The sequence below is a fragment of the Amia ocellicauda genome, chromosome 3, assembly GCF_036373705.1.
Source record: "Amia ocellicauda isolate fAmiCal2 chromosome 3, fAmiCal2.hap1, whole genome shotgun sequence".
NCBI classification, from domain to species: Eukaryota; Metazoa; Chordata; class Actinopteri; order Amiiformes; family Amiidae; genus Amia; species Amia ocellicauda.
In genome coordinates, this window is record NC_089852.1 from 18,558,963 (window position 1) to 18,703,141 (window position 144,179).

General features: G+C 37.6%; 3 protein-coding genes across 8 annotated transcripts; 1 reads left to right on the forward strand and 2 right to left on the reverse strand.

The window, feature by feature from the left end:
• Positions 1-11,104: 11,104 nt before the first annotated feature.
• On the forward strand, positions 11,105-77,875 carry LOC136739535 (carbohydrate sulfotransferase 11). The gene is made up of 3 exons (XM_066698367.1): positions 11,105-11,500; positions 59,665-59,747; positions 74,041-77,875. Exons 1-3 carry the CDS (start codon positions 11,401-11,403, stop codon positions 74,881-74,883), a joined length of 1,026 nt encoding a protein of 341 aa, XP_066554464.1. The 5' UTR covers positions 11,105-11,400; the 3' UTR covers positions 74,884-77,875.
• A 7,622-nt stretch (positions 77,876-85,497) lies between these two features.
• On the reverse strand, positions 85,498-119,115 carry LOC136739551 (solute carrier family 41 member 1). 6 transcript variants are annotated; one of them, XM_066698369.1, is made up of 11 exons: positions 119,027-119,115; positions 116,734-117,074; positions 106,969-107,076; positions 105,797-105,868; positions 105,008-105,152; positions 104,439-104,585; positions 95,139-95,283; positions 92,512-92,591; positions 88,718-88,852; positions 87,665-87,813; positions 85,498-86,232 (listed from the first exon to the last, which is right to left on the reverse strand). In XM_066698369.1, exons 2-11 carry the CDS (start codon positions 117,037-117,039, stop codon positions 86,047-86,049), a joined length of 1,473 nt encoding a protein of 490 aa, XP_066554466.1. In that variant the 5' UTR covers positions 117,040-117,074; positions 119,027-119,115; the 3' UTR covers positions 85,498-86,046. The 6 variants fall into 6 exon arrangements, with proteins under 6 accessions (XP_066554466.1, XP_066554470.1, XP_066554469.1 ...); XM_066698373.1 differs by having other exon boundaries at positions 116,734-117,071; positions 119,027-119,114; XM_066698372.1 differs by lacking the exon at positions 119,027-119,115 and adding an exon at positions 117,629-117,942 and having other exon boundaries at positions 116,734-117,071.
• A 1,382-nt stretch (positions 119,116-120,497) lies between these two features.
• Positions 120,498-142,617, reverse strand: aldh1l1 (aldehyde dehydrogenase 1 family, member L1). The gene is made up of 23 exons (XM_066698375.1): positions 142,503-142,617; positions 141,385-141,535; positions 139,592-139,826; positions 139,019-139,184; positions 138,142-138,243; positions 137,408-137,497; positions 136,674-136,811; positions 134,420-134,545; positions 133,871-133,962; positions 133,231-133,378; positions 132,958-133,077; positions 132,495-132,622; positions 130,940-131,090; positions 129,883-129,953; positions 129,633-129,738; positions 128,957-129,044; positions 128,311-128,404; positions 127,946-128,045; positions 127,050-127,148; positions 125,156-125,321; positions 123,879-123,984; positions 121,950-122,149; positions 120,498-121,453 (listed from the first exon to the last, which is right to left on the reverse strand). Exons 2-23 carry the CDS (start codon positions 141,509-141,511, stop codon positions 121,398-121,400), a joined length of 2,709 nt encoding a protein of 902 aa, XP_066554472.1. The 5' UTR covers positions 141,512-141,535; positions 142,503-142,617; the 3' UTR covers positions 120,498-121,397.
• Between the last annotated feature and the right edge of the window lie 1,562 nt (positions 142,618-144,179).

Here is a 144,179-nt window from a genome sequence, read left to right on the forward strand (position 1 = left end):
GATGGGCACTTCTTATATACCATATGGTCAAGCTGCTCCCACAACAGCTCAATAGGGTTGAGATCCAGTGACTGCTGTCCACTCCATCACAGAGTACCAGCTGACTGCTTCTTCCCTAAATAGTTATTGCATAGTTTGGAGCTGTGCTTTGGGTCATTGCCCTGTTGCAGGAGGAAATTGGTTCAAATCTCCCACTTTACCCCCAGATCATCACATTGCCTCCACCATGTTTGACAGATGGCATCAAACACTCCTCCAGCATCTTTTCATTTGTTCTGCGTCTCACGAATGTTCTTCTTTGTGATCCAAACACCTCCGACTTTTTATTGGCCAGTCTGAGATATGGCTTTTTCTTTGCAACTCTGCCTAGGCCAGCATCCCAGAGTCGCCTCTTCACTATTGACGTTGAGACTGGGGTTTTGCAGGTACTATTTAATGAAGCTGCCAGTTGCTGACCAGTGAGGTGTCTGTTGCCAAAACTGGCATTTATGTTTATTTCAGGCTGCAACCAACACCAAGAGATGCCAAGAGAGTGGAGGATTTCTTTGAAGAATTCTGACTGGCTGGCTGCTTCTCAAGCGACCCCAGTCCAGTAAATCCATACCCAGCAAAGAGCAGGCCTAATGTTTTTTTCTGTTCTATTGTCCTGATTAACTTAATGGCTCGGCTTCAACAGGGGAACAGAAGTTGTTCAGAACCAAAGAAAACATTTTTATGGCTAGGCATTTTGAACTATACACATGCCTTCAATTAAACTCTCATCATGTTTTATTGCTACAGGAAACTCTTACTGCATTTACAGAAGGGAATGGTTCAGAATTAAGAGTTTGGTTTCCAACATGACTTTGTAATTGATCATTGTAGAATATACATAATTGGTATCAATTATAACCAATGAAATCTAAAATATAAACGTGTACAATATTTAAAGGAGACGACCATGTCTTTTACTATTCTCCAGGAATTTTCCTTCCTTTCTTCTTTTCTGGATGTACAGGTTTTTGTTTAGAGAATAATTTGTTGGGCTCCCAGAGTGTCTTCTGGTTAAATCAGCCGTTTGTATTGTATTGCCCTATAGCTTGAAGATTTCGGATTCAAACTCAGTCCATGCCACTATTTATTGTTTATGCTATATACTAGGCCTATATCATATGGCAATACATTATTAATGAAGGGTGAGTTTGAAGGTGTAATAAACAATATTCACTGAGAAATGTTTCTAATCAGCCACTTAAATAAGAATAGCCTTCAGTTGCACTACATGCATTAATCTCCTTTTCAATGCTTTAGAGCAGGGGCTCTGATATGGAGAAATTGTACTCCCTCAATAAATAGGCAGACAAGGAATACTCAGGACCCCATTTAACTGACATAATATCATAATATTGCTGGGCAACTAGATGACATCAATGAGGTACCCCAAACTTCATCACATACTCCTTTATCTTCTGTTCTTTCTAAGGCCTTGGATGAAAATGTTTTTCGAATAATCAGCTACACAGAAACACTGCACCTGTCCTCTCCGGAGCGATACACAAACAAAGTTAAATTCATAGATGGGTTACGAATATATTTGGCATCAGGTTCCAAAAGTGCGGCCCGGGGGCCAAATACAGCCCCCCAATGCCAACCTTCAACCACCCCTTTCTGAACCTTTACTATATTTTTACAGTTTCTGAAAATTTTCTGTTGAAAATTGCGCATGTAATTTTGGGGAAAATAATAAAACAACGTGTTAGTGTGGGTTTGGAGTTTTCCTACAGCGTACTTTCCCAGTGAAACACAGTTCATTTGTGTTTTTACAGCCGCCACGTTCTTTTGAAAGCTGAACCCCTAACCACAAGTCGTCCTTTGGCTTCTACCCCAGAGGACAGACTTTTGAGACATGTATTATTTCTCAAGCACATGCCCCTCTCATCCAGGAACCCAGCCCTGGTTCCTTCTGTAACGGGGCTCATTCGCGACGTAACCCCTCAGTAAAAGTAGTGCAGTGTTAAGCCTCCCGTGGTAGGAGGCCCGGCCGCTGCGGTGCGGTGCGGAGCGCTCGGAGGGGCGCCGGTGGTGTGCGGTTCGAATCCCGGGCGGGGAGCTCCGACCCGAATCGGCTAAGCGCCGTGGTTCAATCCCGGGTTTCGGCACCATTTTATGTAGCAGAGGCGACACTGCAGCTGGTACGGGATCCTTCATTACGCTGCTCCACACACCACACGGACATCGATTGGTTGATGAAGTCTGGCTTTATTTGTGCCTGTTTTAGCAGAATATAAAATGAAAACTGGCACATGCAGACGGTCTCATATGTTCTCTCTCCTCAGTATTAACAAAAGACAACTCAGGGATTACTTTTCCTTCGTTAACTCAGCATAACCGTTCAGTCAATGAAAATAAAAAATAAACAGTTTCTTGGTCAGATCGTATAGTGGTATTACAGGTTTCTTTTCTCTTTTCCAATTCATACATTCACAAAATACATTCATCGTCAATTTTATGATTCCAATTCCAGTCTGAATTTTCCTCTACATGCTCAGACACAATCAAAGACTTATCGATTTTACTTAAAAAAAAAAAAAAAACTTACTGAAAACATACCGGTTTTAGCAGAAAATAAAATGAAAACTGGCACATGCAGACGGTCTATGTTCTCTCCCTATATAAAATAATAATAATACGTCACTGAAACATTACTTATCTCCACTACACACAAGCAATACTCAATAGTACTTTACAATTTTGCGGGAAAATACATTCTTTCGTTTTACTCATTTCAACACGGTCAAATGAGAGATTAATTAACAATACATCATGCGTACATATTGCAAAGAGAGTCACAACTGTTTTTGTTCGTATAGAATTGCATTTTAAATTAAAAAAAAGAAAATAATAGAGAAAGTGTGTGAAGCGTAATTTACCCTCAATATTAACAAAAGACAACTGAGGGATTACTGGGTAATTTCTACATGTCTCCGTCTTAGAGTCACAGTTCGAATTAATGACCTCCGATTGCAATTAAAAGAACAACATCCCCTTAAGGTCAAAACACAACCACCTTACCAGAAACTTTGGTGAAATTCAAAAATAATAATATAAAAAAACAAAAACAAAATACACTTGTTACACCTACACTGAACCCATCCTGCATCACTGAGGAAGACCTACACTACACTCCCAGCAATCTGACAAAATCACGTCTTACCCAAAGGTCATGGAACATTGTGCTGAGTAAGGTGCATTAACTGAACATGTCTATGATCACTTAGATAATGTTCTGAATGTTTAGAAGCAGGACATTTTAAATTTGTATTTCATTCTCCTTTCTTATACATATTTAAATCAGTTTTTCACTTGCATGTGGTTTTACACACAGCTGCCTATTCAAAATCTAAATGTGTACCTACTAATAACATTCAGGCCTCTTATTATTCACTCTTGTATTATTCAGACATATTTGCTTTTATTTAGATTCACGGATATATTGTCACTATGTAAATATGTAAAATAGCCAATCAAATGTTTTATTTTTTTATTTTATTGATTCCTTTGTGGGTGAAATTGCTGAGTTTATATTGTTTATAGTTCATACTTTATAGAAAAATGCAAACATTTGTAAAGCAATAGATTCAAATTATTTTTCTCAGTATTCCAAGTTTTTATTCATACAATAGTGCCAAACACTTCAAATAACAGCCAGTCTGTCTCTCTGTGGAAAAATCCCAGCTATGCTCTGCCAAGACCTTGTATCTGTGTGGAAACCCTTTTTTTATTTCATATGCAGCATATTCACTGAGCAACTTGGGATGGCACAGCAAATCAGGCCCAGTGACTTCAGCCAAGACCCAGGCTGAACTTTTGGATTACATTTGGAAATGTTCACCCTGAAAGTATTGTGCAAAGTACAAGGTGATAAAGATATTTTGGCAACCATTAGCAGGTCTTAATGGCCAGTTTATAAATACAGCTTGGATACAGTTCCCCAGATCTTTGTCACATACCATAGAGCAGACTGATTGGGTAGTAAATTCAGTTTGCACATATGCAGTAAACTCATCTAAAAAGTTTTGACTTTACATACATTCTGTTAGTTTCTGTAACGTGATTAGAAATTTCTAGGTGGTGAATATCAGAAATTTCTGGGTGGTTTCTAGAATCAACTTTTGGAATATTCAAATACCTTTTGAAATTTTTTGAAAAATTCCCATATGCTGATAGTTACATACCTATTCTTACAGTGTTAAATATATCAATGGATGTTTGGATGGATGGATAGATAGATGGATAGGTTTAGGTTTTTAAACAACCTTAATTTCAATTTCAATAATCATATGAATCATTTATATTAAACAAAACATTGTACATTTCACACAAATCCACACAACTCAAGATAGAGAAAAGAAAAACACACAGCCACCCACTCCATAAAATACAATAGATAGATAGATAGATAGATAGACAGACAGATCAATAGATAGACATATTTCAAACAAATATATGAATTGAAATTAAATAACATCCTTTTGTTAAGATATTGTTAATTTCATTGGATTATAAAACACACATTTTAATTAATCTGTAGAACAATTATGAAGGAGAATTGATTACATATTAACATTTTGTAAGAATGTACAAAATGCACCCAGGGAATTATTACTTACATAAAGGCCTTCATCCAGCAGTGGAACGATATGCAATGATGATGATGATATATACAGATGGGTTACCAATTAAAAAAACAACACAAAGTGTCTCAGTAAGGTGTTGGGCCACCACGAGCCACCAGAACAGCTTCAATGCTCTCGGCACAGATTCTATGAGTCTCTGGATTCTACTGGAGGGGTGGAACACATTCTTCCAAAGATATTCCCTCATTTGGTGTTTTGATGATGGTGGTAGAGAGCGCTGTCTAACACATCGGTCCAAAATCTCCCATAGGTATTCAATTGGGTTGAGATCTGGTGACTGCGAAGACCATAGCATATGATTCACATCATTTTCATACTCATCAAACCATTCAGTGAGCCCTCGTGCCCTGTGAATGGGGACATTGTCATCCTGGAAGAGACAACTTTGTAATGTTTTGCAGTGAGTCTTCCCTCTTAGGGGACAAGTGGCCAGGAAAATGCCCCCCACAGCATATTATTATTATTATTATTATTTACTTATTAGCAGATGCCCTTGTCCAAGGGGTGACTACAAAATATAAGCGCAATACAAAATGCAATAATACAGTGCAATTCAAGGCATAATACATTTTACAAATTCACAAATTCTTGAGGAGTGGGATGACAGCAGCTTGTTTAAATGCAGAGGGGAAACAGCCAGAGAGGAGTGAGGAGTTGAGGAGGGAGTAGATGAAGTGGAGTAGATCAGGAGCAGTAGCTTGGAGGAGGCAAGTGGGGAGAGAGTCCAGGGCACACGTTGTAGGTTTGTGACCTAGGAGGAGAAAGGAAAGTTCAGTGGCGCACAGACTGGATCGGATTGAGCGTAGAACATAAGAGATCCAAGGCTGAGGAGGGGAGGGACAGACAGGGTGACATGTGAGAGGACAGCGAGAATCAAGGGAGGAGGTGAGGGAGGAGAACAAAGAGAAGGTGTCCAGGGGTGTCACGGAGAGCGTTGAAGGGGAGCAGCCTCTAGAGCTGATGAGATCTAGCTGGTGGCCTGCCCTGTCGGGGGAGATGGGGAGAGAGAGAAGTTAAAAGAGTGGAGGAGGGGAAAAAATCCGGCAGAGTGGGAGGAGTTGGAGAAGTGGATGTTGAAGTCTCCCAGGAGGATGGTAGGTGAGAACAGTGAGCGGAGGGAGAAGAAAAGAAAGTGGAGGTCATCCTGGAAGGAGCTGGACTGGGAAGTGCGGTAGAGAACTAGAAGGAAGAGGTGAGAGGGAGAGGTGTGCCGTGTGGGATCACAGAGAAATTACAGGTTTATTAACTGCATGGAATTAAGTCCACATACAGAAACAATTACTGCTTACAGTTAATATCCGAGTGTATTAAAAACATGCCGAACATGAATTTTACAGGACCCCTTTGCAGTGCCATGACAAGTAAAATAAAACTGAAGACAATAATCGTATAATAACAGCCGATTTTATGAATATTTTATGAACAACTGGATGCTGTTTCAGGCTGTGGTTTTGTGAATGGTGTGCAGGTCTGTTGTACAACAGCTTCGCAGAGACAATCAGTACACGATTTAGTTAACGTGCCCATTTACAAGTTAAATGAATGAATACATAAATACAGCAGATCTGGGTTTCCCTGTAAAACATTAAGGACTGGCTGAATAAATGGGTTAATTTGTCCATAAACGCCATATGAGTGAAACATGCACACTTTAGTTAAATTAACCTGCTATATTGTAGCTGTGGTTACTGTATGATTAATCGCGAAATGTGTGTATTTTGTTTCAACTGTAACTTACCCTGATTAAAGGCACCTGCTAAGTTAATTACAAATAATACGGCAGAAAGAGTAATAAGTTAAGGGAGTCACATTGTGCCATTCAAAATACATATATACTAGCACAAATGATGATGACAATAATAATACTAAATAGCAAACGTATTGTTATTGCTGTTAATGGAAACGTTTTCTTATGGTAACGTAATGCTTGTATGAATATGATGTTGTCTATACAGGTTTAGCTCTTCCTAATATCTCTTAACAGAAACATGTATTTATTATGCTGTTTACAATCTTGTAAAGCAGAAAGAATAAAATAGACACAAGTCCTTTCCACGTCAGGCTGTATCGCTCGTAGTGTTGTTCTCGGTCTTTGTATTTAAAACTAAACACAAACCAAACCCACAGTCGCCCTGCCTCCTCCCATAAGAGGGATGGACTTCACAATGGCCTTGTTTTACTAAAAGCTCTGGGACACGATACAGACGCGTCCAGCATGGCACGGCATGGCACGGCATGGCACAGACGCTAAAACCAGTGGAATTCAGGCATTTGTGACTGAAGCTCCTGCCATTCTGCCCCAATAATAACCCCTCTTTCAAAGTCACTTAGATCCTTTCCTCTTGCCATCTTGATCCAAAATCGAGGTCAACTGGGCCTGCTCAGCATTTTTATACATGCCACAGAGCATGCTAGGATGTTAATTGCTTAGTTGTATCATGCAGTACACCTGCTTGGAGGCATCTGCATTCGTTCCTCCACTCATTTATTCAGGTTTCTCCTTTAATTTGTCACCCATCTGTATGCATATATATATATATATATATATATATATATATATATATATATACAGCAGCAGCAGCAGCAGCAGCTGTGTGTTCTGAGTAATCTCAATTCAGCATATCTTCAGTATACAAAGAAAAATTACATCTCTCCTCTGTACCTCAGCACCATCATTTAAATTAACACGTTTTGGATTATATTAATCTTTTCATATAGTACTGGAAGGATACAAACTGGAAATACCCCAACCTGTATTACTATTTGTTTTTGGCAGTTAATCAAAGACAGATTAAAATCTGTTCTGTGAACAAAGACGTATTTAGTCAAAGGCTTCACTTAACTATTTATAAAAATCTGGATTTAGAAACAAAACATTATCCTAAAAGTGTTTTTGAAACAGGGAAAGCTGTGGCTCCTTCATCTATTTTGGTTGACTTTAAATCAGTCCTTATGCTAAATTACAGGAAGCAATTCAATACTATCCTTATTCTTATGGGAAATGCTAATAACATTTGTTAAAATATTTTGAGAAACAAAAATAAATTATTGACAAAAATGCTTTCCACATATACTTAGCGCTAATTTATCCAACAGGGCAACATATGTAAAACAAAACATTGGATCAAATCATAGAAAACCTAAAAATAATCAGAACTGTTACATGCTAATGTCATATGTAATGAAATAATCTAAAATGTAATCTCTATCCTGGAGACTCACAATAACAGCACTAATCCGCATTATTGATAATAAATGCAGTTCACTGTATTTCAGTTACCTAGGCCTCTCTTTCTTTCTCTTTCTCTCACTCGCTCTGACTGTCTCTCCACCACAGGATGCAACAGGCTTCCTGTTGCTTCCTGTTTTATCAAGGGGGTAAACCAGTCACAGAAGGAACAGCAGGTCAGGTGTTCCCCAGTAATTTTACTCCCCCAGGGCCCAGGGAGGTGTGGGGCCATTTGGGGCAGTCCTGCACCATGCCACCCAGCACGGCAATACAGGATGTTATTAGCTACAATATATAAGACTTCCAGTGATTTTCAAAATGTTGTTGATTTGCTTTAATTTGAGACAGACAAGCCACCACACATATTCGTGAAAACAAAACTTTTAGAAACAGGAAGGAGACAATACTTTTGAAAGTAAATTTCATTCTGGAACTGAATTCTAAGGCTGAAACTAGTTTGGGCTGGAATAACCATTCTATTTTACTTGGAAACTTGTCCCCTGAGAAGTTGTTTTCAAACCTTTGGTCAAAGCAGACCTTTTTATACTTCACTGAAATAGAGATTCACTGATGAGTTTTGTGAGGCCAGCCTGTTAATGAGTAATCAGTTTAATTTATAGTCACCCTCTTCAAATAAGTTCAAAAGAGATTCACTACATACAGCAGGGAGTTACCTTTGAAGTCAGAGCTATTATGTTCCTCTTTCCAAATTCCAATTAAGCGATTCTCAGGAACCAGACAGGGGCACCCTGTTGCGTCTAACCTTCTAGCCCTCTGAGAGCTTCACGCTATTGGTGATTAGGCTTGAACAAATTGATGGGGAGAAAGAGCGGCTTTCCATATTTAAAATTATGCTACATATCAAGGCCTAATTATAATTATTTGAGCTTTGTAAAGGTGTATTTGAACTGTTTTGTGGCAGAATTCATGTATTTATTTTTAGGTGGAAACTATTTGGCATGACAGGCCCTTTCTACAGCAGAAAGTAGGATATATTTTATTATCTAATATGTCAGAGGATTGCACAGCAATACTTACCTAGTCAGTAATAGGTGGGGGACAGTTCAAAGAAAATTAAGATGAACATTTGGAAATAAGTAGGTACATGGATTCCAATTTCAGTCAGAGGAGAAAAACACGGAATAAAAAACACAATACTCAAAATAAATTTAATCCCTGACTATTTAATCTTGTAGTAGCAGCTTTTTATCAGCATTTAACGTTAATCTATGTGTTATAACTTGTTATCTGTATTCTGCATTTCTCATTATTGCTGCTGTTAGTCAAGTCCAACAGGGTTGGGGAGATTACAAGCTATATATTAGAATTAAAATAGTGTTATATGCTGCTTAAAAGAACATTCTAGTTTACAACCAGTTAACCTATGAATTTAAATTTTAAGTTTGTGCCACTTAAACAAAGTTTTTGTTTGTGTGTTGTTTTGTTAAGTATGTTGGTCTTGCAAATATAGACCAGCTTCAACCACACCTCTAATTAATTCTCTGCATGCTATAATGTTTGTAAACTAATTCACGTTGGGCAATTGCTTTAACTATGGCCACTTTCACGTTCCATATTCTATAGCATACAGTTGCTGGCTTTTGAATTACCATGTTATGCTTCCTTAATATAATTCTAGTATAATACCTAGCTTCCAAGTGATGAACAGTGTTCCCCTTGTCAAACCTTGTCAAAAATAGTAGACTTTCTGAGTTTGGATTTGTGAACACAGACAATGTCTAGAATATTTAAAAGATTAGTTCAAAGGTGTGTTACAGAAAAGGAAAATCACTTTATCAGTAGTAAATATTAAGACAGCATTCGTTTTTGGGGGGGCTGAAGCATCCTGTTCTCTCCATTCACGTCAACTTGGAGACTTAACCACACTCAACCTCCCTGAACAAAACCCCACTCAAGTGAATTAGTGCCAAGAAGACTATACTCCTGAACTGAAAAAGCAGACACAAACTTAGGAACACACAATGGCTAAACCTGTTAACAGATAATATTACACATGAAAAAACATAACCACCAACAATAACCGGAAAATAGATTTAACGAAACTTGGGCACAGTTTAATTTTTTTTCTTCATTTACCCTTGTAACTAATGCTTCATGCATACACACATGCACACGAATACACACACACACACACACACAACCCCAAACAGTCTGTTAAGAACTTATTTATTTATTTATTTATTATTTTTATTTATTTAGTTATTTTTTTTTTTGCTTGTGTTGGTTGTTTGTCTGGCCATCTGTCTCCTTGAATAGGTTGTTGATGCACTCAATTTGAGGCTGGGGTGGAGGGTGGGTAATGGGATGGGGAGAGAAAGGCCTCCATTTGATGGGAACACGGGTCATTGCAGGGATAAAACTTTGTCACCAAGACTAAGCAGACACATCCTCACAGAGTCAGAGGCCCAATTTATCAGCAGGGTTAGTTTATCAGGGGTTTAGTTTATCAGTGTTTATCATGCTGTAAGTGTATAGGTATTAGCCTTTTTTGGAGAATGGGCATTCTATGGAAATGTAGAAAGTTGTATTGGTTCTAAACATAATGATCTGTTGGCAAATACCATTAATAATCTAACACAGTACATACATATCTTCATACATTTATGATAGAGGAGAATAACGAGAAGCTCTTAAAGGGTGTGATATCTAAAGGTCATCAAAATGTGTCATAACTTCAACGGAAAGAGCACTTGTAAGCTTTTTTAAAAAAAACATTTATTACTCACCAGAGGGCGCTCCAAACGAAATAACAACAATATATGTATTACAATTAACTATATATAGACTCTATATATGCAGGTAACTACAAAACAAACAAAAAACAACCTGAAAACTATCCACAATGCATTTAGTTTTGGGGGTTTAAAAGTGTATGTAACCGCATGATAATATATAAAGATACATTTAGATTACAGTTGATGTTCCATCTACGTTATAGGATCCTTTACAATTATGGCTTAAGTTAGCAATGTAAAATGGTATGGATTTTGTAAATAAAGGCCTATGCTACACTTTCCGGTGGAACATGACATGCTTCAGAAACCGTTTTCTTACTACTGAACTGCCACCTTTAGTATCCTCAACATTAGTGCTGAACCTACATTCACTGAAAAGGAGAACTAGACGACAAGCGGGTGGTGACGTCAGAGCTCAAAAGCACGTATTGGTTATATAGGAGCCTGTGACTGTTCCGTGTTCGGGAAAAGTTGAGCTAACAGGACTAAAGGTGTATTGCAGCCACGTTTAAAAAGCATTGGGAGAACAGCCCTTTTAAAAGTGCATGGTGGTTTCCTGGTGAATTGAGTTGTGTTAGCACGGGCGAGAGACTGTTTTGTGGTCAGGATCATGGAGTTCTCAAGAAGATGACCTACAGGAAGAGCGGTTTTCTCCGAGTTGAGTTGTCTAAGGGATAAGAAGACACATCTTAACCCCTCGCATGAGCCACCACCCGGGACCGAGCCAGGCAAGCTCAGGATGAGAACACCGAAAATCAGTCTGATGGTTTTGGCTACGAGCTTGGGGTCTTTTGTTCTTGTGATATTCTACTTCCAGTGTACCAGTAACTATAACCAAGGTAAAAAGAAGTCATTTATCTACATATTTATACATATAAACACACACATACATACATATACATCTATCTACATAGTCTGTTATGTAGTTGCGATTGGATGATTCTATTATTAGTGGGAATGTCAGTTTTTCTACAGTGTTTATGTAGACCTATTCTTTACCTTTTCCCCCAGTTCCATTTGGGAACTTTGGAATGTCTTAGTTTGAAGTGAATTCAAACCTTCCGACCAATACAAACACAGCGCATAACGTGTGCCTGTCTGAGTTGCGTAGTTTAGCAATTGGATTTGGAGTTTCCGAGCAGTCAAAACTGTTATGTGCTGCCGTTAATCATTAACCGCCGAGGCAGGACGGGGTTGTCATTGACCGACTCCCAAACCGTGCCATGCATGCAAGCGCTCGGTGCTTAGACTCGCACTGACGGATTTCTATTCCCAAAAGAATGATGCTGACATCATGGCAACAACTTTATCACTTGACCGCCTTAGCCTGAGTTGAATAAGTAACACACGTTTTTAGAAACGCAACCGCTCCACATGCCATTGTGGTACAGGGAGGTAGTTCGCTTTCGTCACGTAGTTTAATCAGTGAGGGATGTTTCTGCAGGTCACATACTAACCATTGCCAACAAAAAACGAAGGAAAAAGGAAGACTACATCTACATGGTTTGAGCACAAAGAGTACAACCGGTGTTTTCAATGAGTTTGGTGTCATGTTTGAATCGCAGTATTACTTTTACAGGTGAAATCCAGCAACTCTAGGTACAAATGCCAGGCAATGCCCGCGCTTGACTCAATCACTTTCATCTCAGTCTCAGTCATACAGTATTGGCATTCAGCACTTCAACAGCTGCTACCACACCTCTAATTAATCCTCTCCATCCTAGAATTAAGTTATTAAAGAAATTATAATTGTAAACTATTTTACATTGGGCAATTGCTTTAACTATGAACACTGTCTCGTTCTATTTTCTGTAGTTGCTGGCTTTTGAATTACCCTGTCATGCTTACCTAACATAATTCTTGTATAATGCCTATCCTCTACGTGATGAACTGTCAAACCTTGTGGAAAACTTCAGTAGACTTTCTGAATTTGGCTTTGTGGACACAGACAATTTCTAGAACGTTTAACAGAATAGTTGAAAGACGAGTTACAGAAAAGGAAAAACACTTTATCAGTAATAAAGATTCAGAGAGGATTCATTACTCAATTTGGAAAATTATACGTGTTTATTTTTTAGGGTCTTTTGCTGTTGGAATTCGATAAGGGAATTTGATCAATTTATTTTAAAGTGGGATGAGTTGTAATTTGTAGCTCCATATGCTATAATATTTTAAGCTCTAATGGTGCCATTGCTAAAGTTACAGAGGGCAGTGTCTTACTACAGTAAGCAAGTAATGTGATCAAGAAGTCTTTGTTGCGGTTGCATTCCTTATTTATGAAGCTAAAAGGCAAAGTCCCCTTTTGTAATAACCTGTGATAAAAATTGTGCCTGTGAAGCCAGATACTGTTGCCAGTAGTTAATGCTCAGAATCATAAAACATCAAATCCTAGATCTGAATCCACTGGCTCCAAAGTAGCATTTTGTCATACACTCCCTATCCTGTCTCTTGTGAGAAAGGGGTTAGACATTTAGGGCTTATTTCATGCAGTTGTCTTGGACTACCCAATGTTAATTTAGATAGGCTAGTCCCAGACAAGTGCTATTTGAGGTTTGTGAGACCAGCTAATAAAGTATAATATATAGCCACAATAGTATATCCTGGCTATCTTTTTTATTATTTTTAATTTTTGTATGTTTTATAGCTCAGGGTTGAGTTGCACCATCTCTGCGATACATCATCATCTACTAAATCTGTATTTATCTCTCCAGTTGAGGATACTACCCAAAGGGGGGTTGGGACATTGTGTAGAATGCAAATTCAGCACTATAATCAGAAATAAGTTTAATTGTGTGTTACACTACTAATCCCTATCCACAGTAAGGACTGACATTGTCTGCTGTAAGTGGAATTTTACTAAGACCCCTGTGACCTGGTCACGGAATATTTTACAGACAGTACACACAGACTACAATCCCAAAATACAAGCAGACCACATTACTCCTTTACTCCAAAACAGATACCTGTCCATTGTCTTAGCAGACAGGCTGTTCATCAGTCCTTATAAAACTGCAGTAGAACTTGCAAGGTTGACCTCTGTCCTGGATACAGAATTACTTATTAATCAATAATAAACTCATGGTGATCAAAAGCAGAAGTATGTGATCATTGTTTCTGTTAAAATCTGCTTTGTCTACATGCTCCTTATATGGAGTTGTTGTTTCTAAACTTTTAAAAATAGCAAATAGGCAGCTGAAGAACTACTAGTAGATCAACCTTTTGCTGTTCATACTAGAAAAACCTCTCTTCAGATAGTGAGCACAAAAAGCCTTTCTGATGTCTTTTTTTTAAGAGTAGTTTAATTTTACTAATACAGTTCTTCATTGCATACTCGATTACTAGAAGCTACCTAGAACATATTATTAATATTAGTGTCTCCACTAGCTTGGTGGTCTGTTTCTGATCTGTTGACTGGGAACTCTGTGTGGTGTATAGCGAAGTTTAATTTTCTTTCACTATTACATTATTATAATTAATATAAATAGCAATATCCTGTGCTATGTACATTGTATTGCTTTCTGTGTGTTGCTTTTAAGGGTTTTTCTCCACAGCTTGCCTTATATAGCAAGAGAGTAGCGGCACTTAATACAGATCCACTAGGCCCAGCTGGGTCCCTGGTCTGCCGCCCAGATCCATATGCCTAGAGGGGCTCCTCTAGCAGCATGACATCTGCTGTAGCCTGTGACTGTGAAAACTGCTGGATCTGCCTCCTCTTAGGGTGCTAGGAGTGAGAGTGTTCACCTGCTCTCTTGCATAACACGCCTTGAGAAGTGTCTCGGCGGTTGGAGTACAACACATATTGGTTCCCACACCAGCCAGACAGGGAGCTGGACAGGGAGACAGACAGGTCTCTGGTCGGCCAGCCTCAATTGCATGGCATTGCGCCTTCTGCTCTTGGCACAGCCCCGACTCCGCTCCATAAAAGCAGTCCACTTTCCTGGCCTGTCTAAAATGGCAGCAGGTTTTTGGACCTAGACTTCTTGCTAAGCAGGCACCACTGGCAGCTCCCCCTCGGACAGATCTCAATCTCAAGCTTGTTGCACCTCTGGGTCTGGCCCCTGACCGGGACTGACTGACAGCTCTAGAGCTGCCTGAAGTCTTTGTAACCACCATCCAGACTTTCCAGACTTGGTGTATGGACAAAGAACATGATCCTGTCATCTGCCCTATGGCAGTGATATTATAGTTTCTGCAGTAGCTGTTGGATAAAGGCAGGTCCCCATCTATGCTCAAGGTGTCTGATGGCCATTTCTTGTTGTCATGTTCAGATTGATGGTGAGTCACCTGGAGCCCATTTCCTGGCCTCACAGTTTCTGAAAGGACCACGCAGGCTTCGGTCTTCTTGCTACCTTTCTTTACCTACCTGGTGTTTTGATCCACTCGGTTGAGCTAAAGCTGGTTTCATTGAAAACGGCATTTTTGCTGGCCATCGTTGGCTCTCGGTGCACCCTTCATGTGTACACTTTGTGGATTACTGTTCCAGGGTTACGCTTCGGCCTAACCCTGCATTCCTACTGAAAGTGATCCCTCCCTTCCATGTCAACAGGCCGGTAGAGTTGATGGTTTCCATCCTCCTCCCTTCTAATAAGAAGAAGAGAGTCAGCTGCACATGCTGTACCTTGCTCGGAAATTATATTGGTCCCTCCCCATTTGGGTAGTATCCTCTTTCTCAGAAAACCAGGGTTCCCTATGCAACTTAACATTGTTACCAGTTACAGTTATACTACACATACCAACAACAGAGCTTACGTATAACTAAGGGAAAGGGTTATAAAACTATATAACTAAGGGAGGGCGATACAAAGTCGATGACTGGTTTGCTTCACAGTACCCTATCAGTAGTGAAGATATTGGAGCAGGCATCAGAATTCTGGTATCAGATTTTTTATTTTAAAATTTATTTAAAATCTAAAACAAAATCTAATTTGGGACATTGATTTTATGTAGCCTACATGAAATTCATCCACTAGTCAGAAATATGGCTTAATAAAACTATTGTTTAAAACTGCTGTTTAAAACTAGAGTTTGGGAGAGAAGATATCCCCCTTCTCGCCATCAGCTGCGTGCCCATCTAAGCATAAATACGAATAACAAACTCCTTTTGTAATTAGTTGTTGCTTTGCATCCCTCTTCTACCCCAATCACCGCCCTTGCAGCAGTTCCTTGGTTTTCAATCTAAATAGTCAAGGGGTTCGAATAACCTCATCCTGATGATGCTCTTTTCCTCAGCCAAGCTGGTTAAGCCAGTCAGCCAGGTAAATTCCAGTCAACTCAAATACTGCTTGTCTAACATTCCTGAAAGCAATGATTACGTCAATTCTCGGTATGCATTTTTGTTCCCCTGGCTTTGAGCAGGGCAGCCTCATGACACAGATCATGTACCGACCTACTGTGCCCCATGCTGTGCCCCACTTTACCCAGCATACAGCACCTCTCCACATCAGTCCTGGCAGCAGTCTATTTGGCTTATTAGGGGGTTTCAATATTCTTGTCTCCATAGCTGGGTAGTTATTCCCCCAGCCAAACTGGCAAAGGCCAAGAGGTTTAATCCATTAATTAATTCCTCACTTGTTCATTTAAACTTTTCAACACTTGAACTGACTTTAATGCACTCTTTACTCTTGTAGAGTAGTATCTTGTTGGAACCCAAACAACCTTTTATTTATGAAGGGCTCTCCAAAAAATAGCATCTGTAAAAGGCTCTACAAAAACTTGGACCTATAGCAATGATAGCATGTTTCTGGTTCTGTGTGAAGGGTGAAGACCACTGGTTATTTCAAAAGTTTTCATATCAATGAGCTTTGTACTATCAATGAAAAATATAGTGAGGGAAAAAAGTATTTGATCCCATGCTGATTTTGTACGTTTGCCCACTGACAAATAAATGATTAGTCTATAATTTTAATGGTAGGTGTATTTTAACAGTGAGAGACAGAATAACAACAAAAAATCTAGAAAAACGCATTTCAAAAAAGTTATAAATTGATTTGCATGTTAATGAGGGAAATAAGTATTTGACCCCTTCGACTTAGTACTTGGTGGCAGAACCATTGTTGGCAATCACAGAGATCAGACGTTTCTTGTAGTTGGCCACCAGGTTTGCACACATCTCAGGAGGGATTTTGTCCCACTCCTCTTTGCAGATCCTCTCCAAGTCATTAAGGTTTCGAGGCTGATGTTTGGCAACTCGAACCTTCAGCTCCCTCCACAGATTTTCTATGGGATTAAGGTCTGGAGACTGGCTAGGCCACTCCAGGACCTTAATGTGCTTTTTCTTGAGCCACTCCTTTGTTGCCTTGGCTTTGTGTTTTGGGTCATTGTCATGCTGGAATACCCAGGCACGACCCATTTTCAATGCCCTGGCTGAGGGAGGTTCTCACCCAAGATTTGACGGTACATGGCCCCGTCCATCGTCCCTTTGATGTGGTGCAGTTGTCCTGTCCCCTTAGCAGAAAAACACCCCCAAAGCATAATGTTTCCACCTCCATGTTTGACGGTGGGAATGGTGTTCTTGGGGTCATTCCTCCTCCTCCAAACACGGCGAGTTGAGTTGATGCCAAAGAGCTCGATTTTGGTCTCATCTGACCACAACACTTTCTCCCAGTTCTCCTCTGAATCATTCAGATGTTCATTGGCAAACTTCAGATGGGCCTGTACATGTGCTTTCTTGAGCAGGGGGACCTTGCATGGAGCCCCAGACCGAGGGAGGCTGACAGTTATTTTGTGTTTCTTCCATTTGAGAATAATCGCACCAACTGTTGTCATCTTCTCACCAAGCTGCTTGGCGATGATCTTGTAGCCCATTCCAGCATTGTGTAGGTCTACAATCTTGTCCCTGACATCCTTGGACAGCTCTTTGGTCTTTGCCATTAAGGAGAGTTTGGAATCTGATTGATTGATTGCTTCTGTGAACAGGTGTCTTTTATACAGGTAACGAGCTGAGATCTCAGCTCGTTACCTGTATAAAAGACACCTGGGAGCCAGAAATCTTGCTGATTGATAAGGGATCAAATACTTATTTCCCTCATTAACATGTAAATCAATTTATAACTTTTTTGAAATGAGTTTTTCTGGATTTTTTTGTTGTTATTCTGTCTCTCACTGTTAAAATACACCTACCATTAAAATTATAGACTGATCATTTCTTTGTCAGTGGGCAAACGTACAAAATCAGCTGGGGATCAAATACTTTTTTCCCTCACTTTTTTCACTCCCTATCAGTGTTAACATCAACATGAGAATCAAAGGAATGTCAGAAAATAAACTAAAACCTAAATTAAATTCTATACCGGATTAAAAAAAATGTGATGGCAGATAAATAAGTCCAGTGATAATAAAACTATATATTTAATTGTACCCCATTCACACTGAAACAATTGCTGGCTTTTAGGTGGGATTTTGTTGCCAGGAAGGTCTGTGTGAATGAGTTATTGCCGGAATTTTAATACCAGCAATTTTCCAGCAATGGGTCTGTGTGAATGGAGCAGGAAAACGAATGCTGGCAAATGAAGCGTCACGTCCTTGCGTTGTCGACGCAGTGCATTAGCTAATTGACGTAACCAATCAGAACAAGGTTAAGCCACCTTTGAACAAGAACTTGTGACCATAACGAAATATGGACCGGGTCGTTAGAAAAGGCAGAGTTTGAAAATAATGTAGTCGTGGCAATTGTGAGTGTTATTGATGAACCAACAGTTTGGTGATGTATATAATGCTAACTTTTGTCACACATATGTCAGAACTTATATACCAATAAATCATGCTAAATATAATATCTCTATACAGGCAAATGTGTTAGACTACATTACAGTGTACACTGATGGTAGTTTGTTTCAAGTTATTTAATTAGATTTTAAGGCAGTAATGTCAAACTTAAAAAAATGGAAAATAGAAATTAGTTTTGAGCAATCAATCAATTGCAGATCTGCACACCCAAACGTTTGGTAGATATAAATAGTTATTTTTGTTTTAAATGAAGAACTTTAATTGGTAATTATTTGTGAAAAATGTTTTATACACAGACACACATATACACTGAGTGGTGAGAAAGTAGAATGCTTCTTCAGTGATGCATTAACACATCAAGTACAACTTGATTAATTCAAGGCTGAATTAGGCACCTTTAAAGAATCAGGTTTTGTTTCTGTCTGTAGGTATAATGTAAAGGTCTGATGGAATATAATTACATTTAGGGCCTTTGCATTACTACTTACTAGGATTAAATTAAATGTTAACTGCTACCCTGCACTGTTTCATCATAAAAACCTCCTGGCCTTCAACCTACCAGAACACTGGGGACACAAAATGAGCTGCCTTTACAATGTTAACAATGGCAGCATTGAAAATCAGCTGTAGAAATCTAATAACAGACCTGCTGTGTTAGGTTTTGTTTATCATGCTAAACCAATTAATTATTGTACTGCCACTGCTTAGAATGCAAATCAAAATACCCTGTTAGAATCAGCCATTACTATGTCTGAATCTGTTAATTACTTTGCATGAATCATTAAGTTTCTGAGATAAAAACTGTGTTAATTAATCTGTACATTATTCCTTCTGCTGAAGAACAAGTTGGTTACAGGTTTCAATTGAAAGCAACTATATAGGTACATTCTCATACCTTTCAAACAGTTATGTTTTAAATATATATATATATATATATTTATTTATTTATTTAGTTAGTTAGTTAGTTAGTTAGTTTAATAAGTATTGTTAATTTAAATTAAACCTTTTCATCAATGCCATCTTTTCAGAGATTTTTTATCTGAAAAACACGGATTCAGCATACAGCAATTGTTAGGATTCCAGTACATTGACTTGATTTAGGACATGGATCTTTAAGCTAAGAGTCGGTATGGAATGCAGCATGTGTTGTGCTTATGTGGAGCTCCTCATTTTCTGTTTTGAGAAATATTATATACTATTTCAAAAAAATGCCCAGTGTATTTCACAGGGTGTATGACAATGTTTTTGCTGAATTTCAAATTGTTTTTCTCTTACACGTTGCATACTGTATCTAGTATTTGGAAAGATATTGAGATTTGTCACCAAAGGCAAATCTCACAGTTCCCATTTGAAGCCACATCCAGGCATATGATAGCTTGTTGTACTGCAATGGAGCAGTAAGTTGTTTGGTTTGCTCCAGTGATGAGATTCTTGGAGAATTAATTGGTAACAAAGTAACAAACTTCTGCCACATGATCTCCAAGAAATCTCACAAACTGCCTCTTCCTGAAATGATTCTTGAAACAAGAGTTGCTAAATACGAAATATGAAATCATTTGCCACACACTTCAGCTATCTGTCTAATCAAAGGAGCCAAATACAGACCATGAATTAAGTTATTTTGAGGCTTTACAGTAGTATGCACCCCCATCTGTCATAACAGCAGTAATATCATCAATCCAATGCCATAGGGAGTGAGTGTTCGCATAATAGAATGGCTTTCAATTGTGTTGTTACATAACTTCATGGCAGTATCTGGGAACACTCCCCAGCTGTACCAATAATAATAATAATAATAATAATAATAATAATAATTATTATTATTATTATTATTATTATTATTATTATTATTATTATTATTATTATCATCATCATCATGATAATAATCATCATGATAATTATAATATATTTAAAAGTCAACATTAAATTACAAGTTACATCTATCAAAGGAAGATGGCTAAATATATTTTCATAGAAAAGGAATATACACATTTTGATTTTAAAAGTAAGCTTGAAGTTGAGTTTATACTGTTAAATCTAGTGTATTTATTAATGTTAAAGTATTAAAATGCTTTTGGCTTGATATATTAAAATGCATACAAATGTAGGATCAGACCATTAACATCTGCGTGTATACATGTTTACTGCTAATATACCCTAATATGGTCCAACAGAGATCTGTGTGTGTGTTTCTTGTATGTAAGGATGAAGATTTTGGATTATTTAAATGTTCTTCTGAAATGAATAGGCTAGTTCTTCTAAAGTATAGTAGATTCAAGTCACTCAGGTTGAGTGCGCACAATTATCTCAAAATTATTGGTATTTTTCACTGTGAGAAGGAGCAGTTGAAAGACACATTGCAAAGTAAAAAAACTCTTTCTACGAAATTATGTTTCAGAATTTATTGTTCCTCGTGAAATAACACAAATTGCTCCCTGGTCAGTCTGAAGTATTATTTGACCTTTTCCGACCCTAATTATAATTCTATTAGCAGGTGTTTGTATGCTCCCTGTTGATCCCCTTTTTGCAGTAAGTGATGGACACACCAGTAGGGTTTCCTTTTTTTAAATGTATTGTAAGAATTTATATTCTGTAATAATAATAATAATAATATGGCTGTCAGTCGATTTAAAATATTTCATTGTTTAATAAATGGGCATTAGTTGATTAATTGGGCACTTAAAATAAGTGTAACAGTCTTTAAGTGGTTGTGCTACACAGTAATACTTTAATAAATACTAGATATTGGTATTACAGTATAACAACACTGAATGAGAATGGAACAAAAAATAGAAATGTATATTTAAAAAAAAAACAATTATTATAATCAGCAAACTAAATTATAATCGCTATAGCAAACAAATGTTTTGCTCACAAATGATACTGTAAACTACTTACACTGCCCTTGTAAGAAAAGCATTGCTTGCAAATGAAACAGAAACCTTTACTTAGTCTTCAATGTTTCCTTACAAATCCAGTTTGAATCCAAAGCTAGACTATAGTTTTCACTTTAGCAGCTTTAAACCCCAGTTTGTAAGTGGATACTGTACTGTAGCTCTTGTGAGGTGATCTTGCATTATTCGCCTTCATAATTTAACACTAGAAGCGGTGAGCTGGTCAGTTTGACCGATTTAATTTGAATTACTCTGTGTTCCTGAGTGCACTGTGCATACCCGTTCCTGACTTTTCCTAAATATGTTTTAAATAAACCTACTGCGTTTTAGCTGCATAAACGCAAATCAAGTTCAAGTTGCCATCTCTACCTCACTTGTCTACGGTCTTTCATGTGCTTGAAAAACACACGCATTGGATAGCATTACAAGTGTCTTCTTGCAACTATAGTCAGATCGAATGGACACTGAGAGTGATTACACCACAAATTAACACGTATCATTTATTTGTTTTGACTGTGCAGTACTACACATTTAGAAAGGCTAGAATAATACTTTGATGTTATTGATACCAATAATTTTGATGTTTTATGTACATATTTAGTACCCTACTCCATTTGTACTAGTTTTATTTGATTGTTTGCCTTACATTATTATACCACAAATGTTAAAGAGCTATCAGTTAAAATGACCGGTTTTGGTTGTAGGTAGTGCAAAATGTCGGGGCTTCTAATGTTAACCATCTAGTCATTATAATAATAATACAAAAATCGATTAAATCGAGAAAATATTGATGGTCGATCAATTCAGTAGTTGATTAATAGACCAGATTAATCGATTAATCGAGGCAGCAATGTAAAAAACACACATTGCTAACCTTATACAGAATCCCACAAAATAATCTCCTCATGCCATATCCACATTATGTACAGGCAGAACATAACAAACACTTGCCAAACAGTGGATAATTTCACAAATCTGAGGTAGAACATTCAAAACAATTATAATGATAAAATCTTTTTTCAACATTAAAATATGCATGAGTAAAATCTCTTTTCAGTCCTTTTTCCTCAACAAAATAAATATCTGCAGTCTGATGTATAACAGCCCCGCAGAGACGATCAGCATGAAGGAGAACACGATTTAGTTAACGTGTGTCAATTTACAAGTTAAATGAATGAATTAATAAATAAATAAACAAATCTGGGTTTCCCTCTAAAATATTAAGGACTGGTTTATAAATGCGTCCATAAACGCCATGACTGAAACATGCACACTTTAGTTAAATTATAACCTGCTATATTGTAACTGGATGATTAATCTTGAAATGTGTATTTTGTTTCAACTGTAACTTGCCCTGGTTAAGGGCGTCTGCTAAGTAAATTAAAAATAATACGGCAAAAAGTGTTGTTTGCAGTTACAAATCTGTAGTAAGAGTAATAAGGGAGTTGTGCCATTTAAAATGCATATCTACTAGCACATATCTTGATGATGATTACAATAATAACAATAATAATAAATAGCAAATATTTTATTGTTGCACATGGAAAAGTTTTCTTACAGTAACATAATGCGTGTCTGAATATAATGTAATATAATGTGTGATGCAACTCAAACCACACCCCCAGAGACTCGAGAGTTCAAAGGGGACGCCGATTCTTGCCAACGCAAAAAAAGTTTACACAACTTCACAGACAAACAGTATTTTCTCTATATTGTTTGAATTTCACTCAGTCATATCAAGTACAATTCAGCTTTGGAGGTAACAACTGGGATGATGTAGAAATTAAAGCACTGTTTACAATTTGGATGGAAAATAAAGTTAAAAAGAAGCTGAAGGAAGTACACAAGTGCTGCTGTCTGTGAGGATATAACTTAGTGCTTGGCTTCTTTCAATGGATATCAATCGCTCGCCCGACCAAGTAAAAAGGAAAATAAAAATGCAAAGATCAGACTTTTATTTTTATTTTTATGAATGACAACAGACAAAGTGTAGTCCAGAGAAAAGGTTGAAAGTTTTACTGGGGAACTCTGAGAAAAGTTCAGTTTTACTGCCATTGAAGCAAGTTTTGGGTGTGTCATATTCATACCTGCTGTGTCTAGACTTGCTAGAAGATGCCATTAGGTGACAGATGGTCAAAGTATCAATTTTTCCTTCCATCAGCCCAATAACATCAGATATCTGGAAGGGAGATAAAACGTTATTTAACAGATACCACATCAATTAAATTTGTTAATTCAATCTGACGTGGAGTTTACCCTAATAAATCTCTGTAGTCTAAAATTGTTCCCTGTACTGTTGATGTGTATCCCTGACAAAAACACCTTGGAAATTAACAATAGTGTTTGGCAAGTAGCCTATAGTGTAGCCTACAGGCTTCTCTTGCTAAGCAAAATCCAAAAGCCCTGCAACATAATCAGGCTTTTTCCAATCTCCCAGCTGCTTATGCATATATAGTAATTACATTTTCCTGCTCTCAAGTCTGGAGTTTTGTAAGAATGTGATATTAGAGAATATCAAAGGCTAATGTTAATTAATGTTGCATTGTTAATTAGAAGGAGAGAAAAAAAAACTGTTACTAATTGTATTTGCATTTAAACAACAAAACTTGTTTTTAATCCCAATTTAGAGACCATCAGAATATTTGTGTTCTATGTTGAATGACTAAATGAAAACTAATTGTACTGTGAGTAGCCTGGGGTCTCTGTGGATCTTTGTGGATATTAAAGTACAAAGCATTTCCTCCAAAAAGCAGCTGTTTTCCCTTGCTTTGCATTTGAGTTTATTACTATTTATTTACACATTTATTCATTCATTTATTTTAAATAACACAATGTCCCTTTTTAAAATGATGTTCACCCTTTGTTTATAAATGAAAACTAAAAAGCTATTAATTGCAAACTTAATTATACAACTGCAATGATTAAACAAAATGAAAGAAGGGGTGAGCAATTACCATAAATCTACCCATGCTGCCAATAGAAGAAGACACGGAAAGGTGGGTCAATTTATGGTAAATGCTCACCCCCACTTTATTTTTTGTTTAATCTTTGCAGTTGCAAATGTTATCCAAAAGGAGGTAAAATTATATATGTAATATTATCCTCTTCATAGCCTTTTTGTTTTGGTTGGTTTGGTTTTCATGTGTTTATTCTTGCTGGGATTCTGTCTTCAGCCTAGCTCCAGTTTAGGACAGATCTGGTGTTTCAGGTTGCCTTTAGCATGAAATTGGTAGTAGTAAGTGAGCAAGCTTTATATCATTGCTTAATTGCTAAATCCTGAAGAGTAAATGCCTCTGATCCAGAAATACACTGTTAGTCTACACATCCCCCCATATTGACCACACATGTGGTTTCTGTCCATTGATAGAGTGCAAATATGAATTTCGAAGCCTAGTCATCACTTGCTAACAGGAGTATAAGTCATAACTGAAAAAACAAAGTGCTAGAAACAGCACATAGCATTCCAGCAGGAGGAAAATTTACATGCATAGCCCAGGTATTTACATTGTCATGTAATCTTCCTGCAAGTAAGAGCCACATGCATAGTCATGTTTAGTCAAGGAGTCAGTACCTTATCAAATGTATCAACTAGCAATTAAGCTACCTAGAAATTATATGTTTTATGAGAAAAAAACTTACTTTGCCCAACTCTATAAAGTCTGTCATTACAAATTCAAATGATTTGTAGGAATAAAGGATGTCAAAAAAATGCAGCCAATTTAACAATTGGGGATTGCAGTTTAATGGGAGCAAAGGAAATCAACCTGAAAACATTCAAGCTATAGTTATATAGTTAGCCTGTACTTTTGGAATGCCCATTTTTCACAGTTTAAGTAAAACCATCAGACATTAAAAGAGCCACTGCAAAGAACAGAGCTACAGCACTGCTTCTCATTGTTTTCAAAACAAACAGCTAAAACAAAATATGTAGATTTTGCAGTGCTGTTTTTGCAAGATAAATAATTCAAGTGGCTTGTTCAGAATTTTGTCATGATCTAGATACTAGATACTACAAACTGCCTGTTTTTTATTAATGTAAAAATATAGGATTTTCTGAAACCACTAGTCTATTAAGATCTTGTCAATCCAGTGATGCACAGAAGGGTACCAAGAATGTAAATCTATAAAAACAGTGTTTGTTGACAATTACAATTTGCATAATTACCATATTCTTTTGAGGTATAGAACATAAACTGCAGCAACTAAAACACAAAAAAATAAATGTATGGGTGTGTCGTGATCAAAACCACATGGAGATGATCTGGTTTTTTACACTTCTGAATTATTGTCTTGTCAGCCTTACATAGTCTTATCATGTTAAGCCAACTATTATTTGATTTTTATCTTGGGCAAAGAGCATCGGTGTCATGTTTATTACTTTTACTTATTGTTTTTGAGTTACACCTTCAAGCAACATCCTTTTAACACACACAAGTGCTTCAAATTGCAATACAGCAGAATCTTAATAACAGTGAAGTGCAAATGTGGAGCAGAATTTCTTCCAATTTGCTTGTGACCTGCTTAAAATGTACATCTCAGAAAGTGCAAAGGTAATCAAGGCAAGACCGCTGGGGAATATAGCCTAACCTATATTCTGCATTTACAGAACTACAGGCACGAATACCCATGAGCCATTTGTATAAGGGAAAGTTTACTGATCTGCATTTGGTGAATATATTTTATTGTAGTATTTTCAGCCCAGTGCAATGAGAAATTGCTCTTAGTAATGCAGAAACCAACCTACAAAACCATGGGCATTTACAGTCTTTCAGTCAAGAGACAAATTGCTGTGAATTGGTGGTTTTGTGATGAGGACACCACGAAGCTATTATACAAAAAATGTGAACCCCAGGTCACCACAGATGAAAGGCTTACCAGTACCTACTCAACCACTTCCCACCTATACCTCTTCTCATTATGTGTAAACCAGTAGATAAGAGTTTGGTTTATATACATAGATGGGCCCTTCCCAGAGAGATCCCATTAGAAATGCTAGAGACACTGATGCACAGGAATTCAGGTTATGCTTACATAATGCTAACACTGATTCCATCCTTTCACAAGACCAACTGTAAAATGAGTGGGTACTTTTAGAACACCTAAATTTCTCCAGTTTTTATTTAAATTGATGCAGTTTAATGTCTCAATGTACTCTGAAATTAAAGCATAGAACAAATAAACAATTGGAGATAAAAAAGAAATCAAGGAATTGTTTTGTTTAATAAAATGTAACCCCTTAAGCTGACAAACCCCTCTGGTACCATTAAAAGGGCACCAAATCCATGTGTTTCTCTTTAATCCCATGTGTACTCTTCACTGTTGTATTGTCTGCCAAGTGTTTGGTATCCCATGAAAGCTGAAGCTTTCTAACGATGTGAAGCATTCTCTGATGTGAAAAATGTGTTTTTTATACCCCCCGCATTTAGCCCCCTAACCCATTCTGAAATGGGGGGGATACTTGGTCTGAGTAGGAATACAAAATCTCAGATAATATTGATAATTATGACATATTCTGGAACCAGACAGTCTATTGATCAAAGCAAGACCATCCACATTTTGGTAGAAGCAACACACACCCATAGAGGACTCAAAATGTCAAGATAGAAAAATCTACAGTGTACTAATACACAATGATTTTACATAATTGGATCTGAAGTTATCTGTGTTTGATAGAACATCACATACTATACACTGGATTAATTGTTAGGTTGTTCTGAACAAAACAAGCCTATTTTCAAAAACATCTGATCTAAACTGAGTGATCTGTGACCGTCTGAATGAGACCCCCCTGGATCATGCTGTGCGTTTACCCCCCAGGCTCTGAATGATGGCGGGTGACACGGAAACTGTAAATTGCTATGGGTGGTATCTGTGCTGATTTAAACTAACCTAGCTTTGCAGATTAATCTCTCTGTATAATGATGTATACTTGTATAATACATTTTATGTACTTTTGAATGAATTCACACTGGTATGCAAACTTTCTATACATCTATACTGTACATCTATACTATGAATCCAATGCTCAATTTTAAGGCTTTGTAAATAACTAGTTAATATGTTATGTAATGTATGCGCTTCCAAGTAAAAAAATGTTTTTGGGTTGCTTTTTTACAGATTGCTTTTGAGGCTGTGTAAAATATAAACACAGATAAATACTCGGATACATTCCAAAGTTGCCTTCTCAAAATGACACAGTAACTATAGATGGGGAAAATATGCTTATTTTATTTTATTGTTATATTGAGTCATGGGACAGTTAAGTCCAATAAAAATAAATATGGAAATATCTGTCCTTTCTTCAGTCTCAATGTGTTCTCTTCAAATTCCTAAGCTTACAACTGCTTAAGAAGTATACTTGTCTAAAATATGAGGCAGCTGTAAAAAAGCAATATGTTTCTAAACTAAATATTTGAAATTTGGAATCCAGTATGTATAGCATTGGCAACCACCAGCACAAAGCCAGCTGCATGCTGGAGAATCTGATAGTTGGAAATACACAATTTGTATATCACTCTGGGCTATATAATTATTTCTAGGGAGAGCAGAGGAAGCAGAGACTTGAGACATTTGAATCAATTTGATCCCAGCAGTCTGGATGATGTCTTAAATCTGTAAATCTTAAACTAATTTCTAAGCAGTCTTTTGACTAATAAGAACTTTTTGATCCTATGTTTGATGATACAGTTTATACAACTTTGTGTTTGAAGTTCCAGTATCATTAAATAACTCAAGTGATTAAAGAATAATAGAAAATGAGCAGGACCTCACCAGCAAAAACCAAGACCTGCATTTTGAGTCACACTTCTTCAAATCAGTGTTTTTTTTTAACCAATATAATTATTAAACCATTCTTTCAGTCCTTGAATCAATCTATACCTTGATTCAGGAGGTATAAATATGTATCCAGTCTCATACATAAGTATTGACACCATCTGTCTAAATGTATAATTCACCTGTAATCTTTGCAAGTACTACACACTTGGACAAATCAGTTCTCAGTAAACTCAGAAACTACACATTCTGTATTAATGGTCTAATTCGGGGTTATAAAAGTTCTAGTCCTGTGGGATCACTGTGTCTTATTTTAATTCCTGCTAAACTTTTCCATCGTTCCTCAATTTGTTTCATAAACAGTTGCTTTCTTTGACCTGCCTAAACAACTTTTCACTGATTACCCATTAATGGTGCACAGACAGGTGGTAGTTACAATGCATCAAACATTCCCCTAATAAACATTGATTATTCATTGGGTTCAATTGGTTAAATTCTAGACACCTGGTCATTGAAGCAGCTTACTCAAGTACTCGGTTATTAAATTTGGAACAAAAAAACAGAAGGCACAGGGGTCTTCTCGGGTCAGGACTGAGAAATCATTTTCTCCTTTAAGTAAATAAATAAGTGAATAACATTGTTTCAGATGAAGACTGCCAAATCAACTGTATATGATCAAGAAGTAAAATCGGTCAGATTTAGTTTATATTATACTTATTTCAAGAGGCTTACAAGTGTCATACAGCATCATCCTCATGTTCATTTTAAATTCTACCAGCAATGTAATAATTCTTGTAGTCTCTATCATTTAGATCATTTTCCTTGAGGAAGCTTATAATTCTCTGAGAAAACCTTGCTAAATACACCTTCGTGCTGCGTTCCTCGACGGGATGCAGAAACAGCACCACGGTACATTAGACCCTGGGAAACCTATAAAACAGGCTTCTTTTCCCTTTGCTGAAAAGCTTTCCAAAGGCTCTATCTCCTCAGCCAGTTGGCTCTCGTTTACCCGTTTAAAGCAGGCAGGCTGCATGAGCACAGCGTTGTGTGTTTAATGAGAAGAGTGCTTGGAGGCGAGGTATTAATCAATGCCAGTGTGTCGCTGGCACTGTCTGTAAGCCTGTTAGTGTTCTCCCTGGGCAGGCAGGAGTGAGTGGGCCATGCCAAATTTCACACTGTCTCTGACGGAGACCTATGAATCAAGTCTTCTCTGCTCCAGCAGGATAGACACACAGCTCCAGTGACCCACAGAGGAGAGCGAGAAGAGGGGGGGGAAGGATGCAGGGATCCTCGACATGGAACCAGGCCCTGATAATATCAATATACTAAGAAATTAATTTAATTTATATTGCATTGCATTTATATATATATATATATATGTCAAACTAATCCTATTTCGTTCTTATGCTTTGTTTGGTCATTAAGTATGAATTCCTTAATTATTAACGCTGAATTAACTTTAATTCTATTATGTATGAAATCTGATCTGCATATTGGTTGATGGGATTTCCTTTAAAAAAATGTGGACAAGGGTCTTAAAAGGGTTGAGTGCAACTGGCTAGGTGCTGCCTGGGTTCAATGGGTTCAAAATCAGCCAGGCCTTCCCAGGGCTTCCCAGTGAGCTCCGCAGTGTTATCAGTGAGAGCTGCTTCAGTCCTCCTTATGACACTGTTTGCACTGTGGAACCAAAATGATGAAAAAAGCAACATTGCTTGGCAGCTCATGTTTCCCATCTCTCTTGTGTCTGCAGGAGGGCTGGAGTATCTCAGTCTAAATTTTGAGAGAATTATGCATAATACAATAATTGGCAGTTCCAAATAACACATAAATGAAAATTAAGAAAGGATTATAAATTAATATTAACCTAGGTTCAGGGTTTTAGTACTAACCTCATTTAGGTATATTATTTCAGTGACCTGGTATTGGGAATTCAAATAAAGCACATTAAGAAAATTAAGAATTTAGGGTGGCGTAATGGTTCTGTATACGTTTGGATAGTGCCCCTTGTGAAAAAGTAGTATACTAAAAGTACACTTGTGTCAAAATAGTACAAAGTAGTATAGTAATAGCAAATGGCTCTCAACTTAAGACTGCTTGAAAATGTGAGAATTATATTGACTAAATATAAAACTCTACAGAGCCAAGTCGGGGTGGGTGTGCCATTATAAAGAGCATTAGCAATATAAATAGGCCTACTTGAATTAAAGTGCAATAATATGTACATCTCGATCAAGGTGCAGTTGATTCATTGTATGTCGGTGCATGCTGATTTTATTTTTTAAAGCTACCATAAATAAGAAGCTTACAATAACACCATAATATTCACTCATTCAAATAATTTTGATTGGCAGTGGATCACATGTTTTCAAATCCCAAAAACACAAAAAAGAAAGGCTTACGTAATAATTTTGAATTGCATGATATTAGTCCAAGTACAGTTATGGGAATGTGAGATGGATTATTCGATCTGTGGCTCAGCCCATTCTTGCAAAATAGCATTTGTTCCTGTTGCTTTGTATTAGAATTGCTTGTATACCCTTATGGTTTAGATAAAGAGATTATCTCCTACTAAAATAAATAACAGCAGAAAGCTGAAGCATCCAGTCATTCTTAAAGTGAATTTGTCTCGGAAGTGCATGATGCATGATTAAGGGCAAACCCATGGGATTTCTAATTGGAAAGTGACTCATTAATCAGAGTTAGTTTATTTATGTTTTCTTTTATTTCTATCTCTCTGCTTACAATTTGAATGACCAAGCAACAGTTTTCAAATTAGGACATCTCTGTAAGGGGCAGGGTTTCCTGATAAGAATGGACACCCCTTGCCTCTATCAGTATACTCTGGCTAACTGGGACACAGCCTGAGAAATAAAAAACAGGTCATCGTCACAAAAGGTGCATTATGGGAAGGCAGTGGTTTGAAAAGCTCTGAAAATGCATTACCTCACAGAGGCAGGTCAGTCAGGGGAATTGGGGGTTTCTGTAAACTCTAACCACAAGCTCTGTAAGATATATGAATGTTACTGTCTGAATACTTTTTTTTAACCAATATCCTTCTTTTCTTATAGCTAGACTATTTTGTACTACTTTGTTATGAAATTCTATTACTTAAGACAGTCTTTATTGCTAGAAATCCACAAAAATATATTAAATTAAACGCACAGTAAACACATAGGCAGGTAGCCATGAAAATGCACTTGCCATATTCAACTCCTAATTAAGTGGGAGGTGGGTGAAAAGACAAAAAATGGTCCCCCTCTCATCACAACTTAAATCTGTCTAAAAACAGGGAGGGGTAGAATTAAAGTTGCATCAGAAAAGGGGAAGCGGGCTATGGCCCCCCTGGCCCTGCTGGTTCTGTCACCTATGAATGGGAAGGCATTTTTTAAAGCCTGAGTTATATCACCACCATATGTAATTCATACTTTTAAGAATACATTTATTATAGCCTAAATAATTACACATTTGTAAAGTTATCCAAATGAGGTTTTAGAAGCCAATTGTTGCAATACGACCTCTTTTGCCCCTCAAGCCCCTTTTCAAAGCCATACCATTTGTGTCTTTTACATACTGAACATGACATATTTTTGTAGTTTAAACCTTGTGAATCCATTGCAGGACTTGTATTACCCGAATCAAATATCTGAGACTGAGTTATTTTAATCTTTTTGTGTTAGTCATATCTTTAAATCTGGGAATTACACTGAAAAAGTTCCTAAAACTGTTTATTTGCATGCACAGACCTACATAATATAACGGCATATTCTTCACTTTAATAAAGGGACAATTAATATACATTGTGATGTGGGGAGTTATATTTGTAATCTGCTGTGTGCACATATTAAATCAAACAGGAAATGGTAAATATATTTTTCTTAATAGCAAAGGGAATTTAGGCTACTTAATTCTACCGCCAAACAGTCATATTTGCCTAGTTAATTTTCTGATCTTTATAATGTGCCAAAACCAATCATTTATTTTTTTAAATACCCATTTACGCAGTTAGACTTGAGTTTCACACTAAATTAAGTTAAATCACATAAATATGTCAATTATGTTTAACTACTTTGAATTACTTTACTTATAGACTGTGAGGTCTATTCTACCTTTTGAGCAGAATCATCTTAAGTATGCCAACAATACATTAAGTTAATTTACATTCTTTTAAAATAACACAGTCATTTCTCACCTGTCCCAGACAGCAACCACCCCTATTTTATTTTGTAAAGCCAGGCAGCTAGTTTTCGATTTACACATTTCTATTTGCTTTTGCATTGCTGTTGTTGTTAGTATTATTTCACTTTTTTTTTTTTATCAATGTCAAATCTGGAATACATTTAACAAAAAATGTCTTTAATTATAGATAAGATAAAGTGGTTTGGCAAGTCTCTTTCCCAACCAGATTAAATTTGGTGTTTGTGTTCATTGGTAATATTTGTATTGATTTTATATTTAAAGAATTTTGGACTTTTTTGGATTTTGGATAAATGGAAATTGAATATACTTGTCTGTTTCTCATAATGTACCTGTCTTGAAGAAAATGTTTCAGGAAATAATTTTTTCCATTTACCCGATTGTTGCATCTATGACTCACTGAACACACGTCATCGTAGAGATCTTTAAGAATGTATTTCGTTTCCCGGTAAAGGACTGTAAATGTTTTCTTGTATGTTCATTGCAAAAGCAGTGCTAACTTTCTCTGCTATCATAAAGGATGCTTATAAAGCTACCTAACTGGTTAGAAAAAACTGAAATTTGCTCCACATACAAATTAGAACGCCCCCCACCAACCACGGATTAAAACAGTAGACATTAGAGGGTCGACTCATGACCACTGTTTGTGTCCATCATGATATGGGTTGCAAGTGTAGACAGGCACAGGACATAGCTGTTTGAGGCTGTCCATTGTGAATTACTTCATAACTACATTTCTGAAAAAAACAGAAGTGTTTTTTGCAAAACCTAATTTTCATCACTTGAATGTTCTTCATTTGCTTCCTCTTTCAAGTTACTCAGCTTTTTCCATTATCTTTGGTGAATTCTTCTTCCCCTTTAACTTTAAATATACATCAGTAATTGCACCTGTAAGATATTAATGAATATTCAGGGAACTTTGTACTCAAAGTTATTCTCCAACTGTCTTCTCTTAGAGTTCAGGAACAGTTTCTTTTAATTTTTCTTTTTTTTGGTATAACGATTTGAAAAGCATAACTACATACTGACCTTTAAAAACAGTAACAAGACATTGTGTGACTCCTGGAACATAATAAACGTTAAGTTCATAAAAGTTAATACATTACAACTGTGAACACTAGAGATACAATTCTTAGAAGTTTATTTGTGGGTGTTAAGATCGTAGAGGTCTGTAAAGCAAGATAAGTGAAGCTGTGAATAAAATGGCTGTTACAGTGTAGTACATTGGAGTGTTCTGTTTTAGTGTAGGTTCCCTCTCTTTAATTTTGTACATTGTGCTGTCAGTAAATGCGTTAAATGTTGCTCAGTTTGTTTCAGTTGTGCAAATGTTTGGGCCTGGACTTGCCACTACAGAAGCCCATACTTCAAATCTGTAACAAGGATGACTTTGCAATATGCTATTTAACATTATAAATATTTTTAATAGTGAAAATCTGCAAAATATTAGACTGGTTCAAGTATTATTTAACCAAGTAAACATGTGCCTCTCAGTAGCGGGTAAATTAAGGTGTCATTCTTGGACTGTCTTAAAATACATTCTGTATGTGTGTTAAATTGTTTTTGACACCTGTAAGGTTGCCAGCAGTTACATGTTCCTACATCAATGAAGGGTTTCTGTATCTATTGCAAATTCTAATGTTTGGTTTCCTTAAAGTGGCTGCCATGTTTTTGGAGTCTGACATTACCAGAAGTCAAATATCAGTACTGTGTAATCCAGTGACATAGCTTTGGTTTCAGAATTTGGGGGGACACATCCACTACCCCTATGGAGCCAGGCACACATTATTGGGGGGGGGTGATGACGACTATTAAATGTTCTCTCAAAATCAGGGGGGTACATGTCCTCCCCGTTCCCCCCTAAACCTATGCATATGGTATAATCGGAAGCTAGACTTATTCAAACTTCAACTGATACTGCAACTGTGCCTTGTTCACAGCTTAAAAAATGTGCCGAGTCCAATTCCAGGTCTTAAATAATAGTTCTGTTTGCCATTTTGATTATTAAGAAATTAGTCAATCAATAAATAACTAAAATGATATATGTAGTGGTCATCTTTTCAGAGTGAGTGTATTAGCTATTTTGAAAGATCTATTTTTATTTAGGACCGCACGATGTAGGCTATTCAGCCAGATCCAAAATGTAGTTCTGAAAAAGCATGTAAGGAACAGAATGGTTTGCACTAATGTAACATAAACCTCCTATAAATATATTCTCACAGATCACAGATATTAAGTCTATGAGTGACCATAGCGTATTACTTTTTAAAGGCCAAATTCATGCCAGAAAAATGCTTTGAAAAAATATTCAATTTTGTAAGCCTTTCACTATCCTTGTATTTCAGCATTGGATATGTCAAAACTTGTGATACCAACTATCCAGAAGATAAATATTATATTATGTTGCCTGCTAGAAGACTCAAAATTCAATTTTGGGGCGAATTAATAAACTTAATTTGGAAATAGCAGGGTAAATAGGTCAATGTTCTTCTTTCCTCCCTTTAAGCTTTCCCTTTCAAGCTTTACAAGTCAATTTTCTTTTCTAATGATACCTGGGAGACCCTTGTCACCATTAGTCCTAGCTTGTTTAGCTAGCTAATTTAAACATTTTCACAGCTTAATGCTAATGCATTTTAATGTTATTTTACATGCAGCTTCAGATTCTATTCACTCACTGTCAAAGAGTAGAGTGTCACTAAGTGTCACTATGTGACCTGGGTATTAATAAAATATTGGCTGTTCTTTTCTTTTATTCTGTGCACTATCCCTAAACATCAGAGTCTCCTGACAAAATTCAACATTTACTTGTTACTTGTATCCAAGGTTATTTTTTGTTGATTACCTTTATTTAGTCAAGCCTATGAGGATTCAGCATATAGACGTAGTTATGTAAATAAAGCACTCTCAAGCCATAAACCCTCCAGCATTGTGGCTATCTTTCGAGGACCAGATTTGCAGACCAGTGAACTATCCAATATGTCTTTCTGACTATGTAAAATCATACTGTACTATGCATTTTTTAACTAGTTAAGGAGCAGGGCAGTAATCAGTTATTGTACATGAGGCACACTTTATTGTTGTGAATAGCATATCAGCTAACAAGGAAAAAGAGATGATGTGGCAGATGTGGATTAGGCCATGACTAAACCCACACTCTTCCTCTCCTGATATACATAGACACGCATATGTGGTTTTAAGTGTTAAAATAGGCGCCCCTCCTCCATTCCTTTGTAATTTTAGAAAACTGAAACCAAAGCATCACATTTCCTCATTTTTCACCTTATTTTCACCACATAGAGTGTATCTAGACATATTACATCCAATGCATTGTATACAGCACATTGTGTTTTTCAATGCATTTTGGGTTTTACAGCCTCTTCTTGTGATGTTTTATCAAAATATAAAAAAAAGCTTTTTTCGCTTATACATTTAACCATCCAGGTTTCTTTTATAAGTTCATCAGAGGCCTGCTTCCTTATCTGCTGTGTGGTGTATATGTGTATCATGTTCTCCAGCATCCTGTTTAGCTCCCTGGGGTGTTTCAAGTTTGAGATCAGAGCAAACAGCAGCTGAGAGTGGGGGTGGGGGGTAGGGGGCTGTTCATCACCTTACTGGGGTTCAGCAGTGAAGGAGTAGGTAAGTCATTACAGAGGTGAGAGGAGACACTGAACACCTTTGACTCTTAACACAAGAAAGCCACTCTACAGCTGTTTTCTGTAGAAATGTTGCTAAACCTTGCCCTATCCACCAGGTGAAGATTAAAAAGGCATGAATGCTGTAGTAAAACATTTAAAAAGCAATTTCAGTTATCTTTAAACCTTCCATTTAGCAGTTTCTAGTCGTGTATTGATTGCTTTGGTGTTCAAAGTTAACAACTGCATTTCCATCTCTTTATCTTCATTGTATTAGAAGGTTATACCAGCCTTCATTTGGCTTATTTGGCATTTCACTTCATTAAACTGTTCCTTAAACTATATGTGTAAATGGTATCATGGAAATGGATGGAATGGGAAAAGGCTTAAGGCTTAAGGCTTAAAATATATAGCTGATATGCGCAGTATTTATTAAACTAAATGAATGAGTTAATAACATGGTTTCAAATGAAGGGTGTGAATACTGCAAATTATAAATGTAAATAGGTTGTGTGTAAGGAGCAGTACTGGCTTTTTTTATTTTTCTGACAAGCCACAAGTGAACTGTCATAACTCAATAACAGCGACAAACCTTCGACAAAAGTGACAAACCTTTATGTGTGACAGATTAATTTATCAGTACTGTCTGTAAGAAGGGGAAATGAGACAGGGCAGTCTCAAAAAGTTCAACAGGGTTTGGTATGCCTGAGCTGGAAAATACAACTTATCCTTTCACGATGTAGAGAAGGAATGAAATCATGCAAATCACTCTGATTCCGGGACTGTGTGTGCAGGGGTGGGTTTGTCAATTTTGTGGCCCCAATCAAAGCTCAGTTTAGGAGCCCCTCCACCTCTATCTGTCAGACCATTTTAGTGTCACCTCACACACCAGTGGCTGCCGCAATCCCATGTCATAATAAGGGTGGGTTAGAGTATCGTCGTTGCTCTCAAACTAAAGTGAAAATGGGAGAGTGAAAGACATTTGTGTACCGTCAAGTACTTCACTTTACTGTCTTTCACTGACTGCAATGTGTCATGATGCTGAATTAAATTACCGTTTGTAAATAGATAGACCATCGTGCATCTGACCATTTAGTCAATGCTCAGACTTTCATCTGATTCGTCTGACTTCAGAGCTATGTATACAAACACACTTCCTAGCATTACAATACTAAATACTGAAACAAAAATAGCCCACGGTGATACAAAATAGATTACTGTAATATGAAAAATGCTCCAATGTATGACAATTTTAACTGACAATGACAATTTTATTCTCACAGCACTTGCTCATAAAATGGCCATAGTGGGATTTGAACCCAAGTCTCCCTCACCAAAGTGGAGAGACCTTACCACAGTACTAAATGGGAATTTTTTTTTTTTTTTTTTTTTAAAGCCAGTATTGACAATACATTTGTTTTTCATCTGAAAAAATAAGGAATTTGTTGAAAGTTACAATTCAGCTTGTAATATAACACTGCTACTAGGAATCAGGGGGCCCCCTAGCCCCTCTGGGCCCCACCCAATTGCATGGTTTGCATATTGGGAAACCACACCACTGTGTGTGTGGGGTTACCCACATGACTAAGTGATGATCAGGGTGCAGATTAATTATGAAATTATGAAAAAAAAAAGTGAAAAGCCCTTGTAACACAACTAGGGAGAGTTGGTGATTGATATGTATTTAAGATGCATTTGAATATACACCGATCAGCCATAACATTTTGTCCTCAAAGTTGATGTGTTAGAAGCAGGAAAAATGGGCAAGCATAAGGATCTGAGCGACTTTGACAAGGGCCAAATTGTGATGGCTAGATGACTGGGTCAGAGCATCTCCAAAACTGCAGCCCTTGTGGGGTGTTCCCGGTCTGCAGTGGTCAGTACCTATCAAAAGTGGTGCAAGGAAGGAAAAGCGGTGAACCGGCGACAGGGTCATGGGCAGCCAAGGCTCATGGGGTCCAATCCAACAGACGAGCTACTGTAGCTCAAATTGCTGAAAAAGTTAATGCTGGTTCTGATAGAAAGGTTTGTTGCATATGGGGCTGCGTAGCCGCAGACCAGTCAGGGTGCCCATGCTGAGCGCTGTTCATTGCCAAAAGCGCCTACAATGGGCACGTGAGAATCAGAACTGGACCACGGAGCAATGGAAGAAGGTGGCCTGGTCTGATTAATCACGAGTTCAAGGTGTTGACTTGGCCTCCAATCGAGCATCTGTGGGATGTGCTAGACAAACAAGTCCGATCCATGGAGGCCCCACCTCGCAACTTACAGAACTTAAAGGATCTGCTGCTAACGTCTTGGTGCCAGATACCATAGCACACCTTCAGAAGTCTAATGGAGTCCATGCCTCGAAGGGTCAGGGCTGTTTTGGCGGCAAAAGTGGGACCTACACAATATTATACAGGTGGTCATAATGTTATGGCTGATCAGTGTATGTAGCGGTGTTAACAATGTTGCTGCTATCAATGCATTCTAACATCAGAGGTGGGATACAACAAATAAACCTAGAGACATGTTAAAAATGACTATTACAAAAGCACTAGCAGAAATATTGTTCAGATACTCTGTTTAAAGCAGTGCAAGGACTGTGAAACTGGGGTGGCCAAGACACAGAACATTCTTTGAGATTCTTCCTAACACACTTGTCTTCTCTCAGTAGAAGAATGCACGTGTCGGCACACTAAAACAGAGGCGCTGGGCCTCACCATTCAAACAGATGATTAAATTGCAACAGATTAGTAACCAAGCGTTTGCACAAGCAGAAGATTTGTATTTGTCAGACAGTCTAAAAAGATCAGAAAAGCAATGCTGAATACATAGCTTCCCACATACAAAGCCATGGCAGTAAAGGGGGAACTGTAACTGATTAAATCTTCCCGTAGAACAATTCACTGCAGTGCATTTATGTGTAAAGTTGATTTTGTTTCTCTAAAGATGTAATCTGTAATTTCTGATCTATTATCTGCACTGTTCCTTCATTTCCTTTACTATTTTCTCATTTGGCATCTCTGATTGACATAATGCACTGTTCTCAAATGTCCTGTAAGTAGGGGTCTAATTTTCTGGTTTTACCTTATTTATCCCGATTTCTACCTCCCGAAAATTCTGTGAATCTGTCAGTCAACACACACATGGGTACCTATCTTTGATTCCAATGCAGAAAGAGACACGGCACTAGTAAGTATGAAATTAATTAGGCTAACTGTAAAAAAATGTGTCTTCTAGTTATTGTTACTTTTTTCCTCAGTGTTACAGTAATGTAACTAGGGGTTTAGATTTTTATGTTTTTCTCGAATTACAGTGCATCTGGAAAGTATTCACAGCGCTTCACTTTTTCCACATTTTGTTATGTTTACAGCCTTATTCCAAAATGGATTAAATTCATTATTTTCCTAAAAATTCTGCAAACAATACTCCATAATGACAACGTGAAAGAAGTTTGTTTGAAATCTTTGCAAATTTATTAAAAATTAAAAACAAAAAAAGCACATGTACATAAGTATTCACAGCCTTTGCTCAATACTTTGTAGAAGCACCTTTGGCACCAATTACAGCCTCAAGTCTTTTTGAGTATGATGCTACAAGCTTGGCACACCTATTTGTGGGCAGTTTCTCCCATTCTTCTTTGCAGGACCTCTCAAGCTCCATCAGGTTGGATGGGGAGCGTTGGTGGACAGCCATTTTCAGATCTCTCCAGAGATGTTCAATCGGGTTCAAGTCTGGGCTCTGGCTGGGCCACTCAAGGACATTCACAGAGTTGTCCTGTAGCCACTCCTTTGTTATCTTGGCTGTTGGAAGATGAACCTTCGCCCCTGTCTGAGGTCCAGAGCGCTCTGGAGCAGGTTTTCATCAAGGAAGTCTCTGTACATTGCTGCATTTATCTTTCCCTTGATCCTGATTAGTCTCCCAGTTCCTGCCGCTGAAAAACATCCCCACATCATGATGCTGCCACCACCATGCTTCACTGTAGGGATGGTATTGGCCAGGTGATGAGTGGTGCCTGGTTTCCTCCAGACATGAGTTCAATCTTTGTTTCATCAGACCAGAGAATTTTGTTTCTTATGGTCTGAGAGTCCTTAAGGTGCCTTTTGGCAAACTCCAGGCAGGCTGTCATGTGCCTTTTACTGAGGAGTGGCTTCCGTCTGACCACTCTACCATACAGGCCTGATTGGTGGAGTGCTGCAGAGATGGTTGTTCTTCTGGAAGGTTCTCCTCTCTCCACAGAGACACGCTGGAGCTCTGTCAGAGTGACCATCGGGTTCTTGGTCACCTCCCTGACTAAGGCCCTTCTCCCCCGATCGCTCAGTTTGGCCGGGCGGCCAGCTCTAGGAAGAGTCCTGGTGGTTCCAAACTTATTCCATTTACGGATGATGGAGGCCACTGTGCTCACTGGGAACTTCAATGCTGCAGATATTTTTCTGTACCTTTTCCCAGATCTGTGCCTCGATACAATCCTGTCTCGGAGGTCTACAGACAGTTCCTTGGACTTCATGTCTTAGTTTGTGCTCTGACATGCACTGTTAACTGTGGGACCTTATATAGACAGGTGTGTGCCTTTCCAAATCATGTCCAATCAACTGAATTTACCACAGGTGAACTCCAATCAAGTTGTAGAAACATCTCAAGGATGATCAGTGGAAGCAGGATGCACCTGAGCTCAATTTTGAGTGTCATGGCAAAGGCTGTGAATACTTATGTTTCTTGTTTTTTATTTTTAATACATTTGCAAATATTTCAAACAAACTTCTTTCACATTGTCATTATGGGGTATTGTTTGTAGAATTCTGAGGAAAATAATTAATTTAATCCATTTTGGAATAAGGCTGTAACATAACAAAATGTGGAAAAAGTGAAGTGCTGTGAATATTTTACAGATGCACTTGTATACCACCCTACGTTAAACCTGAAAAATCTCGGAATCCATGAAAAACTTTGTACAGATGTCTGCTCCAGGTGGAAGAGAAGAGTATGGCAATGGTGACAGTAAACCCATTAGAAAATTAGTTTTTTCAGTATTAGAGCATTGTAGCTTTAAGTTTTAAATGCCAATAAAATGTCAGAAAATGTCAGCATTTAATTATGAAGTTTGTATGATGATGGTGGTAGTCATTTATAATGATAATGTTAAGACATTTACTTTTTTGTTAATAATGCTATTGATAAATACTTTTCAAGTCATACAATTTGATTTATTAAACAATTTTATTAAAAAGGTGGATTTTGTAACAGAATGTTCATACTTAAATCAACATCAAGGTTATGATGAATTTGGGAGGTTACTTGACCTGTATAGATTTTTAGATTTTAATATAAACCAGTTTCCTCCAAAATATTTATTCAATTTAGATTTCCACCCAGTATCACCTAATTATATTTTTCCCCCATTTAAAAATTCTTCCTGATTACAACAACAACAAAAAAACATTCACCTGAATTACCCAGAAATGAGAACCCATTAAGGATTTTCAAGAGGAATACATTTTGTGTTTAGTGTTATGAAATGTGAGAATTTAATTTAAGTTAATGGCATGGTGGGTGCTATTTGATCATCAATTTCCCTATGTTAAAATCTGGTGACTGCAGAGAGTAGCCTATACACCGATCAGCCATAACATTATGACCACCTGCCTAATATTGTGTAGGTCCCCCTTTTGCCGCCAAAACAGCCCTGACCCGTCGAGGCATGGACTCCACTAGACCTCTGAAGGTGTGTTGTGGTATCTGGCACCAAGACGTTAGCAGCAGATCCCTTAAGTCCTGTAAGTTGCGAGGTGAGGCCTTCATGGATCGGACTTGTTTGTCCAGCACATCCCACAGATGCTTGATTGGATTGAGATCTGTGGAATTTGGAGGCCAAGTCAACAACCTTGAACTCGTGATTAATCAGACCAGGCCACCTTCTTCCATTGCTCCGTGGTCCAGTTCTGATGCTCACGTGCCCATTGTAGGTGCTTTTGGCAGTGGACAGGGGTCAGCTTGTTCACTTGCTGCCTAATATATCCCACCCACTGACAGGTGCCATGATAATGAGATTATCAGTGTTATTCACTTCACCTGTCAGTGGTCATAATGTTATGGCTGATCGGTGTATGTATACCACTTCTGACAGAAAGCACAAAAACAAATAGTCCCCTCTCCTTTGCATGCTTCCTAATTTTCAAGTTCTTATCTTAAACAGCAGTTTGCCAATGCATTATTGAAAACAAGAAAAAACACACTATGCACACATAGCTACACACAAACACACACACACACATACAATAAATGAACACACCTAGCTTTTCTAAACAAATGCAGAATGACAAAAGCTGACATATTATAATTCTCCTACAAATCACTTTGCCATAAAATTCATAGGCATAGACAGCTTATGGTACAATATTTCAGCTGACATAAATAAAAGGTTAGGGAACAATCTGAATAATTATTTTTTCACATTAGCAAACTATCTAGGATTTCTACATTGGGTTCTAAATTATATATATCATCTATCTAATTACATTAGAATAAATGAAGCAAAATGCATAATAAATATAAGCAGATGAGACCACAAATCAACACTCACAGTACAAAAACATACAATCAATTTTTATACTCCTTAGGAAGTAGCAAACATTGCAATGTAGTGAAACCCATTCTTGCTGTTTTGATCTTATGTAACAGATAAAAACTATTCATCCAGCTATATTATTTCTTGTAAGCGATATGTAGCTGACGTATATATACATTTAACTTTCCAGGAAACACCTACTGAGATGGTAGTTCAAACACTCTTTCAGAATTATCTACATGAAAAAAACAAGGGTTTAATTCAAAAACTTGTATGCTGTCCTGGTGGTGGTGTCTGCAGTGTAACAATTTAAATGTGTGTCCAGAGCTTTATGTTATTTTGTATATACTTATCAAGCTTAGCAAGATAGTGTTCATTTAATTATTTATCATTTTTACTATATAAGCAGGCAATCGATACCATTTGGGGCTACGTTTCAGAAACGGAACATGCTATGGTAATGGAAAATATGACAATGTTCCAAAGTGTGACCGTAAACATGCACAAATTAATAGTATTGTCTTTCTATAACATTGATTAATGTTCTGAAATTGACTTTATACTGCAATTCAAATGTGGGGACTAAAAAAAAATTTTGATCATTCTAACAAAGCAATACTTGGAAGCAATATACTAAAGAAGGGACAGCCTAACCTGTTATTTCTGGGGTTGTACCGATAAGGATTTACTTATAAATAAATGTATTATTATTAAATATACACCGATCAGCTATAACATTATGACCACCTGCCTAATATTGTGTAAGTCCCCCTTTTGCCACCAAGTCGAGGCATGGACTCCACTAGACCTCTGAAGGTGTGCTGTGGTATCTGGCACCAAGATATTATCAGCAGATCCTTTAAGTCCTGTAAGTTGTGAGGTGGGGCCTCCATGGATCAGACTTGTTTGTCCAGCACATCCCACAGATGCTCGATTGGATTGAGATCTGTGGAATTTGGAGGCCAAGTCAACACCTTGAACTCGTGATTAATCAGACCAGGCCACCTTCTTCCATTGCTCCGTGGTCCAGTTCTGATGCTCACGTGCCCATTGTAGGCGCTTTCGGCAGTGGACAGGGATCAACATGGGCACCCTGACTGGTCTGCGGCTATGCAGCCCCATACGCAACAAACTGCGATGCAGTGTGTGTTCTGATACCTTTCTATCAGAACCAGCATTACATTTTTCAGCAATTTGAGCTACAGTAGCTCGTCTGTTGGATCGGAACACACGGGCCAGCCTATGCTCCTCACGTGCATCAATGAGCCTTGGCCACCCGTGATCCTGTCGCCGGTTCACTGCTTTTCCTTCCTTGGACCACTTTTGATAGGTACTGACCACTGCAGTTTTGGAGATGCTCTGACCCAGTCGTCTAGCCATCACAATTTGGACCTTGTCAAAGTCGCTTAGATCCTTACGCTTGCCCATTTTTACTGCTTCTAACACATCAACTTTGAGGACAAAATGTTCACTTGCTGCCTAATATATCCCACCCACTGACAGGTGCCATGATAATGAGATTATCAGTGTTATTCACTTCACCTGTCAGTGGTCATAATGTTATGACTGATTGGTGTATATAACTGATAAATACTGACCAATATTTGGCATTACTGATCCAATATTTTGTAATAATTACATTTTGTTTTTTTTTATTGTTGTTGTTGTTCTTTCATTTGCATTTGTTGCACACACAATATACACTGCTCAAAAAAATGAAGGGAACACACAATCATCACAGTATAACACCAAGTCAGTTAAACTTCAGGGATATCAATCTGTCCAGTTAGGAAGCCTAAGCGATTGTGAATCAGTGTCACCTGTTTTGGTGCAAATGAGAGTGACAACAGGTGCACTGGAGAGGCAACAGCAAGACAACCCCCCAAAAGGGAATGGTTTTGCAGGTGGTGGCCACAGACAATTGCTCTCTCCTTATCCTTCCTGACTGATTCTTCTCTAGTTTTGCATTTTGCTAGTGTCCTTCTCACTACTGGTAGCATGAGGCCGTACCTGCAGCCCATTCAGGTTGCACAGGTAGTCCAGCTCCTCCAGGATGGCACATCCATATGTGCCGTCTCAAGAATGTTTGCTGTGTCTCCCAGTACAGTCACAAGAGCATGGAGGAGATACCAAGAGACAGGCCGTTACACGAGGAGAGCTGGACAGGGCCGTAAATGGGCATCAACCCAGCAGCAGGACCGGTATCTGTTCCTTTGTGTGAGGAGGAACAGGAGGAGCAAAGCCAGAAACCTCCAAAATGACCTCCAGCAGGCTACTGGTGTGCATGTTTCTGACCAAACTGTCAGAAACAGACTCCATGAGGGTGGCATGAGGGCCCAATGTCCTCCAGTAGGACCTGTGCTCACAGCCCAGCACCATGCAGCTCGATTGGCATTCGCCAGAGAACACCAGAATTGGCAGGTCCGCCATTGGCGCCCCTTTGTCTTCACAGATGAGAGCAGGTTCACACTGAGCACATGTGACAGACGTGAAAGAGTCTGCAGACGCCGTGGTGAACGTTATGCTGCCTGCAACATCACCCAGCATGACCGGTTTGGCGGTGGGTCAGTGATGGTCTGGGGAGGCATATCCTTGGAGGGTCGCACAGACCACCACGTTCTAGCCAACGGTACCCTGACTGCTGTTAGGTACCGGGATGAAATCCTCAGACCCATCGTTAGACCTTACACTGGTGTAGTGGGCCCTGGGTTCCTCCTGGTGCAGGACAATGCCCGGCCTCATGTGGCCAGAGTGTGTAGGCAGTTCCTGGATGACGAAGGCATTGATGCCATTGACTGGCCCTCACGTTCCCCAGACCTGAATCCAATTGAGAACCTTTGGGACTTTATGTATCGGTGCATTCGACGCTGCCAAGTAGCATCACAGACTGTTCAGATGCTCACTGATGCCCTGATCCAGGTTTGGGAGGAGATCCCACAGGACACCATCCACCGTCTCATTAGGAGCATGCTCAGATATTGTCAGGAATGCATAAAGGCACGTGGGGGCCATACACACTACTGAGTGACATTATGAGTTGCTGTGATGAAATTCACACAAGTTGGAACAGCCTGTGATTTCAATTGTTTAATTTGATTTTCGGTGTGAGTTTGAATCTCTCCCTCAATCGGTTGGTGATTTTGGTTTCCATTGACCGTTGTTATGTAATTTTGTTCTCAACGAAATACACAATGTACAGTAAAGATTTTGAACTTTAATATATTTCATTCATCGAGATCCGATGTGTGATTTAAGTGTTCCCTTAATTTTTTTGAGCAGTGTATTTGGAAGTAAAAACAGACATCAGCTTTAAAACGTTTACTGTTAAAACAGTACTGTTCAACTTTCTACAATTCAATATTGGTTTATTTAACATTAAAGAAGAGAATGTTCAATTTAATAATACAAATTCAGTCCAACAAATGCAAAAATGCTTAAAAACAAGTATGGGAAATGGGAAATGTTAGTAACAAGCTGTTATCTTTCAAGTCAAGCATACTACCCAAAGGGGAAGGGAAATGGAACGGAACGGAAGTTGCATAACAAAACTGCCTATAGGCTACTGTACAATAATATTCATTACATCAAATGGATTCTAATTTGTTTAGCTGTGGCATTTCCACTTCTGAATATCTGTGATTGTTTAAGTATTTCATGAAGTGACATTTGCTTTGATTCATCTTTTGTCTGTTCTACCTATTTTTTCTCTGTAGCACCTTCAGCTGTTCCGATATTAGTTTCACATGGTTAAACAAACAGATTTCCATCTCAAAGTCTAGGCCTAAATGTCACAACATTATCTTAACACAAGAGTTAAGTAGATCCAGTTAAGTAGTACCATTAAATGTTGATGGTTCGTGAATTATTATGCTTCAGAATGAACATGATCTCAGAGCATTTACACATACATGTCAAACATACTTCAATAATGTTTTTTCTCAATTGCCAGTGTAGTTTTTTACTGAAGATAAAAGCAATTACAATCATAATGACAGGGTATGAGGACTTTGTGGATAACTGAGGATGTAATAAGCATTCAGAACATGTTTTTTAGAGTACTGCAGTGCTTTACTTAAAAGCAAAACAAAACTACACTTTGCAACGTCCAATAGATGAAACATTCCTACTCTAGCTAACTCTTTTTGTATCACAAGAGCCTGCAATATTTTATTTTTTTATTTTTTTGGGTGGCTGTTTCTTGAAGCAACTTTGCATTCAGAGGTCTAGTGGTTTACTATTGTGACACAATTCAGCAGTGTATTTCAATGCTGGTATTTCCTGGAGGTAGTCTAGATTATTTCTGTCTGCTTTCACAATGCATCTTGAGAATCAGCTTTGTTTAATGCTCCATGAATATCTAGGTGTGGTTTCTGAATGTTTAATGTTTAATGGAGATTTGAAGTTTGAAAGCAAACAATGATTAGCTAATGGGGGAGGGAGTACTTATTTGTTCTTTGTTTTAAAAGATCATTATGCTAGCCATCTCAAAAATGGAATGGCAGTCCAGTACGTCTTCCTTTAACTTGGAAAGCTGTACAACTTAAGGACAGCATGCATCTCATCTGCCTAGTTGTATTATGGAGATTTTAGTATGAAAATTGTGAAAGGCCATCCATAAAAATCTCACAAGACAATCAGTCAGAATACCCGACACTGATGTAGCACTTGATTTCTTCACCCTATTTAAACTGTTCAATTCAGTGTTTTTAAACCCCATGCATTCAGATTGGCTGCATTCTTACTGGTGCATTTTTGTTAAACAACAGGAAAGTTGTTAGTTTAAAAGACATTAGTGCGGTGTCTGTGATACGGTGGCCCTTTGTGTAAAACACAACAACAAAAAACAACACAATTGCAAATGGTAAAACAAAAATCAAGAAGAAAAAGACAAATGCATAAAGAAAAATGCAAAACAAAGAAAAACAGAAACTAAAAGAAAAAAAAATGCAAAAAAGCACATGCATAAAGAAAAGCAAATGCATAAAGAAAAACACAAATGCAAAAAGAAAAATGCAAAAATAAAGAACAAAGGAAAAACACAAATACAAATTGGTAAACGCAAAAACAAAATGATTTGTGAATGCAGAATTCTCATCTAGAGGCCTGCCAATAGAAAATGTGACCCTCCTTTTAATTATGATGTTAAATATAGGCATATGCAATGCCTTTTTATATTATTTTATTTAACAGAAGATGATAATAAGACCTATCATTACACCTATTGTTGCCTTCTGTTAAATTAATTAATATAAAAAGGTAGGGTCATATTTAATGTCATGATTAAAATATGTCCACTAAATAATTTAATTCAACGAAAATAAGAAATCACATTAGAACATAAGAACATAAGAAAGTTTACAAATGAGAGGAGGCCATTCATATTTGTTTGGTGTCCATTAATAACTGAGTGATCCAAGGATCCTATCCAGTCTATTTTTAAATGTTCCCAAACTTTCAGCATCTACCACATCGCTGGGGAGTTTGTTCCAGATTGTGACTGCTCTCTGCTTGAAGAAGTGTCTCCTGTACACTTTACGTTACGTTGTGAATGCCTTGAAGCCCAATTTCCATTTGTGTCCCCGGGTGCGTGTGTCCCTGCTGATCTGGAAATGCTCCTCTGGTTTGAAGTGGTCGATGCCTTTCATGATTTTGAATACTTGGATCAAGTCCCCACGTAGTCTCCTCTGTTCCAGGGTGCAAAGGTTCAGTTCCCTCAGTCTCTCAGTAGGACATTCCCTTCAAACCTGGAATAAGTCTGGTTGCTCTCCTCTGAACTGCCTCTAGAGCAGCGATATCTTTCTTGAAGTGTGGAGCCCAGAACTGTACACAGTATCCAGATGAGGTCTAACTAGCGCATTGTACAGTCTGAACATTACTGCCCTTGTTTTATTATTATTATTATTATTATTTTATTTTATTTATTTATTTATTGGCAGACGCCCTTATCCATCCTGTCTGAAAAGATGTGTCTTGAGTAAGTGCCGGAATGAGGTCAAGGACTCTGCTGTTTTGACTTCGGTGGGAAGGTCGTACCACCATTTCGGGGCCAGGGATGAGAAGGAGTGGCTCTGGAGGAAGGAGAGTGCAGAGGAGGCCGAATTAGTCTTTTGGCACTGAAAAACCGCAGTGGTTTGGAGGGGATGTATGGGGAGACGAGGGTCTGAAGGTAACTTGGTGCAGTGTGGTCGAGACAGCGGTAGGAGAAGGTCAATGTCTTGAACTGAATGCGTGCCGGTATCGGGAGCCAGTGGAGGGAGCGGAGCAGTAGAGTAACGTGTGCGAAACAGGGCAGAGAGAATACCAAATGAGCCGCAGAGTTCTGGATGAGCTGGCGGGCGGGTAGTAGTTGCAGGCAGGCCGGCCAGGAGGGAGTTGCAGTGGTCCAGGCGGGAGAGGACCAGTGACTGGACGAGCAGCTGAGTCGAGTAGTCGGTGAGGAAGGGACGGATCTGGCGTATGTTGCTCAGGAAGAATCTACAGGTGTGTGTCAGCGTGGTGATGTGCTGGGTGTAGGAGAGCGCAGGATCGAGGGTGACTCCGAGATTTTTAGCGGAAGAAGAAGGAGAGAGTGTGGTGGATTCCAAGGGGATTGAGATGGAGAGGTTAGCAGAAGGTGAGGAAGAGTGGGGGAAAAACAGGAGATCCGATTTGGAGAGGTTGAGCTTGAGGGGGTGTGAGTGCATCCGGGCGGAGATAGCAGACAAACAGGAAGAGATGCGAGAGGGGATGAGAGGGTCAGAATTTAAATTCTACACTTTTGACAATATACCCTAACATTCTATTTGCCTTTTTTATTGCTTCCCCACATTGTTTGGATGGGGAAAGTGAGGAGTTCACAGACTCCTAGGTCTTTCTCATGCATTACTTCATCTAGTTCTATCCCACCCATAGTGTAATTATAGTGAACATTTCTGTTACCTGCATGTATTACCTTGCACTTGTCCACACTGAATTTCATCTAAATCCCTTTGAATAGCCTGTGCTGCCGAGATTGTATCTGCTGACCCACCTATTTTAGTATCATCTGCAAGTTTGCTAATTATCCCATAGTCCAGGTCATTAATATAGATTAGAAAAAGCAAAGGCCCTAGTACTGATCACTATGGAACTCCACTGACAACCTCACTCCAGTTAGAAGCAACTCCTCTAATCGACACCCTCTGTTTCCTATACATCAACCAGTTCATAATCCATCTACTTACATTACCCTGAATGCCTACAGCTTCAAATGTGAGGATGACTCTTTGATGTGGAACCTTATCAGAAGCATTTTGAAAATCTAAGTATATCATATCATATGCTTTCACGTGATCTACAGCTGCAGTTGCATGATCTGCCTCGTCTAAACCCATGTTGACTATCTCCAAGAACATGGTTTTCCTTAAGATGCTCCTCTATTTTTTTGTCTAATCATTTTTTCCAACATTTTACAAGTGATGCAGGTGAAATTCTTACCTCGTGCTTTGAAATTCCATCCACTTCCGCACATGTCGCTGTGGGATGATGATGTGGGACATGTTTTCTATTGGCAGGACTCTAGATGATGCAATTCCGTAATAAAATAATCTTAGTTTTTGTGTTTCTGGTTTTGTTTTTGTGTTTTTCTTTTTGCATTTGCATTTTTGTTGTTGTGTTTTTCTTTTTCTTTTTACGTTTTTCTTTTTGTTTTGTATTTGTTTTTATTTTTGCGTATGTTTTTGTTTTTGTTTCTTTTTGCATTTATTTTTTTTCCTTTTGAAGGACCACTGTACATTAGTGATGAGTGCCTGTGAACTTGTATTGTAATAATTACAAATATGATATACATAACTTCATCATGGAAGTAATACTAGACAGATTTCAGACTGACATGAAATGCAATCAAATGCTCCCTGCCAGATGGGTACAACAAGGCAGCCGTCAAGGAAAGCCCTCGTTCTCAAACAGCAGACTGCAGGGCTGCTACATGGATCTCCTGGCGGTGATTTGGGAGCAGGAAATTAAGTGCGGACAGTGGTGCCTTTGTTGTTAAACAGCACTGGTTCAGAATGCACTAGGGTTGACTGCTTTGTGCCAGCTTTGTCTTGGGGGCAGAGTTCATATTGGACAACCTTGAGCTCACATAGGCTGAGATGGACAGATCCTAAAAAAGGAAGTGTGTGTGTGGGGGGGTAATGCTCTGACATTTTACAGGTTACAAGCATTTTTGTTGTTGTTTTTTCCTTAATTAATTTATTTAAGGCTTTACTTTGTAATGTACATTTGATTGAAAAGAGCTGCTTATGGTAGAAATGCAGACTGTTGCAATCCAAACAAGATGTGGACAATGCTGATGAAACAAAGAATAAACTGCATGTTGACTGATAAGCAGTGAAGGAAAATATGTTTTAACATAGACAATGTTCTATACACAATACAATATTACAAGGTTAACATCAGTATACAAATCATGTATACATTTTACTCACTGTAATACGTAGGGTACAAGAGATGGTAAACAATAGGAAAGTAGTAAAATTGAAGTTACTATTATCCTGTTTTCAATACAGTTCATATGAAGATGAAGCAACACCTCTCTTTCACCAGGCATTTCCTTATGAGGCTTTAAGAGTGACATTTATTTGACACTACCTTTAAAGTGAGGCAAAAAACATCATAATACTGATACAGGGCAGAATTTTTTAAATTTAACTCTTGTTAATGATTCTACCTTCTGCACCAAAACACAAAACTATACCCTAATAGTATATTGCAAAGAATAACAAGCTGTCAACCATCTAGTGTGGACCCTGTATGGATCTGTTACTGGACAGTTACTGTATAAAGATTTTTTTTAAGAGGTATTAGCTGCAGGCCTGTGCACTGAGTTGCTATGAATAGGGCTGTTGTTCCATAATGTGTATTACAGGCACATTGCCATTGAAATATACAGGTCATAATATTGGAAAAAGCAAATCACAAGGTGATTGAGCACGATGTTGATGAAAACATGACTTGGAGGTTTAAATTGTTGCAGCATGCGAAACTTGCTTACACTGAAAATTAAGAAATCAGTCTAAGCCCATGGAGTTTTATTAGTGTTGCCATCTTAGAATGAATAAATAATGCTATTATGCAACCTTAGACCTCCTCTGGAAAGAAGCAGCATTAAAATAATGCACTTAATATGGAATTACTTTGGGGTTGCATGAAGGTAGTTCCTCTGAGATGGATCTAGGGTATTAGGGAAGGGCAGTGTTGATTGAATGCCCATATTATTATCTTTTCCTTTCACCACTTCTTTATATCTCACTATTGTTATACAGAATTGCTCATTTATTAAAACTTCAGTTTCACAGTGTAGTGGAGTGAAATCCAAATGTACAGTGACGGAAAAAAGTATTTGATCCCCTGCTGATTTTGTACGTTTGCCCACTGACAAAGAAATGATCAGTCTATAACTTTAATGGTAGGTGTATTTTAACAGTGAGGGACAGAATAAAAACAAAAAAATCCAGAAAAACGCATTTCAGAAAAGTTATACATTGATTTGCATATTAATGGGGAAATAAGTATTTGACCCCTTCGACTTAGTACTTGGTGGCAAAACCCTTGTTGGCAATCACAGAGGTCAGATGTTTCTTGTAGTTGGCCACCAGGTTTGCACACATCTCAGGAGGGATTTTGTCCCACTCTTCTTTGCAGATCCTCTCCAAGTCATTAAGGTTTCGAGGCAACTCGAACCTTCAGCTCCCTCCACAGATTTTCTATGGGATTAAGGTCTGGAGACTGGCTAGGCCACTCCAGGACCTTAATGTGCTTCTTCTTGAGCCACTCCTTTGTTGCCTTGGCTGTGTGTTTTGGGTCATTGTCATGCTGGAATACCCATCCACGACCCATTTTCAATGCCCTGGCTGAGGGAAGGAGGTTCTCACCCAAGATTTGACGGTACATGGCCCCGTCCATCGTCCCTTTGATGCGGTGCAGTTGTCCTGTCCCCTTAGCAGAAAAACACCCCCAAAGCATAATGTTTCCACCTCCATGTTTGACGGTGGGGATGGTGTTCTTGGGGTCATTCCTCCTCCTCCAAACACGGCAAGTTGAGTTGATGCCAAAGAGCTCAATTTTGGTCTGACCACAACACTTTCACCCAGTTCTCCTCTGAATCATTCAGATGTTCATTGGCAAACTTCAGACGGACCTGTACATGTGCTTTCTTGAGCAGGGGGACCTTGCGGGCGCTGCAGGATTTCAGTCCTTCACGGCGTAGTGTGTTACCAATTGTTTTCTTGGTGACTATGATCCCAGCTGCCTTGAGATCATTAACAAGATCCTCCCGTGTAGTTCTGGGCTGATTCCTCACCGTTCTCATGATCATTGAAACTCCACGAGGTGAGATCTTGCATAGAGCCCTAGACCGAGGGAGACTGACAGTTATTTTGTGTTTCTTCCATTTGCGAATAATCGTACCAACTGTTGTCACCTTCTCACCAAGCTGCTTGGCAATGGTCTTGTAGCCCATTCCAGCCTTGTGTAGGTCTACAATCTTGTCCCTGACATCCTTGGACAGCTCTTCGGTCTTGGCCATGGTGGAGAGTTTGGAATCTGATTGATTGATTGCTTCTGTGGACAGGTGTCTTTTATACAGGTAACGAGCTGAGATTAGGAGCACTCCCTTTAAGAGAGTGCTCCTAATCTCAGCTCGTTACCTGTATAAAAGACACCTGGGAGCCAGAAATCTTGCTGATTGATAGGGGATCAAATACTTATTTCCCTCATTAATATGCAAATCAATTTATAACTTTTTTGAAATGCGTTTTTCTGGATTTTTTTGTTGTTATTCTGTCTCTCACTGTTAAAATACACCTACCATTAAAATTATAGACTGATCATTTCTTTGTCAGTGGGCAAACGTACAAAATCAGCAGGGGATCAAATACTTTTTTCCCTCACTGTGTGTATATATATATATATATATATATATATATATATATATATATAAACTAGTGCTGGTGTATAAAATAGAAGAGGCAATAAATCCAATATGTTACAAATCAGAATCAATGTCAAATTCATCAATGGAAAATACCCCGCTATAGCCGGAGTCGGGACACAATCCTCAAAGTGATGCTCTGCCTTAACGATGTCACTGACACCGGCCCAGTACTGTCCCGACATATGTTAGTGACAACGACAGCAAGCCGACAGTGCTGACAGGATGCCAGTTCCGGCATGATGTCGTAGGCTGTCTGGGAAACTGCGCTGCAAAACGACACTGTGCAAGTCTCAAAGTAGCCTATTCGGGTTATCTGATTGACATATAAACAGGTACCCACAATAAACCTCATGAATGTGCGATCATGTTAACAGTTGGTGCAGTATGTCCATTCGGAATGAACTGATTCCGAATGACCTAATATTGTGCATGTAAACATAGTCAATGTCTTTCATTCAGATACATTATCTTTAATACCATATATTTCTGTAAGTGTAATCTGATATTGGGCATACTTGCACAAGGGATACAATGTAAAAGTGATAGCACTTAAGTTGATTCCAATAATTTTAGAAAGGGAAGGCTCTTGGAATGGCTCTTGCATTTAGTCATACCATACTAAATACGAGTGATTTCTTGGAAAGTCCAATTTAATTGGTGTAAATCTTTATGCAGTCTTGCAAGCTTGTAGCCTAATTAAAATGGAAAAAAACACATTAGAGTTCTTTCATTATTATTATTATTACTTGTAGAAAACAACTGTATTCAAGTGACCTGTGAAATAGGATGTATTCGTTTACCTTGATCTAGACTATGGAAAGAAATGTAGCATACTATTTCTTAGGCACTGAAATGCAAACTTTTTTTGCTTTTATAGCCAATAAGATGGAACTGCATTGGACGTAACTAGTATAATGAGAATACTCATAGAAATAAAAAAATGAAAGATGGACTTAAAATGAACATTAAGTGGTTTAGAGAATAAAAGTCAGCCTGTAAGTAAGTGTTTACTGTTAGTAAGACGTGTAACCAGGCTGTTGATTTAATAAATAAAGCCACAGTGTAGATGTTTGTGGCAGTTGCCAATTCCTTCCTCATTTGCTGTATGTGCTTCTCTGTTTTATGGTTGTTTAGGTTACATTTTACCTAGCACCATTTCATTTCCATGTTCCACACATACATGGCACACACTGTATAGTAATCAATACAAAATGCCCGTTTTAGGTAAGGAAGCATTAGGAAGGTATAGAGCAGCAGGAGAAAGGTGTGTGCTCTCTTACAAAAAGAGTAGGCAATTCCAATATATGCTTAAATAGACTGATTTGAGAAAATATACTATGTTTCAATATAGCTACACATCTGTCTATCTATAGCCATATATGCATACACACATACACAATTATATATATATATAACAATGATGACATTTAATGATTTTTGGTAATCTTTGCCAGTCATTAGTTTCTCTCAAAGCTTTTTTAAAAATAAAAATAAACCTTGCCAGAAAGTTATTCTTCCCCACAGAAATGGATACTATGATGATATAGCCATGCATGGGCCCCAAACAGCTTCTGCTTTAAATTGTGTGAATCCCTGACAGATTAAGCAGGCTGGCCTCCTCTATGTAAATAAAAACTGAAAGTGTTGGGGAAAAAAACAAGTTGCAAGTTTACTTCAGGTTCAGCAAGTCATTGTCTCTTGCATTCTTTCAGGCTGATGTATTTTAATAAATTTAGAATCTAATTGTCACGGTCTCCCCTGCTTCTACCTTAGTTCAACACCAGAGGTGTCTTGAAGTGCAACACAATTTAACCCTAGTGAACACTTAAGGGGAAAACTAAAGAGAAAATGTACTTCAGTTGTGTCATTATACTAGAGTAAAATACAAGGTTATTGCAAGTCCTTGATAAAAATCAATAAAATATTATCAAATTTCCTTTTTGCAGGTACAAGTTTGGGAAGTATTACTTATCCAAAACCACGTGAATATTTGGAGGCTTGTCATCAATTCATATATTTTCCATTACATCACTGAATTGTGTACCTAATTCAACATTGTGGCAGCGTTGTGTGTTAGCTGGGAAGTGGACGATGAATAAAATATTGACATTGATCTGTTATTCACCCAACACACAACTGATTCACCTGCTAATAGATAACGGTCATCTGCCATTATTATTATTATTATTATTATTATTATTATTAACTACATAGCTTTCAGCAATGGCGGCTTCGGTTTTTATTTTACAATTTTTTCTTCTACTCATATTTGTAACTGCTACGAAGTACAGGCTTGTAGTGTTGTGTCAGCGGGGAGATTAATGCTGTGGATTCACATAACAGAATGCCAGACCGCTGTGTTTCTCTGCTTTATTGACCCATCGCTGCTCCTCGCAGCCCGTCCTGCTTTTCCGCCTCTGGTTTCTCTTCAGTTTCAGACACTGTGATTGGCTCCAGTTTCTCTTCAGTTTCAGACACTGTGATTGGCTCCAGTTTCTCTTCAGTTTCAGACACTGTGATTGGCTCCAGTTTCTCTTCAGTTTCAGACACTGTGATTGGCTCCAGTTTCTCTTCAGTTTCAGACACTGTGATTGGCTCCAGTTTCTCTTCAGTTTCAGACACTGTGATTGGCTCCAGTTTCTCTTCAGTTTCAGACACTGTGATTGGCTCCAGTTTCTCTTCAGTTTCAGACACTGTGATTGGCTCCAGTTTCTCTTCAGTTTCAGACACTGTGATTGGCTCCAGTTTCGCTTCAGTTTCAGATACTGTGATTGGCTCTCGTGCTGCCTGCCCATCCCGGAAGCCACGCCCCAAAACAGGCTCCTCCCCACTCGCAGCTCCTCATATTGTAGATTTAATTCAGCGAGGAGATCCCCTCCTGCGACTCTTCTGCAACTTTTCGCGTTCGCACTTTGCGAATATTTTTGATTTAATCCTGCCCTAAGTCTCTACTTTCTGTGTATTCGGAGAGCCTGTGTAGAGCATGTGCAGCATTGAATTCATGTCGAGCGCCGCATTTTAAGGAAAGATAGAACAGGAGCTGATTGGCTTACTTACAGCTGTGGGCTGTGGTCTTTGTGCCTCGTGGTATGTTCCTCATTGGTGGATCTCACATAGGATAGATGCATCACCTGCTGATTGGCTGCTCATCGGGTAGCTGTAATAGCATTTATGACATCATGTTCTGTTTGATCGTGAGATGCAAAGGGGCGATAAACACTTTCAGAACTGAGTCGTAGATTTGCACCGAGCTGGCTGAGACCCCATCTCCTGAATAATGGCTTGATATCAAGATGTCCATACTGTGGACTTAGAGACAACACAGCACATCTTTGATGAATTTTATTGCATGCTAGAATTAACCAGAGTCTGAAGGGTCAGAGATCTTGAGAGGGAAAAGAGTTTAAAGAATAACCACTTTATATCAATTTGTATTAATTAAATTAACACAATATGTTGGTCGATACACTGGTATTAGTTTAATTTAGAATAAATGACTAAATACAGTACCTTTAAATGTATGCAGTTGTTACACTTCACTAATTTCAAAAGCAAAATTACTTTGAATATTGAGAATCTTCATTATGGATTACTTAAATTAAGTATTGAAGGTCTGCATGTAAGATTAACTTATTAACTCTAACTTAACCTGACTACAACTTACATATTAGTGGTGTACATACTGCATGTATGTTGACATTTTAAAAACTATTAATTTAAATGTACAATATCAGTTTATTTTGTATTTCCATTTATATGACATTCTATTAAATTTTAATGCACAAGTAATTTAGGTTAAACTATCAACAGAATATCTATTAAACATGCCACATGTAGGGAAGACCCCTGGAGAGAAGAATCAGATTGTGAATGCAGTTTTCACCAATCCAACACCTTCTCTGAGGTTTGCATTGACACAGTATATATGAAGTGTGTAGCCCAGACTCCAAAATTCACTCCAACATAGAATTCTAGATATTATATATAAAAAGCCAAATTAATAAAAGGTTTCACACCACCACTTTTGCATCTGTTGATTATATTTCCAGCGAAATAAAATATTTTTTGCAATAAAATGCCATCTAGTGTCATTATACGTGTATTGCTATATTTCTTATGCTTTTTAAAAGATACTGATCTGAATGGGAACAATATTAAATACATTGGTAAGGATTCAATATTACAAAAACAAAAAACATTTATATCAAAGCCATCTCTTTGGTGTAGAAAAACAGCAGTAAGATGAGAACTGGCGAGGGGGAGGGCTCATCTGAGTGACAGCACAAACAGTCCTATCAGAGGCTTTGACTTTAGGCGCTGACTACACGCGGTGTCAAAGGCTTCAGCCCCCGCCGAACAGTAAAAAGGGGACTTAGCTCCCCCTGTAATTTTGATGAGTTACTTAATAATTCAAGGAAGAAAATAAAGCCAAAAACGCGATTACAATTAGATTGTGTTTTATACTGCAGTAATTAGAATAGTCCCCGTTAGTTGCGTTGAGAAATTCTCCCGCATAGAACCATATAGTGCGTTTTGTTACACCGTCTGCTAATTATGTTGTGGCCCGTTGACGAACCCTGGCCGACAATGTAGCTATAAAATAAAAGCAGCGTTTTTTAGTGATTTTATCTGACAGTGGTCGTAGGGGGTTAGTATTAGTAACTCAGCCCCCCGGGAATTTCAAAACTCGGCGCCTATGCCTTCGGGAGTTATGTTTCATTTCAGAGATTTAAATATCCATTCTTTTATTGAACTCTACATATGGTAAAGTATTATTTTTAAAATATAAATTAAATATTTTTAAATGGAAAGTGTTAACATTTCCTTTAAATTGCCACGTTTATTGTCTATATCGACTATATTGCTTTATTGTAGCTTTATCCGGCGCTTACTCAAAACATATCTTTTCAAACAGTACTTGTAATTTAGTCATTTAACTTCCTCTAAGATAACAATTATACAACGTTTTGTCATACTTCTTGCCTTGCGTTACTAGTACTCGTATTGTCTATTTTGATTTCCCCTATGCGCCCTTTCCCTTGGCCCTTGAGTGCAGACATGATGTTAGGTCACAGTCATCAGCTTTTACAATCCAGAATGTAATACCTCATATATTTTAAATTGTGTAAATTGGAATTTGTGAAATGTATTATGCTTTGAATTGCACTGTAATATTTAAATTGCAATTTGTAATGATTTATGCCTTGAACTGCACTGTATTTTTGCACTTTGTGTTGCGCTTATCTTTTGTAAGTCACCCTGGATATGGGCATCTACCAATAAATAAATAATAATAATAATAATAATAATAATAATAATCATCTATGAAGTTTAAAGGTCACAGTGGTATATAAGCAAACACATGATACATTATTTCCCAAAATACATTGTAATGCTTTGTATAAAATATTCTCTATTTTATTATGCATGCATACTATGTACATCCAGTTTGTACTATGCATTACATACTACATGCTGTACTTAGTTATTTAACAGTTAACATAACACAGACAAAGAGAAGCCTTAGCCTACCTATATTTTACAGTGCTTTCATTCATGTGCCTCTTTTATTAATGGTATCGGATTTGCCTTTTATTACAATGTATGCAATACTGGAATGTGGGTAAGGCATGACTCTGGAGAATTTTAACACAGGCCCACAGAGACTGTCAGCCCTGGACACGTGGTTCCATTGTCCATGTTTCTGTATTGAAAAACAATCCCTTTTTAACCACTTGCACATTTGCAAAACCAATTACCACATTCTTGTAGATTGGGCCCCTACTAGGCGATGTGAGCTCTCTGGTAAAAAAGAGGGATGAAGGACTGGGACTTGCAGACACCCAGAACTGAAATATATTTAAATATATTAAGGATATACAGTTAGTAGGCTAGTAGTAGTCCTGACATTTATTAAATTGAATGATCTCAACATACAGCTAATTCAACTGCATTTTATATAATGGAGTATTGTAGACTTGCAGGCTACTGTAATAAGTTTCATATTAGCAATGCCGAATTCAGCATCAGATTGGTGCTATAGATCACAGCACTTGACCTTCATGTGTTTACCAACTCAAATCAAACTGTGTTCCTGGCAAATTCACATACAGATGCATTTGTGTAGATCACTGTTTTTACGTATTAAAATGATCTGGAATTCTGCTTTGAAAATAATTTAACAGATTACAACTGGTATAGATGTATTTTATTTATTGTTCAAACAGTTACAACAAACTAGTTTATAGTTATCCTATAAACATCAATCTGTTTTGTATTCCAGCTACTGAACAGCCCGTTTTGAGGAACAACTGGCAAAGCAAGTCTGGGAGGAGTCCTCTGCAGACCTTGTATGACAGTGACCAGGTGGGCAGCATGGAACACAATGCAATCTCTACATTTTCTACATACACACTAAGCAACTGGCATAGCAGTGCACCTATTATGAAAGTTAACCACCGTAAATGTGCACAGTAATTTGGCTTCCAATGCTTTTACCATGTATGTACTTTATTTTGTCTTTCATGGTTTGTATGTTTTACAATTATTTCACGTTGATTTCCTACACTTTACTATGGATCCAACAGGATGTGGTAAACCTTTATAAGGGATGTTTCAGAAGACTGTCCCTTATTAGTACAACTGTGACAGTAGTGCTCTAAATTGATTACCAATTGGAAATCGGGGTTATAAAAAAAAAAAGACTTGATCACTATAAAACACTAACATATGAGTACTGTTTCTGGTTTAAAACCCATGTTAGTGATTTAATTACAAGCCTACAAAATACATTCTTACTTTGGGGCTCAATATTCCACAATATCTCATTTCGCTTAATACTGTGAATCAAATTTCAAATCCAAAATGTCAAGGCAAACAACAAAAAAGACACTGCCATTTTGCTTAATGTCCCTTGTTGAATTAGGAATTATTTGGAATGATGAGTCAGCCTACTGGGGATTCCAGCTGACAGATACCATTTAAAGAAAGAAAGTAAAAAAACATTACAGTAGGAGGTCTTTTTTTGTGTTACTGTTTATTTTATTGAGGGAGATCAATTATCAGAGTCTGTAAAAAAACATATATCTCTTTTTCTGCAGTGTTTTGAATAGCTTTTTTCTTTATTTCTTTAGTTGTTTAGCGAGATTGATTGATTCGGGCCAGCTATACCATCAGATCAATGCAATCCTTTGTCTGCTGTATCACTGTATTTTTTGTGTGAAGTCAGTTAATTCATGCAAACTTGGTAAAATGGAAAAAACTGAAAAAAGTACCTTAATGCCAACAGTCCATAGAAGGAAAATCTGTGTTTCAGGTCAAAGTGACAGGAAAACTGATAAGAAACTGATAAGAAAATGTGCAGTGTACTGTTTGACCAAATGACCAGTGGTTTGATTGATAGGTTTGAGCAGGAGCAAAGTTGGGTTTGTTTTCGTGGTTCACTTCTGTGTTTCTCAAGACTCAGCTCACGTGTGTTCAAAATGCAAAATAAGTGAGCTCGGTTTGTTTTTCATTAATAAAACACCAGGAATTTGCATTTTATATGATAAGCATATCAGTAATGGCAGCATACTGCGTACAATAACAAATATACATGACGGTACTAAAGTAACTACATACAGTTGTCCACCAAACACATTTGATAAATCAAATGATAAACGGGTGTATTCACATTGTGGAGAATGTCATCATGCAGATCTGACCAGCAAAGCGATTCATTTTCACATTGTATGATGAAAGTCTGTATCGTGATCTTATCCAATATTAAAATGTACTGTATGCAGTTACTGAAAACAACAGTATGCTGCTATACTTGTGAATATTATAATCAGTGTTGTACTGCTGAATTGTGATTGTTTTGCCTGTATAAAAATATATAATACTGTAGTGTGACGTCCCCTAAATATCCATCTAGGAGTATTTTACTGCTACTGCCATACCTTTAAAAATATAGTGCTACCCCAGCTAACAATATTACATTGCCACAATGTTGTGACAACATGGTGGTTTTGTTGCTGCAACATTGTACTGCAATGTAGTCCCAACGTAAAAATGAAGTTCCCAGATACGTTGCTTCAATGGCGTCGTCACAATTTAAAAATTATGCTGAAACGTTGTGGAAACATAGCTTTAAGTTGTGGGGAAGTTGTGACTATGTAGAATTATAACATTGTGGCAATAAAAAATGAAGCTCGTAAATAAATTGCTACAATGTTGTGTTCTAACTTAATTAATATTCTCAAATCTATTGACACAACTGAAAAATACATTATGCATACAACCATCAAAATACCATAAATATAATTATTTTATTAACTTATTATAATTAGCACATGGAAATACCTTTAGAAATAACACAATACCAATAAATACCTTCAAGTAAAATGTTTTAAAAGAAAAACACAGTTTAAGAAACCATCATTTAATAATGATTTAATAATATTCTCAGAATTAGTACATAATACATGCATAAATAATATAAATGATAAGGAACATGAAGCCTCAATGGAGAAGTGCTTGTAGTGGATCAACAGTGGCCTGCCATGTTCATTAACAGGGTATACGTTTATAGTAGGTTTAAAAATGCAATTGATTCAAGGTACAGTGGGGATTACAGAAAGCAGATAAAACCCCTGGAAGGCAACTCAACAAAGGCCTATTGCATTTAAGATGCTTTGGGGAGGATTAAACCAAAAATGTTCGCAAAGTGCGAATATGAAAAGTTGCGGAAAAGTCGCAGGAGGGAATCTCACAGCTCAGCAGATAAACACAGTGATCTGGCTCTCCGTGCTGTGAATCCACAGCATTAATCTCCCCGCTGACACAAAACTACAAGCCTATACTTCATAGCGGTTACAAATATGAGTAGAAGAAAAAATTATGAAATAAAAACTGAAGCCCCCATTGATGAAGGCATTATGTATTAGCGGGTGGATAAATGGTTGGGTGAATGTAAATATGTAAATATTTTATTCAGCGTCAACTTCCCAGCTAACACACAATGTTGCCACAATGTTGAATTACGTTGCTACAAGTTGTGGCAACATGTGGAATTTATAAATCAATTCTGGGAGCGAAACAACTCCGATGTCTTCACTCTCACTTCCGGCCAAAGAGTATAAATACCCCTTCATCAACACACCCCCCTAGCGTTCGTCGTTTTGCATAGTCTGGGATTGACTCGTAGCCCTGCCTCGTCCAGCACTACACTCGATTCAGTGATTGCCACTTACTGGTGCTACACTTAGACTCGTCTCCTACCGATTGGCAGTGGATCCCTTACAGCCTCCTGTTGCCGACTCTCTCCTGGAACTCAGTGCTTCTGTTGCCTCTCCAGCCAGCCACTCTGCTGCTGCTGCTCCTGCTCTCCCTGGTACCGATGGTGCACCTCGGAATTGGTGTTCTCCCCGCCTCTGCGCTGGCCAGCGCAGATCCGCTTCCGGATCTGTCAGCGATTCCAGCCCGTCTCCTGCTCCTCGCTCACGCCGCTCGGTGCCGGCCTCCTTCGACACTTCTGGTTCTTCATCATCGGCAACCTCTTCTCGACCTCGGACCCCATGCTCCCATCCACCAGTTCCCGCTGTCAAGAAATGGACCATCGTGGGCCCGCACCACGTTTTACATAAACACGGAGTCGCACATCCTCGCAGTCTCCGAAAGCCACAGCTACTTCACCTCTACACAAGTTTTGTCTGCGACAATCCACCTGCGCCTGCCAGTCCCCACGGCTTCTAGGATACCCCCGGGTCGCATCCCGATAACGTACCTCCTTCACTTGTTCCGTCTTCCACCCCGCTGGTTTCTCTTCCTCCCTCTTCCAGCATTCCACCTTCCGCTCCTGTCCCCCCCCGACCCCCACCACCAATGCCACCATTTCTTTGCTTTCTTTGTTCCTGTCCTCCCTTCTTGATCCTGGCTTCCACCTGCCTTCCACCCCACATGTCCCCTCGACTCCCTCCCCCAGGCCCAGTGCCTTCTTCCATGGCTGTGTCCTTTTCCTCTGTCCCCTCTCCTGTCTCCACACTTTCTGCTGTCCCAACTGGAGCGCCGCTCGGCGTGGACCATGTCCCACCCCAGGCCCCGGTTTCCTTTTCCGTGGCCCCCACCACCCCCGACACTTGCCTTGCTCCGCGTGACCCCCTTCCTTCCTTCTCTCCCTGCTCTTCTTCCTCCACCTCGGGAATACACAGTTTCCACCACCACCCCTCAACCCCCTCCCCAAAATGCTTTGCTGTACTCTCCACCTACCATTCCGCTCTCCCTCCGCCAGCAAATCATACACGATATGGATGTTAATCTTTCTACCCTCCACAGCCTAGCTGCGCATGACCCCATACTTACTAGGATCGTAGATTGTGGCCCTGTTTCAGCCACTTTAAAAAATCCTGACCCCAGAGCTTTTTAACCTCTAACCATGTCTTTTTTCACCTGTCGCCATATCCTGTGTTCCAATTTCCCTGACCACCGCCGTGAATTAGATGATAACATGTCCATTACTCTGGATTTCTCAGTTCACTTTGGCGGTTCCACATTTTAGACTTATCACAAGCAGTTTTCAGCCAAGGCAGTGACCTGCCTGCAGCAGTGGAACCAGCACGTTTATTGGGGCACCTTGGAAACAGAACTATACTGTCGGCTGTTTTCTGGTTTGCACCCACTTACATGTATTATTTGCAATTCTTCCTCACACGCCTCTTTGCACTGTCCCCACACCGAGCCTGCAGCTCCCACTGTCCCTTCATTTTCCCGGTCGTCTCCCGCTCCCCCCATTTCCCAATCTTCTGCCAAGTGTGTCGACGTCCACGGTTGCCCTATACTTTTCACTGGAGGCAGGCAGGTTTGTAATAACTCCACAGGTTGTCACGCTTCCTCTTTATCTGCAACCACTGTGGTCTGAACGCGTCTGAACTCCTTGCCCATCCTAATTCCAACTACCAACTACCACCTGCATGGACTCTCCTTCGGGTTTTCATCTGGCCTCATTTCCATTCCCTCTTCCTCCTTATTCTGTCGAAACCTGCAATCAGCCATTCTGGATCCCGATTCCATAGACTCGCTTCTTTCCAAGGAACTCGTTTCAGGGTTTCTCACACACCGACAGCCCCCTGCCTCGCTCTCTCAGCAGAAAACACCATAACCCCCCCCCCACACACACACACACACACACCCCGGAAATATTCTGCCTAGGGCCCCTACAGCCACTGCTTTGCGGTCTCGCCCCCAGAACCCTACAATCTTACTGGTCCTCCTGGAAACTTTTCCAATACTTTCATATTTCATTCAATATCCTTTTCCCCACTTTCGACTTACTAACCATTTCTTCCCACATCAGTTTCCTACACCGCAACTTGCATCTCAGAGTCTCCTCCATCATAGTGCACCTTTCAGGCATTCAATTATTTCACAAAATGTTTACTGGAACACCCAGCCTGCTCATGTCTCACCCCCAAATCATCCTCCTTCTCAAAGGACTACAGGAGAACAAAACTCCTCTTCCTCACTCTCACCTACCCATCACAACTGACACGCTCATGCACTGCATTTTTACTTTAAAAAATCATTATCACTCACCTGCCATGGACCTGACACTCCACGCCATGTTTGTTATTGCCTTTTTCGGTTTTCTGAGATGCTCAGAATTCACCGCTTCAAACTCTCATTTCAATCCTACCATTCACCCTTTCATCAAAGACCTCTTTTTCATTCCACCGACTGCTTCATTTTTCGCAAAAAACATTATCGAAATACTGACACATTGCCGAACAAAATATAATATAAAATGACATTCAATAACAACATATTTTCTCTCTGTGCACGAACAATAGGCAACATTTTGTTTGTGTGGGTGTTGGGTGCAACATGTAATTTGTTACCGCTCTGTACACCTGTATTAGCAATAATCAGTTATTTCCACTTAACACACAGAGGCTGTGAATAAACCCGGAGCTGCGCCTGCGCAAACCTGTGCCGGTCAGGCTTTCTTTCCACTGTGCCTCAACCGTGAGAGGCTTTAGACAATCCGCAGTGTCTGAAACTAGAGGAGCTGAGAGCATTGTCAGGGTGTTTTCTTGTATATATTTTCTTGATTTAATACAGCGAAAATGTAACCACTCCCACTGTATTGTTGGGTGGGATTAACTACAATTTTAACCAGCTGCTAATAGCAAACTACACAACTGTACATCATGGGGTTTAGATTAAAAATTAGAAGAGAGTAGCATCTAACTAAACATGAAAGTGCGACTGAGTACAGTGGTGTAGTGTTGTAGTAGCGGCTGTGTGAATGTTGTGTTTTATTCTCTGCGAGAAGGTCGTTTTGTGGCGCAAATCGGGTTAGATTTAATACCACGATAGTTTAGCAGCACAATTTCCATTCACAGACATTCACAGATTGAAAACTCAAAGGGTGCCACTGCCTGTTACTGGAGGGAAACTAAATGTTTTGTTTAATGTAGGGCTGTGTGATATGTTGATATATATCATGTGACGATAGAAGAACGTCTATCGTTTATTTCGTTGTGTCGCAAATCCCACTCTTTACGGCAATATTTTTTGTCATTTGGACGACGCTTTGCGTTCTTCCCGGTCCATCCACTCGTGCCGGACGCGGCAAGAAATGTGCATCAGAAACACAGACAGACATGGAGGAGAGAGACCTGACACACAATACCCACAATAACCAAAGATACTTTAATGCACAAGTGCACACGTTCCCCGCTCTCGTCGTCGGGATAAACTGCAAGCACCCCCGACAATACACCATCGCCCCCCCGCTAATTTAGATGTATATAATTTGTATAACATTAAAGAATAATAAAGTTTGTTTGCATTTTAATAAATTGGAAAGCAATGCAAACAAATGCAGAAAGTTTCATTTTCTTTTTATTAAGATGGTGAATCGAAACGCGACAGTCAGAGGAGAAATGTCCCTGTCTAGCAGATACTAAATGCGCCACTATAAACCCGGCTGTGATAAATCTACCTGAATCTACCATTTTACAGCGCATGTGTTGCGTGATTAGTATTACTTGTGTTATTGTTGTTATGTGACTGTAAATCATACTGTATATATGTATATATGTATATATATATGCCATAACAACATAACACACGTAATAGTAATCATACAACACTTGCGCTGTAATGTGTTTCATTCTGCATATATTTACCATGACAGCCTGCATGTGGTATTTGTTAGTTTTGCATATTTAATGATTAACAAAATACTTCTAGTTTGAATGTCTTTGGTCTTATTTTGTAGCTTGATTGAGTAAAAATAAGAAATATCGAGAGATATATCGTGTATCGTCCAAACTTCTAAAAATATCGAGATATTATTTTTAAGTCATATCGCCCAGCCCTAGTTAAGTGTATGTGTTAGATGTTCCCATGTACTGCTACAGCACAACTGTTTAAGTAATAGTTTAAGTAAGGTGTGTGTATTACATTTGTCCCTTTTTATTTTAGATCGATCTTCCTTCTGTCATAGGTGTCTGAGATGGATTTACCAGTGATTGGGAGGATGATGGTAAATGAAAGTGAAAAATACATGAACAAGAGGACACTGCAATGTAAAAGTGTAAAAAAGTGGTTGAGATGTAAAAAAAAAAAAACAATACACACACCTTACTTAAACATTCATAGCAACACGTTTTATCATACTTCTTGCCTTGCGTTACTAGTACTCGTATTATTTTGATTTCCCCTATGCCCCCTTTCTCTTGGCCCTTGACTGTGACCTAACACTTTACAATCCAGGATGTAAGACCTCAAATATTGTATACACTTGTGTAAATGGGAATTTACAAAATGTATTATGCTTTAAATTGCACTGTATTATGTAAACTGGATTTTTTAAATGTTTTATGCCTTGAACTGCACTGTATTTTTGCACTTTGTATTGCGCTTATATTTTGTAAGTCACCCTGGATAAGGGCGGCTGCCAAGAAATAATAATAATTAATAACTCAGTTATAGCAATACAATGTCCACAAAGTCAAACAGGTATCTAAAAAGTGTAATTTAATGTAGCTTCACTGATTCAGTATGACTTTAAATTAAAGTCTGCGTTATATAGGTTGCATTACTACATTACTTTTAAATAATCGTACTAGACATTAACGATGGGCCTAGGACTAATTGTTAATGTTAATTAAATGTTTGTCCCCTTTGAGTAAGACCGAATTGAAAGTGAAATTGGAATGATAAAATATCTTAACCATTACCAATCACTTTTATTAAGATTTACGGATAACATGTAACAATCAAAAACACAATTATGTGTGTGTGTATATACTAACATTGTCACAACATTTTCAAAACATAGCGGTTTTCACAACCTTACCACAACGTTGTGTGTAAGTTGAAACAAAAACATTTCTACAACTTTATTAAGTGTGGTTGTAGCAAGGTTGCCACAACGCTTATTTGAGTCAAGTAACATTTCTAATGTTGTTACAACGTCGTTTCAATGTTGTGTTGGCCCCAACCAACCCACAACCATACTACAACATTTTGAGGATGTTGTGTGTTAGCTGGGACCTTACATAATACATTATAGCCTACATAATGGGGTGTATTCATGAAGGGTTTTTACTCAAATTAGTTTTTTTATTATTTTCTCACACAAACAAAAGTATATAGCCACGAATGAAAAATGACTTGCTCACACTCAGCATCTTTTAGATCAAATTGTACACTCTGATGTATAGCCTACATATTAACTTTAATTTACATTTTATTCCATTTAGAAAAACAATAGGGAAATACCTTTTTAACATCATTGATGAATATAGCCCACTATCTCAATCTCAATAAGATTACAGATGTTACTGTTAACAATACGTAAATGAACAAATACATATACATGCGTATGCTGTCTTAACTACTGGTTCTGTACAGCCACAAATGTTACCACATAACCCACGGATACTATAACAGTATTGATACTACACACAACAAGCAGGTCGTGGTCTCCCAGTACAATACAGTACAATGTGGGACTTTGTGGTGTATTCAGAGCCCTATTTAGAAAAGCTATACCATTTCTAAGACGTGGATTTTAAAAGACGTGCTTCTCAAAACCATACATTAAATCGTCTGCAAAGAATATGTGCTCGGACAAGTTACAAACACAGTAATGAACAAAGTGGCACAACCACAAGAGGAAGGCTTGGGTTTTGGATACATCAAGAGAAACAACTAATGAAAAAGAACATTACAGCTGGAATTCTTGGGTCCAGTTAAAAGAAAAGCGAGGAACAAACGAGGATCGACCAAAAAGAGGAACAGCAAAAAATCACCAAACAATAACATCTTTTAAAAATGGCTTTTGTTCACTGCTGATGTGAATCTGAACTCCACCTATTTCAACTGGCACCAACACAAACAAGTACTGGGAAAAGTCATACAAAAATTCCAGTTATAGCAGGATTTGTTCACCATCCGCGTACAAGGCCACAAAATAATGTTATAGTGTTTAAAATTTAAGGGGATTTTTGTGAATGCTGCGTTTTCAACAAACCCTAGGACAACCGGCTTTGCCAGCTGTCCCAGAAAGAGGTTTTCCTGGTTGCACACACGTGTCCCCAAACTGAACACTTTCATTTGAATTCAGTCAATGGAGTACTTGGAACTTGGCGTGTTCTGTGGAAAAGAGTAGCTGTAGATCGAAGTAGAAATTGCTTGGAGAGGCCTTCATGCGGTAATGGATCCTGATGGTAATATATATATATATTCACACATATCAGTACATAAATACACACGCACACATGAATTATTAGGAACTGAGTTCTTACTTCTATTTTGCTATCCCATACATTTTATGAGTGTTTTGCCAAAAAAGAAACTGATACAGATAATGTGTAATCTTAAGAGTGAAGACAGTACCTCATTCAGGAGAGGATTCTGAGTTACTGTTGTGCGCCTCCTTCTGCTGGTTGCTTATTTTTATTTTCCTTTGTGTGTTTTTTTTCCTTACTCTTATGGTGGAGTAAGTGTGTTGATGGACATTAAACTTATGTGAGACATAACAGATGGGATGCTCTAAGCCACTTGTGTTTTCCTGGACAAATCCCAGGACTTTAGAGTCAGGTTATAAAAACATTGATCAAATAAAAATGCATTCAAATAAAATCCAAAACGGGCCAACATAACAATATTTTATTTTAGATATAAATAAAATGTAGCCTAATGTCAAGTAAAAAAAAACTCCCCTACATAATCCTGATCTCATCATGTTGCCAGACATAAATAATGGCAGGTCATCTCCACCATATAAGATATGTCCTGTAGTCAGAGACGGATCCAATATGAGACATGCTCTGCTGTATTAAGGTGCACAGCCTCAGGGTTTTAAATTAACAGGGAAACCTGTGGAGATTCAGACAGACAGGCATCTTCCCCTCTGTAAAGTATGTGTGAAGAATTGAACATACAGATAACCCCATCTCCCATGTATTAGAATAATGCATTTCCTATATATGATGGGTCTATTCTTGTCACCCATAGTCCTAGGATGAGATGGTAACTTATTTTTTTTTAATACAGTATAAAATATTTACCTATTTTTACATATGCTTCTATAAAAAAAGCGGCACTAATGACTAATGTAATAAAGAAAGGAAAACAATACTGCACCAAAGGATACAATTAAAATGTTTTTTAAATGGGATAACCACACCAAATATTATATTAGACAATGGATATGAAATATCACTGGAACAATGAACACAGCCTTGGATTGGGGAGCACAAATAGTAATGTTGATAAGTGGCCTTAACGGCAGTACAAGTCTCTAAGGCAATGCAATTCACATTTAATGAATTTCAGAATCAATCCTAAACTTTATAGGTAACCAGGGCAAAGACACCACTACGAAATATATAGTATAAAGGATTTGGGTTTCTGTCAAGAGCCCAATAGCTATTTTCTGTCTATACCATTCAGCATATAAAGAAGATGCTGTTATGTCTGCACACTGAGTTACAGTGTTGCAGTGAGTTACATTAACACATAGTTCTACAGTGTGAGTATTACATAGCTATGTCTGATGTACAGTACTGTTATGATATGTCATTGATAATTGTGTATTGTGTGAGGACTTCCCCTCTCGAGAATAAATCGTTACTTGTTTTACTGGAAACCACTGTCTCGGAGTTGCCATTCCTAACACAACATTCAACACAACAGATGCATAGTGATAGCAAGTATAGCATGAAAATAATCAAATTACATCAAATTGAATATTGGAAATATGTAATTTGTTTTAAATGAAGTGAAAATATTAATGCAATGTGTATTTGAAACTATATTACACTAAGGCTTTTTTTTTCAAATGGCAAGAAAGCTTATCACAGGGAACTGTTTCTGTAACAAGATTAATTCAGTGAAGTGGTCAACCTACAAGGCTGGAGCCACCCCTGCTGTGTGTGTATCAATGTTTGTGCTTTGTTTGTAGATGAGGAATAGGGCTTTCGTTGTACTGTGTAGAGCAATTGTGGTGTACTTTTCAGTAACATGTGGCTTGGATATTCCCTTTTTTGCATTAAATCCAGCTGTTATGCATTGTAAAATGACCACTCTGATTTATGAGCTTTACATAGACCCTGGCACTAAATCCACTGGGAGTAATGCTGGTGCACTTTGGCATTGTAAATTCAGCTATGCTAAAACTGCCTTTACATTAGACAAAATACACTTAAATGCACATCTTGTGAAAGGCTGATCAGTGGAGCAGATTAATATTTTGCTTACATTGTGGTTTACCATAATTAATGTTTTCTTCTTCAGAATGTGAAATCATCAAGACATGTCTCAATACACACACACAAGCAACTCTTATCTGATGTGAAAGGAAATAGAAGTGCAATGCAAGACAACTTTCTTGAAATGTAGTATAATTCTGAATACAAATGTAATCTGATGACACAGGGTTATACGTGTTATATGGTTATATGTGGGGGATGTTTTCTTGGCACACTTTAGGCCCCTTAGTGCCAATTGGGCATCGTTTAAATGCCACGGCCTACCTGAGCATTGTTTCTGACCATGTCCATCCCTTTATGACCACCATGTACCCATCCTCTGATGGCTACTTCCAGCAGGATAATGCACCATGTCACAAAGGTCCAATCATTTCAAATTGGTTTCTTGAACATGACAATGAGTTCACTGTACTAAACTGGCCCCCACAGTCACCAGATCTCAACCCAATAGAGCATCTTTGGGATGTGGTGGAATGGGAGCTTCGTGCCCTGGATGTGCATCCCACAAATCTCCATCAACTGCAAGATGCTATCCTATCAATATGGGCCAACATTTCTAAAGAATGCTTTCAGCACCTTGTTGAATCAATGCCACGTAGAATTAAGGCAGTTCTGAAGGCGAAAGGGGGTCAAACACAGTATTAGTATGGTGTTCCTAATAATCCTTTAGGTGAGTGTACATTGCTGATAATGATGTATCACAGGTGTTTGGGATTTGTCTGATTCTGGATTAACCTATGAGAAGCATACTGATTAATTGTGAAAGACAGTAAATTCTAAGCTTGTTGTTGGTGACACCAAGCCTCTTTTTGATTGTGGAATTTTACATTTCAAATGTTATCTTAAATAATAGTGTGTGAGATATGTTTTGGATATTGGTTTCCCAGGACCCTCTTGAAAACCAAATGTTTCCATTTGCCTTGTATATAGAAGATTATTGCATAACCTGGTCTTGGGTTTTTCAAAAATGTATCCAGAATGAATGTGGATTTGAGCTCAGAATAACTTGATTGTGTATGCAAACAATAACTGATCTGTGCGCAGAGATGGTTAACTGTAATGTGCCCTGCTAGAAATAAGCGTTTTTGTGATTGTGAGGTGCATGTGCTGAAGGTAATTCTCTACATTATGGCTGATAGAGCCCTGATTTCAGCCAATTTTCACGTCATAGTTCACACGCGGGCCGGGCATCGGGCCTGTTTTAGGCCCCTCCTCCTTTTTATATTTTAGACATTCATTAATTAAAAGAAATTATGAGAAGTTGATTATGGTAAAACAAACATAGAAAGATGTTATATAACACTGTCACGCATGACACAGTCTGCTCACGCACACACACGCACACAGGTTTCCCACAGAGCGCATGCTACCGCGCCTGTGCAGACCGGTTCGCACGGTGTTCAGTGTCCCCGCCGGCGGCAGCAGCGTGTCATCAGCGTAGTTGGAAGAGGACAGAAGAAAGCGGGACTGGACTGAAACCTCCACTGTGGATGCTGTACTTTTTCTCCACGATGCTCTGTAAAAACACTGTTCTTCTGGCTGTAGCCATGTTAAGACTAGGAGGCTGTCTTGTTTTTTGTTTGATTGGACTTTATTTTCATTAATCTAACTGTTGGAAACTATTGGAAATAAGAATGGCCATGTTCTGTGGTGACGCCTTGATTTTTTAGATAATATAACCTGCATGTTTTTATTTTTATTTTATTTGTTTAGATTGTACAGCCCATTCGTTCGTTTTTCCTCACGCCATTGCGAGCAGTAGAGCAGCCTGGTCAGCTTGTCAAAAATGCCTTTTTACTGTGGTGGTGATAATAAACATTTAAACTAACATTGTGTGATATGCTTGAAGTGTTTTATATCTATCGATTATATTGTAGGCAAGTCAAATGTTGATTTGAGAGGCTACATTGATCAAACGTGATCAACTCACTGTCGGTCGCTGGCCACTTGGTCGTCACATTAAAAAACAAAAACTTTAAACAAAAAATGCTCCAAACATTTTTCTAAATTAACTTAATAAAGAAACGAAAAGAAGTAACTACTTTGCCATTAAAAACAAAACTGAACTATTTTAATGGCTGCAAAAGTAATATAGGCTGTGTAATGCCGAAAAAAAAAAACACGGGCTCCAGTCGTACTCAGGCCGAGAATTGTGATAAGCTGTCGGACAAGGGCCGGGCCGGGGCCTGAGCGTCTCGGGCCAGGGCCGGGCTGGGGCCTAGATTTGAGGCCCGTGCAGGGCTTTAGCTGGGAACACATTTAGGCTTCTAGCCTCTTGCTTCTGATGTAAGTAATGTCATCTGTTTAGTCTCTTCCTTTGGGAAAATAGCCACTTGGCTGCCATTCCTCTCTAATATTATCCATATGTTTTATATTGCCATAGGGCAATACTGTTAATTCTTTATGAAAAACCTTCAAATATCATTATTTTTCATGCAATAAGCAGCATTATTCCAGTTGTTGTTTTTTGTTTATATTTTTCTCCCACTTTGGCAGAATCTAATACATTTCTTAAGGTGCTGATACAATTCAATAAACCCTGCTGGATTGACACCCTGCAGGACCAAGAGTTGCTTACCACGTCTTTCTTGTCTACATAATATACCTACATAATATACTAACTTAAAACCACTAAGTATTTACCAATATACTGGCTTCTCATCCTCATCACTTGAAGCAATGCCACTATTTCCTTTTCAGGCAGGTAGAGATGCACAAGGAGGCACAGTGCACATGCAGATCCTGTTCCAATCAGTGGTGTACCTTTGTAGAACACTTCCATTTCCTGTGTTTCAAATTTAGTTAATCTTTGAATTTTCTTGAATAGTAATACAATACTTTCCAAACCATGCACAGCTATTAAACTGTACTTTGTTCATCTTGTTTTCCCATAGTTTGACCTGGCCTCAGCCCAGGTTATGCACCAGGGCAGGAAGGATTTGCTGAACAGAGCGTGCAAGGCATACACCAAAAAGAGACGCGTCCTGATCCCCGAGGACCTTAAGCATCTCGTCGTGGATGATCAACACGAGCTACTATACTGCTATGTACCTAAGGTAGCCTGCACAAACTGGAAGAGGGTCCTGATGGTGCTGACTGGGGACGGCAAATACAGCGACCCCCTGAAGATCCCTGCCAATGAGGCTCATGTGGCAGGGAACCTGCGTACCCTCTCTCAGTACACCACCGCAGAGATCAACCACCGGTTGCGCACCTACCTGAAGTTTGTGTTTGTGCGGGAGCCCTTCGAGCGCCTGGTCTCAGCCTACCGCAACAAATTCACCCGCAACTACAACACAGCCTTCCATAAGCGCTACGGCACCAAGATCATCAGCAGACATCGGGTCAACCCCAGGGAGGAGGCTTTGGAGAAGGGCAACGACGTTTCTTTTGAGGAGTTTGTCTACTACCTGGTGGATCCCCGCACCCAGCATGAAGAGCCCTTCAATGAGCACTGGGAGCGGGTGCATTCACTCTGCCACCCCTGCATCATTCACTACAATGTGGTGGGCAAGTACGAGAGTCTGGAGCAGGACGCCCGATACATCCTGCAGCTGGCAAAGTCCCGGGATGTGGTTCGCTTTCCTGCCACGGTCAAGAGCTCCCGCACTACAGATGACATGGCCGCCCAGTTCTTCCAAAAAGTTAGCCCCTTCTACCAAAAGAAACTCTATAACCTCTACAAAATGGACTTCTTATTGTTTAACTATACCATACCATCTTACTTGAAGTTTTAGATGATTTTTAAAATATAGAGAATGGCTATAGGAAGTATTCACCCTACTTGGACGTTTTCACCTGAAATGTTGATTTACACAATGGGGAGAGGTACTTACTAAAAACCTGAAATGTTTTAATTAAATAAGTATTCACCCCCTTTGCTATGACACTCCAAAATAAGGAGCACGGCCAGGATCAGGCTGTCCTCCCAAACTGAGCCACCAGGTAAGAAGGGTATTGGTCAGAGAAGCCAATAAGAGTCCTTTGACAATTCTGAAAGACCTACATCATTCCATGACTGGGATGGGAGAAACTGTCATGGGTCATCAAAGTTCAGGTTCTCCATATATCTAACATATGGATGAGTGGCAAGAAGGAAACCCATGTAATATCCCAATTGGAATGTGCAAAAAGATGTGCCAAAAGGTTATGTGGTCCAATGAAACAAAAATTTAACTATTTGGCCTCAATGCAAAGCGTTATGTCAGGTTCAAACCCAACACAGCATATCACCCAGGTAACACCATCACTACTGTGAAACGTTTTGGTGGCAGCAACATGTTATGGAGATGCTTTACATCGGCAGGGACTGAAAAGCTTGTAAGGGGAGAGGGCAATGTGTTTCCCCATCCAACCTGACAGAGCTTGAACAGGTTGCTACAAAGTATGGGTACATTTTGCAGAATCCAGATGTTCAAACCTGATATTGACTTACCCCAAAAGACACAGCTACCAAAGGTGGTTCTATCAAGTTTTCACTGAAGGGGGTGAATACTTTTCTTCCAAGACATTTCAGTTTTAAAAATTGTCATTAACTTTTTTCACAATGTTTCTTTCTTGCCTCTTCAAAATCTTGAGTAGGTTGTGAAAAGGAAAGAATCACATTTAATTACATCACAATTCCAGGTTATAGCACAACAAAATGTGAATAAGTCCAATACTTCCTATGCTATAATACTTATAATGAAACTAGGCCATCTCTGGGGCTCAGTATTTTCACTTTTCTTGCTGGTACAATTTTTTTGTGAGGTTACTTATTATTGAAAAGCCCGTTATTTGAAATAGTGGGCATTGTTTGGATCACTTTAATCACTATCCTAAAATTTGTACCACGATATTCTAGAAAAATAATCAAAATAGCAGACTCAAGGTCAAACCCTTGCCTGCATTTTCATTGTCTTTGAACTCAGTTATTAAAGCCTAGATATAAGTTTATTTCACTTTAGACTGCAGGAAAACTAACATTACATAGGCAACACATTTTCTTGGGAGTTTTTGGTATTTTTCAGCAGACAGGCCTTAATGGCTGTATTTGTATATACTATTTTATTGTTATGTTTTCCTTTGATGGTTTATTTATTGCTAGTTGTTTAGTCAGGAAAATGAATGACTTCTATGATTTAGTGACAGACAAATGTACAATTTATTTGTTTTGGCTTTTGGCCTTTCCCTTTTAGGTGTCCCTTCCCATAAAAGTATCTTGATGATATGCAACATGGTTTACTAGCACCATTTCATGGCAAGGTACTGATGTCTCCAGTAAACTAATCTAATATGTCATGACTGTATTTTGGTATTGTTGGCTGTATTTGTGGTTCCTTTTCTGAATCATCGCTATGCTACATATCTTGCACTCTTTTACATTTTGATTTCATTTACAAAGATTTTACAGTGCTGAAGTATCTTAATACTTCTCTGTATGTTAAACAGTGAATTCTCCACAACTACAGCAAACTGTAATTTGCATACTGTGAGCTGAGCAGAAGGGTGGGACAGTGTAAGGACAGGTTCTAGTATTACTTTCCAAAAAAATTTAATGTTATGCTTCACAGGTGCTCAGTTACATGTCCAGGCCAGGCAAACATTCTCATTGTATCAACTGTACTGATGTACAATTGTTGAGTTAAATACAATTTACAGAGCTACTACCAGGAAAGAACAATTATTATTTTAGAAAGCTTTATAATTCATCATTTTTTGTTACAACAAACAGCCATAAATGTTGCAAAATTCGAAATGCTTTTTAGGCAGTTGACTTCATAAACTAGGTACTGAAGCAACATAATCTGAAATTTGGAAAAGGAAGCGGATGTATTAAATGTCATAGAGAATTTGATTTCCTGCATGATGAGGATATTTGTATTATTTTAAAGAGATGTTTTATTTTAACTCCACAATATTTTGAAAAATATGGCAAAATCAATAATAATAGTAATAGCAGACATCTATGTGAAATTAAGGCATACAAAGCAGGGGCGTCACTAGACTTCAGCTCACAGTGATTTCTCCGGTACGAACGGGGGGGGGAATCAGAATTGGATCAAAAGATCAAAAGGACTTTTACTAAGAGACGAAGCCCGGGTCTAACGATAAAAAAGTAGGATAAAAAAGCAGTACTAAGCATAAGTGGACAGAAAACGTATTGGTCAGGTCACATGGTTCGTTTTCCATTGCTGGCACCATGCTGCAAATTGACATTTTTTGTTTGACCACATTTACTTTTAACTAAAGTTTTTGTATTATTAATTATGGATTTATTTCAGCAGGAAATATTAGTTGCAATAACAGTGTTCCAGAAAACAGTGAGTCTACTACAAGTCCATACTTATTTTCCCCTTTTGGATAGTTTAATATAAACGTATCTTTTTAATTTGAACCAGTTTGGCCTAAGTATTATTGTGGCATTGATTAAACTGTAGCTTTTCAAATTAAAAAATATAATTTGCATAACATTGCAGACGAGGTACGTATATACCTTAGGTATATCCCAAATTAACTACAGGTAGGTTTTTAATGTGGGTATTCTAGTCTTAAGAAGGTGGGGGGGGGGAAACAGTTGCATAAGGAACATTCCTTGATGTAAGATGCGGGTGTTTGCTGAAATGCAGACATTTCTAATCTCTGGAATCTCAATCTTCCCTTGGGGTTCCAGAGCATAGAGGTAGTTGTACAGTAGTTAAATTGCCCTTGTTTCTTTGAAAAAAAAATAAAGCTTACATTTATTTTAAATGTATTTGTGAATTATTTTTTATTCAAAATTATTAAAAAATGTGAAGAGAAGACATAAGCATTTAGAAAGTACTAACATTTATTTACAAAGTAAACAGTGTATGGTAAGTGGTATATAAAATGTGTACGTCTAACTTTCAAGATATTCAATTAAAATCAAGCTGCTCATGTGTCTGACATCACCTGCAGCTGTTGGAGAAACGCTTTGATGTGCTGGATATGCCTGTATGTGCCATTTTTTTAGAAGTTGTGAGAACACACCCTGATACAGAATACAAGCTGACTTCTTGAAAGTGAGACGTGAACACAGGACTGAACATTTTAAAATGGCACATTAGTTAAATAGTTCTAACAACATGTTTGGTTGTATAATTATATTTAGGTCTTTAGCAAACCTCAGCTTAAGAGGGCTTAAAGATATTCATTCATTATTCGTATTTTTTTTTTTAATTTGATGATACAGATTCAGGACCAGTATAATAAAAAATAAGAATAGCAGCCTCACGGAAATAGCATTGATTTAGGTCAATATAGGAAACAGTTGTTTCTGGGGCAATGAATATAATCTGCAGTGAAGTAGATAAAATTAAAAAAAAATCAACTGCCCCTAATGCTGACCTTTAAATCCTCTTTGTTAAACTATGTGCTGTCCACGTACATACTATTTATACTGAAGCAGGAGACCAGCAGGATTGTCAGAACAGGTAGAACACGGCCACAGGATGCCTCTGATGTCAGAATCTGACTAAATCAGTTATCTTGGTTTTAGGGGCATATATGTTATTAACCAATAATAATAATAATAACATCCAAAAACATGTGTCACGTGGTACACACATTGCTGTTTCCTGGAAGAGATTATTCTGGAGCTTTCTTGATTATTTGTTTAATCAAGAAAGTCAGACAAAAAATGTAGCAGAAATTACCACCACTATCTCTAACCGAGGGCAGTACAGAGTCATATGCTGAACTGGAAAATCAGCAACATTGAGGAGTTGACATGTTGAGGGAGTGCATTATTTTGGACATGAGTATTTCAAATTGAGAATACATTGCTGCCTTTCTTCCAGATAAAGGTGTCTGCCAAGAAATAACTGTTGTTGTCTAACAACCACAGTCTTATCCTGTTGGTGGGTTCAAGACAAATCTGCAATGATTTCTACAGGGTGTAAGGAAAAGGGGAATTACAGTATTGTTATTGGGGACATTAAGGAAAATATTAATTAAAGCTGGAAAATAACACTGCATTACAATTAAAATGCTGGACGTTGTGTTTTTTGTATTATATAATTGTCTTTAATTCAGATTTTATTCAGACAATTTTCTATATCTTCAATTACTTTAGCTCTCAATTCCCCTTTCAGTTATGCAAATTGAAAAGTAATACTTTCAGGAGCTATAAATATTAACCCCATGCTTATAGCATCTTGTCTGCCAGTTTAAACACCTCATAAAAAAACTTTATTTTCAATGTAGGACATATTTCACCAGCACAAAACACAATGTTCCCTCTACTGTTTATTTAAGGAATTGCAGTACATACATTGGAATTGGGGCCCAATCGGTTAGTAAAAGAGAAGTAATATAATAAAAACAATCAATCTCCCTTTGATCTTCTGTGAATTAAATTACAAGCCACACTTAATATTGAAAGTAGAAAAAAAAACTTCTATATTTACCAAATTAAGTGGTATGACCTGTGAAAGGTCTATGAATTATCTAATATAATTTACTTTATTTATTACAAAATTAATACATTTTACTTAGCATAGCAGAAGGACTTCCTTATATCACACAGTGGATCCAAGGCTAGTAATGAAAGAACCAAAATTAACGCTACGCGAAGGTGGAGTCTACAGAACAAGTAAAACTGTGACCAACTAAAGAGCATAACCACATGTACAACCATCTTAAACTAATTGAGGAACAAGCATCAATTAAGAAATAACTTAAGCACCAAAATAGTGTTTAGAAATTTGTGAAAAGAATAGTTTCTCATGAAAACTAGTTTTCACAGATTCAACACCTTTAAATGTTTATGCTTCAGTTAAATATAGTCAAACATTCTCCTTCAGCCCAGTCATATAAAGACCATAACATGCTACAACTGCAAATGTATGGACAGGATCAAATCTTGATTTATCTTTGGAGAAATTATCCTATAATTTTGAAAATATTAACATACCAAAGATATATACAGTATTTCAGAACAATGTGTGTGTTACAATATGATCTGTTGCACTGAATTTTTGATTGTCAAACCCAATAAAACTTCAAATATATAATCATGCCATTGAAAATAAGGAAGAACCCTTTTCTTTTTCATTAACTTCATTCCAACAGAGGAATACTAAAGAAAATGATAGAAACAACTCTGAAATCAAATAATTTGCTTTTACTGGTTTATTAGCTGCATCCTCACAAACCTGGAATTATCACAGGTCCCCCTGCTCAAGAAAGCACATGTACAGGCCCGTCTGAAGTTTGCCAATGAACATCTGAATGATTCAGAGGAGAACTGGGTGAAAGTGTTGTGGTCAGATGAGACCAAAATCAAGCTCTTTGGCATCAACTCAACTCGCCGTGTTTGGAGGAGGAGGAATGACCCCAAGAACACCATCCCCACCGTCAAACATGGAGGTGGAAACATTATGCTTTGGGGGTGTTTTTCTGCTAAGGGGACAGGACAACTGCACCACATCAAAGGGACGATGGATGGGGCCATGTACCGTCAAATCTTGGGTGAGAACCTCCTTCCCTCAGCCAGGGCATTGAAAATGGGTCGTGGATGGGTATTCCAGCATGACAATGACCCGAAACACACAGCCAAGGCAACAAAGCAGTGGCTCAAGAAGAAGCACATTAAGGTCCTGGAGTGGCCTAGCCAGTCTCCAGACCTGTATCCCATAGAAAATCTGTGGAGGGAGCTGAAGGTTCAAGTTGCCAAACGTCAGCCTCGAAACCTTAATGACTTGGAGAGGATCTGCAAAGAGGAGTGGGACATAATCCCTCCTGAGATGTGTGCAAACCTGGTGGCCAACTACAAGAAACGTCTGACCTCTGTGATTGCCAACAAGGGTTTTGCCACCAAGTACTAAGTCGAAGGGTCAAATACTTATTTCCCTTATTAACATGCAAATCAATGTATAACTTTTTTGAAATGCGTTTTTCTGGATTTTTTTGCTGTTATTCTGTCTCTCACTGTTAAAATACACCTACCATTAAAATTATAGACTGATCATTTCTTTGTCAGTGGGCAAACGTACAAAATCAGCAGGGGATCAAATACTTTTTTCCCCCACTGTATATATATATATATATATATATATATATACACTCACCTGAAGGATTATTAGGAACACCTGTTCAATTTCTCATTAATGCGATTATCTAACCAACCAATCACATGGCAGTTGCTTCAATGCATTTAGGGGTGTGGTCCTGGTCAAGACAATCTCCTGAACTCCAAACTGAATGTCTGAATGGGAAAGAAAGGTGATTTAAGCAATTTTGAGCGTGGCATGGTTGTTGGTGCCAGATGGGCCGGTCTGAGTATTTCACAATCTTCTCAGTTACTGAGATTTTCACGCACAACCATTTCTAGGGTTTACAAAGAATGGTGTGAAAAGGGAAAAACATCCAGTATGCGGCAGTCCTGTGGGCAAAAATGCCTTGTTGATGCTAGAGGTCAGAGGAGAATGGGCCGACTGATTCAAGCTGATAGAAGAGCAACTTTGACTGAAATAACCACTCGTTACAACCGAGGTAAGCAGGAAAGCATTTGTGAAGCCACAACACGTACAACCTTGAGGCGGATGGGCTACAATAGCAGAAGACCCCACCGGGTACCACTCATCTCCACTACAAATAGGAAAAAGAGGCTACAATTTGCACAAGCTCACCAAAATTGGACAGTTGAAGACTGGAACAATGATGCCTGGTCTGATGAGTCTCGATTTCTGTTGAGACATTCAGATGGTAGAGTCAGAATTTGGCGTAAACAGAATGAGAACATGGATCCATCATGCCTTGTTACCACTGTGCAGGCTGGTGGTGGTGGTGTAATGGTGTGGGGGATGTTTTCTTGGCACACTTTAGGCCCCTTAGTGCCAATTGGGCATCGTTTAAATGCCACGGCCTACCTGAGCATTGTTTCTGACCATGTCCATCCCTTTATGACCACCATGTACCCATCCTCTGATGGCTACTTGCAGCAGGATAATGCACCATGTCACAAAGGTCGAATCATTTCAAATTGGTTTCTTGAACATGACAATGAGTTCACTGTACTAAACTGGCCCCCACAGTCACCAGATCTCAACCCAATAGAGCATCTTTGGGATGTGGTGGAACGGGAGCTTCGTGCCCTAGATGTGCATCCGACAAATCTCCATCAACTGCAACTGCTATCCTATCAATATGGGCCAACATTTCTAAAGAATGCTTTCAGCACCTTGTTGAATCAATGCCACGTAGAATTAAGGCAGTTCTGAAGGTGAAAGGGGGTCAATATATATATACACTCACCTAAAAGATTATTAGGAACACCATACTAATACTGTGTTTGACCCCCTTTTGCCTTCAGAGCAAGGTACTTCACTTAGATTGTTCCAGTAAAAATACCTGGCTGTTTCAAAACAGCATCACTTGCAGAAAGGCATATAGTCAGGTGTATGATTAAACAATTATACCAAACAGGTGCTAATTCAATATGTAGGTTGAAACACAATCATTAACTGAAACAGCTCTGTATATATATATATAGATAGATAGTAACAGTGGGGGGCAGGGTTATAGATGTCCACCTGCCTAATATTGTGTAGGTCCCCCTTTTGCCACCAAAACAGCCATGACCTGTCGAGGCATGGACTCATGCTGTATCTGGCACCAAGACGTTAGCAGCAGATCCTGTAAGTTGCCAGGTGGAGCCTCCATGGATCGGACTTGTTTGTCCAGCACATCCCACAGCACATCCCACAGATGCTCAATTGATTGAGATCTGGGGAATTTGGAGGCCAAGTCAACACCTTGAACTCGTGATTCATCAGACCAGGCCACCTTCTTCCATTGCTCCGTGGTCCAATTCTGATGCTCACGTGCCCATTGTAGGTGCTTTCGGCAGTGAACAGGGGTCAGCATGGGCACCCTGACTGGTCTGCGGCTACGCAGCCCCATACGCAACAAACTGTGATGCACTCTGTGTTCTGACACCTTTCTATCAGAACCAGCATTAACCTTTTCAGCAATTTGAGCTACATTAGCTCGTCTGTTGGATCGGACCACACGGGCCAGCCTTCGCTCCCCACGTCCATCAATGAGCCTTGGTCACCCATGACCCTGTCACCTGTTCACTGCTTTTCCTTCCTTGGACCACTTTTGATAGGTACTGACCACTGCAGACTGGGAACACCCCACAAGAGCTGCAGTTTTGGAGATGCTCTGACCCAGTCGTCTAGCCATCACAATTTGGCCCTTGTCAAAGTCGCTCAGATCCTTACGCTTGCCCATTTTTCCTGCTTCTAACACATCAACTTTGAGGACAAAATGTTCACTTGCTGCCTAATATATCCCACCCACTGACAGGTGCCATGATAACGACATTATCAGTGTTATTCACTTTACCTGTCAGTGGTCATAATGTTATGGCTGATCAGTATATATTTCATTTTCTTGCTGCTAGGCCTACAAACACAGAGAGAAAGAACTACAGTAACCATAACCTCCAGCACTGAAGTTCCTGTTGGCTGTCAGCTGACCTATTCCAGCAGTCAACTGACCCACCACCAGGAACAGGTGTCTCAGGGCTGCCTGCATAAAGGGGAGGACCCAAACATTCAGTTTTTGTCTCATATCGATTTTGGACAGGAGCAGCTTTAAAAGAGGAAAGAAGAATTAGGAAGAAGACTATGACAAAGAACCCCCTTGGAAATTGACCTTGGACTGGCTGATGACATATCTCCTGGAAATTGGACTCTAGCTTGACTTTTGATGACACATTTGGATTTTGCTTGTGTCAGCTCAGTTTGGAAGTCCCAAATTAGAGAGGGCCTATAAGAAAGTACAGTTAAGGTTCAAGGAAGAGTCAAGTTTTATTTGTTTCTTTGCATTTTTGTTTCTTGTTTATCAAAGCCCTGTTTAAAAAATAAATGCAGCCCACAGATTTACACTCGAAGCCAGAGTCGGGTGACTTCTCCTGCTTGCAGTGCCACCTACAACCCACTTGTACCTCACTCAACCCCCCACTATATATATATATATATATATATATATATATATATATATATATATATATACACACACTTGTTCTTATTTCTTATTATTTCCTAATTTATAAATGTATTTATGACTAATGAATTTGTGGAGTCATATACAACTAATCATGACAGCTGGTTGTGGTGGCCATAGGCTACTTAAAATAGGTTTCACACTCTAATACCAATCTTTATTGGCACAGTGGTTAAGGAACAGTGCTGCAAGCCATATGTATGTTTGAATCCTGAAGGGGGCTGTAATTTCCTTTTTTTAATTTTATATAGATATTTTTTTTTTTTCCTGAATGAGAACGAACAATTAAAAGGCGATGAATAAGGTGTTTCAATAACACGGTTCAGGGAACATTAACTCCTTGCAAATATAACAGAAAGGAAAAAGAAAACGAATTGATATCCAGAATCATTAATTGAATTCAGCCAAACTAAATGTAAGAAATCAAAAACAATAACAATATTGTGTTTGTACTGTAATACTACACGTATGAGCCCCGTTGTTTGCCTTGTCAGGACAATGGTATATATAGTGCATTTGGGATGTGTCCAGACTTGAGTGCACTGTACAATGTGGACTGATGCCAGATGTGATTTCTAATGATTAAACCTGCGCATAGCACAATCAAATTTGAATTGTGTGAAAGCCTTATTTAGACTGAATATAACATTTTTGCATGATATTTATGTGGTGCATTCATCGAATGACTGCGCAAAGCTGTGTTCAAACAGTGGGAATAACAGTGCACTGTGGAGTGGCACAGGTGGGTTTGTGCGACACAGGAAAACAATACTATATTCACACAATGTCACGCAAAGATTTGTGCCATGTTTGAAAATGTCTCCTTTCAGTCAGATATTTTTTGAGCGGTACACATTTTGTGCGAAAATTGCGCAAAGTTTGCATTTTGGGTCCTACATGCTTTGAAAATACTATAAGTTCCAACTTCAAACGTTGACATACAGTTAGGTCCATAAATATTTGGAGAGTGACAGAACTGTCATCATTTTGGCTCTGTACACCACCACAATGGATTTAAAAGGAAAAAAAAAAAGATGTTTATGGACCTAACGTAGGTCAACTTTTGAAGCTGGAACTTATAGTATTTTTATTTCTGGCAGTATGTAATAGCATCAGGATTCCAATAGCCCTGAGAAGATTGAGTATTTGTGAATGGAAACAATTAAAATAAACCATGTTGTTTTTTCTGAAGAGTCCCGCTTTTAAAACGCAAACAGTATGAAAAATTGCCTAAAATACACATACATAAAATAAAGCATTATCCTTTTTTGTTTTTATCAGTGTAAGAGTGGATCTCTACCATATTCAGTTTGAGCAACACAAAAAGAAAACAAGAATTATGATAAATTAAGTTAATTCTTTATGCACAACTTAAAGTGAACCTGAAAAATTAAAAAAGGCATTTTAACACTTTACTGTAGCATTCCAATGTCTTGCATAATGGTGATATACATATAATTAAATTATTGTGGTAAAAGTGTTCCAAAAAACGTTATAGTACTTCCATATAGTGTGATCCTACCTTGGAATTATCAAAACATCTGGAAATTAAATTAGTTGACTAGAGAAGCACAATATTATTCAAACAATGGACAAAATCACCATTTTATATACATTTTATAACAGAGCAAATGAGTGCAGATGTATCCTGAACAAACTATAAACCTTTTCATTATGGTTAAAAAAAAGTGAAGGAGGGAAACAAAAGTCCTAACACATTTACCACCAATAAAGGGATGTACACAATTTAATTAAATGGGTAAAATATTGTTTAGAAGAGTCTTGAAAACAAAACGTTGGCCAACCAAGTACCCCTGTGCTGTCCGATTTGTGTAGACAGTGTGAGAGAGTATGTGCTGTGCAAGTAAGTGTGCAGGGTGGCAGCCTCAGGGGTTTGGTTCAGTACTGGCACCTTGGACAACCATGACCATCTGGAAGCAGAGCGCCAGGAAGCCCGTGCCCAGCAGGTCTCCCAGTGCTGTGAGGTAAGGGATGGAGAAGTTGTCAGGGTCTAGGCTTTTTCGCCACATCAGCCGCACGATTAGGTCAGCCACATATAGCAAGATGCCAACCTGCAGAAACAAGACCCAGTCTCAAATTATTATTATTATTATTATTATATCTGTCTATTAATATAACTATTAAGTTATTTAGCAGATTTATTTATACAAGGTAATTTTTCAAACACTGACTAACACAATATGTTCTACATACAAACAAAGGATGTGTGACACGTGACACGTGAAAGGAGCAAAATGACTGAGGAAAGAGTACAATACATTTTGATATAGCGTTGCTAACCGTGGCTTTTTGTTGACTACCTCAAAGGAGTTCATGCACCTCAGCAACCCCAGAAAAATGTATGCAGTCATACTGAGCTGTAAACAGACACTCAAAATCCTTAAAAAAATGATTCTCCGTTTATTACACTTTAAAATGATACACCGTCATCCTAACACGGGATATAATAACATTCTAAATGGCATATTATATCCAGAGTTATTGCAGTATACTTTACTGGAATCTAAACACAGCAATCTAAACTTCATAAAAGGTGAACGATCCAAGAAATACAAATAAACTGATTTATCTTAACCACAGCAGTTACTAGATGATCTGTTTGGCTTTACAGCATATTGCTTTCATTTTGTATTCACTGACTTTGCCAAAAAAGAATTGAAGGGGATGTATTATTAAGGCTGTGCACTATGAAGGATGACTTTTTCCAGTTAATTAATCAAATCTTTTCAACTTATTTTCTTTGCAAGGGTGATGTCTAAACTTTTGTTAAATACATAACAGTTTTAGATTTAAATAGATAGAAGCTGCCTTTTTTATTATTTTCATTAAAATAAAAGTTAAAAATATATACACTGCACTCATTTCAGAGAAATGTAGTCTGTTCTACAATTCATAACTAAATTGCTCTTGACGAAAAACCCTTTTAAAATGTATTGAGCCGGGTTTAGGTTCACTGATAGTCAATGCATTTACTATGATTATTTTGGAAATAAATGAAAATAAATGAAACCGAAGCCAGGAACTTGTTTTTACAAACACAGTTGAGTGTAATTCAAACCATGGAATCTACGGTGATTCAACATCTTTATATTTTTATTATTCTGGAAACAGGAAGACTATCTTGCAAGCTGACTTGATTCAGGAAAGAAAAAATTGCTGGAATTCATTTTATAGGTAGAACTTGAAACACATGAAAATACAGCATGTCAAATGTATGGTTGTAGCTGTAACCAATAAAGACAGCATAAAGACTTACCATTCCTTATGTAATAATAGTGTTTAATGTTGCTATAAGCTCATAAAGTATTTTAGGAAGGGGCATCTCTTTGACAGTGGACTGTGTTCTTTTACCTTGGCCAGATGTGAAAGCAAATTAGACAACCATGTCCACCTATTCTAGTTACAGAGCACATAATGATTAAATACAAAACCTCAGAGAACACAGTTCAATAATCGAGGGCACTTCAGCTGAGCTCAGTATACCTGCAGAAGGGCAGCTATCAGGTAGAAGCAGGTGAAGGTAAGAGTGATGGCAGTGTGTCCTCCCTGGAGTAGGCTGATGGTGTACAGGAACACCAAGTGTCCGGGGACAACCAGGAAGAACAGAACACGGGCCGACCTTGAATTCACTCCTGGAAGGGAAGCAGACAACCATGAACACAGCGCTGTGTCAATGAGGGCTGTGCATTTTAACATGACCTGTATTCTTAGGCTGCACTTCATTTCTCCCAAGGTTGTTATGTAGTCTGTTTAATTATACCATTTATTTATTAATAATCTCCCATTAGTAATTTTTAAGTAGCAGCAGCAGCAACAGACATTTATTTAAAGGGACATGCATCATTTTATTACTAAAATATTTGATTAAATAATATTACTTTGAATTTATAAATAATGTAAATGTTCCAGTTTACTTGTAGGAACAGTCTTTTTCAACAAAAGTAAAAAAAACAATTTCCAAAACCAATTATATAAAATACTATAACATATTATAGTTTTATACAATGTTGTAACATACTGTAGAGAGCCGGGCCCATAAGACTTCAAAGAGAGACTGTACTGTTTTTGTGTAACTGTTTTGTTGTTATTGTGGGGTGTGCTTTGCACATTTCTAGAGGTCTTTGAACTCTACAAATTTTACAAATGGCGTGTTTTCATAAACAATAACTAACATTTGCGTGACTGCAGAATGTAAAATCTGCACATTCTTACCTATACATTTAATTTTTTATGTATAATTTTGTGTCAGTCACAGATACTCAAAGTCACAGTTTACCTACTGGTAATTATTACAAATGCACTCATTTGCAAATCCTCTTCCAATAACTGCAGACTGACTGACTCACTTGAAAGGTTTCCCCAGGCTGTAATAAGATATCAACATTCATCTCTGCCAAGGTGTATTAATTGTTGTGTTAATTTCTCTCAGTATAAAGAACAACAAAAAAGGTGCCCTGCCCGAAAATGATCCAGGGATTATGGAGCTAGTTTGGACTATTTCCTTTAAATAGGATAAGGAATTGAAACGGTGCTGACCCGAGGAGAAGAAGGTGATGCAGGGGTTGGGCCAGTGCTGCCTCATCTTGTAGGGAAGCACCCCCGGCATGCTCCAGAAGTGCAGGAATGTGGAGATGCGGCTGGCCTGAATGGCCACCAGATTTCCTCCTACGCCTGCAGAAAGAGAGAGCAGGATCAGTATAACTCCCATGAAAGGTAGATAAGGCCAAGTTGAAACTGTGGTTGAAATGCTGAATCGTAGAAGACGTAGATTGGCATTAGAATAACAATCAGTGGGTGCCTTGTATTGCTCCACCTCTGTCCAAGATGTAGATTACTTAACACAGAAAAGTAACCTACTCTTTATTAAATGTTAAATTGAAGACATAGGAACAGCTTCATTTTAGTCTTTGTGTGCGATTAGTACCAGGGTTGGGAGGGTTATTTTTAAAAAGTATTCCATTACAGAATACTGATTACCTTGTTTTGAAAATAATCTGTAACCTAATCCAATACATTACTCCAAGTCAGTAACGTAATCAGAATACTTTTAGATTACTTTTGGAATACTTTTTTCCCTTTATTAAAAAAACAAAAGCAGCTGACATTCTAATATGGATGACAGATTGAAATTGTTTATTTTTATCCAAAATACAGACAATTAAAATGGTAATTAAGATTTGCATGTTTAATTTTCTTGCATATTGTACTTTGCATTTTGTAGTGTATGCATTTTTAAACAAGTGAAACTAAATTTTGATACCCTTTACATTTTTACGAACCGACATAAATCATACATATCAATAACGCGTTAATGTCAAAGGTGTCTCATTCACTGTCATTTAATGCAGGTGCATGGTTTATTTTCTGCTAATCAGTGATATATGAAACGCATTTTTTGAAAACTTAAACAGGTATCTTCTCTAAATTGTAACTACGTTAAATGCTTACAAAGTCTACCATTTATTTTGTTCTATCTGTGAAGATACACGGATCAAGCAACTTACTATATCAAAGTGGATTTAAATGCATAGCATTTTTATATCCATGAGAAACTCAGTTTCAAATCACCCAGCACTGAAAACACACATTGAAATCAATGCAATTAAGGCGGTATTTTTAAAGTATCAATTAATGTTATGCATCTTGTTTCTGCAATTAACACATTATTGACGTCTTATATTGATATCTATAGGTTTGTAAAAGTTTAAAGGTTTGACATATGAGGATCCCCTGAACGCACACTCTGTTAAAGAGCATGGCACGGCACTGGTTAGGACGAGTTTATTCAGTTTATATGATTTATTTCGTCTTAGACTATTAACACGTTGTATGTTGTTATTTTGATATTATATTAAGTATTTTATTGTTAAGATCACAGAACCAGCTAGGATGCACAGGAACTATTTGTAATGTACGTGGATTTATCTTAAATTTGGATAGGATAAGGTATTACTGCAAATGCAAAGTATTGATAACGCTTTTGGTTATACTATGCCTGTGTTGCCGTTTTGCTTATTATGCTTTCATAAAATCATGTAATTATTAAATCGTATTTATTATCATTTTTATTAAAATGCATATTTTCTACTCGCATGTCAAGTATAATTCTATTAAGGCTGCACACATTTAAAAAATAAAATCTTACCTGCAGATGTTTGTTTTTTTAGATTTGAAGTAGAGTCCTTTAGAGACCTACATTGTCCCGTGGTGGACACATTTTGCACTTTGTTCCATTTTCTTTCTTTGAAAGTGAACAATTGCCTGTACTTCAACAAGTTAAATCCCTGTTAACACACAGTGTTGCAACAACGTTGTAGAAACCTAATTTATGTTGGCACAACGTGGTAGAACTGTGTGTTACTTCCATTCTGCTGCCTGTTGTACAATGGCGCCGAATCAGCCGCTCTTTGGCTAGAGACACATAAATAAAAACTATGTTGCAAAAATACTACACGTAGGTCCCTTCAGATTTGCGCAATTTCCTTACACTTGTCACTTTCATGTAAATGATCTATAAGTAATCAGTAAACTCTTACTCTTTTTAAAAAGTATTAGTAATCAGAATACTTGTCTGACAGGAGTAAGTGTAACCCGAATACAAGTATCAAAATTCTGTAATCTGATTACGTAACACGGCTACTTGTATTCCGTTAATCCCCAACCCTGATTAGTACATAGGTGATAATATTACTTAAATCTGACACTGTATTTTTCTTCAGTCTCAAAGCAACACAGTGGTGCTGCTAACTTTCAGCAGGTGCAAAATATACGGTAAATTGCTACAAGTAGGATGTATTATATAGAAAACAGTCTCAAATCAAGAGAAAAACTACATTTTAAAAAGCCAGTGATTTTATTGCAGTATATCCTGTGCTTCTAAACAATGAATATTATAAAATATAAAGTCTATTTACCTACAGATGAAAACCATCTTTTAAACTCAATGGATCTGTCTTGGTATGTTTATGAACACTAAGGATAGAGGGACCCAATAACTTTCAAATATTCTGACTGAAGAATGAAAGCATCATACTTACATTTTCTGTGTCCACTCATTAGTGTTTTGCTTAAATATTAATTAAAATTAAAATCTTAATTTATATGTTCACCAATGTGTTACGTCTAAAAATCAGTAATGATTAAGTACTGAAATAGGCTATACATTTGTTTTGTATTGAAGTAGTGAAGAATCATACTTTTTCTGAGAAACCACACAAGCACCTTGTAATGATTGTTTTACTCTGCTCCTCAAATGTACCATTTGCTTTGATTTAGGGGGACTGTTATTTAGAAAACACTAAAACGCTGTTAAGATATATTTGCCTTTGAATTGACTGCACAAACTAGAGGCAGGTGCAGGTTCGCTTACATCTTTTAATTATATCAGGTTTTGAACATGGGCTTTCTCTAATAACAGTATTTACAATCGCATTTTATATTCCATATCCCTTAGGGATTAAATGCAAGAATGTTCTGAAACCTGTAGGTGTGGTAAAGCAATTTAAATAAAGGGGAAAAAATAAATATATTACACAAGTCCTACATTTTTCTAAACTGTTTAAACAGTATTTTTCTTTCAAGTAACAATTGAAGAAGCACGCATTTAATATCCAGGCTTCCAGAGCCTGAAGCAAACACTTTGATTTTTGTGCCAGAGTGTTTTTCACTCTGAAGTGTTCAAAACCGAGTGCAGAGTAGGAGCAGGGAAAAGTACACAAACAAGTCACAGAAATAAATAAAGAGAAAAAATAGGAAATATGAACCAGACATAGTCATTCCAATCAAGTAATTTAAGATGACCCATTCTCTGGCATTCCAAAATGAATGGTAACTGTTTTAAATTAAAGTCCTAAACTGTTTAATTGTGGGATGTAAAACTGTATGTTCAGCCTTCTGGTAATTGGTGGCTTTCAGACTTCTTGTTTTTTTCATAGCTCTTTCACCAATTCATTTTTTGCAGATTATTACAACATACAAATTAACCTGCCAACTGCCAATAATCAAATCTAAGAATCAAGGCTGGGATTAAATCAAAACTACAAAACTCAGTGGCAACTTCATTTATTGTAAGATGCTATTTTCCTCTTCTCATGAATGTAACCAATATTATGTACAAACTTGTAGTTTTCTATTAGCGGGTGGGTCAAAGTTTTGATTTAATTCCGCCTCCAGGCAGACATTGCAATGATAACAATATTCAATTATTTTGAAGACCTCTGCAAAACATAGTTTTTTTTAAGTAACAACACGAACAGTGAAAAACATAATAAATAATTTAACTATCCTTAGTCAAGGCAACTAGGCTGATGACACAAAGCAACATCACTTACCATTGATGACTGGAGTAAAAACAGCCATTCCCTCAAAGTCTGGGTCAGTCACTGTTTTGTCCAAAATCAGACCACCGATACTGAAAACAAATATCTGTATTTAAAATCAGTATCAGAGACCAAGGGCCAGATTAAATCAAAATATTGACTCACCCGCTAATAAGAAACTACAAACCTGTACATCATAGCGGTACCATTTCTGATTTGAAGTAAGTGGCTCATTACTAAAAATAAAGCCTGTGAGTACAGTTCTATAGTTTTATATTAGCAGGTGGATCAAAGTTTTTATTTAATTCGGACCCAAGTTGTATGTTTTATGGCAATGATCACAGATCACAGTCAATACAAAATATAATGAATTTAATAATTACAAAAATATAGCTGTAAAAAATGTTGGTTAATTCTTATCAAGGAATGTAACTTATTAGGATATTTATTACCTCACTTGTTGGCTGCATTTATACAGGGAATGTTTCAGACAAAGTGTTTTGATAAGGTTTTCACTGAACCACATTCCTTGTGTTTAAAAGGACAGACAGCATTCTCACTAAGATCTAAATGCATTTAGACTTGCACAAAACATTTCAGTTTTTAAGGCAGTTTGGAGAACATTCCTGCAGGTGTGGAATAACATTTTTTCCAGCTTAATCTTGTGAATAATAATAGTTCTACTTATAAACTAAGTATATATATATATATATATATATATATATATATATATATATATGAAGTGATTTATTAGTTTCAGCAAAACAGTGAAAAATTGACACTGGAGAGATCTCTCTTACTGATCCTGAGCATGCTTTTCCTCTTGTCTCGTTCAGGTTGTAAAACAAAATACATTTCTAAATAAGAGGTTCAGAGTCATCACTCAGTACATAGTGGAGCACCTGTGAGCTGCACAGTTTTATCATTGAGAGGTGCATCTTTATTTCCCATTTTGCTGAAGCTGCTTGATTTAAAAGCTGAGAAGAAGTGCATGGCTTGACAATGTATCCTAAGAGAGACATATTTAATCTGTCTACAATTACACTACTGGTCAAACATTTTAGAACACCCCCATTTTTCCAGTTTTAATTGAAATTTAAGCAGTTCAAGTCCAGTGAATAACCTCACATGGTACAAAGGTAAGCGGTAAACTTCCAGAGGTTAAAAGAAAAAAGTTTAGGTTACCAAAAACTGAAAAATAACATACATTTCAGAGTTATATAGTGTTACTACACCCTCTTAAGCATTATTTGGCAGTGTTAAGCACAGCTTCTGTGCATAGAAGTTACACTGCATTCCTACAATGCGCACATCGTTTGAAAGCTTATTCTCTTGGCTACCAGTGCGTTTCATTCTCAAACACATCCGATTTACAGTTTCTGTGTCGCCTGCCATCATTCAGAGACCAGGGGGTGAATGTGCAGTCTGTGGGGGGGCAGGGGGTTGGGGGTCTAATTCAGTCGGTCACAGATCACTCAGTTTCACTGGATTTATTTGCAAATAGGCTTGTTTTGTTCAGAACAACCTAACGATTAATCCAGTATATATTTGATGTTCTATCAAACACAGATCCAATTATGTAAACTCGTTGTGTACAGAGTTTTCCATCTTGACATTTTGAGCTCATTATGGGTGTGTGCTGCTTCTACCAAAACGTGGATGGTCTTGTTTTGATCAGTATACTGTCTGGTTCCAGAATATGTTATAATTGTCAATATTTTCTGAGATTTTGATTTTCCTACTCAGACCGTGGTGGGGGGGGGTGGGGCGTAAATGTGGGATGTATAAAAAACACACAGATCAAATCAGAGAATGTTTCACATCGATAGACAGCTGAGAGTCTCAGCTTTCATGGGATACCACAAACTTGGCAGAGAACACAAGAGTGAAGAGTACACTTGGGATTAAAGAGAAGCACACGGATTTGGTGCCCTTTTAAGGGTACCAGAGGGGTTTGTCAGCCTAAGGCTTAACAAAACGATTCCATGAATTATTTTTATCTCCAATTGTTTATTTGTTCTATGCTTTAATTCCAGAGTACATTGAGACATTATAGTGTGTATATTTCTATAAAAACTGGAAAAATGGAGGAAGAACTTTTGACCGTAATGTATCTTATGCCAGTAAAACGATTGTTGTTGTAAGGTTAATTGATTAAAATTGAAAGGCATGCAAGGAAAACTATTGCCAATTCAAAATTTAAAAGCAAAAAAAAAAAAAAAAAAAAACTTTTAGTAAATGTTTTTTTGCAAAGTCTATAATGGTAAAATTGATCCAGAAGAGCTTTCATATCAAGAGTTTTAAGGCATACAACCTCCATATAATTCCTACATCTCTCTGATCCAAGGTAATAACGACACAATGCTGGAATTTAAATGTTAAATGGTTGTGTGTTTGCATCCTTTTCAAAATCCAGCCAATACAACTACCGAGAAATTACTACAAGGAATGTCAAATGATGATTCTGAAAAAAAGGAAAGTTTTATAGCATTTCCATGACCTTTTGGCATTGTCCAAAAATCCATGACTTTTCCAGCCAGGGCAATGCATACCTGTAATAATTATTCATGACAGTGTTCAACCTGTGCACTCTACAATAATTTATGCTTTACATGCATAGTACCCTGTAGTGTTAGTACCTGCTGATGGACATGGCAACAATGACAGGCTGCCAGCCAGACTTCAGAACCTCCTTGATCTGAGGGCTTCGGCGGGCAACAACCACCCATATTGGAATCAGGGCAATGAAGAATATGCACACTAGCAGGGACAGGTACCACTGATCTGCAGGACAGTGACACACGAATGCAGGGTTATCACAGGAGCACTGCAGTACATCTACTGACAAAGAGAGCACACAATGCATAACATCTAGACTTAAAATTACATTCCAATATTTAATTCTGCAAAGTCATTAGGAGTTTTGGCCATTGGTAAATATTCAGAAAGGTGTACTACATCTATAGCTGTTCTACTACCCCTACTTCCTAGTGCCCAAGAAAGATGGAGGTTTCTGACCTATCCTTGAACTGAAACACCTCAACCGCCACCTGAAAAGTGTTTGAGTAATGTGTCCGTCCGCTTGGCCTATTGCTCCCTATGCATCTTGAACTATCTAGACAACTGACCGGTTTGTGCACAATCAGACTTGAGACTTGCAGGTCAACTAGGAGAAGAGTCACCTCACGCTGAAACGCTGTACAGTTCCTCGGATTGTGAAACAATAGCCATCACCAAGTGCTAGTCATTCTGGCATGTTGGAGGGCACTGGTGGTAGCGGAGCCCCGCAAACCTGACCCTCAGCCCGGTTTGTCACTGAGTGGTAAGGATGACAGACACCTCCAACCAAGGTTGTGGTGCTGTCTGAAATGGTGTCCAAGGGGTGTAGATTGAGCTCCACAGAGCTCTACACATCAATGTTCTGGAACTCTGTGCTGTGTTCTGGCACTTCTTGTGGAAAACACCGCTGTAGTGGCATGCACCTTCTCCTCTGGGTGCAGCCCCAGCTCCACTCAGTCAATGCAGTTCGCCTCCCCGGTCTGTCCACACCACAGTGGACCTACTGTCTAAAGGAGGTCCCCTGGCCTCAGAATGGCATCTTCACCCGCTGGTGGTGCAGCGCATATGAAGCCGCTTCCACTGGGCAAACGAGATCTCTTCACCATGCAATGAAGTCCACACATTGCTTATACTGTGCACAGACATGAGAATGCACACAATCAGATACAGTGAGGGAAAAAAGTATTTGATCCCCTGCTGATTTTGTAGTTTGCCCACTGACAAAGAAATGATCAGTCTATAATTTTAATGGTAGGTGTATTTTAACAGTGAGAGACAGAATAACAGCAAAAAAATACAGAAAAACGCATTTCAAAAAAGTTATAAATTGATTTGCATGTTAATGAGGTATAACTAGTAATACAAAGAGTGGAAAAAACAAACACACTACCCACTTGTAATAAATAACTGATTTCTGTATAGATTGGGAACAGCTGGGAATTCAAAATTCCTTCTATAAGTTGATCTGTCTCTAATAAAGACAATGATGAAGATTAATGCCCTTGAGTTATTTCCAAGATGCTGTTGCTACATGTAATTAAATAACATTGGATCCGAATCTTAATGAAACAATGGGAGATTGTTATTGAGAATACAAATGTATTCTTGTGTTATAAATAAATAAATAAATAAATAAATAACAACTATTTATCCTTTATTTGTACTAAGAAATCAACACATTTTGAAACCAAAAAGGTGTCTCAAAGAAATAAGATGATTATATTCAATCATTATGGAATAACTGCATTACACAAGATCAAGAGTTTTATGTGTATACAATTTTAGTACTTGGAGGAATAAATGTTTTTAAGTTACATTGCATTATTTTATTAAGGTGTGCAGCATGAGAGATACATTCTAAATAATGAGAGTAAACTAAAACTATGTTTTACTTTTGGTCACTAAGAACACTAAACTAAAGAACAATTTTTAATGTTGGTTAATGTCTAATGACACCTGCTGGTAAAACCCTGTTAAGCAGCATTACACAATAAAAGATCCATCATTGAAAATATATAAAGAAATAAAATGTTTAGATGGATTTAAATGTGTATTTCTCTCTCTGCTTTTCCAGGCAAGGTGAAAAAAAACATATATCTTTAACCATTTTTTATCATTAGGAACCAGCTTATGTAAACAATGTGAGAGCTGATCCTGAACACAGACTGGAATAGGACACTTAATCTCAGAAGTGATGTGTCCAGGAGAAAGTCAGAACTCCCTCATTAACCCAGCAGTCTAGAGTGACAAATCATACATCTACTGACAGATGCAGATCACCCATCATTAATTGACTAGATATCTGACCAATCAACAATAGTGGGCTGTCCTGAGATAAGAAAAGTTAATAAACATTATGTTGCTCTCAACTGAACGTCAGCTTCTAACTTCACTATTCCTCCGGTACGCTGCTAGTTTTGAGTTACAGAGAACAAATGAATAATTTGTTTGAAGTACAGTGGAACTCCAGAAATAAGCATTAACTGAAGTTATTGAGTTATATCTCTATACAAATAGAATGCTTTTGAATACTGTTTGAGTCTGATGTTGTACATTTTGTGTGATTTAATTAATTTCCATTGTTGCTCTTTTTCCCTTAACTATTTTTAAACTATAAAATTGCATATAGACTGAATACCAAATTATGACAACCAATTATATATATAATAATTAGAGGAATCTCCAAAGACATCCCCACCTTAGCGATAATGTAAGTATCTTTATGTGCAAAATGTTACGAGTGATTTTTTTTATACAAAATACTAACAAATGCAGATATTTGTGTCAGACTAACAATATTGATATTAACCCTTGTCTTTAATTTAGTACTATAGTCACTAAACCTTACAGTACATTAGGCACATACAAATCATATCTCTGGCTAACAACCTTTCATCTTTAGTATTATTAGTAAATATGTTGCTGGGCTCTATTGAGTAAAGCATTTCCTGTTTGCTGATACTATGACTGGTGCCACTTCATGGTCACCAACACATACATTAATTAACAATAACACATATTTTTTTAAAGACAGGCAGTGACAGCAGACATAAATGTTGAAAATATGCAGCCCTAGATACAATAAAGCTGAACTGTCCCATAAAGTAAATCTCCACAGGACGTGAGTTAATTAAGTACTTAATTTACCTTATAATTGCCTACTATGACATAATAATGATTAAATGGTTGTTATAAGGGTGGCAGTTTGTGCAATGGTTAAGTTAAGTGAATGAAAGGAATTGAATAGATCTCTTTTCAGTAATAAAGGAAAAGTAGTTCATACCAAAAATATTCTGATGTAGTCAGTGCTGTTGAGTTATTTTAGGTAAATACAGAACATGTTATCCTACTGGAGTGCAGGACAGGAATGTGACACTCGGTACAGAAACCTGCAGCTGCCTTGACACCAACAGGTGTGATGAAACAAACCCCACCCCTCCAGTAACAACCCCCTACGTTTCCACTGGCGGACGCGTCCAGATGCTTAAACAGGTGTTTCCACTGGCTTAAGTGTCTGGATGTTTTGAGGACGGTTAACTATCTGCTGCCAGACGTGGCCATAAGCACCAGTCCCGCCCACTGAGGAAATACTTCGCTTTCAGAAGCGGAGATGTGAGCTTGACTTGTAGACAGACAGGGAAGAGATCAGATACATTATGTCGGAAGATATAATCTCAAGTGCCATGTGGGATCACAAAGAAATTACAATTTTATTAGCAGCATGGAGTGAAATCCACGTACAGAAACAATGACTGCTTACAGTTAATATCCGAGTGTATTAAAAACTTGATGAACATGGATTTCACAGGACCCCTGTGCAGTGCCGTGAATAGTTAAAAATACACTGAAGGATAATAATTTGAGCGGTAGCAGCCGATTTTATTAATATTTTATGAACAACTGGACGGTGTTTCAGGCTGTTGTCCTGTGGTTTGCAGGTCTGTTGTATGTATAACAGCCCTGTAGAGACAATCAGTATGAAGGCGAACACAAATTAGTTAACGTGTGCCCATTTACAAGTTAAATGAATGAATAAATAAATACAGCAGATCTGGGTTTCGCTCTAAAACATTAAGGACTAGTTTAATAAATGCGTCCATAAGTCCATAAACGCCATGACTGAAACATGCACACTTTAGTTAAATTATAGCCTGCTATATTGTAGCTACTGTTACTGTATGATTAATCACCGTGAAACGTCCGTGTGTATTTTGTTTCAACTGTAACTTGAACGATGTCTGATAGGTACATTAAAAATAATATGGCAAAAAGTGTTGTTTGCAGTTACAAATCTGTAGTAAGAGTAATAAGTTAAGGGAGTCAAGTTGTGCCATTTAAAATGCATATCTACTTGCACATATCTTGATGATGATTACAATAATAACAATAACAATAATAATAAATAGCAAATATTTATGTTATTGTTGCACATGGAAACGTTTTCTTACGGTAATGTAATGCTTGTGTGAATATAGTGTTGTCTATACACATTTAGCTCTACCTAATATCTCTTAACAGAAATGTGTATTTATTACACTGTCTTCAATGTAAAGCATAAAGAATAAAATAGACACAAAAAGACCTTTCCACATCAGGCACTATCGCTCGTAGTGTTTTCTGTCTTTGTTTTTAAAACTAAACAAACCAAACCGACAATCGCTCTGCTCCCCCCACAACAGGGACGGACTTGCTACAACGGCCTGGTTTTACAAAAAAGCTCTGGGACGCGTCCAAGGATGGACGTGTCCGGCACGGCAGGACAAGGCACGGACGCTTAAGCCAGTGGAACCGAGGCATAACACATAACACACACGGTCATTCAAGCCATCATCCAGACTCCCAATTAGGTAATGTAAGCAGAAGTGAACATCCCAGTCTATTCGTTTTTTAAGGTGAATTCAATGTCACAGTTTTACACTAAAATGTTATGTTTATTGTAATATTGGTAAAGAGCATACTTTATTTTGTATTTCCAAATTAAAGCAGTCCGTCTAAAGGCTGATTTATACTTGTGCGTCTTTGTCTCTGCGTACTTGCGCGGGCGTCAAACGCAGACGGTCACATAGCTGTCTGCCAACATACTTGGGGGCAGTGTCGCATTAACACATCGCAATCTACAGAACACGAAACCCGTTTTCTATGGTGCACCTGTATGGATGTAACTTAACACATACTGTTAATGACATGTTACACAAACGTCACGCACACACAAATACAAATTGCATCCTGTATGTGCAGATCCATATTGTCTTGCTATAGTTGGCTGGCGACTTAACACTAGAACATTCATACACACATAAGAAACACACATCTCTAAGTATGTGAATTTCTCCTTCATATCTGTTACATGTCACTAAATATTTGAATTAAATACTTATATGGCGATTCAGCTGTTAAACTCCTAAAAATGAATGAGCTATAAATACGTTCTTCTCCAACCGCCAGACCTGCAGTTTATGTGAATAAACTGAATAATATAATAAATATAGCCAACAATATGGGCATTGTAATCAAATTAGTAATCGTGAAAGATTTATAATCATGTTGATTGGTGAAACATCATATATTAATTATTATCATTATTTATTGTATTAGATTTGCACCTGATATAGTACTCGTCTGATTGGCTCAGCGAGTTTCTAACTTTCCTTTGGAATTAAATCCTGATCACATTGCAAACCCGGGTCTCTGGATCAATGCCTTGATCAGTCACCTGTTTGATCATGAATGCTAATTGTTCATTCCATCCACGGAAAGCAAAGTACATTTTACCTTTCGTCCAAAATTGCCAAGCACGAAATACGTTGGCATTTCGTGGGATAAAATGTGAATCATGTTCACGAAATGTGAATTATATTAACAAAATGTGCAGTTCAAGGGACAATATACTAATTATGTGCACAAATGCATTTCGTGGATGAGGAGATGCATTTTAATTACTTTCGTATGTCACCATGTTGTTTCTCTGACCTGCTGCAGCGCCTACAGACAGACATCGCACACCAGTCGCCCCAGCACTGCATGATTGGCCAAGGCTCTTAGAATGTCCTGCTCAGCCAATCAGCGCTGGCCTGACGCGAAGGACGCAGAGACGCGTTATTGAGATTTCGGAGGAGTCGTGTCGGTGCCTCTGCAGGTTGCGCTTACCCAGAAACCCCTGCTCTGCGTCGCTATGCAGAGACGCATACGCATACCTATGCAGAAGTATAAATCAGCCTTAAGTCCATCCCTACCGCTGCCAATCTGGAACGTCATGTCACTGGTGTGGAAAGAGCCAGAGCTTGTGGAGGAGGTTACCCGACTAGATATTGTCGGTCTCACCTTCACACATAGCATTGGCTCTGGAACCAACTTCTCGATCGGGGGTGGTCTCTTCCCTACTCCAGAGTGGACCTGTATGAGCAGCCCTGGGCGGGTGTGGAGATACTCACATGTCCTAGGCTGGATGTCGCACAGTTGGAGTTTGTACCTGTAGACGAGAGCGTCGCCTCGATAAGGCTTTATGTCTCAGAGAGGAAAACTGTGACTGTTGTCTGTGCTTATGCGCCGAACAGCAGTTTGGAGTATTCTGTCTTCTTGGAGAAGGTGGGTAAGGTGATCGATAGGATGCAACCTACTGACTCTGTAGTCTAAATTAGGGGACTTCAACACTCATGTAGGGAACGATGGAGATACTTGTAGGGGGGTGATTGGGAGGAACGGCCTCCCCGATCTGAACCTGAGTGGTGAGTTGTTATTGGACTTCTGTGCTAGTCATGGATTGTCCACAATGAACACCATGTTCGAGCACAAGGATGCTTATAAGTGTACTTGGTACCAGAGCACCTTGGGCCGAAGGTTGATGAAGGTCGTATCCCGAGTGAGGTCAGGGACATTGAGTCTGAATGGACCTTGTTCAAGACATCAATTGTGAAAGCGGCTGCAACAAGCTGTGGCATGAAGGTGGTTGGTGCCTGTCAAGGTGGCAACCCTAGGAACCGCTGGTGGACACCGGCAGTGAGGGAAGCCGTCAAGTCGAAGAAGGAGGCCTTCCGAGCGATGCTCACACATAGGTCTCTGTAGTCGATTGAGAGGTACCAGCTGGCCAAGAGGGCTACAGCAATAGAGGTCACCAAAGCGAAAGCTCAGGTATGGGAGGAGTCTGGAGAGGCCATGCACAATGACTATTGGACGGCTTCAAAGCTGTTCTGGCAAACCATTTGGCGCCTAAGGAGCGGACGGTGGGGCATTGCCCAAGCAAGGGTGGGGAAACACTGTCCACTACTGGGGAGATCGTTGAGAGGTGGAAGGAACACTTTGAGGAACTCCTCAACCCGGTGGACACGCCCTCCTTGCAGGAGGCAGTGCTGGATAGCTCCGTCGAGATCTGATCTATCGCTGTAGCTGAGGTTGCTGTGGCAGTCAAGGGCCTCCGCAGCAGTAAAGCAGCAAGGGTAGAAGAGATTCTTCCGGAGATGTTGAAAGCACTGGATATTCTTTGGGTGGTGTGGTTAACACGACTCTTCAAATGTTACGTGGAAGGCGGGTACAGTTCCTCTGTACTGGCAAACTGGGGTGGTGGTCCCCCTCTTCAAGAAAGGGGACCAGAGGATGTGTTCCAACCATAGAGGAATCATACTCCTCAGCCTCCTCCATTGCTATCATCAGTAAAAGATCTGGGAAAATTGTAATTTGTTATTTTCCAAAGGTGTACACTGTTTTAACTATTCCTCTGACTGGCTATTTTTGAGAGGTCACTTTGAAAACTAAAACTCAAATTATCTGAGGAATTATTCTTCATGGGACAGTGGAATGGAGCTGCTATCCACTGCAAAGGAATGCACCAGACAATTGAGCGCAACTGAAGACTGTTAAATGAAATGCATGCAGAATGCAATTCAAATATCAACATCATTTCTTCTTCTTCTTCATTGTCTCTAATTCATATTTGGAAAGTACTTACATGATATTAATTATTACATGACTGTACTTTCATATAATCACACTGTATTGTGTTGAGCATGTTCAAAAAATTGAAAATGTCTTTGTGTTGCATAATGTCATTTTATAGAAGTTTTCACTTTATTGTAATTATTTATGTAATACTTACAATTCACACACACATATATATAGCTCCAGCTTTGAATATCATATAAATTATACACAGTTTAATCATGATCGAAACATATATATTTCTGCTGAAAAATGCCTATGTATAAGCTAGCTAGCAAGTTTAAGGCAGGATATATGACCTATGCCTGAAATAAATATATTAAAACTGACTGAACACTGCAATAATGTACACAAAAGGATGTATGAGATAGAACAGCAGAAGTAATTTTCAACACAAATCAGGAAATTACTGTTCATATACAATTAGACTAGAGCTTATTTTTTAAGGTTAGTCTTTTCCTTTGCTCTTTGATCTTTACTCAGTGAAGAGACACAAAATGTTTCCTTTAATGTAAATCAGCGCTTTTATGTTTGTATGGCTAGTGCCAGGTAGACTTTTAAGGATACCTAAAGTCAAAAGATCAGAAAGAGACTGTTAAAAAGAGAGGAATAGGAACCAGCTCTGTCTGGATCTGAATCTGTCTGAGTATGTCAAAACTACAAGAGACAATTACGTCATTTACAATGTTTACTGAACCAAGACAGTATTAGTATCTCTATCTCTATCTTTGTATCTATGAGGCAAGTGGGGTTGTTGCAGGGCTCCCCTTGTGTATAGTGTATAAAGATTTCTTCTGACTACAGCCACGGTTTCAGACTATTTGAAAGTGAAACCCCACAACAATCACCATTATCATCATATTAATATTATTATAACTAGTAGTAATTACTATTATTATTATTAGTGGTGATTACGTTTTCCAAGATTTTGATAGCTTGGATGTATCTGAAAAGCAGTGGATACCCAATGCGAAAGCTCCCCTCTTCCCCTCCCAGCAAAAGGGAACTTGCGAAATTGATGGTTTTCAACAGAAAATGGGATTGTTTTGATACCAGGATAATTCACATGTCTTTTTCTTTTGATTTGGTGCTGGGCAAGCTTTCACTTTAACTAGCATGGAGTGATATGTTTGATTTTGTTTAAGCAATTCATCTTATAGTACTAAGCAAGGTCAGGTTCCAACTAAATTATTTTGTTCTTATCTTGACCAGTTCTGTATTGAGATTATTAACCTTAATGAAATCTGAAAATGGTACCCAGTTCTACCATATTATAGTGTTTATTAGTAAAATCCTACACAAAAAGGTCAATATACATACATACATAAACAACAATTTATAAAATTTTGAGGAGTGCACCTTACCCTTTCAAAATAAAAAATATTTTTGTATAACTATACAATGAAGTGGCTGCAGGATCAGATCTGTTGTCCCCATTGTACACATACCTTTGTACTGGTACAGTGTGCTGCTGACTCCTGCCAGCAGAGACAGCGTAATCAGATCTCCCAGGCTAGCTGCAATTGGGGTGGCCACGTTGTCTGGGTTTATTCCCACTTTTCGTGACCCGATGATAACACCGATCATGACTAGCCCTAAAGGCAAAGTTCTAACATTAACAGAATGTATGGTGAAAGCCATCAGCAATATAATAGCATTAGAACATACATTCTGCAAGAATTACATTATAGCTAGCAACCTTCTAAACACATTTTATTATTAATAATAATTAATTATTAAAAACAGATGCTACTGTACAGTGATTTTTCTAACATTGTGTTTATCAAACCTCACCCATTACTTTCATGTTATGAAATTAGTACGGTGAACGCATGTCAATTTGAGAAAGAATAAATAATGTGCAGATATATTTCTAGTGTTCGTTATATCTAGGTATATAACTTTCTGCTGAATAAGGAACAAATTTAAAATAACATTAAGATCAGCAGATAAGGCTTGGTTGAAATACTTAAATCTGTAGAAATGTATAAAGCCTGGCTCACTGGTGACCTCTTACCTAGGGAAAGGGCAGCAACAAACGCAGTGGTGACACTACTAGCACAGAGCACTGCGGCCTTGTCCAGCTCAATGGAGCCTTTGGAGATTGAGCCCAGAATCACAGCTGCCACTGCAGACAGAAAGCCTACCACTGTTGCCTGGACCTAGGGAGAAAAAAGAGATCAACTTAAAATCTGTCATATGCAAAGACAGCTATATCCCTTGTTAGGCATAAAGAGACTTTTTTTTATTAATGTACGTATTTCTTATAAAATCTTTTGTTAAAATGTTTGAAGAGTGCATTGTTTTTCTCAGGTAAATATTTGGGTTAATATTGGGGACAGGAGGATGGATGGAGTTAGTAGAATAATTTATATGAAAGCCGAATCCTGTTATGCACCACACCTCTCTCCTATCAGCTTATCAAGACTGACAGCTAATTTATCCAAGTGCTCATGGTTTCAGTAGAAAACATTACATATAATTCTACTTATTGAATCGAGCCCTGACCTCCTCCTGTCATTGATCTGTCCACATAGCCCATCTTCTTTGTTGAGCTAGATGTCCTTTGGTTTGACTCAGTTCAGTATCTTTCAGCATATCTGTCCCAGGCAACACAGTTTGCAACATTTTTAACACTGGGGAGATATTACTGGATTTCAAATGATTTACTTGATAGTAATTATAATTATAAACAGAAGAAAATGTATCTGACCAAAACTAAAACTGCCACCCAGTACAAGTGTGTAGTTTGCAATCAGTAGGCTGTTTTTTTTTCTTTTCTAAATGGCTGTATGTTTAAGATTACCTGAATCAAAGCCAGGTTGCAGGTGACCATTCTCCACTGTTGCCGTGTATCATCCATCTGTCCAGTGTTAGCCTAGAGAACAGAAGTAGGATGTCAGTGCACATCAGAGGAGAAAAAAATCAATCAGGGTTTCCACAATCCATCAAGAACAACTTTCCACCACTTATTTTAGCTGGTGTGCACAGCCCCATCAACAGCTACTGCAATCAAGGGTTATCACCCTTTTTACATATTTTTAATATATCTAAATGTGAATAGTTTATACATACTGTTAATATTATTTTACTTTCTTATAGGGAAAATGTTTACCTTCTGATTTATATTTACATGTTATATTCATGATTTATGGTTTGTTTCTGTTTTTTGGACGATTGTTTTTATTTTAGGAGTTCTGAAATGTTTTACTTAATTTACCTAAGACAGACTTCAACAATATTGGTCTAGACCAAATCAAACTTATCATGCCTAGAAAGATTTCTGATTTCCCATTGTCAAATAATAATAATAATAAAATAAAACTGTAAAATGTCCTGGGCAATTTCACATCACTGGAAGGGGGTGATTTTGTTTGGCTTGGATTTTGTTCAGCAAGTTTTTGGACATAGTCGTGTGCAAGTCTGCTTTTTATAGATAAATTCAAAGAAGTCAAAATCTACTGCCAATAAAACCAATAAAAACAACAATCGCCATTCAAATGTTTGCAAAAAGCCTTGTTAATGTACCAAATTATTTCCTTTTTATCATATATCGATGAAGTGCACACAAATATTAATAAAATATTAATAATTTACAGTAGAAAATATATTGCCAGTAATAAAAATATGAATCATATACTTGTATTGCAGATATTGAAAAATATATAGATTAAAAAGATACATAGGAGAAATGTGCATTATTAATGTAATTAATGTATTTATTAAATTGGTTGAATGGTTGCCACGTGAATGCGTTACCTTCCCACTTTCCTGCCCAATTTAAGTGATATGTTTCTCCACCCCCTTTTGCTGGACCTAGAGATTTTGTTTAGGGAGCTGGAATTTGGCAGTTGCGTATTAGGAACCTGGTATAAATGCCCTGCCTTTTGCATTTCATTTGCTGCAGCGATGAGCGTGTTTTGATTTGGTCTAGCCCTATGTCATTTCTGGTGGGGAAAATTGATAAGACCTACTTACAGCTGTAGACAATCGTGAAGCCAGGGTCATTTCAAGGTTTCCCTTCAGTCCAACCAAGGCAGGCACCAAAATAAACACCTCTGTGATCTTTTTGAACACCTCCCAATGCTAAAATGTAAAGCAGAACAAAACAACTCCTTAAACAGAGGGACACTATTGTCATGACTATTAGAATCATGAAAACAGACGAGCAGATGAGTGAATAAAATACAAAAATGAAAATGTTTTATGAAGAAAAGAAAATGCTGTTAGAGATGCTGTTATATCAAGGGACCCATAACAAATTATACATACTACCAGAAACAGATTTATATAATATATAGGTTAATTTCAACACATTGCACATTCTTTATTTTGAATAAATGTAATCATGGATTAACTAGATTTGGTAGATATACAATGGGACCATAAGAAACAGGCCAATTTACATCATAACACCCTCTTGACTACTGAACAGCCTCATGGCGCATCATGGGCATACATGGTGGTCAAACTCTCTGGTGTAAACTATCATTGTCATTACCTATGTGAATATGGTTCAATTTTAATGTGAACCAAATGTCGTATTTCACAATACAGTGCCCTGAAAAAGCTTACTTTAAAAGTACCCTGTAACATATTAAATATAAAAATAGAAATAGAAATATTAAAACACACACAAAAGTGTTTATGAAGACCTATATAAATATTCTATAACCTTAAGAAATAATAAGCATAATTGTCAATCCTCACACAGAATCAGTAGTGGTAGCAAAATTAACTAAAAGCAAGTACAAAATACAGTCCATGATTTTATGAAGGGGCAGTTTATGGGTAGTTTGGCTAATTGTTTAGAAAGGGAGTATATTATAATTTAAAATGTTTTTTTTTTTGTTTACAAACAACACGTCACAGATACATGACATCCCATGGCTTTTCTAACAGAAAAAAAAGCTGTTTATTGAAAGAGTAAGAGGTACTTATGCCTGTACCCTGGTGTAGCGCTTTTATATAGTTGGTTTTCCCCAATGAAATAACTCTTGACCTGAAGCTCGATTCATTAGAATACATCGGACACAAACAAGTTCAAAAGATACAAACAACTCTCTATTATAAAACAAAGGTACTCTGACTATGCTAAATTACTTAGGTAAAAAAGGCAGTTAGATTAGTTAGTTAGGTCGATATGCCGGCATAAACCCATTCACACAGACCTTGCCATCAACAAAATGCCACCAAAAAGTCAGCATTTGTTTCAGTGCGAATGGGGCTTAACACAATATGCTGGTCACTACACTGGTTACATTTACTTCCCCTTGGGCATATATTTCCTTGCTAGTCTAGTTTTACTGGATCAGTAATTTCTCAATATGTGTGGTGAGCATTTGACAGAAAATGTGTGCTGCCCTTCAGGTTCTATTGGGTTGAAAATAATTACACAAATTTAAGTTATTATTATTATGAATACTACTACTAATAAATCAACTAAATAGTTTGTTTATTTTGTACTACAGCAAGGTATTTAAATGTACCCAATCCAAAACACAGCATTCAAAAACAATACACTTCAGCTAAGAGGTCTTTAAATAGAGGGAGCTATTTTTAAAAATTGACACATCTTCACATTCATTCTTCTCTGCCTTGTTAACATGGCACTGCTGTATGGCCTTTTTGGGTTGGTGCCCAGTAGCTCCCCTGGTTGGATCATTCTTTGTCCTCTAAGCCATCATACATCCCAGAGACTGAGATTTCTGCAGTAACCTATTGTGTCTCAGCAATGAAGGTCTTTTGTTTAAGAAATACCTTGCTTTTGAAGGGTAGACACTTCATAGCAGATAGAAGGGAAGGAGAGATTTTTCATACTTTCTTAAACTCAAACAATGAGTAAATGCAGCTTTCTGACTAGTACCATTTTATTCATACATTTGTCTCAGGAATATACCACAAAATGCCAACAGTAAAAATATACTGTGATGAATATGTAAAGTTCAAACAGCTAGTATGACTACATCACACATTCAGTAATTTAAACCTGAGCAATGACTAATTTGTAAAGCCCAAATGAATACTCAACATTTGATTCTAATAGATGCTATTGGAGGGAGAGAGTTATTTTGGAGAATTAACCTCAAAATATGTTATTGTCTCTAATGCAATGCTAGTCATTCAGATGTCATCCATCACAGCTTTCAAATATTCAAAATGATGTTTAAATTTATAATAATAATAATAATAATAATCATAATAATAATAATAATAATACAAAGGGAAGTATGAAAGTAAAGGCCTTTGATTTTTTTCATCAAGAAATATAATTCCAATTACAGTGATTTTTACTGTGAAAATATGAGGCTATTTTTGCCTTAAATTCCCTTGAATTGCAATATACTTTTGCCAGTGTTGAACCAGGAGCTGTATACCAGTGTTGTAAAATACGCCATTTTTTTTACAACTCAAACTTTACAGTGACTCTAGGTTCATATGGTGTTCTCTAGCATGTACTGAATAAACCAGAATGACATGACTGTCACCGCTGGAGATATATGACTATAATATATACACCTCCTTGATGTCAGTTTTTGGCTGAAAGTCATGGAAAAGTTTGCGAAATAATAACTCTCAGATTCTAAATCTCCCTTGAATGGCTTCCATGTCTTCTTAAGTTTGAGTCATACAAAGACTCTAAAAGTGCTCACAAATTAAGCTTTTATTTTATTTGTTGTTAACAGTGAAATTGTGAAAAATGTTTGACTAATATGTACCTGTAAAAAACAGTTGTTGTTGGGTAAAATTGGGTTACTGTTATAGTTTAATTGTCTTTGATTGTACTTTGAAGTACTGATATTAACCAATTCAAAATGTGTCTATTAAGTCAGTGGTGGATTTAGACTGGTTCACAGACCATATTGATTTCTTTTTATAGATTTTGTTACGCAATTGAACGTGACTTGTACCTAAAGCAACCTTTCTCATTTTGAATGATGATCACACGAGGGGATGTTTTCTGTAACTGGAAGCATTCAGTGAATAACCTATAAAGCTCTATCCGCCCCAGCTAATGAGAACTTACTGAAGAAACAGCTTTTGTGTTCTAGTAGATTCTCAACTACAACTTCCTATACCTCACACACAAGCTTGTAGTTTCAGGAAGTATACTATAGAGGGACCCAATAAACTGCATAACCTGATTTAGCTGTGTGGCATTTACTCCTGGAACAACATGAAAGACATGATTAAGGTTAGAATTATCGTTAGGTCCAGCTTATATTGTTCCAGGAACAACAGCTACACAGAAAAATCTGGTTGTGCCAATTATTTTCAACAATCAGGAAATCAGACAGATGCCAAACACTTTGGTTTTAAAGGAAAAACCCCCAAGGCATTCTACAGATTAGTTAGAATGTACAGTTTGAAATAAGGATTGGAAGACATACTTGCACAAGATCCATCACCAAGCCAGCTGCCACCATCCCCAGCCCTGCCACCAGGTATGGCACAAGCACCTGGGTTGCGATACTCCAGGAACTTTCAGGGAGGAAGCCATTGGCAGACTTGGTGAGTTTGCAGGTAAATCCACGCAGCTTCTTGCCTTCATAGCACAGCTCCAGCTCTAGTTGGGTGACCACCATGATGATGCTTGTCATTAACCCATTCTCACTGGGAGGGAAAGCAACGGCACACTTGTCAACCACCTGCTGATCCCTTTAGCTTGCTCAACCAAACAGAAAGGCTGGGTCTCTTTGGCCTTGGCTGTGCAGAGGTCAGATGCTGGAAGTCAATTTTCTCAGAGAACTACAAACTGTCAAGGTTGGCTCCTTCTCTTTTCCCACAACTTAAGCTTGATCGCATCAGTTTCCAAACAGCCTTTTCCACAACAATTCTGCCAATCTGCTGGCAAAGGTAATACCAAGCACACTCTCTCCCCATACCTCTGTTTGACATCTGCCCATCTTTAATCCAAGCATGAGAAGGAAACTGGAGCTGTAATAAGTCTATGAGTGACTCTCATCAAAACACATCTGTGTCATAACGTACAGATCTGGAGCAACAGTGCAGTTTTCTGAGTGTCTCCTGTCTTCCATTTACTAAACGCAGCCAACCAGACTCAGTCTCCTCTGTGCAAGGTCGCTACATCACAAGCATCTTTCTCGGGGGAACGGCTTTGCTCTAAAAGAAAGGCAGAGAGAGCACTGCTGCACTCTGTACTCCCTCGTTCAGACACGTACCTGTCAGAAACACATGCCAGCTCTCGACAAAACAGTGCTGCCTTTTTCCTTTTTTTTCATTCTTTTTTTGGGTGTATGACATCACTGTGGAATGCCCTATCATTCTGCTCTGCTCTTTCCAAAAAAAAGGGGCCAGTTTCTAAAACAAATACGCTTATCTCCTGTCATCGCCTTTAAAGATTCAGCTAGTTTGTCCCAGAAGCTCTGCTGATTAGAGAGCTCAGTAAGCCAGGCTTTAAAGTAGCTCTGATTAGTCACCACTGCTGCAGAGAGGCATTTTATGATGGCAGACTTGTTGTTTAAGGCCAGAACAGCCCAAGAATCATAAAGACCTTTTATTTTTGTTGGCAAGTGTACAACTCACTGAGAAGTCCATCAGAGCAGCAGTCCTACCTTTCATATGTCACTGGGTCCACTCATTGATTTTCAATGAGTAAATATTTGTTGTATTTTCTAGCACTAATATTTAAATACTATACAAATGTACTCAGTTTAAACTCAACAATGCCTATTTAACTACTCTGTTTCTCAACCCCCCCCCCAAAAAAAAAATTCTCACTAGTTGCTAGAACTAAAGCTCTGATTTGTAGACTCTATGTTCCAGGTCGCCTTTATCTAGTTGTTTTGAGAAAAGACTTATTCGTGAAAGTTATAACTACAAGAACTAGTGTACTATGAAATATCAATATGTCATGATACAAACATGACACCTAGGCTAATATCTGTGTAAACTATAGTATTCTAATCAGTCAGTCTTTTTATTTTCTAAATCATAATTCTTTTATTATTTAAAAAGAGTATTTAAACTAAACAGTTTCACGACTCATATAAAACACACTTTTACTAGATAAAGCAGCATCTATTTATTCTATACAACATAAAATGAAAATGTCTGTACTGTATAGGGGATGAGGACAATGTAAATATTTCTACAATCTCATCAATGCTTCGTCAGCTCTCTTTCTATAATGAATAAGTAAATTTTCTCTCTTACACTAAGTGTTTTGATTTCCTACACAGTTCATTTGAGTTTGGAATTAATGATCTTGTTTCTAGCAAATATTTAACATGTAATGCACATATGATATAAAGCATTGTGATAGTAACAAAAAGCATGTGAATGAGGCACTGCAGAACACTAAATTCAACTGGTATGGATTTTGTTATTTTATTTATACTGTTCCTCTGTGATTTCAATTGTGATGAACATTAATTAAATCAAAACGTTAACCCACCAGCTAACAGCAAACTACAAACCTGTACTATACATCAAAGCAGTTACATTTACTAAGAAAATAAACTTGCATCTTACTAAAATTGAGTACATTTTTTTTTTTTAAGCAGATGGGTCAAACGTTAAAGTTACATCTGTTTCTATCTTCCCTGATAATAACATGTTCAATGTATATTCCTCAAAAACATTTTTCATTAGGATTTCTATTCTTATATATGAAAGGTAACAAACAGTTACACATACAGCTCCTAGCTAATCACTGACTAGCAATGCCAACAATAAACAGCAAAGTTCAAATAAATAAAAGATGTTATTTACAATTTTTTTATAAATCAGCTTCAAAAATTTGCTGACAAGCTGTCAACTCAACATGAAAAGCTTACCTTTTATTGGTGCTACACAAACACACACAAATTCAAGTGTGGGGAACAAATAATTTCCCTAAGAGCATCATTCAGGCCTTTCTAGAGTTCTATTTATTCACCTAGAGAAGACTTTAAAAGTCTGATTTGAAGTCAAGACAGTGGGGCTCACTGCCACTCCATTGATCTTTATCAAGTGCAATGTTTACACTTTTCTCTAAGCTGTATCACTGTTCATGTTTGATAAACATTTTTTTAGTTTGTTCACAACCCTGTATGAAACAGTTATTGAACAATGGTTAGATTGATGTCTAGGATTGTATTAATATCTTGTTGACACTGTACAGTCATATGGAAAAACAGGGATTGTAATATTAAAATATTTAAAAGGACATTAGTTATACTTGTTTTGTCTGCTTGGATAAATCTATGTGGCTAAACTCATTTTAACATCAGGAAACTCAAGATTATTCTTTATCACAAATCTCACAAAATATTTTATCTTGTTTCTCATTTAATGTGGTGTATACACTCACTCATAAAACTGGACTTGTCAGTTAAGCCTGATTTTTGGTTCTTTCCCCCATTAAAACTTAATTTCAAGAACATTGGGGGTGTTGTAATTACAATCAAAATAACAGTTTTAAATGTTGACAATACACCTATGGAAATTATTTTTGGCAAGCAAATTTTCATGGATTACTTAATTTGAACATGGCAATTATATAACTAATTCTCTTGGCTTGCCCTCTTGTGGAGGAATGAGTTCCAGCTTCATCAGTGATCACCTTACAAAACCCCTTCAGATCTGTATGATCCATAACTTATGAATGGTCTACCTTGTAACCTATACACTGTTATCACCAGCACTGCACTACAGGTTCCTTTTGATGAACACATTCTGCTCAATTCTGTTCAGGTGTACTGTATTGCAATTCTCATTTGATGTGGCTCTGCTCCATACTGTGTCTTACACTATGTTTATGTTACATTAGATATAATGCATTTTTTTCTATTTGCTGTTAGTCACTTTGGATAGAGGTAACAGCCAAATCAATAAATTATTGCATATCATACACATTATGATAATATGAACAAAAATATTACGACAAATCAATTCGAGCAAGACAATAAATGAGGCAGCAAATCTATGCCTTCTGCACAAAGTTATCAAGCAATTTCTGAAACAGGACAAAACATTTAAATACACTTTTTAAATACCTGGACAATTGATATAACATAAAGTTAGCCTTCAAAAGTGATGGACTGCATTCAGTATTAAGTATTTCAGTATTTCCCAACGCCACTGAGAGCTATGGCAAAGCTGTTAACCAAATGCACGTTACCACTGAACTGGATAATTAGAGGTTTGGAGCACCCTTGAAAAAATGGTAAAGATGCCGATGAAATACGTAAACTGCTTACTATTGTTTATTAGTTAGGATTACAAATCCAAGATTTACCCACCTCCATTTCAAATTGGTAGAATCACCTGGAATCTTAATAGCTATGTATTACAAAATCCAACAAGGGCTTGTCAAATGGAAGAATTCCTCTTCTCTTTCTCAAGGTGAATACATTTGCCTTATTTCTTCCTATACAGTGGCTGACAATGCATACAAACACTTGCAGCTGTACTTCAAGCTTAACTGTCAATCTCCCCAGTCATTGTCAATCCATACTGCTTCAAAGAAAACAACTATGCAGTTAATTTAATATTTTTTGCAACACTACATTTGTCCTTTGTTATTAATGAGAAGACACCTTTTACTGCTTTTGATATTATGTTGCATTGGAGCCTCTAGTATTTCCTTGTATAACAAGAAATGTAGTTGTGAAAAGGGTATTTTTTATATATAATCACTAAATTTATTATGATTAATTCCAAGGGATTGAAAGAAAATGTATCTATTATTTTATCCAACTGGAACTCACTCAGATTAATTATATATTTTATTTACGGTAAGTAGCCTATTGTATTCATAATTGAAAATCACTTAAATCATCCTTTACACTATTGTTTTGTAAAGGAAACATGTACAGAAGGAAGGAACAGAAGAAACCATGTGCATTATAGTTTAGAATTATGTGAATATGCAGATAATGTCATATTAGTACATCATATGAAAAATGTACTAGATACACTACCGGTCAAAAGTTTACCTAACTTTTTCCAGTTGTTATTTTAATTTAAGCAGTTCAAGTCCAGTGAATTAACTAAAATGGTTCAAAGGTAAGGGGTAAACTGATAGAGGTTAAAAAAAAAAGTTTACATTACCAAAAACTGAAAAATAATGTACATTTCAGAGTTATATACTGTTACTACACCCTCTTAAGCATTAATTGGCAGTGTTACACGCAGCTCCTGTGCATAGAAGTTACACTGTATTCCTACAATGCGCACATCATTTGAAAGCTTATTCTCTTTTCTACCAGTGCGTTTCATCCTCAAACACATCCCGATTTACAGTTTCTGTGTCGCCCGCCATCATTCAGAGCCCGGGGGGTTAATGCAGAGTCTGGGCGGGTGGGGGGGTTGGGGGTCTAATTCAGATGGTCACACCATCACTCAGTTTCAATTGGATTTATTTGCAGATAGGCTTGTTTTTTTCAGAACAACTTATCAATTAATCCAGTATTATTTGATGTTCTATCAAACACAGAGAAGTTCAGATCCAATTATGTAAAATCATTGTGTATTAGTACACTGCAAACAGTTTTCCATCTTGACATTTTGAGTTCTCTACGGGTGTGTGTTGCTTCTACCAAATGTGGATGGTCTTGTTTTGATCAATAGACTGTCTGTTCCAGAATATGTCATAATTGTCAATATTTTCTGAGATTTTGTATTCCTGCTTAGACCAAGTATCCCCCCACCCCCACATTGCAGAATGCGGAGGGGGAGGGCGTAAATGGAGGGGTTTAAAAAAACACATTTTTCACATCAGAATGCTTCACATTGTTCGAAAGATGAGAGTCTCTGCTTTCATGGGATACCAAACACATAGCAAACAACACAACAGTGAAGAGTACATATGGGATTAAAGAGAAGCACACGGATTTGGTGCCCTTTTGAGGTTATTAGAGGGGTCTGTCTGCTTAAGGGGTTACATTTTGTTAAACAAAATGATTCCGTTATTTATTTTTTATCTCCAGTTGTTTATTTGTTCTGTGCTTTAATTTCAGTGTACATTGAGACATTAAACTGCATACATTTCAATAAAAACTGGAAAAACTTTTTAAACACCCAAATCAGGAATGGCAACTCGTCTTTTATTATACCAATTACATAAACATATTTATTTGCTGCTAACATCACAGTATTTTTCAAAGGCTTATTATTAAACAGAAATGGATTATCCTTTTTTTTTTAAATATTTATTTATTTATTTATTTATTTATTTATTAGCAGATGCCCATGTCCAGGGTGACTTACAAAATAAGAGCAATAGAAAGTGCAATAATACAGTGCAGTTCAAGGCATAATACATTTTACAAATTCAAATTTACACACGTGTGTACGAGATATACAGTAAACATCCTTCCCACAATTCTATTAGAAGGTGTAAGATTGTGCTACATAAAAATAAAATACACTACTATACCTAAATGTTATATAGAATTCTTCTTTTAAATCTTAATGCTACTGATATCTGTAATACTAATTCTTGCCAAGAATTGTGTACACACTAAGTGATGACACTGCCAAGGACAACTTAACACATTAAACAGGCAGGGCCATGACGACCTGATCTTTCAACCCACTGGTCCTGAAGTTATATTCAGCTTGAGGAAATAGGAAGACATATACATACTTGAATGGAAATGTATTATATTTAGACCCACCAATGCACCTTTGAGATATCGAACTCCAAAAGAACCAATTAAACCCTTTAAAATATATCAACTCAAGGTAAAAAAAAAAAAAAACAACAATATCTGACACCAGCCAGCAATGACTTACCTGAACGCTGTCTAGTACCATTCCTGCCATCACCATGCCTAGCCCTGCCAACAGGTAAGGGAAGACCACCTGCAAGCAGATGGCTATGGAGGACTCATCTTCAATCTTGGGCATGGCCATCTTCTCCTCAACCTGCTGCCTCTTGCGTGGGACTTGCACAGGCTGTAACACATCCTGCACCTCTTGGCTGACAGTCTGCTTGTCATTGTGTTTGCTCTTCCCCTTGGATTTGGACTTGTGCTTGGAGCGCTCCCCATTTTTCGACCTGCCCTCTTTTTTTCTGTGACGAACCTCCTCCCCAACCATGTTGACCCCTTGCTGTCCTTATCAGGTCCCTGCTGCTACAAAATAAAAAAAAAACACACACACACACATATATAAAAGCATCAGAACATCAATATAAGCAAGGCATGTTTTACATCTAATTTCTTGTCAACAATAATAATAATAATAATAATAATAATAATAATAATAATAATAATAATGATAATAATAAAGTACTGTACTCCACAGAACAGCATTAAGATGTCATTTTAAAACACCATTATTGGTATTTGTAATTGTACATTGTTCTGTAACAAATAGACTGGGTTCTGCATGTAGAAAAATGTATTACTAGTGAAACAAGTTTATTTTTACAAAAGAAAATAATATCTCCTCTCATTCAGGTTTGCACAGTGTTTTTGTAAGCTATATAGTAAGTCAACATGGCATTAAAGAAAAAAGGGGCAACAGAATCTCATACAGAACGCAAACTCCCTGGTCTTGCATATGGTGAAATATAGAATAGTGTGATATAAGGGGTTTAAGTGTTTCTAAATTTAAAATTAAAATGTAAATACCATTTGCAAATACATGTGAAAATACTTCAAATGTTGATTTTAACCCACCGTACCTTCCTTCTCAGCCAACTACTGCATTCAAAGTTTTGTTTTTGTTACCCATTTACATTTTATTTCCGGCTGCTGACTTCGACTTTTACAGCAGTCAATACACGGGAAGCAGCAAAACGTCCATTACATCTGTGTGGCATACGCGTGGCATCTCACAAACGCTTTATAATTAACATCAGTTTATAAACGTGTGCAACACGGTTGTTGGTATATACAAACAACAGTAATCACAGAAGCAATTAAAAAAAATATGCAAATCAGTCGTATAGTTTCTTCCTGTGGTGTAGTATGCTAATCTCAAAGCCAGCGCTGACAAAGCCCAGCTCCCATTGATTCGATTGGCTGAACAGAAATGAATGGACATTTTGATTGGTTAAATAAGTTTCTCTGATTTTATAGGCCAGTCTCTTCACGGAAAGAGCTTTACTTCCCTATTAGAACGCGGGAGGTAAGACACCGGCCCGGTTCTTGTGATGGAGCCGCATTTATCGCCTCGCATGTTGATTGGTCTGTATCTGTCAGAGGATACAACGTTGCCGACTATTTATCTTCACAGAGCGAGAGATGCAGACACGAAGTTATAGCAATATTGTTAGCCCAATACAAATAAACAAATAAATGCATACATATATTAAGAATAGAGTTTAATAAAGTTAAATAGTTAGACATTTACGTAAACACCGGCGTAAGGCGTAAATATGCATTTAAATGCTTCATTTCATGTCTTTTTGCAATTTAAATGTACTGCATATGAATCGACTAGAAAAAAGTTAATATTGTGTGGAAGGTTAAATTATATGTTATGCACATGATACTTAAAAAATGAAATAAAAAATAGCACATTGTCTCTAAAAATACAGTTCTGTCATGCTTCTAAAATAGTAACGGTGCAGCTCACACATGAATGCAACCAAATGCAAAACTGTCACCGAATTGCAATTGCTTTTTTTGGAGACGAGCCCCTCCACTGTATATTTAATATCCTTATAACGAAGGAGCTGGCTCGAGTGTCCTCCACAGGGCAGTTTTTAGTAAGTAAGTTATACCGCCGTAACAGCAGCACAATCACATTCTATTATTAAGCCGAGTGTCATACTGGCTCTCATACACTTCATATTTGTTGGGGGGGACGGAACTTCCCAATTTTATTAGGGGATATTCATCTAGTAGTAGCCTACTTCAAATTGCACAACATTCAGTGGAAAGATTCAATTATACAAATACTTCAAACGTGATCACACTAGCTAACGCACGTGTATTTACTAGAACTTTTGAACAAGGCTGAACTTCGAGTCTAAACAAAGTGTACAGCTCCGAATAAGCTTCATGCTTAATTTCCCAAAAAGTTGTAAGCAAAAAAATGTTATTTAATAAACAAATCGTAAATAATGACACGGTACCTTGCAACGGTTGTTTTCTTCGGAGCTACAACTTAAGCAGTCAGTTATAATAGTCAGCACTGTAAAGACACTTCATGTAACCGATACCATACACGAGGGGCAGCGGTTAACGTCAGTTCAGAAAGAACAGGCTTCAGTTTCAGCCCAGTTGGCATATTAGCACATATGGGACAGCTTGACCTCGCCTGTCTTTAAGATGGTGATAAGGATAGTCCACTGGCCAAAATATTAGGATTAGATTTTGTGAAATCACATAAAAACATTATTCACTTAAGTAAGTATACTTATATGTGCTAGGCAATATTATGACCTTATTTTAAAGCTGCTTCCATTACAATTGAACTAGAAATTAAAAGACCCTATAGGGTTCTCGAAACTTTCTAAAATAAAGGCAATGTCATCAAAAATATGCACAAATGACAGCAAAAAAGTGAAAAGATATCAATTGAAATCTGGACCCATATTCCCTGCAGGACTCTTTTTAATGGACTTGTAATTTCCTGCATATACCAGGAGTGTTAAATTCATTTTCTGGGGAGCCTCACTGTATTACAGATTTTGTTCATGCCTAGCTCCCGGCTACTTTACTATTCCATTACCATATTAATTTGATGAATCCAGGTTTCAAAAAAAGTTCTGGATGGTTTAGATCTTCAGTTCTTTTTTTTGTTTGCTTGATTTACTCTTAAATAAACCAATTGCATTCTGTACTATAATGTAATGCTGCAGTCACACTATTCTGGGAGAGATATAGAAAGACAATTGTCATTTGTATGGAAAAATTTACACTTGGGGGGAAGAAATTAAAAAGACACATTCACCTGGCTAGAGAAAGGAAAGCATTTCATGGTCCATCAGTCTCCCCTCATCAGGTGAATTTCTTCCCTGTTCTGACTAATTAATACAACCTACTGCAGATGCAATATCAGTTATTATCATTCTATACCCGCTACCATTCCAACAAGTAAGCACAAAACCAAACATTAAAAAGGTAATGGAAAGATGCACCAGGAAAAAACAAAATCATTTACATACAAAGCAACCAAACCTGTGCAGTTGATTGCTTTTTCATTTGACTAACTCTAGACTGTGTTTGTGATAAACTGTTATAAGTCGCAGTCTAGCAAATTAATCAGCACAGTGTGGGAAGAAATATAGACAAGCTAACCTGTGATGATACATAGAATACATTAAAGCATTAGTCCATGTAATATGTGTTTTTTCTAGTTAAAGAACATACATTGTAGAATAATACACTCTAATACAATATCAGAGACCTAACTTTAGAAGAACTGTGTCACAAACTCAGTTATGAGCACAGCTCATCAGCTGTCCCTGGATTTTAAGTTTCACTTTAATCAGTGTTATTATATACCCCTTCAAAAAACACCATCAGAAAAGTTCATCCATAGTTTCGTGCAGCACCTTTCTAATGAGCCATTGCATTGCGTTGCTTTTATGATAACTAATATTGCTGTTAGCAATTTTGGACTTGTTTATTTTTAGGTTATTAAAAGCTGACTTTCCAGTAAAAATGCAAAAATAAGTAAAAATATTGTATTACATTGCTTTCAATCTCAAAACATAATGTCAGTGGTACACATCAGCATTAAGTTACATGTATGCCGAGTACTGTTATCCAGAAGTTGTCAGAAGAGGACATTTTACAATGACATACTTATACAATGTCTAACTGATGACAAATAGGCTTCAAACATTTTTTACTATACATTTTCATAGTCTATTAAAGAAGCATAGTCAGACAATTAAAGTTTATGTTTTAAAAGACAAAATCAAAACAACAAAATTATGTGATTTGCGACTTCATAACCAAATGCTGAGGTGGGGCACAACATAAAGCAATTAAATGGTTATTGGAGCAAATTAAATGTTAATATAACTTCTAAAATTACAAATTACAGCAATAAGCAATCAGATATTCTATTACACAGGCTGCAATACAATGTATCAACCTCTGTTCTCAAAAATTATAAAACAAACATTGGATTTATCTATATCTTTTGAAATGCAAATGTGAGTAAAAACCCTATTGAACAATAAAGTGGTCAATAAAGTCATTTGGGACAAACAAATAATAGTGCTTCTCAAGAGATGAAATGCATGTTTAGATTTATTACACAGATTTATGTATTGTGAAATTGTTTATAGCTCTTGTACTGATTTTTATGGGAAAAAAATAACATTGGATTTCCAAAAAAGCTTTTATACAAAACAATAGTATGGGGAAAGAAAGCCACTGTGAGTTTCTAATGCTGTAAAAACAAGGTTAAGGACTAGGATTTGTATTGTTATTTTTACTATAAATTAATTATAATAAAACCAAATACAAAATGATAGTTGTCCACTACTGTTAATATTCAATAGTCACTGCTTTTGTCTTCAGGTATTCATTCAGAGCCTCTTCACCTGTGAGACAGAAACATAATAATAATAAATATATTAGTGGTGAATCCAGGCTTATAGGTTTTGAGTAGTTCACCGCATATTTCGTACTTTGTTACTTCCACTGAGAAAGTGAAAAAATTAAATGTAATGAACTTTCTAAGGGGGATAACGTCTGGGACCATAATTAATACAAACTCCTTGAATATTTTAAGTTAAACAATCATTTTGTTTTATATATTTTTTTCAATTACAGTACTTCTCATTAAACCAGAAATACACTATATGTGCTACTATTTATCAAAGTATCAATAAACAAGTAACTGGATACTGTTTTGCAAAATGTATAGTTATCCATTACTCTAAACTGTGTGTTACCAAGCCTCCTGCTTCTTTTCATAATGGGTATCCCACTGCACAAACGGCAGAGCTATAGCATTGTGGGGTGTACTGACTCAATTCTCACACCCCACAATGCCTGGTAAGCTATAGAAGTTACTGGATTGGGCTGGAAACTCACCTAGGTCTTTACCAAAGCCAGACTGCTTGAATCCTCCAAAAGGGGACGCCACATCAGTTTTGTTGTAGGTATTGACAAAAACTGTGCCGGCCTGCAGTTTGTCGCTGACGTACAAGGCCTTGTTGATGTCCTTGGTGAACACCCCAGAGGCCAGGCCAAACTCTGTGTCATTGGCCCGTTTCAGAACACCATCAACATCACTAAGTTAGAACACAAACATCATTGAGAGGGGCAAAAGGACATGACAAGTAAGCTTAGTTTACAAATGAGAACAAAGTTAATTCACTGGCTTTGAGGGAGTTTTGCGATGAGAATGTTCTATAGTTTTTGTGGTTGTGTCCAAGTATTCATAGAAGGTACTGGCAGTGTATAGCAAGGATTTACAATAACTAATTTATATTAAAGTCTCTTAAGAACTCAAATAATATATTCAGGGAATCACCTATTTTAATTAATAGAAAAAAAATATATATACTGGGTCTACTCATACATACACTGATCAGCCATAACATTATGACCACCTGCCTAATATTGTGTAGGTCCCCCTTTTGCCACCAAAACAGCCCTGACCCGTCGAGGCATGGACTCCACTAGACCTCTGAAGGTGTGCTGTGGTATCTGGCACCAAGCCGTTAGCAGCAGATCCTTTAAGTCCTGTAAGTTGCAAGGTGGGGCCTCCATGGATCGGACTTGTTTGTCCAGCACATCCCACAGATGCTCGATTGGATTGAGATCTGGGGAATTTGGAGGCCAAGTCAACACTCTGAACTCATTGTTGTGTTCCTCAATCCATTCCTGAACCATTTTTGCTTTGTGGCAGGGCACATTATCCTGCTGAAAGAGGCCAATGCCATCAGGGAATACCGTTTCCATGAAAGGGTGTACATGGTCTGCAACAATGCTTAGGTAGGTGGTATGTGTCAAAGTAACATCCACATGAATGTCAGGACCCAAGGTTTCCCAGCAGAACATTGCCCAAAGCATCACACTGCCTCTGCCGTCTTGCCACCTTCCCATAGTGCATCCTGGTGCCATGTGATCTCTAGGTAAGCGATGTACATGCACCTGGCCATCCACGTGATGTAAAAGAAAACGTGATTCATCAGACCAGGCCACCTTCTTCCATAGCTCCATGGTCCAGTTCTGATGCTCAAGTGCCCATTGTAGGCACTTTCGGCAGTGGACCGGGATTAGCATGGGCACCCTGACTGGTCTGCGGCTACGCAGCCCCATACGCAACAAACTGCAATGTATTGTGTGTTCTGACACCTTTCTATCAGAACCAGCATTAACCTTTTCAGCAATTTGAGCTACAGTAGCTCGTCTGTTGGATCGGACCACACGGGCCAGCCTTCGCTCCCCACATGCGTTATTGAGCCTTGGCCGCCCATGACCCTGTCGCCGGTTCACCGCTTTTCCTTCCTTCCACTTTTGATAGGTACTGACAGACTGGGAACACCCCACAAGAGCTGATAGGTACTACTTACCGGGAACACCCCACAAGAGCTACAGTTTTGGAGATGCTCTGACCCAGTCGTCTAGCCATCACAATTTGACCCTTGTCAAAGTCGCTCAGATCCTTACGCTTGCCCATTTTTCCTGCTTCTAACACATCAACTTTGAGGACAAAATGTTCACTTGCTGCCTAATATATCCCACCCACTGACAGGTGCCATGATAACGAGATTATTAGTGTTATTCACAGTGGTCATAATGTTATGGCTGATCGGTGTATATGTAAAGTAAGAAAGCAAGAACAAGGAAATAGTCATAACAAAAGGCACCTGTTTTTGGCAATTGGTAAAAAATAAAAATACAAATCTTGCTTGCCAATTAACCATCTATAAACTGTTGAAAAGTTTTCATGGTGCAATCTGGTATTTATGTTAGCAGTCAACAAATCTTTAATCAGCATTACTGTTTACATACCCATCCTTGAATTTGGAGATAATCATAATGGGGCCAAAGGACTCCTCTTTAGCAATGTACATGTGGTCCTCCACATTAGTAAAAATAGTGGGCTGAAAGAAGAAACCTGAAAAGAATGAATGTAAAGTTTATTCCTTCCATCTAAGTCTGTGCTATAACTGTAGTCTGTCTGATTCAGTGCAGTATAAATATTCATTTTACTGTATATACCATTGCAGACTGGATCCGATCATGCATCTGATTTTTTATGTGCGTTGAAAGATAAAAAAATAGTGCGTGCATTCCCTATTTCACCTTGCACATAGGTCCATAATTTGTCGTAGGACAGTGATTTGATTCGATTTTATGTGCGTTATGAATTACATTGACCAATGAAAAATGACTAGGAATATACGTGGATTGATATCCTTTGTATCTATCACCAATCATCTGTGTGTCTAACCATGAAGAACTGTACAATAATAATAACAATAATGACAATATATGGCAAGCTATCATCATAGAGCTGGGCATGAATGATATTGATGTAGCTAGAAATCTAGAAAGTCTGGGTTAAGCACAGATAAACACCACAGAAGTAACCTAAATTATTTACAAAGATTTGCACTTTCAAATAAATAGTTTAATGTTGAATCGTACACTCTTTGCTTTTGTGTCTTTATGCTGAGGTTTCTGTTACATATCTGTATGAGCCTTCCGTACCCAGATTTGTACACTTCTTTAATATTGGCTGCAGCAAATGTCCACTTTTTTGTGTTTTTGACATTGACTCCAATAATATAATTAGTACATCATTGTTGCTGGAGCTGGTTGAAGATGCCTCCCTCTGCCTAAATAAATGCATTTAAAAGGTCAAAAGTGGTAGAGGAAGAGGGGCTAAACCAGAAAATGCCTACGCTCAGAGCACAATCTAAGACCTACTGTCTGAACACTTCTGATTCCAGTCCAGGCTATGTTATATCTGACTGTGACATGGACTCCATAGGGGGTGGCACACAGTTTTGGGACTGAAACACAGAAAGAGAGAAACCTTAGAAACCTTAGGCTTGCTGGGCTCCACAGTGTGATCAGTGACAGCTAGTTAGACTATGCTATAGCTCTGCTGTTTGCTGTCTGCAAAGAAGCAGATAACTTGGCAGCATGTTGGAGGACTCATTTGCTTTAATCTCTCTCATGTGATTGAAAGTTGATTGAGAATATATAAAAACACAAATGAATAAATAATGACAGGGAAAGAGACTTATTGTAAGATAATTTGACAGATGTGTAAAGCTTACCTGGTCGATCAAGCTGCTTCCCTCCATGAACCAGTGTAGCTCCTTCCTTCACACCTGTGTCGCTGTACTGGACTAGTTTGTCCAGGTGGGCTCTGTGATTTTGAGGTCCATGGTCAGTGGACCTGTCCAATGGGTCTCCGATCTTCATCTTTTTCACCTCCTCTACCTAGGGGGGGGGGAGAAGCAAATGTTCACTTGGAATAATGCAAGAAAGCACTTTACTCTGTCACTGAATTGTAGAACTGTCAAGTAGATGCGCACCAATGTTCTTTCACACAAACAAAAAATACCAGACACATATAGAGATCACATTGAGCTGCCCTCTGGTGTGTACTGTCATTGTCCATAGGAACGTGTTACATTGTATGTGGACCAAATTTGATCAGTCCGCAGAAGATAGTATTCACACTATAGTGATTTAATGTAACTATTAAGTTAAACATGACTACCATTCTAAACATTCCAGATTTACAGTTGTAACGTAAAATGAAAATAATCTTACTAAATACTTTTTCAGTTGATCAGTATGAAGAGTCTGAGAAAGATCAAAACAGCCTCACTTATTTTCTATATCGCTGAACACCAGTACTAAAGGTACATTGTTTCAACACAAATTCTTAGTTAGGTACAATCTATCACCAATCGCCAACATTAGGAAAGGGAGTTGACACTGATTTCTCTTTGTGTTGAATAATGATTCCAATTTTTGAATAACACTAGAGACACAGTTAGGTCCATAAATATTTGTATGACAAAACAATGAATTTGAAAGGAAACAAGTTACATCCAAATTGGGTGAACAGTGTAGGAATTACACCCATTTTTATATGTGGTCCCCTCAATTTTAGGGGCTCAAAAGTAATTGGACGAACTAACATAATCACAAATTAAATTGTGAGTTTCAATACTTGGTTGCAAATCCTTTGCAGTCAATGATTGCCTGAAGTCTGGAACCTATAGACATCACCAGATGCTGGGTTTCTTCCCTGGTGATGCTCTGCCAGGCCTGCACTGCAGCTGTCTTTAGTTCAAGCAGTCTTGGGGCGTTTTGCCTTCAGTTTTGCTTTCAGCAAGTGAATTGCATGCTCAATTGGATTCAGTTCAGGTGATTGACTTGGCCATTGCAGAACATTCTACTTTTTCACCTTAAAAAGTCTTGGGTTGCTTTCGCAGTATGCTTCAGGTCATTGTCCATCAGCACTGTGAAGCGCCGTCCAATGAGTTTTGAATCATTTGGCTGAATCTGAGCAGATAATATAGCCCTAAACACTTCAGAATTCATCCTGCTGCTTTTGTCAGCAGTCACATCATCAATAAATACAAGGGAACCAGTTCCATTGGCAGCCATACATGCCCATGCCATAACACTACCTCCACCATGCTTCACAGATGAGGTGGTATGCTTCGGATCATGAGCAGTTCCTTCCCTTCTCCATACTCTTCTCTTCCCATCGTTCTGGTACAAGTTGATCTTTGTCTCATCTGTCCATAGGATCCTGTTCCAGAACTGTACAGGGTTCTTTAGATGTTTTTTGGAAAACTACCTGTAATTGAACTAATGAGGGAATAAAACACACCTGACCATGGAACAGCTGAGACAGCTGATCAGCCAATTGTCTAATTACTTTTGAGCCCCTAAAATTGGGGGGACCACATATTATTCCTATACTGTTCACCCAATTTGGGTGTAACTGCCCTCAAATTTAAGATGAAAGTCTACACTTAAAGAACATATTTTTCCTTTTAAATCCATTGTGGTGGTGTACAGAGCCAAAATGATGACAATTCTGTCACTGTCCAAATATTCATGGACCTAACTGTACCTGTAAGCCAATAAAGTATTTATTTTTCTACCTGCCTGTCACCATCTTCTGCTGGTACCAAAGACACTCACCACTCTCTTCACAAAAAGATCATGAATTGATTCCTCCACAAACAGTCTCCCAGCTGCTATGCAGTTTTCCCCTTTGTTGAAGAACACAGAGCTCATTCCCTTCAGGGAAACACAAAAAACAACAAAGGTATCAATCATTATTTTGTATGTATTTATTTGGAAACAATGGTTTACCAGACTCACAACTGGAAAAAAAGATTGTATGATACATTCAGTTGGGCATGTTGCAGGAATTAGGTGAAATTTATATTATATCTCTGACATTTCATGATTAGTAAATTTTCAAAGAATGAAGTACGTATGTGTAATGCTGTACCATGTTATATGCTGCATCGCATCAATTGCACACTGCCATTCACTATTTGCTATTCAAATACCCATGATAATATATCCTGAGAACTTCAAGTAAATTGGATCAATGGTATTATAAATATATTGCAAGAAATAAACAACTTGTAGCTTTAAAACAAAATAATAGATGTCACCTTTTAATGAGTGAAGTCAGTGAACCCTATTCCTATATTTCCTGGCATTTGCTTATGAATGTAATTTGGCATGATTTCTCATGATTTCTCCATGTTTATACCATGCATTTACTTTTGCTTTGCCATTGTTTATATTATGGTTTACTATTCCCCAAAATGCTTTCCCACACTATGTTTTCATTTTATCGATGTGTTCATGAGCATTGTGTAACAGCACAGCGTCCCACACCTGCAGAGGTAACTGCAATGCTTGTTTGTGGTCAGTCTCATACAGAAGATGGTGATAACCACATCCCTGTCTTGAAGTCCCTGTTTTGTCAATAAACAAGTGCACAGTTTTGTTCTGCATTGTTTTTGTTTTACACAGGCTACTACAACTTGCTACCAGTGGAGGTAGAGCTAGAGACTTACCATGCGCACTGCTTTGTCCATGTCACAGTCACTGAAGATAATGAGAGGGGATTTACCCCCTAGTTCCAGGGAAACCTTTTTCACATTACTCACTGCACAGCTAACAACAAAACACAATAATAAGCAATAATAATAAGTTAAGGCATGTTTTATTCCTTATGAAAAACATTATGGTAACATTTCAGGTGCATACACTTAAATTTAAAATATTAAAAAACAAGTATCAAGTTTGGTAATCAATAAGAGAAACATATTTAACAATGTTTATATATCAGTTAATTTCACCATAGAAATAAAACTGAACTGACAATGCAGCAGGATTCCACACAAACAACAGGCCAATGCAATCCATAGTAGACTTTTACCTTTTCATGATTTGCTTCCCTATTGGTGTGGAGCCAGTAAATCCAATTTTTCGTACATCAGGATGATCAGAGAGCCTCTGTCCTACCAGAGATCCTGCAAACCAGAAACAGACCAAATAATTTCACTGCCACTTCACTCCAGTAAAAGCACTACGCTGGTATGAAGAACGTGCCACATAGGCTGGACAAGCTGTTTTAATCCAGTCAATGCCATTTGCTTTGTCTGGGAGTTCCAAAAGAATGGAGCACTACTGTTAAAGAATGGTGCACTACTGGAAATCAGCTGGGGAACATTTTGTTGTGCTGCAAAGTAGTGGCTCCTGTAAGTTCAGCTTTCTCATGTGCTTTAAAACCCTTTGATTAGTGTAATAGATTAACTGCAGGTATTCTGGGCTTGATGAGCAAAAAGCAGAGGATGGCTTTGACAGCATGTGAATCAGAGGATGTGGCTTGAAGCAGCACATATATCATAGCAGTGAGCCAAGCTTAGTAATTATTGATTGGTGAAAAAAAAGGGAAAAATTATAAAAAGAAAAACAATGCATATTATTAATTTCCATTCCTACACAAAGTTTACTTGAAGGAAATCTTGTGACCTTGTGGAAGCTTTTCTAAACTGTAAAGTGGAAAGAATCAGTTGGCGTACCTGCTCCTGGCAGAATGTTGACCACTCCCTTAGGAAAACCTGCCTTGGCGGTGAGCTCTGCAAATTTGACAGCGGTAAGGGGAGTTACCTGAGCCAGGAAATATGCAGGTTTTAGAAACAAATGAAGTCAGTGAATTCAGCCTGGCTTTGTAACAGGTTTGGTTTGGTTTATCAGCCTTAAACCATGAATCCACGAATTACTCAAAAATACTTTAGTAGAGATGGAAAATGAGACGTGTGAATATTTGTACTAGTTCCCTGATCTAACCTGAATATAAACTACCAATGTAATCTGTTTGGATCTCATTTCACAAATATGGCATAACTTTCAAGATGGTAGCAACAATTATGAGAAAATGAGGAACTCGTGATTTAGTTTTTTCTGTCAATGTTATTCACCACTACATCCTTATAACCAAAAAACAGTACAGTCAAGAAACATGTAAATGTACCAATAAAACACAATAGTGTATATTACTGGAGAGAGAGATAGAGTGGGTTGTTTCACTGTGGGTTGTGTTGCTGCTTGCATGTGACATAACACAACAGTGAGATTAATTTGTTAACAAACTAAATCTCATTAATATGAAATTAAGTATTTTATGCTGATAATTATGTATTCAAGAAGTATTATTTCAGTTGACCTTAAACTTACTCAGGGCTGGGCTGTACTGACCTGGGCTGGTTTGAGAACAACAGTGTTACCAGCAGCTAAACATGCTGCGGTCTTCCAGGCCAGCATCATAAGGGGGTAATTCCAGGGAATAACGATTCCACACACTCTGCCATAGTAAAAACAAACCTCAGAACATCACTGAAAACCTTTGGATCTCATCTACACAATTTCACTCTATTTTTTGTAATCTTGGCCTCGAAAGAGATTGAGTACAATGCTTTAAACCAATATCAAAGGTACAATTTCTCACCCTATTGGCACTCTTTTCGTGAAAGTCAGGTTTCGATTAGGTCGAGCTTGATTGATGGGGATGGTGCAGCCCTGTGTGTTAAAACAAATCAATAAGTTACCCCGCAATATGTTATTCTAAATGTCAGTCAATCAACAATCTGTAGTAGCTAAATACAATTATTTTAGTAAAAAGGTATTTAATAAAAACATTCATATAGTCATAATTTATCCTATTGCCAGGATTTTGTAAGTCACCCTGGACAAGGGCATCTGCTAATAAATAAATAATAATAATTGAGTTGGTCTCCAATCTTGGCTATGCTATTGCCTTTCTCTAGCCTGGTGTTTCCAGTATAGTGGCGCACAATTGGTGTCAAAATCCTTGGATCATTGCAGAACAGCCACTCCTTGTGGCTTCTTGGGTACCGGCAGGTTCACAATATTAGCAACTGCATCAAATTTGATAGTGGGTCTTGTGAACATTCTGAGCTCCATGTTTGAAATATACAGCAGACAGCTGACTAAAACAATTGTCTCATTCCTCCTAAAAAAGCACAGAATTGTAGCAGTGGGCTGAATTGACTAATTGGCAATTCCAAATTGGGTGAAACATAATTTGAGATTCAATAATAATAAGTAATAAAAAAAAAAAGATTTAAAAAACAAAAAAAAATTAGTTGATCTTTATTTAGTTTTAAAAAGAAATTATGCCACTGTCACTTGGGAATTAAAGAGCTTTACTAAGACCACTTTCTGATACTTTATTATCTTTGGTTTCAGCTGCCAATTGTGTAACAGCCAAACAAAATGCAAATAACTGAAATCTGAAATAATTTTTAAATAATATATTTGCAAAAATAGGTAGACTCACACATTCTAATGTAAAATAGCACAATCTGAAACATTTTGGTCTTTGTCAGCACAAACAAAATTATATATATATATATATATATATATATATATATATATATATATATATATATATGTATATATGTATAAGTTAATAAGATTATTATATATTTGTGTTTTTTACAGTTACAGTTTACAACCAGTGGTTCATAACTCTATAGTGTCACCTGTATCTTGTCACACCAGCCTGCAAAGTATCTGAATGTCTGGATGGACATTCCAACATGGGTCTTCAGGGCCAGAGTGTAGACAGCGCCTGAGTCAATGGCCTCGATAGTGGCCAGCTCTTCCTGGTGTTCCTCCATGAGGTCAGCCAGTCTAGGACACAGACGAGACATCTGCATACAGGGCTCTCCAAAAATCAAAGTGAAATACAATACTTTCAAATATAACAAAGATAAAACAAACCAGCCCATCTTACTCTTCCATATATATATGGTCAATAAATAATAATAATAACCATTGGTTCAAACAATCATAATGCCACCACTTCCCAGTGCAGTCTCAGAAAGGTCCACATTAAGTTTTTTTTCAGTGCACTGACTGACATCATATAAACTGACACCCAAGGAATAAAATGTCTAAGTGAGGAAACAAATATTATTAAAATAGGTAATGCTATATTTTAAGATGATATTATATTAAGAGCTGTCTAACATGTTTATGTCATTACCTGCATTTAAAGCTATAATTAGTGTGGTTAATGCATGTCCATTTCTCAGTTAAATAACAATGAATTATAGATTAATTTTGAGTTTATTGATAACCATTTCCATTAAAATGCAATTTACAGAGTAATTAAGTAGTCAGTCAGTGTGTCACATAGTAATTCTTTGAGAGAAATTAGATATTCTTTACATGCAAATCTCATTAGCTGAGTTGTTTTTGTTTAAATAACTCAACTAATGAGATTTGCTTTCAACAAGTCTCTTTTTTTCATAAGAATTATGCAAATAGAAAACTCACAAGTTATTTTTTCTAACAGGTCCATTATCACCTGTTTGAGTGCCATTTTAATGGAAAACAATAAATGTGTGAGTTGTCATCAGATCCCATGATTTAATTGAAAAACTGACAACAATTACAGCAAGGAGGAAGGTAGGATAGTAAATATAGTTTTTTTTAAGTGCACAGTAAGACTACTGGTGCCAAACACAGGAGACAAAACACATTTCTTTAACTTGTTTATGCAATACTTGTTTTAAATGTTTGACGATTGTATTAAATGTATAATGTGTGCATTTCATGTTTGATACTTTTGTATTTAGTATCAATTACTTACACAATTTAACACTATCTTGTGGTATTTAATATTTTATATAGGCCTACAGCTCTGGAACAAATTAAGAGACCACTGCAAAATTATAATTTTCTCTGGTTTTACTATTTATAGGTATGTGTTTGGGTAAAATGAACATTTTTGTTTTATTCTATAAACTACTGACACAATTTCTCCCAAATTCCAAATTAAATATGAATGGAATGGAATAGCTAACATACATGTAGAGATGCTGATTTAAGAAAATAATGCTGTGGTCTCTTAATTTTTTCCAGAGCTGTACATGTGTCTTACACAACTCTCTTATGTATCTGATTACATAGCTGATCATATTTTAATATTTGATGCTTAACATTCCTCTATATGTTAATATTCAGTTCCTGCTCATTATTTAGTTGGTTCTATTTTTATTTTTTTACTTCTCCCTATTTCCTAGGAATTACCTGTAAATCAGCCTTCCTCTATCACGGGGGTTCATTCGCCCCCACTCTCCATTCTCAAATGCCTCTTTAGCTGCTGCAACAGCTTTGTCCACATCAGAGACCTGGGCCAGGGATACATTACAGATGCCCTAGAGAGACAGAGAGGGAGAGAGACAGAAGGCATTCCATTAAACCTAAGAGGGAAGGGAGACAGTTGCAGTTTGCTACTGCATTAGGCTTTCTCCACTCTGAAACATAGCACTAAGTATGGAGTTTATATTTTGATGAAAGGAGTTGATGCAAGGAGTCTGGAACAAGCTCTCCAGGCATATTATTGAAGCAGCTTTCCTGTGATGCTAAACACAACAGCTGGAGAACATTCTCAGAGAAGCTAAATGCAACCAATCAAGCAAGACTTCCACTTATTTTTAACCTTTCTTATGTTTCTTGTTTCCAATATAAAGATCTTAATTTTTTTCCTTACCGTTCCATCTGTGGGGTTAATAGTTTGATAGGTTTTCCCCCCCTCTGCATCAACAAACTGCCCATTAATGAATAGCTGGTGAGGCATCTTGATAGTCATATTGTTGACATTCATCTCAGCCTAGATAGCATAAAAGAAGAAAGGTACTAATTAGAAACAGAATTGACCTTCAGCTACTGCAGGTCCAAACATGGTTTAACTGCAGAACTCAGAAGCTGTATAGATGGGATGAATCACACCCTGTACTCCAGTTGAGCATGGTATGGCACATACATAATCAACTACGAGTTCCTCCTCGCCGTCCTCGCCTCGCAGCTTGCGCACCAGCATCTGTATGAATTCCTGGAAGGTGGAGGCCATGTACACATCCTCGTTCTGGACCTGGAGCCCACTAGCTCTCAGCTTCACCTCCTCCACCAGCCTGCAGAGCATACACATATACAAGCACCAAACTTAGACACACACTATTGAAGGTGACAGTTTGGAAGTGGTTTGAAAAAATTGTGAACAAGGGAGATGGATCAAGCTGAAGGGAAGGGAATTGGTAGAGGTCTGACAGAAGCTCTCACTCTGATGAACAGAGATGAATACCAGCTTAGAAGTACTTGAAGGACATTTTGAAAAATGTCTGAAACCAAGATTTCAAGCACCTATTGCAGAAGCTGTAATGCAGGGTTTGTATAATTTGTCTAAGTCACTTGTTAATTTTTTTCTATTTCTACACATCTAATACAAAAATACAAATACAATAATGTTGACACCAGCACAAAGTAAGTAAAGTACTTATAATACATGTAAACAAACAGTTGCGGGTTTCATACTGGGTGTATATATTCACAAACATCATTATTGAAGCAATCGTGATAACAGCATTAATTTGATAAACTATGAGCAGATATAGCGTGTGTTTTACCTCACAACATCCATAGATGCTGCTCCAGACTTGAAAAAGTCAGTTGAATCCTGAATGTCAGCTACATTTGTCAATATGCCTTTCCAGACACCCTGCAAGGAAATATCACAGATTCAACTGAAGCTCATTTGTACTATGTATCTGCCACTGAAACACACCAAGAACAAGCCTTACTATTGCTATGTAAAAAGCACAGTAGCTTTGTTTACTATAGTCATAGAATGCCTCAAGTTGAAATTATTAGTTATTTATTTTGGTTCTACAGCTTATGATTTGTAACAATTAGTTGCAATAAACAGGATGAATAAAATGGGAACCAAAGCCATTTGTCCTGATAATTCTAAATAACAGGTATATATATTTTTTTATGTCTTTAAGAAAAAAACTAAATGGAAAAAGTTATTTTTTGTTTTGTTTTCTGATCTGCTCCTGGACAGAAAATACTCTGTTGTAGGCATTTGTTTAATGAAAATGCTTGTATCTGTTTTAGAATTGGTGCTATTTCTCTCACTGAAGTGAAATAAAGAGTAACAGGTTTGTGCATTTTACCCGTATCTCCTCAGCAAAGCTCTTTTCCTCCTCTGTTAGTTCCACGGTGCTGCTGTCACCAGAGTGGAAATACTGAGAGGCGGGGATCATCTTCCCATCTTCAAACTGGAGGTTCTTCACTACCAGCTGGCACAAGAACAGATTTGTAAATCAATGAGGCAAAAAATCTGTCAGGATGTAACACAACAAAATGGGAAAAAGTCCAAGGTGGATGAATACTTCCTATAGGCACTGTATGTTTCTAGAGGTGAAAGTGTTTTTTTTTCAAAATAGAAAGTTTTTAATTACAGTGCTGTCTGTATTAAAGTAAGAAGGCCAAATCTGGACCTTGAATGTAAAAATTATACAAAGATGACCCAAATATGTTAAGATGTATGATCGAATTAACAAGAACAGACCAAAAAATACTAATCATATCTGATAGAGGGCAAACTAGAGAAGGCCTATGTGACATTACTGCAAGAGAACAAAATGGCAATGGGCCGAAGGATCATTACAGAAAAATTCAGTTAGTTAAAAAGTCTGAAACAAGGCTGATTAAGGGGAAATGGGTAAAGGTCCTTTGTAATCCATTAGTCACTCTGAATCAATTAGTTTCTCTTTTCTCTGAGGCACCTACAGTGAAAAGCCTGTTACGTAAAGCAACTGGAGCTAAACAAAACTTGTCAACTGTAATTAAAACCTAAAAAATGTATTAGAAGAATCACAGTAAGGCATTGAACATTGAGCTGTATCACAGGATTTATGATACTTACTCCATATTCCTCCTGGTTCCTAGGAGAGTACTAAGATTTGAGACTTGAAAGAGAGTTAGCAAAACTCATCTTGATTGTCTTTATTTTTTAGGACTCGCTGTTTTTCTATTCTACTCCATGCAATTTAGCCCAGCACTTCAAACATTTTATGACTGTAGCACATAGACTACATGAAGTGAATTACTTTCCCATTTTTTGTCTTGAACAGAACTCTAGGAAAATGAATCATTTGATTAATCAACTGATGTTGTCTTGCCTGATATGTCTACTTAGGGTAGTATTTTGGTTTCTCTAAACACACACTTATTTCTATTATTTAAAAGGTAACAAAATCTAAGAGATATCCAGATGGAACATTAATGCAAAATGTAGGTTCCCACCAAATGTGATTCCAGAAGTGTGTAATGACATTGTCAACTTGTTAAAAATGTTTTAAATAATTTTGATGCAGCACAAATATTACATTATTACATCAATTATTACATATAGACAATTATTCATACATATACATTCAAACTGTCCAGCAATAAAGCTTATCCACTGATTGTTCATGTTTGCACTAACGAAATACAATTTTTGAAGAAATTATAATTAACACAAACAAAACTACCTACTACTCAAATTTAATATAGATACATAAGAAAACCCCACACTTTATTTTTTAATGTAATAGCTACACTAACCAATAAGTAGGTACAGCCTTCAGAGGTCATCCCTGCCACTATCACCTGCAATTACTTATTTCTGGAATGTGAAAACTCTTCATATTGGAAATTATCTTGCAATCGACTGGTTGTGCATCCCTGCCTTAAAACTACTAACCTATTTCAAATCTATATCAAACTCTGAGGGCCAGTGAGGGGCTCCCACCAGAAAGAAGACCACAGCTAGCAGCACCATTTAAGAAACTTTTTGATCTTCTTGCTGCTGTATCATATAATTATACTGCCTGGAGGGCAGGCAACCATTAGGCCTAGTCCTTAAGCCATGGACACTCAGATTTTTTTTTTCCTATAACAATCTGCCACCCTATAGACTTCCATGCCTAATGGTTACTTTATTATTTATTGTTTATTTATTTGTTCTTTATTTGTTTATTTTGTTTATTTATTACTTTTCAATCTAAAAAGCACTCTGTGGCTACCTTGCAAAGGGCACTATACTAAATCAATATTGATTGATTGATTGAATTGATAACAGATGAATGTGTTTTTGGTAATTATTGATTGATTTTGTTTAGGATATTTATTCAATTAACTCATTCACCAAATAGCATTGTTTCTTATTAACTGTGTGAATGCTTTTGATTACAATGGTACATGACAACACATGGCAGCTAGACTGTAATGTTACTCTTAATTTTAAAATCCATTCATATTCTCTCATTAACTTAATTTTCTCGAAGCAAAAATCTAAAATAAAATAGACATCCCATTCAATAGCCTATTCATTGTAAGTAAAATTTAAAAGCGCAATTGTAATCTCAAAGTGAATATTACCGTCTTGCCATCGTTGCCAAACAGGACCAGCCCGTTTTTGGTGACCTGTCCTGGCCTGCTGGCTCCTGGGATATCCAGAGGCTGCCCATCCAAAGAGGAGGCATTCTCTGCCAGTGAAGAACCGTAAAAGGTTACTCTCTAAGGGAGAGAGCAACACTGCATAAGAAACTTTGCTTATTCTTCATTTGAGATATTTAGGCTCGGCTAATAACTAGGGGTCTCTAACAAGGGCCACAGTGTCATCTCTACAGGCTGCTAAGTATGTTCCAGGAACATACCATGAACTTTAAATATCTTTAAATAATAGAATGTATCAATGATAAAATAATTAGGTAAATTAAGTTCCAGCTAAAACAAAAACCAGAAGACATTGAAGCCCTCCTAGTAACTGGGTTTGAGACCTCAGCTCTATACTACCTTGTAGCTTTCTATACCACATTTTTCAGTTCCCTTGTAAGAGCTTGTTTTCTTATGATATGATGTAATGGGAAAGGAAGGGCTTAAATTTAAAAAAAACACTCCCATCCATTTTTTTCCAAAAAATGATCATAGAATGCAATGGTAAAATGACTGACACACCCTTAAGAAATTCCAGACTTGTTTATTATAAGTACTGAAAATTACCTAAACCAAGGTCAAAATATGGCACTATAACATTTTTTTTTTGGTCCCCAATAGTAATTTTACTGTTTCTGAAGCTGGAATTGTAGGCATTATTGTGGAGCTTTACCCACCTGTCCATCTACTTCTGCCCAAGCTCCAGGTACTTTGTCATTCCCTCTGATCCAATTGTGAATGGCTTCAGCAGGCTGGTCCCAGCTAATCTATAGAAACCCAAGCACAAATGTAATGGAACATATCCTACATTTTTTATGTTTGTAATGTAAACTGAATGGAGTATATAATTCAATGTACCAAGTGAGCATTGAGATATTTTGTATTTGGATGATCTTTCACACATTTTAAACCTAACTTTGTAAGGTTGTTATATAAAATTGGCTTCTTTAAAAATATAAAGACCAGGCTTTAAAAATCTAGCTACATATCTTGCCCCTATAGAAAACCATGCTGTTCTCTTGCAAAACAGTTATGTTATATGTCTGCTTTCACAGGAGAACTTGATAGAGGTCTAAGGCAAATTACACGTCAATGCACATAAAAATGAAAAAGCACTTGATTTCCTCATCAGTTGCTTATGTTTGCCCAGAACTACATTTTTCAAATTTCCCTAAAGGTTATATGCTAATACATTACGATCTAATCAAAGGTTTAGAATCAGAGTAATGTAAGATGAAGTCTATTGAGTATTTTAAGTAATTGCTGTACAAATGCTAGCACATGAAATATACATTGCAGAAGACTAATTTTCTTTGTCCAACAACCATGTAAGTTATTGTTTTACGAAATCAATCCTTAAACCTCTGGGACACTCTAGTTCCTCAGTGCTTTTCTCTTTTGTGTAAGTCACCTTTGCATTGTCCTTTTTTTGGATTCCCTCATATGTTGCTCCCTCTTCTGTCTGGGTTATCTTTGGGGCTTTTCCCTCTGCTATCAGCCTCACTGCCTCCACCTGTGAACAGCACAATCTGTAAAGTGATGCTGATGATCATGGAGGAGAATAGGACTGATCTGTTACAAGATTGTGTTGATACAAATGTACTTCCAGGTGATGGCCTCTGCCAGACAAATGTATCCACACTCATCATGAAGTTTTAAAATGAGATAGAAGATAATTCCTAAGTGTTTAACTGTATTGTTACTATTGTAAGGTTACCATATGGCTCCATAGTTATCGAAAGGCCTTAATATTCAGTAATTTCAAATTGTACAAAGTAATATAATAATAACAACATTTAGCTCTACACTGTGTTTTTCTTGACAGCCACAGATTATTACATGTCCATTAATTAAATGGACATTAAAAGTGTTGGTACAAATACTCCTTTTGGATTTCTGGATGCTAATGTTAATCCAGCTCAAACCTATCAGGGACCTGGTGTTGGAATCCACCGCTAAATCAATAAAACATTGACATATTGACCATAAACAAGCAAGACTCATATTATTGCTATCATCACCATGACTACTGTGAGCAAACGCTGCTATTAAATAATCAAAGTGTTGGCTATCATTACCATCCTGCATGTTAGTCTACCAACTTTCTTAGGATGCACTTAATTCCTCCCGGTCCAAGGCAGACATATAGTCTGTTTAATTAAACCACTTATTAATTAACAATCACTCACTTGGCCAAACAAATGCGTGAAAACAAGTACATCAGAGGGACAACTTCCATAGACTCATTTGAAAAGTCGCACAATGAAAGATCTGTCATTGTCACTCACTGTGCCTTTAACCCCCTCTGGGAAAAGGAACCTATTGTAGATGGTGTTTACTGTGTCATCTGGTTCAACATCACACTCTCTCTGCAGGAGGATTGGCCCCGTGTCCAGACCATCATCTGCCCAAAACACTGTGAAACCACCTTTTTTATCCCCGTGGATCAAGGTCCTATCAAAACATCACATAAAAACATGAATCAAAAAACAGGGTGATTTTTCAGAACGTTTGGCTTCAGACCAGAATCTTCTACAACAATGACTCTTGTACTCATTTTATTTTTACAGTACAATGGGGTTACCTCTATCCCTTCCCTTCCATGTTCTTTAAGTAAAAGGACAGATGCAACTTCCCAGTTCAGATCACTTGAAAAAGGCCTTTGATGACTGTGCACTCATACTGCGCTACAGAAAACCTACTTTACTCAGTCCTTTTGCCCCAAGTCAACAGAGAACCTCTCAATTTAAAACTCTGAAAGGGACTGAATTCTTTGGGAATTTTCCCTTTGAGCTTCCAAGCAAAACATTTAAGAACCAAGAGTGAAGTCACCCCAAGGGAAAAAGGATGGGTTCTTTTACCAGTTGATGGCCGAAGCGCCCCTGTGGCGTGGCAGTAAGGAGGGGTGGTAAATGATGGAGCCATGCTTGGGGAAGTCAATGACCTCCATGGGAATGAACTGTGAGCAGAAGGGCATCACATTGAGTTCTGCTCCCACTGCTTTATACTGCATCACCACCTCTGGAATACCCTTCCCCTTCAATCTCCAGCGTGGGAATTTAAACACGGGCACACCATCCTTCTCCGCCTCCGTGGCTGCAACACAGACCAGCAAAAACACAGACCGACAAAAACAGTACTTAACAAAATGCACGAGTGGGATCGAAAGAAGTACCAGTTCAACAGAGGAGTTTCGAAAATTAACTTTTTAGCCACTGCTTATGTTTTATATTCCAAAACTATTGGGCACAAAATGCAAACTGTGTTTCAATGACCAGGCTAAGTAACTACTACTAGATTATCCACAATGCATCAATAATGGACAAGTACAATATCCAAGTAATTACCCCTATGGATTTTCCTCTTTGTTGTAGGTGTTTTATTTCATTGAAGTGGCTCAAGCAGATAAACTGATATTTGAATGCGCTAATGGGTTGTAATAGCCTCAGTTGTGTTCACATTTAACATTATCACTGCACTACCTTGATCCTTCATAAGGCAAGTCTAATGTTTTTGTAATATTATTTTAGGGAATACAATCACCTGGACAAGGGCGTCTGCTAAGAAATTAATAATAATACTAATACTACTACTACTACTACTACTACTAATAATAATAATAATAATAATAATAATAATAATAATAATAATAATAATAATAAGAAGAAGAAGAAGAAGAAGAAGAAGAAGAAGAAGAAGAAGAAGAAGAAGAAGAATTGTGTGCAGTTTCTTTCAGTGGATAATACACATACAGGCAAATATTTCCTTGGTAGTAGCAATAAAACAAATCTCTCTCGGTTTAATGGAAACATTTGAAACAATTCATGAATGTGAAATTGCTTGCTTTTCCACACAACAGGCCAGATTGTATGAAGGATACCGTCCCTGGCAGGGTGTCAGTACTATGGTTACCATCTTAAGGGAATACCTTAGGGAATGGTGAAGTGAGCTCTATCTGCCCTCCAATCAATCAATCAATCAATCTTGCAGACATGCAAATGGGAAATATTGCAAACTAGCAAATTATCTGTGAAATGTATGTTGTATGGAGTTGTTTAGCTAATAAAATGTGTATATATGAATCTATGATTATGATTTCAATATTATTTATTTCTCAGCAGACCAATATATGGTTAGACGGTACATTGAAAAGACATTTCCATACTTATCAATAGTTGTCAGGATTTTGGAATTAAATTGAGTCATCAGTGAATGAATGAATAAGGGGGAAGGTATCTTAAGACTATCCAGCTTCATGGGGCACATGATGTCCTTCTAATACTATTTTGCAGAGCATAAATGTAGAGCTCAAATGAACATGCTGCACTGAAGCTATCATTTATATTGCTTTAAAAAAATGTTTCTTAATCTATTCAACAAAATATGTAAGATACATATTTTTTTACCAGCTAAACAAGAATCTAAAGATTAAATCCTGCTGATATTTTCCTTTTCTGATCATGGAAATGCTGGAATGAACAGAATATTGTTCTTATAGATAGATATAGAAGCTTATGGAATCCAATCAACTGCATATCATTACATTTGAAGAAGGCAAGCTGGCTAGTATTACCATCAATGCTTATGTGTGCTGTACTAATTTAATATAATTTATTCCATTGGGGAATGCACATATTCCTACAATAATCCTTACCCAAAGGATCTGCTTTTCCATCCTTGTCTGGGATTGTAAAAACACCTACAATCTGGTGCCCTTCCTTCACCAGCTCCTTATAAACCTCCTGCCCAAACAGGCTCTGTCCAATTACAGCAATCTTCATGTCTGCTTAACTTGTGACACACCACTATAATTGAGAGCAAAAGATAGGTTAATGTTTCCTTTGGGTACAACAGAACAAGTATTTTGTCTCTCCTTGTTACAAAGTAGGTCACCCTCCTGAATATGTTTTGTTTAGAACAATACAATCAAACAAAAAAAATAATGACATTTTAAACTGAACATGTGTGTGTGTGTGTGTGTGTGTGTGTGTGTGTGTGTGTGTGTGTGTGTGTGTGTGTTCTGTTTCACGGTGGTTGAATATGGAGGACTGAACTGTACATTTAATGTTATAAAAAACCGTTTTATGTCCTGTTTCTCAGTAACACTTTCATTTTCCTTTGCAACAAACGGGTGCAGGGGAAAGGGGGCGTTGCAATTCCGCTCTGAAAGCTCACACGGCCAATCACATTGCCGAGCAGTGTCGAGCCCTGGAGGTTTGACCAATAAAACTCCGCAGCACACACACGTTGAAAAGTTCATATAAAGGTGAACACTTTCCTTGCTGTCGGAGTTTATTCGTATTTTTTGTTTTTCTGCAACAAACATTAAATTACCATAAAGTAGCTTGCACATTCTCAATCATTATAAGTAAAACTGTGTCAATCAAAATACTGTAATTCGCTGTTCTGTCAAATCTGATGTCAAACGTGATGCCTTGAGGAAATATGTGGTGCACGGTGAATATTGTATCATTTGTCGTTATATGCTTGGACATTTTAGAATCCTGCAAAGTTTGATTCCACGTCGACATAAATATATACACACTGCATTTGATTGCAAATACATGTCGAAAATCACAGCATCTACGTCAATGAAAGTATCCCAAACGTTTTCAAGTACGTCTACAATGTGTACTTTCCCATCCAAAAAGATATATAAACTGCATTGCATTCTGTTTTAATTTTATTTATGCCTGTAGATACCTGATTCGACTTTGTTACAATTGTTAAAATGCATTTCGCTATAAGCAATTCTATAAAAAGAACACATACCTTGGAGCTTTTTTGAAAGGTACCCGATCTGCCTTTGTCAGGTGTAGTGATTGAACACTGCAGTATACTGCACAGATGTAATCCGGAGTGCGAATGGCAGGGGTTAGATATCAAGACCGTATCTAACCGAAGGGGAGGAGGGGCATGTACAGTAAACCTGTCAAAATAACTTTTTTTTTAAAGATACAGTTACGTGGACACTGTAGACAACGCATGCGAAAAGGGCACTGCTCTTGTAACACAATCTGTGTTCTCCAGTCATAACCATAATGTCTTATCAGCTTTTGACTCCTCGTTTGGATAATTTCAATCATTGTCATGCTGGACTATCCATTCGTGGAGCTCCATGGCAAGGGGGAACCAGGTTTTTGGCCAAAATGTCCTGATTTGTGGTGGAGTTGGAGAGGAATAACCAAGCATTTATCTTCATTTTATTATTATTATTATTATTATTATTATTATTATTATTATTATTATTATTAAATACATGTGGAATTCCTATGATTGAACTTTATTAATGCTGCATGCATGCACTACATAGGGCAACCTCAGATATACTGAGAGCTGACATCCACAAATGTTATGGACCCCAGAACATTCTTGAATTTAAAACAATATGGTTTAAGCAGATAACCTAAAGGATAACCTTCTGTCCACCTTTGAAATTGGCTTAACTGTGCATGCTTATGAATATCAAAGGGCTTAATGGGTGTCCACCCTGTGAAAAGTGTCTGCTTCTGCTAATGTAAGATAGATCTTAGTGCCTCTATGGGTAGTGTGTTAAACTGCTGAAATAAGTCTGCACTGTGTGTTCACAGAAGTGTGAAAATGGCTGCATCGCATTATTAATACAAGTACCTGACTTTGCTACAAGAAATAGAAACTTCAACTGCTCTTTAATTTTTATTGGACATAGAAAGTGAATACCCAGTTAAGGCCCAAACTCATATTAAATCAGAACTTAGAACCACCTACATGATATAAAGGTATAATGCAGACAGCATCAATCATGGGGTTTGAAATGTGTTATCTGCATGCTGTTATATATAGGTATACATGTGTAAAGTCTAAACCCCCTTGAACTTTTTCACATTTTGTTGTGTCTGTGCTTCAGAGATGCATGTATTTAAATTAAATTTCTTCCACTTATTTACACACCATACTCCACGCTATTAAGGAGAAAAGGGATTTAATTGTGAAAATAAAATATATATATATATTAAAAATAGTGAAATATCATAATTGGATAAGTCTCCACCCCCCTGAGTTAATACTTAATGGAAGCACTTGGGCAGCAATTACAGTTGTAAGTCTGTTGGGATTTCTACAAACTTTGCAATATTTGACCATTCTTCTTTACAAAACTGTTCAAGCTCTGTCAAGTTCCTTGGGGAGCATTGATGGACAATAATCATTACATGCCACATTTCTGATTGGATTTAATTTGGGGCTCTGACTGGGCCACTCAGCCACCTTTCTGTTCCTTAGCCACTCTAGTGTGGTTTTGGCTGTGTGCTTCAGGTCATCATGCTGAAAGGTGAACTTGTGTCCCAGTTTCAGCTTTCTTGGAGAAGGCAGCAGGCTTTCCTCAATGGTCTTTTTCTCCATTCATTTTGGTGAACAAACAACACGTTCTGACACTCCTGTGTCTTCATCAGGTAGCCGTCATGGTCTACC

Bases quoted from the DNA above. Each gene is read 5' to 3' on its own strand.
- LOC136739551 (XM_066698369.1), bottom strand. From the start codon at position 117,039: ATGGTTGGGGAGGAGGTTCGTCACAGAAAAAAAGAGGGCAGGTCGAAA. The intron at 105,869-106,968 runs GTAAGTAGGTCT...TCTGTTCTCTAG, and splicing joins CTTCACGATTGTCTACAGCT to GCTAACACTGGACAGATGGA. The intron at 87,814-88,717 runs GTCAGCACCGTT...CTTCCCTTCCAG, and splicing joins CATCACCTTCTTCTCCTCGG to GAGTGAATTCAAGGTCGGCC.
- aldh1l1 (XM_066698375.1), bottom strand. From the start codon at position 141,511: ATGAAGATTGCTGTAATTGGACAGAGCCTGTTTGGGCAGGAGGTTTAT. The intron at 138,244-139,018 runs GTGAGTGACAAT...TGCTGTTCACAG, and splicing joins CAGAGGGGGTTAAAGGCACA to GTGGAGGCAGTGAGGCTGAT. The intron at 134,546-136,673 runs GTAATATTCACT...TTCTTGTGCCAG, and splicing joins TTGGCAACGATGGCAAGACG to CTGGTAGTGAAGAACCTCCA.
- LOC136739535 (XM_066698367.1), top strand. From the start codon at position 11,401: ATGAGAACACCGAAAATCAGTCTGATGGTTTTGGCTACGAGCTTGGGG. The intron at 11,501-59,664 runs GTAAAAAGAAGT...TTTGTATTCCAG, and splicing joins TACCAGTAACTATAACCAAG to CTACTGAACAGCCCGTTTTG. The intron at 59,748-74,040 runs GTGGGCAGCATG...GTTTTCCCATAG, and splicing joins CCTTGTATGACAGTGACCAG to TTTGACCTGGCCTCAGCCCA.